Below are 144,179 nucleotides of genomic sequence, written 5' to 3' on the forward strand. Positions count from 1 at the left end.
ACTCAAATTCAAGTAACTCTTCAAACCTATATATTAACTATATTAACTCCATTGGAATCTTATTGAGTCAGACCCGATTAGGACTCAAATTCAAGTAACTCTTCAAACCTATATATTAACTTCATGTGTGTTTGTATCGAGTTTGTGTGTTATATCGAAAATTTCTAGCCCTACCAATGACGATACGACACAATTCGAATTGATACGACACAATAATGACCCAAGTTCGATATTACATGATTAAAATTTAATATTATACCGTTCGTATTACACAACTAAAACTTTATCACGGCCTAAATTTAAACATTAATATTAAAACATACTATCTCCATCTTTTAAAATTTATTTTTTTCTAAAACGATATATATTTTAATGCACGACTTATAAAATATTAAAAATATTAATTTATAATTAGACATAAATCGTACAAAAACATCATTCATATCTTCTACAACTAAAGTAAATAATTGAAGCACCAAATATGTCATTTCATAACATCAGAAAAGGCTGAGGATTTAGGAATTATTTAACCTTTATATTTTCAGTAATTAAAGTAACTAACAATCATTATCTCAACAAAATGCTCTTGATCCAAGATGATCAAAACACCACGTGGCAGCACGCGATTCCTCGGAACTTGATCGTCTGCAGCTATATTATATATGTATATATAAACATCCCGGACTCACACATTTGCTCTTGCTCCATCCCAAAATTATTATTAATACAAACACGCACATTTTTCTACAGCCAATCCAAGAGAAAAAAAAACGCAAGGGCATATAGGAGGAGACGAAGAAACCGGCGGCGACGACGGTTGCGAGAATGGAAGTCGGCCTGAATCTGAAGGCGACCGAGCTCTGCCTCGGCCTGCCCGGCGCCACCGTGAAGAGCACGGGGAAAAGAGGCTTTTCCGAGACGATCGATCTCAAATTGAAACTTCAATCAAACGAATCTGATGCTCTGGATCTGAAGGAAAACATGCAGAATTCTTCCAAAGAGAAAGCTATGCTCCCTCCCAAGGATCACATCAACATCAAGCCTCCCTCCAAGTGAGATTTCCGAGATCGCGCCGTGTCTAACTGAATTTTTGGAGCATTTGATTTGATTTAATTGAATTCTAGGGCTCAGGTGGTGGGATGGCCGCCGGTGAGGGCGTTTCGGAAGAACATAATGAGCCACCAGAAGAGTGAGGAGTCGGAGAAGGCGGCATGCAGCGGCGGCGCCGCCTTCGTGAAGGTGTCGATGGACGGCGCGCCGTACCTCCGTAAGGTGGATTTGAAGATGTATAAAAGCTACCAAGAGCTCTCTGATGCCTTAGCCAAAATGTTCAGTTCCTTCGCTTTGGGTAAGGGTAACAAACCGCACCTTCAAATAAATCAACAAAAACTAACTATACTTTTTATTATTATTATTATTATTTTTAATTATTTGATTTTGGTAGGGAATTATGGGACCGAAGGAATGATCATAGACTTCATGAATGAGAGGAAATTGATGGATCTATTAAACAGTTCAGAATATGTGCCTAGTTATGAAGATAAGGATGGTGATTGGATGCTTGTTGGTGATGTTCCATGGGAGTAAGTTTTTTAATTTATGATATGTTATACATCTATATTTTCAACAATCTTTATTGATGATATAATTTTTTTAGGATGTTTGTTGATTCATGCAAGCGTCTCCGAATTATGAAAGGATCCGAGGCTATAGGATTAGGTACGTTACACTCGTCATATTTCTATTTTAAATTTCTAGTTTCGTCACTGAATATTGTTATTATTATTATTATCAATATTTAGCACCAAGAGCCATGGAGAAATGCAAGAACAGATGCTGATGGAATATTGTGTAATAGTAAATTAAACTACTTGGTTTGATGGATCGGCAAGTTCCAATTATGTATCCTTATTTTTCGTTTCTTGTAATTTTATTAGTTTTTCGATGAATTATTGTCTGTCTTATAATATTGTAGTAGAATATAGATATGAAATTTTATGGACAAATTTATGTATTAGACAAGAAGCAAACGCACTATCTGTTGTCTGGTTTGTTATAATTAAATTTTATGGCTCATTTTGGATTGTTTAAATTGTTACTAAATTATTGTCTTGGCTGTCACAGACTCACAGTTGTGTTTGTCTTTTATTTAATTTAAACATACAAAATCGTCTACGTGACTTGTTAATTACTCGATATTCTATATTGTTTTTTTGAGCATTATTATTTGATGATAATTGTAGCCACTAGACTGGTTAGGTTGCTGAAGGAAACATGGCCATGTGAATGTTCATGGGACTATTCCTGGCATTCTATATTTTATTCGGTAGCATGCATTAATTATTCTTGTTCCTCCTAGTTTTTTAATATATTTAGAATGATTGTTAGTTTATATATTTATGAATGTTAGTCAATTAGGGTTGTCTTTGATGAGCGGGAATTTAATCATGCATTAGGGTGGTCGGGAGAAAATGTATGTGTTTTGTTGCATATACAATAAATTGTTTTGTGTATTAAATTATGAAAAAAAATTGACCTAATATTTAACCTTCAATATTTGCGCAAAAATGCCATAATATATCGAAACATAACAATCTGACAACACATTCACACATTTTGTGACATAATATTTTATTTCAAAAAACTGATATATTCTACAATACGAGTATGGGGGCAATGTCTATTTAATAGTAATATTTACTTGAATTTTAGATAGTAGTTTGGCACCCAACTTAAGGAGTTAAGGGATTTGTTACTTGCCATTTGAATGTATATAAATCTCTAAAGCGAAGAAACACTGAAATAGCTAGTACTCAACATTAAATCATTAATATACAGTTTTAATTTTATTTATACTTATTCTAAAAAAAATACTTCACTGCCTCTCAATATGTATCACACTCTGATCCAACACGAATTTAAAAAAAGTAAAAGAAAATGAGTTGAAAAGGTTAGTGTCATGATGTCACGACCCAATTCTCGTTAAGGATAACAAGAATGGGTGGTTCGCGACTAATGAGGGATTAAAGAAGCGGGGATAGAAAAGGGGTAGAATCTGAAGAACTTGCCTGAAGGCCAACTGATTGATATCACCAAATAAGTGTCAAGTATTCACTTACAAACTCTCAAGAAATAAAGTCATTCAACAAGTCAACTGAATCAGAGTTCGATGATGAGACTTTACTATTCTCAATTGACAAAACACAGCGGAATAGGTCCCTACTGAACGACTTCGTGTATGAAGACACGAATCGCCTAGGAATCCACACGATTATTTAGTAGTATCAACTCCGATCAATTTTCCCCTCTCTGGGCGTTCAACCTGCACATTTAGAAATACATGCAGGGCTGAGTACATGAGTACTCAGTGGACACGCGTCGAAAACAAAACATACATATATAAGTTGTCACCCATCAACAGTATCACACGGGGTTTTTCTTAAAAAGGCCCGAGCATACTAAATTCTTTTGTGATCTTAAAAGTCCGACTGATCAGTCTAAGTTCTTGGTATTCCCTCCCTGTCTGAGTATCTAATGTGCCGTTGAAGGTGGCCACCTTCAACGAACACCCTCGCCGGCCAACCTCTCTCTAGGATGGCTCACAGCGCTCGTGCACGTCATTCCGAATAGGATTTGCGGTCCTATTGGGAACCGAATTCGTTACTAAACTTTTGGCATCGCCAAACTCTCGGCATATAGCCCTCACAGACAGGTCTCAAAAACAAATATTTTATGGCGTGACAACAACTTTAAAAGAGATGATCACATCTTCATTTTTGAGAAAAGATATTTCATAACTTCAAAACATTTGCCTTATATCCACACTATAGTGCTAGATATTAAAAGAAAAGCCCACCTGTTATGCTTATCTCCAATTAACAATTCCTCGTTCGGCCTCTCTTGCCCCTTGAACAAATTCCTTTAGAAATAAATAGCGTAGACGCTAATCAATACTTGAATTATTTCTCCTGAGAAAAGAATGCATGCATCCCATAGGATAACACCTACATCTTAATCTCGGCTTTTAGGATTTCTCTTTAAATCCTAACTCGGCTTTACTGCTCTGCAGTACTTAATCATTCTCTTTACTTCTTTTGGAGAAATTCTATTTTCTCTTAATAAATATGGATTTCTTAAAATCCCTCCTTAATTTCGTTCTTCTTCGGATTTTTCTTAAGGCCGCCCATGGCGTCGCGGGGCGACGCCGGTCGGCCCTCGCTTCTCCGTCTTAAAATTTTCCATCTTCGGGAACTCAATAATTTATTCGGGAATTAATTAAGCTTCAAGCTCAATTTCTTAAATTAATTCCACTCCACAATTAGTTCCCCAAGTCCACTAGTTTAATTAAGTAGCCATTCAAATAAAATCTCTTGGCACATAATTTAATTGAGGACAACCCATTCTTCCTAATTTATTTTCGGCCCATTCTTCTCTCAAAAGGCCCATTTTCGAAATTAATTAAAGTGGCCCAAGCCACTTTCCTTCCCTTTTCCTTTCTTCAGTACGTGATTATCTCTCTCTCCCATTCTAATTCTTTTAATTTCTCTCTTCTTCCACAATGCACAGCATACTCCTCTCCCTCACGCCCCTTTTCCTTTTTCTCGAGCTCTCCGGCGAATTCACGCCCGGAATGGCTCCGATCTTCCTCAAATCGAGCTTTTTCTCTCCCTCCTTTAATACGTCCTCCTCAATTTTACACATTTTAATTCTCCAACAAAAAGAAATCCCCAGATTGCACAGTACCACAGCGTCCCCTACCCCCTTCATCGGCGAATTTGCGCCTCCTCCATGTCGCTGCTCCGGAGTCGGCCTCTGTCTCTTCTCCCCGAATTCTATTCCTCAAAATTTAAATCTTAGGGATTCCCCCAAATTTTCCCTAAACAGAGAAATTACCGCAGCGGCATTTTCTTCCGTCACCTCGCCATTGCCGACCGGCCCCTCACTGCCGGTTCTCTTCCCTTACGGCGAGGTTACCGATTTGGGGGAGGCGTCGCCTCTTCTGCCTCGTTCTGGCGAAGCGCCGCCCCGACGGGCGCCGGGTTCCGTTGATTCCCCCCCGTGCTCTCCGTTGCCCCGTCGACCAAGCTAAGTCCCACTCCCCTTCCCCTTTTATTTATTGTTATTTGATTGAGAGTTCCATTTGCTCTTTGGTTTAAAGCTGTGACTTTTGGTGGGGGAATTGTTTCCTGGAGCTGATCCTTGGCTACTATTGTTATGATTTTACATATGCCTACTGTTCCATTCTCATACTAGTTGTGGGGATCTTATGAGGAGTTCTATGTTCTTGTGCTATCCGATCATTCTATATGATGCAAGGAGGGTGTTGTCGAGGGTTTACCTTGCTTGGTGATCCCTCTCGGTTCTCGACTGCCCTTCCTACTGCCGCTGCTCCGCACCGCTGCTCCTTACTCCGCTGCACTCTCCTGCCTTGAGAAACTGGCAGAATATGAGTGTGGAGTGGGGAAGGAGATGGTGGTATTTATAGGCAAAAGCCTTGGCTTCTTGTGGCAGGGATTTGGGGCATTGAACTCCTAATTTTGGCTACAATCTCCAGCCACCTTTTGAGTTACATGTTTAAGGGAATCCTACCCCTTTGGTGAAATCCTTGGGGCTGCCCTTTGACCAATTTTTTTTGCAGCCTACACGGCTGACCTATGTTGTGACGCCCCGGGTTTTAATCCTCCTAATTTGATTAATCCAAATTTATTAGCTCGATTAATTCTCGTTTAGAGGGCGTAGAATTTTTCGTTGTAATTCCCGACGTCGGAATAAATTAAATACTTTGGGGAGAGAAACAAGTTGCAAGAGTATTGGTGCAAAATAGGAAAGTAAATGGTATACTTTTGTTGAAAGAACAATTTGTGGGATACAAATTCATGAAATTTTAAAGACATTAGTAGTACATACTATACAAGTGATGGAGACTGTACACATCTACATTACATCATCCATTCTTCCACCTCTAGTAATAGAATTCTAGAGAGTGTCCTAAAATGGTATAGAAACCAAAGTGGTGCAAGGAAAGATTCTCTTCCATTTCCCCATCTACTTCCTTCTTGATTTGTGCTCCATGTAGCTCCAAGAAGAGGCAGCCCCTGTACCTAAAAAATTTCACAAAAAAGGGGGTTAGGAATTGGAACACAGATAAAGGGGAGAAAGGCAAGCTTCATTAAGAGATAGAGCACAGTAAGGAGCTACATAGGTCAGCCGTGTAGGCTGCAAAAATGGTCAAAAGGGCAGCCCCAAGGATTTCACCAAATGGGTAGGATTCCCTTAAACATATAACTCAAAAGGAGAAGGAGCTTAGAGCTAAAATGGGAGCTCCAATGCCCAAGGTTCTGCCACAAGAGGCCAAGGCTCTTTGCCTATAAATACCACCGCCTCCCTCCCCACTCCACACTCTTGTTTTTCTGCCAAAATTCCCGCAAGGCAGGGAAGCACAACGGAGTAAGGAGCGGCGGTGCGGAGCAACGGCAATAGAAGGGCAGCCAAGGAACCGAAAGAGTTCAGCGAGGTAATTCCCTCAAAACCATCACACTCCTTGCATCATATAGAACGATCGATAGCACAAGAACCTAGAATTGCTCAATAAGATTCATCACAGTTTAGAGGCAATCACAGTAGGGAGAACCCCCCCCCCCCCCCCCCCTCAACATTGAACGACTTGAGATAAACAACAAGTTATTGCCAACTTCCCCTCAAAGCACAATAATCATAGGAACAAGGATTGATATAACAAAAACAATAGCAAGCTACTGTCCAAACTCAACCTTGGAATAAATCACGCAATGGTGAAAGGGGAAAGGGGGATGTGACTTAGCTTTAGAATGAAGGGCTGTCCGACGGAGAGCTCGATGGAAGGAGCTGATGCGAGAGCCGAGCGTCGGACGGCGATTTCGTCGGATAGGAGGAGAGCGAGAGAGGCGATGCCTCCTCCGCGTCGGTAACTCCGTCGGAGGCCGCGGGAGCCTCGTCGGCGGGAAGAAGAACCGGCGCAGCAGGGATTCGACGGAGGAGCAGCCGACGAGGCGGCGAACTGCTGGGGTCGACGCCGAGCGACGCCGCAAGCGGCAGCCTCGCGCGTTGGACTACCAAGCTCGACGGAAGAGAGAGAGAAAACGACGGAGAAGGGAGCAACCGCCGATGGGACTCCGGATTTTCCGTCAGAGGAGGCGCGATTTCTCCGATGAAGGGAGTAGGGGTGAGACCGTGTGGTTCCCAATTTGGGGAAAGAAACCCTCTTCTGGAATTGGACTTTTGAGAAATGTGGGGAAGAAAGGGGGAGGGGGGTATTGACCGAAGAGGGATGGGGTATTGGATCCTTATTGGACCAAGTATGTTGGGCCTTGGTGTGTTAAATAAAATTAAATGGGCACAATAAATTTAGTAATGAAGTGGGCCGGCTAGCTTACAAATATGCCTCAATTTGAATTGTTGAAAGTGGGCCACTTTAATTACATTGAGGATTTGGGCCACCAAATTAATTCAAGAGAATTGGGCCAGAAATTAATTAGTTGGGCCACTTTAATTGTTTCAGTTGGGCCATTTCCTTAATAAAGTGAAGTGGGCCCAGAAGTAAATAAAAGAAAAGGAGAAGGGGAATGGATTAATTTGTTTGGGCCGGAAATTTAATTGGTGGACTTGGAAAAAGTGTATATTTTGGAGTGGAATTAATTTAAGAAATTGAGCTTGTAGCTAAATTAATTTCCGAGTAAATTATTGAGTTCCCGAGGATGGAAAATTTTAAGGCGGAGAAGCGAGGGCTGACCGGCGTCGCCCCGCGACGCCATGGGCGGCCTTAAGAGGTCTTAAGAAGCCTTAAGAAAAATCCAAAGAAAAAGGAGTTTAAGGAGGGATTTTAAGAATCCATATTATTTGAGAAAATAGAATTTCTCCAAAGGAAGTAAAGAAAATAATTAAGTGCTGCAGAGCAGTAAAGCCAAGTTAGGATTTAAAGAGAAATCCTATAAGCCGAGACTAAGAGATAGATGTTATCCTATAGGATGCATGCATTCTTTTTCAGAGAAATAGTTCAAGTGCTAATTAGCGTGTTAAGCTATTTTCAAGGGAGAAAAATATTCAGGGGCAAGTGAGGCCCAACGAGGAACTTAAGTGAAGATAAGCACAAGAGATGGGCTTTCTTTTAATATCCAGCACTATAGTGTGGATATAAAGAAAATGTTTTGAAGTATGAAATATCTTTTCTGAAAAATGAGAATGTGATCATCTCTTTTAAAGTTGTTGTCATGCCAGAAAATATTTGTTTTTGAGACCTGTCTGATAGGGCTATATGCCGAGACTTTTGGCGATGCCAAAAGGTTAGTAACGAATTCGGTTCCCAATAGGACCGCAAATCCTATTCGGAATTATGTGCACAAGAGCTGTAAGCCATCCTAGAGAGAGGTTGGCCGGCGAGGGTGCTCGTTGAAGGTGGCCACCTTCACGACACACTAGTTTCTCAGACATGGCAGAATACAAAAGAACTTAGACTGCAGTCGGACTTTTAAGATCACAAAAGAATTTAGTATGCTCGGGCCTTTTAAGAAAAACCCCCGGGTGATACTGTGGATGGATGACAACTTATATTGTATGTTTTGTTTTCGGCATGTGTCCACTAAGTACTCCTGTACTCAGCCCTGCATGTATTTATAAACGTGCAGGTTGAATGTCAGGATGGAGTAAAGATTGATCGGAGTCGATGCTATTAAATAAGCTTGTGGATATCTCGACGATTCGTGTCTTCATACACGAAGTCGTTCAGTTGGGACCTATTCCGCTGTGTTTTGTTGAATGAGAATAGTATTGTCTCATCATTGAACTCTGATTCAGTTGACATATCAAACACTCTATTTTGAGATTGTACCAAATACTCGACTGTTATTTTGGTAATATCACATTTGTCCTTCGACAAGTTCTTCAGATTTTACCCCTTTTCTATCCTCGCTTCTTTAATCCCCCATTAGTCGCGAATCACCCATCCTTGTTATCCTTAATGAGAATTGGGTCGTGACATATGTAGCTCCTTACTATACTTTATCTCCTAATGAAGCTTGCCCTTTCTCCTCTTTATTCGTGTTTCAACTTCTAACCCCCTCTTTGGTGTAACTCTTGTAGGTACAAGGCTATCCAAGGTTGGGAATCTTGTGGGAATGATGGTGGAACCAAGACCGAGGAAGATGGAGAAGGAAGAAAAAAGATTTGTTGATCACCATTTGTCTTATCTTCTCATCCATTCTAGTTTAGGGTAGATAGGAAGATGCACTTCCATTTTCATGTAAAACTTGAAGTTAGAGCTCAAGAATGGTGTAGTATTTTTCTTCATTTAGCAATTGGATGTAAAGTAAGTTGTATGTACTCACTTTTTTCTCAATAAAAGTATCCAAATTACTTTTGTGCTTGAAACTCTTCTTTGTACTCAATTTCTTTCAATAAGCTTGATTTGTTTCAACGCCGGAAAATACAATGGAAATTCTACGCCCTCTACACGAGAAAAAAAATCGAGCTAATAAATCCGAATTAATCAAGATAACGAGGATTAAAGCCCGAGGCGTCACACATGACCATATTTTTATATTTCCTTGCCCCACTAAATCTGAAACATTTATTTTTCGACATGAGATTCATGTAGTGTTGTTTTGTGAGATAAGTGTAGAAAGAATAAAGTAGAGATGTGTTGTTTCTATTTATAGACATACGCCATTTTTAGTGAGACAATATAAAAAAGGAAAACTTTTCATATTTAATAGGACAAATAAAATATATTAGTACTACCTCCGTCCCACAATAAAAGTCACATTTTTTCATTTCAGTCCGTCTCACAATAAGAGTCACATTTCACTTTTATCATAAATAGTAAGTAGGCTACATTCCATTAACTTATTACACTCACATTTATTTATAAAACTAATGTACAGGAGTATGAGTGAGACTTATAATCCACTAACTTATTCAATTCACTTTTTTTAACATTCCTAAAATACGTACTCATACTAAATATGACTTCTATTTTAGGACGAAGTTAGTATTATAATAAAATATGAGTAAATGAGTTAGTAGAATACGAGATTCACTATCAAAATTTGTAAAAATAATGTGACAATTAATAAGGGAAAGACTTAAAAAAACGTGGATATGGAGTATTCATTTTTACTTGTCTCCATGTAGTACTCCCCATTGAAAAACATATATGCAGACGTTAGTTCATCAAGTGGTGTGACATCTTTAGCATAATTAAAAATTTTGATAGTATTAGTAGTAGATTATTTATAGTATGACAAAATTGATAATACATACAAGTAAGTAATTGAAGAATAAGAGAGCCAAACAAATTCAAATTTAATCAATTCATGAAAAATCATCAAATAAAATGTGGGGATTACCTTGGATCATTTTCATCAATCATCCTAGCACGTAGCATCTGAAATAGTATGTTAACCATCATTATATCTCTAAATATAGTGATGCTTTAACTGCATCCAATACTAGTGTGGAAGTAATTTATTTGTAAGAATTAAGAATAATGCTCTAATTATTAACAAAAGGCATTCAATTGTCTAGGCCTCAATTGGGTATCATTTTGTTGCACAATCTCTCATATGGACCAACTTTTGAAGTGAATTAAGCTTCCAGTAGTTTGTACAATTAAGATGGCCCAAGCTTTTAATTGGACACAATTATCATTAGACGAGCCCAATTTAAGTCCCCAATGTGTGGTGTTTTATTTTCTTCCTCTTATTTCATTTTTTTTCTTTTTTTTTTTCTCAATACGGGGTGAAGAGCAGAAGAGTGAGTCTGTCTCAAACAAAGCTAAGGCGAACACGAAGCAACTCGATTCAAACAACAGAAAGCAGAATCACATATAGAGTGAAGGAAACATATGACGAGACATGAGTGGACACAGAAAAAATATTAGACATACAAAATTTTACCATACCGGAGTACAAAAAATCACACAAAAAATATATTTTGTAATATTTTTTAAAACTATTAGTACAACTCATTAACCTAACTTAAAACTATATTTATGTAAGACATTTTTTGACATTTTTTTTTCTTTTACTATCTGTACTATTGATTTTAAAATTTTCTCCTTTTTTTCTCAAGCCAATTCTTTGGTATTTTTCATTCAGTTTCTTTCTATAATTTCAGCTCTCTCACAATTAGTTTTCATTTGTGTAAATAGAGGCTAAAGATGAATTTCGATAATATTGATAAAATTGACAATAAAAAAAAATGAAAAAAAAACGCTGAGAAAAGACAATAATTTGTAAACAATACAAAAGTATTCCAAATGAAATTTCATCAATATCAACGACTATCTGTTAATAATATTTTTTGCTTTAAATACTGCTAAAGTTAAACCCTGATTATCCAAAAACGTATTATAGTTCACTCTTTGAGATATAGTCTTAAAAACGATTAAAAAAATAAGATATACATAAGATTTATGAATTGTGTAACGGATTATGCGAATATAAGATAAGATTTGCTGATTTCATTTGAATATGGGAAGTTAAAAAATGAGTGTGATTAGTAATGCCCTAATTCACGATTAAGGGAGTAGTTGACCTAATTAGAGTTTTTAATTAGTATTAGTCTTTTTTTTCTCCCCTCTTTCCTTCCCCAAACACACACACACACACACACACACCAGTAGTGAACAGTAGTCTCAAATTCATGAACGCCGATTAAAATCACAGGATTGTGTGAAATTCCGGCGAAAATTGCGGCTGGTATTGTGATGTGAATTAGAAAATGACGGGTCGAGACGGAGGGTACGTTGTGCCGGCGGATCCTCTGAATGCGGTGGGCGGGTTGAAGAAGAAGGGCAGCGGGTCACGCAGCTGGATCCTGCTTGATTCCTCCGGCCAGGAAGTCGTTCTCGACGTCGACAAGTACGCGATCATGCATCGCGTCCAAATACACGCTCGTGATCTTCGCATTCTCGACCCCCTCTTGTCTTACCCCTCCACCATCCTCGGCCGCGAGCGAGCCATTGTTCTCAATTTGGAAGTATGATTCTACGCTTTTCGTAATTTCTTTTTTTAATTGATTTTGTTTGGGGGTTTTCTGTGATTGTTGATTGGAGTTTTTATTTTTTATTCCTATTAATCGATTGATTTTTCTCAACTCTGACAATTAGGAGTACTTGTTGAATTTCAGTAATTTTCATTCGGATTTGTTTTTTCTCAGTGAGCTTATAAATTTTGTTTCTATTGGTGCAGCATATCAAGGCTATAATCACGTCTGAAGAGGTGAGGTTTTGTTTCTTCTTTTTCCTACTCTTGTTTCAAATCCTTTACTCCTGTATTTTACTTTGTCGAATTGTTATTGTTTATTAGTTTGAACCAAATCAATTAACTATAACCAGTATAGTACTAGATGAGAAGTAGGATCAGAGTTTTAGGATTTCATACGCTATTTATCTCAAGTGTGTGTTGCTTGAGCAGGATTACAGTTGAATTAGTTTAAACTTAGTTTTTATATCTTCGGATCAAGCATAGCTGCAGAAGAAATTACCTTATATTGGGTTGGAACCAGGTGATTTTGCTTTAGTATCATGAATCATGATAATCAACTAAAATAGTGAAATGCCTCTTGGGAGTGTTATGATGTTTCAGTTATATCTGACACAATTTGAAAATAATTATTCTAGGTTTTGCTTCGTGATCCAATGGATGATAATGTTGTTCCAATAGTAGAAGACCTTCGAAGGCGATTAAAACCACTAACTGATAATCGAGAAATTAGTGGTGATGGCAAGGAGTTACTAGCACAGCATGATGAGACTGGTGAAGAAGATGGTATATACTAAATTATTGTTTTGCATAAGTGGGAAGTGTAGTTTTCCTTCATTAATGTAGCACTGGGTCTGCATGCAGTTTCTCTTCTCTCTGCATATTCCTTTTGGCCTTTTTCTTTACATCTCTCTGCACATTCTTTTTTTGCCTTTTGTCTTTACAATGAAATATTGTGTAAATCCTGATAGGCTCACTGGAAATTACAGATTCTCCATTTGAGTTTCGGGCCCTTGAGGTGGCATTGGAAGCTATTTGTAGTTTCCTTTCTGCCCGCACAATTGAATTGGAGAGTGCAGTTTACCCAGCTTTGGATATGCTTACGTCAAAGGTAATTTATATTTGTGTTTCATAAATTGAGAAGATGTGCAATCTAACCGCACACATTAGAGTAGGCTTCTATAATTGTGATGTGGCAAAATTCTTTTTTCTTCCATGTAGATATATTGGAACTGTGACTGGTCTTTCTTGCACAACCTGCTTATTTAATTGATTTTACTTAATCTCGCTTAGTTTTAGTTTATTTAGTAATTGACACACATATCCTTTATGGACGATGACTTCCCCATTTCTTTATGGACGATGACTTCCCCATTTCTTTATGGATTACTTTCAACTGCATTTTCTGTTTCCAATTTGTTTCCAGATTAGTAGCCGTAATCTAGACCGAGTACGGAAGTTGAAGAGTCAAATGACTCGGTTGACTGCTCGTGTGCAAAAGGTAGAACCTCCCTTACCTTTTTGTTTAGCATGAAGGAACTTCATTTTTTCCTTGTATTCTTTAGTTGATTGCACTGCCTTGAACAATGACATATAATCCTCTTCTACTTTAATGCACTTTTTTGTCTCAGAAAGAAATGTTTGCAAATCTAAATCAAGAGAAGTTCATTGAAAATATCACTTTCTGTTGGTTATGCCTAGCCTTTTTTTATGCGTTGTTTATATTTTTCTTAAACTTTTCTTTTAATGTTGATATTTTATTTATTACTCCTCATAGACTTATCCTTTATCATTCCAAAGGTGCGAGATGAATTGGAACAACTTTTGGATGATGACGATGATATGGCTGACCTTTACTTATCGAGGAAGATGGCTGGAGCATCACCTGTGAGTGGCTCGGGTGCAGCTAGTTGGTTCCTTGCATCCCCGACAATAGGCTCCAAGATATCCAAGGCCAGTAGGGCAAGTATAGCAACCATGCGTGGGGATGAAAATGACGTTGAGGAACTTGAAATGCTTCTTGAGGTAATTTGGCATACCGCACTCCCCTCGGGCCTCATAAGAAAATGATGGACGACTTACTATCTGTTTTACAGGCCTACTTCATGCAAATTGATGGCACGTTGAACAAATTGACCACGGTATGTTAACCATTTAACCATTACACTTGTTCTTTGAAAAACATCATCTTTTAAAATTTTGTATTATAATGGTTTTCCAGGTAGCATTACATGGATTAGTTTCTGATAACTTTCCTGCCTTTTATTCAGCTGCGTGAATACATTGATAACACCGAAGATTATATCAATATCCAGGTAAAAAAGTGACAAATGTGGTGCTTGATATGCCTTTTTTTTCTTCTAAGAATATCTACTAATCTAAATCTTGATTATGCACCTCTTGGCAGCTTGATAATCATCGAAACCAGCTCATTCAGGTCCGTCTTAGCAGATTCAATCTAATCATTCATTCTTGACTCCTTGCCACAATGCTCATAATTTTCATTTCTTATGCCAGTTGGAACTATTTCTGAGCACTGGAACCGTGTCCTTATCCATTTACTCATTGGTAGCTGGAATTTTCGGTATGAACATTCCATACACATGGAACGATGATCATGGATACATGTTTAAATGGGTGAGTAGTGAGGATCAGATTGTTTATCATTAGATGGATGCGATTGTTGCTGTTCACTACACTCAGACTATATCTGCCTGATGCTCACAGGTGGTCATCTGCACGGGGATTTTTTGTGCGGTTCTTTTTGTTCTTATAATGTCTTACGCGCGCTACAAAGGGCTAGTCGGATCTTGAGTCGAATCGTCCAAATTTGGAGCAGCCAAGGTTTTCATTTCTGGGTCTATTTAGATTACATTTTTCCGTCTCCTCAAATCTTGATGAGGGAGAGAGAACGCAATTTATTAAGTTCGTAATTTTAGATTACATATTAGTTTCTTTTTCAACAGTCAAACACTGCTGCTATTCGAACACCGCAAGATTTCCCTCAAAATAAACTACTCCCTCCGTTCCACATAGTGGAGTCGTTTCTTTTCAGCATGCGATTTAAGAAAATTTGTGATAAGTGAGTAAAGTAAAGGAAGAATAAAATAAGAAATGAAAAAGACAGAGTCATAAAGAGAGAATAGAGTAAGAGAGTAAAATATGTGAGAAGAACTATGTTGATTTTTATTAAAAAGGAAAATGACTTCACCACTATGAAGTATATCAAAATGGCAAAATGACTGCACCACTATAGAACGGAGGAAGTATGTTTCTTTTTATTTTGTCTCAGTTATAGAAAATGTAAATGAATATTCTTGAATATTATCTGCATTATTTTTTGGCTAGTCAGAACAAGGCATTTGTTTTTGGAAGTAAAAAAGTGTTAAAAATTACTACCTTCGTCCCACTCAAGATGTCTACATCTTAAGTGACATGAGATTTTAGAAGTTGTTAAGTGGAGTAAGTAAATAGAAAAAAGTAATTGAATATTTTAATGTGGAAAGAGAGATATTTATTTTCAAATATAGAGAGTGAACTTTGGCCTCTCCAGATTTGGACGGAAGGACTCTTGAGTGAGACAAAAATGTTATCTTTAGTAGGACGGAAGGAGTAATTAATTGCTCAAATAAGTTAATTTGCATTATAATGGTTTAATAGTAATGCATTGATTCTATAACCTTTTGATTTGTGTATATAGTATTTGTATTAAGTATTACGAATTATCTCTAGTGAATTACATATTGATGCATCGCTTTCTACTTTCCTCTTTTGCTAAATCGCCTTCGATTTTGGGGCAACTTGATTTCAGGATCAAATCATAAAAAATCTAGTGATTTTAGCAGCAATTAATCCTTTATGATTGTATAATACTGCATAAATAATTGAAGTATTATCCAAAATGCGGTAAGTTTGATGGATTAAAAGTTAAATATGTACTGTACTATAAAAATTGGAGACCAAAATAGAGATATGGAATGAAATTAAACATAAGAAAAGAATCATGTTTTGTTGATTTTTTCCATTGGCGCAGAGAAAGCAGATAGACAATTTCTGAAGACTATATCTAGGCATGCACAAACCGGCCCGCCCACCGGTTAACCGCCGGTTCGGGCCCGCCGGTTCATGAACCAGAACCGGGCCCGGAACCGGCGGTTTGAACCGGCAGGCGGGTTGAAGGGTCGGAAGGGCCGGTTCAGGTTCGGCAATATATTGAACCGTGAACCGGCGGTTCGGCGGTTCGAACCGCCGGTTCAAAGGGTCGAACAGTGTTTCGTAGGTTAGGGGTTCGTAGGGTTCGCGTAGGGGTTTAGGATAGCCGTTGGAACCGGCGGTTTGCGGGGTAAACCGTCGGGTTGAGGGGTAAACCGGCGGTTCGGGAGCCGGTTTCCGACGGTTCCGGCAACTTTTCAGAGGCTAGGTCGTAGGGTCAGTGTTTAGGCCTGCAAAATCGGTCATAAACCGCCGGTTTTCGGTCAGAAACCGGCGGTTTTCTGACGCAAACCGTGGACGGCCCGCCGGTTTAGGGTTGAACCGCCGGTTTCGGCGGTAAACCGGCGGTTCACGGCAGATTTCAAAATTTCAAATTTTTTTTTCCATCCAATTTTACTCCTATAAATACCCCACTTCTCCTTCATTATTCCTTGCCCCATTCCTTGAACTTTCGGAATTTCATTCACAATCTCCATTTCTCTATTCTCTCCTCATTCTCTCTAATTGCGCAAGTTTAATTCTACACTTTCTACTCACTACTATATTTGTTGTGCTCATAATTTACCACTTCTTTTATACTTCATACATATTTCATTCCAAGTCCATATTACTTTTCATTTATCAATATATTCAATATGTCTTCTTCTCGTGGTGGATCGGGACGTGGTGATCGGGGCAAGGGAATAGCCCAAGATCAAAGCACTACGCGTCCCTCAAAATCTCGACGACGATGTTATGGAAGAGGTTTCCCGATTGGCAGCCGAACGCATGCAAGTAAGTAATGAAAAATTTGTTTTCCAATTCACATGCACAAAATTTCATTAAATTTTTTTTGTGTTCATACTTTTAACTTCTACGTACATAATATTTGTAGATGGAAGAAGATCATAGGACCGCCATGCTACTTGCTGAAATGCAACAAGGTGGGGGTAGGGGAGGTCGTTCCCAACAAGATGAGGAGTTCGACGTTACTATATCGTCGGACTCGGACAACAACGAGGATAGATCGCATTCTCGTATTCCTTCTAGCACCGACGGAAATGAGGAGATGCCTCCCCCTGCACCCACTAACACGGCAAAAGCTTTGAAATCGGACATTTTTATCAAACACTACAAGAAGGTCCCGGTGGTGATTCCAAGTCCTCACGATCCGAACTCTCAAGAAGAGACTTCGGACTTTCATGTTTACTGCAATTATTGCGATAAAGTGTACAAATGGTCCGCCGGTGGTGGATATGGCACCCTCCGTCGCCATTTAGTGGCAAAGCATCCGGTAGAATGCGGCACTGCCTCTACCCAAAGCCAACTAAACTTCCAACCCGCCGGCTCGGGTTCGTCAGGTGCGCCTCTATTTAAATATGATAAAAAGAATTTTGATGATACAATGACTAGATGGGAGGCTATGAAGCATATGCCCTTTAATGTTTTTGATGACAAAAGTTTTGAGGTTACTATGCAAAGTGGGTTGAATGTAGCAATCAAAAGAATAGGTAGAATGATCGTGCAACGATCTACCGTTCGGCAGTGCTTGGAGAAAAAGGTAGAATTGTCACGTTATTTAGTTAACATGGGCCACAGGGTGAACATTTGCTCAGATGTTTAGACGGATTGTTTTAACCGTCATTCATACATGGGTATTACGGTTCACTTTGTGGACAACAGTTGGACTTTGAACAAGCGTTTAATTGGTTTTAGAGAATTTGAAAGTCCACACACTGCACCCGAAATTGCTTCTTTGATTATACAAGTGTTGAATGAGTTTCAGTTATGCAACAAGATATTTTCTATTGGTTTTGATAATGCAACTGCCAACACCGCAAGTATTGCCGATTTGATTGCGGCTTGTACACCGGTAATTGGAGGTAAGTATTTTCATCAAAGATGCATTTGCCATATTTTAAATTTATGTGTACAGGATGCACTTGAATTATGGCAAAAGCATGTTTCTCCTATTAGAAATGCAGTTAGATTAATCCATCAAAAGCCACCTATTGGCAAAGCATGGAAGAAATATTGCCATCAAAAGAATGTCAGGTACACGAATTTTACTATGGATGTGTCTCATAGATGGAATTCGACATATGATTGTCTGAATTCTACTTTGACACATAAAGATGCTTTATGTGATTTTTATAGAACTAACCCCTAACGTGATTTATATCTTTCGCATAGTTGTTGGGATAACAGTTTGGCTTTATTTAAATTGTTCAAATATTTCAAAAATGCTACTGTTGAATTGTCGGGTGTTTATTATTGCACTGCTGTTCGTGTTTTGGAGCATTGCATGTACATATCCCTTGGTTTTAAAACTGCAATGAAAAATGCTTCCTCTTCTCCCAAGTTAATGTGCGTTTTGTATTATATGATTGAAAAATGGCTCAAGTATTTCAGTGAGATTCCTAACGTGTTTTTTATTGCAAAGGTATTGGATCCAAAATGGAAATTAGCAGGTACCACTAGAATTTTAGATTTTTATTATAACAATTTGAGTTCAATTGATCTTGGTCCCCTTCAAGCAATCCAATCGGATACCAGCGACGAATTTGGAGTCGACCTCTCAGAAACCTTTCAAATAAACCTCCCGGACCGGTCAGTTGTGCAACAAAACCTCGAGTATAACTTGCGCTCTCTCTACACCGAATATGAAACCAAGTATAACACCACTCACCAAGTCAGAAGACCCCCTCCTCCACAACATAACTATGGCTTTGCATTTCAAGCCGATTATGATGACCCCGACGCGCAATCCCAACTAGCCGACCTATACAACTACAGCACCGGCGGAAGGTCCTCAGGTATGGTCAGTGAATTAGATTTATATTTTGAATCACTCTTTTCCTTTGGTGATGAAGGTCCTACTCCTCCCGCCCAAATCGACGTCCTCGATTGGTGGGGAACCCACGAGAAAGATTTTCCCATCCTTGCTTCAATGGCCAAGGAGATTTGTTCTGTTCCGGCTTCCACCGTCGCCGTCGAGTCCGCTTTTAGTGTTGGCTCGCGCGTTTTGGATGAATCAAGAAGTAAGCTCTCGGCGAAAAATATGGAAGTCGTGATGTTACTTGATAATTGGGCCAAAGCTGACGTCCGAGAACAAGAAAATGATTGGAATGATCATCAAGAGGGATCACAAGATGAATTCACCGGGGATGAAGATTAGGCCAACCGTCAACCGCCGCCGGCCAAGCCAAATAGGTAAGTAAGATAAGAGAACTACGTGGACTTTGATTCCCTAATGCAAAATGAGCAATTGGGATACATAGGCACCTCAACTTAAATTTTTAATTTAAGTTGAGCTCAAGTCCTTTTTCTTTTATTTCTTTTTTTTCCCATTAATTCCTACTTTAAAAATATGCAAATACAATTACATAATTGTATTTGTATATACTCTAGTCGATGAAATATATTTCTCTATACAGCTAAATGAGGGAAACTTTTGACAATTCTACTATAATTGTTGATTGTTAGACGAAACTCAACATTTAAAGTTGAATTGCTAAAGGTGTCCTTAATTTAGTTATGTAGAAAGATCTTCTTCGCCGGTTAAGAGTATATATATAATACACTTATACGTTTAAGAACTTCAACGTCGTTTCTTGTCATTTGTAATTAGTTCTTCACTAGTAGTCTCATTTGTATTTAAATTTTGTTTAAGACTTCAAGACCGCATTATGTTTTCAATTTGTAATTGTTGTAACTTGTAACGTGTAATTTGTAAACATGCTATTTCAATAAAATTGCAACTTTAGCCGTATTTTTTTCAATTTTATTTACTCACATTTCATACAAAAACAAACTTGAAAAGTGTAATGTAATTTGATTAAAATTGAAAAGTTGAAAAATGCAAAAAAAAAATAAAAAAAAAATCGTCGAACCGGCGATTCAAGCCGAAAACCGGCGGTTTTGAACCGCCGCGTAAACCGCCGTTTTTTTAACCGGAACCGGAACCGCCGGGAGCTAGGCGGGCCGGTTCAGGTTCATGGATATCTCGACCCTTGACCCGCCGGTTCGGGCCCGGAACCGGCGGTTTCTGACCCTTGTGCATGCCTATCTATACTACTATTTTCTGTCCTACAAAAGCAAAAAGGGTAGAGAAAAAAAGACACAATGTCAATTTTATTCATATTCAGAAATCTCCACATACCGGCTAACGGCTTCAGGATTCTCCGATGGCTATCATCAGCCCAAGTTGTGCGTACAAATCTCGTTGCTCCTCGTAGCTGAGGTTCATCATTATCTACACCAACACGACAAGATAGATCATTCACAATCACGCGTGATGGCAAAACATTATGCATCACTTTACCTGATCAATGATAATCTCCAGTGTTAAGTTCTGTGGCACAACAAATGACTGGTGATAGATGTACGCCAAAACAGCCATCACCATCTGTGTAAACAAAATATATCCACCTCCTCAAAATAGTTTGGAGCGATTTTTGAATCGAGAGTTGTCACCAAAATAAATAAAAAAAAGATTAATTTTTATTTATTAAAAAAACAGATTTGGTCAGGGGTTAAACCAGAACTGGACCATTGACCGCGGTTCCAGGCCGAACCGGAACCATGAAATAGGTGGTCCAGCTATGGTTCAAAAAATTTCGAACCATGAATTGGGGGTTCAGTTAAAACCGAAAAAAAGAGAATGCTGGTTTTGAACTGGAACTGCACCGGCCTGTTCCGGTTGTACCTTCCATGGAACCAGAACCGGTGTTTTCCAGCCCAGCGGCATCACTACCCCTACGTGTATTTCGTGATAAATTCACCTGGCAGTCCATTCTGTCAGTAATCCCACCGTGACCAGGAATGCTGTCACCAAAATCCTAAAAAAGGAAAACAGAAGCAATAAGGTATCAAAGAACTATTGGACTTTATTAGTTAATCTTTGATAAAATGAACATTATACATACGTTAGTTCGGAGCTTAGAAACAAAATGATATCAAACCTTGATATTGAACGCCCTTTTGAAGCCGCTAGCGAAAAAGCCTCCAAAAGGTGCTATAATCGATGCAAAGAAACCAAGGCAGAGAGCATGCCATTGTACTGGCAAAATGGAAATCTCTTTCCATGAGAACTGTGAACATATTAAAGTGAATATGTTACAGCACAATATTGTCTAAAAATGTCAGAAATATAAAATGTGTACATGATAGTAGCAATAAAAGATTGTTACGAATTTCATGGTGCTCATTTGACTGCAGGAAGGCTAATCCAATAATCCGATGAGGAAGAAATACTTACCCATTCAGGAAACCACTCTGGCAGAGTGAACTCCTCGGGTTTAAACAGTGTACCAGGATCACAGTGAAGCCAGCCAGATGATAAATCCTACATATCATCAGAAATTGAAAGACACGCTAGGTTTTCATTTCGACTATGACGAGGATGAGGATAAACATATAGATTAAAAAAACGCTATCAGACTCTTTCACAGGAAAAACAGTCTGATGTCTAATACTTATGAGACCATTTGGAATGTTGTTTGCAAGTAAATATGGCTATATCACCTTATTAACAAGAATACCATTCCAGCAATTGGACAACACGACAGATTTTGTTCCCAAAGAAAAATTTACAACGGCAAAAAATGAATTTAAATATTAAGTTGAATACTATAAGCTAACAATTACTCCCTCCGTTCCATGTTAATAGAGTCATTTTTCTATTTTGGGAAGTTCCAAGTTAATTGAGTCATTTCTATTTTTAGCAAAAAGTAATTCTTCTTTTTACTTTATTCTCTCTTCATCTCTCTTACTTTACTCTCTCTTACTTTTTTCACCATCCATTTAACACACTATTCTTAAACTCCGTGCCGAAAAGAAATGCCTCTATTAACAAGGAACGGAGGGAGTACCTTTCTTGGGCAGGTCAACCATTGAAAGTGGCCCAATACATTAGCAAGCTGGAAAGCAAGTGAAAAAAAAATTCTTGTGAATTATAGTATTGGACGTTGAAACCAAGTATAAATTAACAAATAGATTTTTCACTTTGTCTGTTAGATGGATTGATGCTTACGAAGAAGGCTGAAATGACAGTAGCAACAGATGCTCCGATGAAACCCTCCCATGTTTTCTTTGGCAATAGCTTGATTAAAGGAGTTTTCCCAAAGAAAAACCCGAAAATATAAGCAGCAACATCGTTGATAATGATAAGCGATGCTGGAAGAAGGAACCTGCACAATTGCCAATCTGCATCTGAAGTTCTTTATCCAAGTCAATTTCCAATGATGTAAACATCAGATCTCAGCATATCTTCTTGTCGGGACCAATTATTAGAGCTAGCAAGAGGAGTTGCCAAGAATGGAAAAATCAAGCATGCAAAAAAGGAATCCAGAAAGAAGCTTCAATGAAAAAGCTACCGAAGAGGACCAATATAAAATGAGGTATATTGTTTAACTGAATATGATCAACATAATTTCGCATAATATGGTGTGATTAAAATGCTAAACAGGACAAATGAAATGATATTACCAGAAAATTCCTTCAAAGATATTTGCTACGGTAAATGCTGACTGAGTGAACACCACAATCAGGATCATATGTGTCCATGCAAATTGGCTAAATTGATACTTGTACATCTTCTTCTTCAGTGTAAGAATGAACCACACGGAGCCTGAATTCACCAAACTAAGATTTCATTAGTGGATGACAATATGGAGACACATAGAACCAAGACTTTTGTACCTAACTGCAATATACAAGAAATAACACGTAACCATGTGATACTTGATAAATTTGCTCACAAGTTTATACAAAACTTTGTCTGATGCAACAGTGTTCACAAGCCTCTGACTGAGAATGCGACCGTACACAAATAACATCGCTGTGAAGAAAAAGTGCCTGAAACATCGAAGAAAATCTTAAAAATAGTCCCGGAAGAAACACAAAGTATCAAACAAGAACACAGAACATAAGAGTCCGTTGTGAAACAAAGTATCACACCAATTTAAGATCCTGAATCCCGGAAGGCGCCTGTCTTCAGATGCTCTCCTAAGTAAATTGAACAGCTCCTTGGCCATGAAAATCTGGATAACTACCACCATTGCCCAGATATACAGGTGCCCCATGTATATTACGAAGGCGAATCCTCCAATCATCCAAACAGTTGAGTATGTGCGGATCAAAAACAACTTGTACTTGTTACGGTCATTAACAAGCAGATTGTCGCCATTGGATTTATCAACTTCCGGAAGGGCCTAGAGTATCACGCAAAAGCAATGTGGCTTTTCAAAAACGTAACTTTCGATATGCAGTCAAAAAGATAAACTACTCCAAGTTGAAAAACTTCTACATTCGACATAGCAAAGAACCATTTCCATCGACGTATTGTCCATAAAAGATTAACTGACCTCAGTGGAACCTTTGCGCCGACGTAATCGCGCAGTAGGTGTAGATGGGGCCTGGATCCTTTTGCATATTTCTCAGGGCCTTAAAATCCCACGAGATATGTTAAGCAAACATAAACACTGCCAAAAGAAAACAAGCACAGCTCAATTAGTAGTCCTGATTCTATCAGCTCTTCCTGTATATTAACTACTTCTATCTAAGTAACAGATAACATTAAGAGAGTAGAATAAAAAATATGAAGATGTATCAACAAAATCACAAACTCTGAGATGATGAAAACAACCAACATAAACAACTATAGATATCTAATAACCGAAAATCAAATTCTGCGATGCACGAGTATAGTAGCAACTAGCAGTTGAAGAATCCAGCATATAAAGTTTGCATCTTTATGAGAAAAAACAGAAGTCCTAGTAAATTGTTAGTACAAAATTCGAGAAAAGCCCAGCTGGAATGCATGCAAACATTTCTTGTGAGCTGAAGGATTTACCTCCAACAAATTCTGACTAAAAGAGAATAGGAAGAAACGGGGTAGATTACAGGGCGACCACCATCTTCTTACCTTGTTTTCAGAAACTGCGGAAAATTTTGGGGGAAATTTCTGATTTTTTTCTGAAGTGAGAGTTTGGCAATTCTTTCGGAAGGTGTAGGAGAGTAATAGTACTACTATTTAATTTGTAATTTAAACACTATTTTTTTAAATGATTTTCAGCTTGTGAAGTAAAATTAGTCCTCCCACCGTCAAAAAAATAGATCATTTGGCATAACTTTTAATATAGAATTGATAAAGTAAGAGAGAAGGAAAAAAAGTAAAAGGGAAGTAGTGTTAGTGGAACGTGGGTCCATATTATTATTAAAGCATCTCCAATGATTTTCGGCCAGCCATAGCTCAGGCACAAACTCCTCCTGCCACATCAGCAGCACTAAAAACTCCTTCTGCCACATCATCAGGACAACCAACTAGACAAGTAATAGGCCAGCCATAGCTCAGCCACAATAAACAAAATTATAAAAAATAAATAATTAACAATCACACAAAATACGGAATTAAATTTACGACACAGATACGGGAAAATTCAATAATAATATTAAAATTAAAAAAAGTACATTAATTAAAAAAATTACATTAATTTAAAAAAAAAACTGCCTCCGCCTCACTCCTCGTGGCTGTCGTCGCCGCCGCTATCCAGGACACCCAAATCTGCGGGATCTGAGCCCGCGTCTGAGCCCCCCAACTGTGCCGCGGCTGTATCCAAATCGACCCGCATGCTCTCGAGCATTAAGTGAAGAAACCTCTTCTCCACGGGGTCAGTTGCCGCCCTCCATTCGGCTAAGGTCTTGTCCATCTGAGTCCGCGTTTGTTGACGCGCGAAGAAGGCGAGCGCGGCTGTCGACTGGCCAACAGGGGGGAATGCCGACTGGACCTCCTAGCACCCCAGGTCGACCCCCCTCGCTGCCCGTTGCGCCCGCCTTTGACCAACAGGGCGAGTGCGGCGAGTAAACGATGGAGGGGACGGGGAACTCCTGAACATCCTCGGGGAGGTCGTGGGTACCGCCGCTGCTGCCGCTGTAATCACCGGCATAGTTCAGTCGCTGCTTCTTCGGCCAGCCAGCATCGACACCTGCCCAAAACTTCTCGGAGTTCATCAGCACATCTAGCAGTTCCAGTAGGTGAACTCCCTATACAGCCTTGGCACGGGGAAGGCCTTCTCCGCTATCCTCCTGCAGTCCTCGTCAGTTTTGCCACTCGTCTGCATGAGGAGGGCGTTGGTGTACAAGCCCGAAAATCGGGAGACCGCAGCCCTGATTCGGTCCCACGCCTTCTGACACTCCTCCCCAGTGTGTGGCCTCCCCTCCGGGCAAAATGTCTGGTAGGTTGTTGCTACTTTAGCCCACAAGTTGAAGATCCTCTGATTGTTTGAAGTGAGGGGATCATTGCAAACACTCACCCACGCCTTGGACAACGCGACGTTCTCCGCATCCGGCCACTTCGTCCGTGCCGGGCTGTCGTCATCAGCCGGCTGCGACGACTCGCCGACCCTTTTGCCCTTCCACTTGCCCTTCTTCTTTGGGGCACCCCGACCCCGCCCAACTCCCCCCGTTTGAACGGGTGTGTCCGCAACCCCGAGATCTATCCCCAACTCCTCTAAGGAGAAAGTCTCAAACCCAGTGAACTGCGTCTCCGATGGGGTCGATGTGTGCGAAGAACCAGTCGAAAAATCAAAACTGGGGTGATAGACGTTGTCCCCCCCCCCCCCCCCGGCGTCCCCTGCATCTCGGGCTGCATCCCCGGCTGCAGCCCCGGCGTCCCCTGCATCACCGGCTGCAGCCCCGACATCATCTGCATCCCGGGTTGCATCCCTGGTACCCCCTGCCCAGCCGGCATCGCCTGCCCGCCCGGTACCCCCTGCCATCCCGGCATACTACCCCCGGTTGCCATCCAGGGCATCATCTGCTGCCACGGGTACATGTTGTAGTACCCGGCCATCGAACCCCATCCACCTCCCACAGGTACCATGGGAGTTTGAGACCCGCTCTGAGTAGACTCGTTGTTGTTCTCCATTTCGCGTTATTGCCCTTGTACAGAAATTAAGATAGAGATAAAACAAGTGGTGCGAATGAAAATGACGTGCAAATCGTGTATATATAGTGTTTCGAAAATTAAATAAATAAAAAAAAATTCCGCTGGCCAATCGGTAGCCTGCAATGGCGGCCAGCCGATCGGCAAGCGCCCGAAAATCGGCGTGCGCTCGCCGGTTTTCTCGCCGATTTGCCGCTCGCCGCCTACAATGGTTCGACGAGCGGACCGGCCAGCGCCGGGTATCTGCTAGCCGGTGCGCTCGCCTCCGTTGTGGATGCTCATAGTATTTAATGGCATAAGTGGTAAATAAAATGATGTGTAGGGTTATTATTTTGTTGAAAACTTACCATAAATAACTGTAATTTATTTTTTTGTGGACGTCCAAAAATGAAAAATGTGATATATTTTTTGTGGACGGAGGGAGTATTTCTTATTTAATCAATCATCTGTATTTATGTAATGGTTAAAATCAAAATTGATGAGATAAAATTATAAATGTAATAACAAAATTATGGTATGTCGAAGAAGTAGAGTTGTTTTAAATAACTTTCAAATAGAACGACGTGATTTTATCTAAAAGATTTATTGTTTGGTTTTTACATTGATTTCCTTATGTAAGTTATTTTCAGAGTTGTTAGTAGAACTGCAAAAAAAACTAAAAATTTCTAGCCTAGGATGTATTAAGATATGGAGCGGATCTCCTACTCCACCATTCATGATACATTCCTACTCCATCTCTCACAACTTAATAAAATAATCTCACCATCACTTAACCATCACTTACATGTTATAAGATTATTTTATTTATTTTATTAAGTTGTAAGAGGTGGCATAGGAATGTGGCACTAATGGTACCATACCACCATTTTAGGCTATTAGATCTAAAAATCGCGTGTTTGCCAAGCTGACATGTGAAAGCATTTGCCGAATCAATAAAAAACTCGGAGGGATAAAATAGGAAATCTCTAATTTTACTTTACCAGATTGCAATATTATTCATTGAATATTGCAGTCCAATACGCTAGACTACAATCTATAAACTGCAATGTAGTATTGTAGTGTAGCATTTATAGTATTGCAAGCTACGGGACACTTTAAGAGGTGGTGTTATTTTAGCACACCGCAGCCTTATATTCAAATTAAAAAAAATAATTTAAATGACAATTAACTTTTAAATTTTCAGTAAGAAAATATCAAAGTGCTTTACATTCAAATATTTTAAAGTCCTGTTAATATCGCACAATGACTGAAATTCAGGGATACTGACAATTAAGCTTGTAAAGGTTTATTCATGAATAAAAATTTCGATATATTGTTGTAGGGGGGGTTTTGAAAAATGGACTTCATTGATATTGGATGGCCTATGGCGAGTAATCATATAAAAAATTCACCAAATAGCAACCAAAAGTTGTTCAAATCCAAGCAAACCATGCATATATTTAGACAAGAGACTCAAGAAAAAATAAGTGCTCGCAACCATAACGTTTCCAAGAATTACTTGGGCAATGTCAAGATCACAAGCTATGCAGTTCAGTACATTTGCAAGGAAAACAGCAAAAATAGTTTAAAAATCTCAACAAAGAAAAAACACAAGTATCACCAGGCTCTAAGAAAAGGAAAGAAAGATAAAAGCTTAACCATCCTTCCTTCCACCAACAGAATCCTCACTTCAGAGGAATGAACCTCGACGAGTGTGTGGCACCGATACCGGGCCTACCATGCTTGACGGGCTTGTACGATATCGAGAACTCTGCAAGGTAGTGGCCAATCATCTCAGGCTTGATTTCAACTGGATTGAAGGTCTTGCCGTTGTACACTCCAAGGACGCTTCCGATCATCTCAGGGACGATGATCATGTTCCGGAGGTGGGTTCTGACAAGGGCAGGCTTTTCACCAGCAGGGGCTTCAAGCTTCTGCATAATTCGCAATATTAACCCTCGTTAAAGAAACATGTGGGAGTGAACCAAATGAAAGTTAAAACTTATTAAACCATCAGGTTAATGTCAAAAGGGAGTATATGCAGGAACCAAATAAACTCCCAACAATCACTAGAAAACAATCACGAAAATAAAGATCACTCACAGCTTTCCTTAGCTTCTTGATCAAAGCCATCGGCTTCCTGTTCAAACCTCTCTGAAACCTGCCCATTTGCAAGTCTATATTTAGAAAAGAGTTCCGACTATAAATAGAGAGATCCCAAATGCAAGGATAAAATCAAATTAGATACCAGCGTGGAAGTTCAATGACATAAAAGCATTCAACATATAATTGCAGCAAATCAGTCATTAAAACTGATAAATAAGCTGGTTAACAATACCATACAACACTATAGCTCATGCATAACAAAACGATCTCCCTTATGAATTTATATGCATAATCCAACGGCTAATAAGATACAAGCATTGAAAACGGATTAACATAACAATCAATTCAACATAATAATTCAAAACTGTTAAAATGAACAACCACATCCTCAACCCAAATAATAGTTGATCTCCAACTCCGCATTATCACAGATCTAAGCATACAGTTTGCACATGCCAATAAAGTTAAATAAATTCAATCACATTTCCAAACAATAAAAAAAGTTTCGTATATCAACAAATCTACTCAAACATATTTTCCCCAAATCTCATCGGCTACTAAAACTGACTTCCAAAACCCTAGAAACAAGAGATTTCACAGTAACTATAAAAAATAAAAACCTCCGTCTTTGGCGAGCGCTTAAGAGCTTGACGAGCTCATCAATTGGCATATCAAGGAGCGCATCGAGATCGACGCCTTTGAAGCTGAACTTCTTAAATGTCCTCTTTTTTGGCTGAGCCGCTGCGACATCTGGATTAACGTCAGCCTGAGAGAACACACAAAGGAGAAAGTAAGGACGGAGACGAGAAATAAGGCGGCGCGGCGAGGAAGAGATTCATACCATTGCTGCAGAAGGCTAGGGTTTTTCGATGGGGGAAAGAGAGATTGTGGCCATAAAAAATTGAGGGATTTTATAAATGGGAAAACGCTCTGGGCTGCTTATGGGCCTTATTTAGTCGGTCCAATGCCTGTTTGCTAAATACTACCGAAGCGATAAATCTTAGCCCTAGGCTAGGCCTGTCAAAATGGATATTGGCTATTGGATACCCGATATCCAAACCAGAAAAAATCAAGTAATTAAATATCCGAAATTCAATTTTCGGGTTTTGAATCGGGATCGGGTATTGAGAATTTTGGATCGTCGGATATCGGATTACCCGATATCCGATCGGGTACGGGAATAACCCGATTTTAATACTAATTTGCCTAGGTACCAGTGTCTTATGATATTCTTACTTATTTACAAACCCGATTCTCCGCTTAATATTATAACTGTTCATAGTCACAGGTTTTAAAATAATGTAGCATTAATTTTAATTTTAAAAAATTAAAGGAATTAAATATTAGGATTAGTGTACTGAGTTACTGTTACTAAGTAATTAAAATAATGTATAAATTTTATATTTCTAAAAGTGTGCAGTTATTTTATCTTAAATACTATGTCAAATTTATATTAAATTCGAATTACATGATTGTATTTCTAAAAGTTTGTAGCTAATATTTAAAATAAAAAAAAACTAAAATCGAAATTGAAATTGGGACTGGATACCCGATTATTCGGGACTGGATACCTGAGTCGGATATCCGGGTATCGAGTACTAAGATTTTGGAAAATTCGGGATCGTATATCCGAAATTTTCAGATCGGGTATCTGCGGGTACCCAATTTGACAGGCCTACTCAGCCCATTTAACATGGATCTAGTATAATAAATTAATAACAATATAAGGGAGTAATAAATCAATATATATCATTTTTCTTAATTCCCGAGCCGACGAGTAGGCTGACGTGTCGCGTTCTGATTGGCCAACGGCAATGCCGTTGGCTATTTTCTTTTTCTTTTTTTTTAAAATTTGAAAAATATTAAAAATTCAATTTTAAATAAAAAAAATTATTTTCCCACTTCCCAATAAATATATCCGTTTTTTCTCTACTTTAAATTTATTTTTTATTTTTTTATCCCAAAATTCACATTTTTATCTATAAATACCCTCATTTCCACCCAAAAAATTTTACACCACACTACACAAAACAATTCTCTCATCAATCCTCTCTAATTTTTCTCATCAATTCTCATCTAAATTCTCACTCTTTCACTCTTGAAAAATATTTCCGGCTCCAGCGATCACCCCTCCGACTCCCGCGGGTGGAACCACGAATGGTTCGGCTCATCGTCATTCCCTAATCCGGATACGGATTTCTCGCCTGTCCTCTAACCCAAGGTTCGCATATTCCGGGTGGCTACCGGCCTTACCCGGTGGACGAGTAAGATGCCACCGAGGGGCAATATGGGTGGGCTCCCGAAACAGGCACGGGAGGGAGCACCTCAATGCCACCCTCGTCCCAAATTCCGGAGGGTGGTTCCGGTGCTCCTCCTCCTCATACCGGTGTTCGTGTTCGTACTCGTGGCAGTACCTGTGACCCCATACACTCCGGAGGAGATGGAGAAGTTATTCAAAGCCTATTTGGAAATCTCCAAAGATGCGGAAACAGGTACGAATCAAACCGGGGACAAGTTTTTGTGGAGCGTCGCTCACCAGTACAATGTCAGCTGACTGGATGGAACCATCGAGCGCAATGAGAGTATAGTGAGCAATGCCATCGGAAGAGCCAACGAAGAAATCCAAAAGTTCCAGGGGTATTACCTCCAGGAATAGTGGTCGGCAGGGAGCGGCATGAGCGAGGTCGACATCATCACGGCCGCCATGTGGACCTACCAATCAATTCACTACAAACCATTCAGGCATCTCAACGCTTGGCAGCAGGTGCGTCATCATCCGATGTATAAGGGAGACGTCGGATCCTCCTCCAACTCCTCCAGGCAACGGCCAACCGCCTTCGCGCCTCGACCCCAGTCGCACCGCGAGCTCCCGCTCCCTTTGTGCTGCCTCCACCCCCACCACCACGTTGTGGGTCCTTTAGCTCAAGCCAATATGGCCGATACGTCTCAAATGACACCCGAACAACTTAATTCCATATTGCAATGATACGAGCTCTCCGACAAATATTGAGGATACTGCCATCGGGCTAGTCTTCTTTAAATTTCCACGGATGTATTTTTTTAGGATTTAATTGTGTAATTTTTTTTAAAATTTGTAATAGTAGTTCAGGTATTTTTAATGCATTTTAATATTGCGAAATTTTTTTTAGTAATTGAAGTATTTAAATTGAATAATAGAATGGTGGGACCTTGAGCATGCTATTGCGGAAGAACATGGATGTGAGTGTTGTGCTCTTGCAGAAGAACATGGAGTAAAAAATGAATAAATGTGGGTCCGGACCCACATCCATGCTCTTGCCATAAAAAAACATGATGTAGATATTCTCTTACTTTATTCTCTGTTACTTTTTCACCATAAATCCATTTAATACACATTTCTTTAACTCTGTGTCGAAAAGAAATGCATCTATTAGAGCATCTCCAGTAAGACTGGACGTCAAATAGCCCTCACATAGCCTTCACACTGCCACATCATCAGCACTACAATTCTCCTGCCACATCAGCTTGCCACATCAACTGGACATCAAATAGCCCTCACATAGCCTTCACATTACCTATCCACATCACTAATAACAATTATATAATTTAATTTACACTCGTATCAACATACGGAATTTAATTTACGAGACAAATACGGAAAATTCGAATAATAATATTAAAACTTAAAAAGTACATTAATTTTTAAAAAAAGTACAATAATTTTAAAAAAATACAAAAATTAAAAAGTACATTAATTTAAAAAAGTAAAACAAAATCACTCCTCGCCGCCGTCCTCGTCTCCGTCGTTGCCCAGCGCTTCTTCACCGTAGTCGCCGCCGCCTCCGTCGCCACCTACGCCGCGGCTATTCCCGCCGGTGTCCCTCCTCATCGCCTCCAATTCTTCACGCTGGCTCTGGAGCAATACACGAAGAAAATCCTTCACCTCGGGGTCCACCGCCGCTTGGAAGCCGGCTAAGGTCTTCACCATTTGAGCGCGCGTTTGTTGGCGCGCGAAGAATTTAAGCTCCTCGGTAGACCTGCCGAGGGGGGATGTCGAATGGACCCCCTGGGAACTCGGGGTGGCCCCCCTCGCAACCTGTTGCGCCCGCCTTTGGCCAACCGGGCGAGGTCGGCGACCGAACGAACGAGGAGTCGGGACCTCCTGGGCCGTCTCGGGGAGGTCTGTCGAACCACCGCTGCTGCCGCTATAATCTCCGGTATAGTTCAGTTTCTGCCTCTTCGGCCAGCCAGCGTTGACGCCTGCCCGGAATTTCTCCGACTCGTTGAGCACAACGTAGCAGTTCCAGTAGGTGAACTCATAGTACTTCTTCTGCGGATCGGGGTAGGCTCTCTCCGCAATCCTCCTGCAGTCTTCCTATGTTTGGCCACTGATCTGCATGCGGAGGGCGTTGGCGTACAAACCCGAAAATCGAGAGACGCCTGACCTGATTCGGTCCCAGCACTTCCTGACCTCCTCCCCGGTGCACGGTCTCCCTTCAGGGCAAAATGCCCTGTAGGCTGCGGCTATCTTGGCCCACAAGTTGACGATCCTCTGGTTGTTCGAAACGAGAGGATCGTCGCAGACACTTACCCACGCCTTGGCAACCGCAACGTTCTCCGCGTCCGTCCACTTCCTCCGGCCCCGGATTTCGACCTCCGGCTGCGACGACTCGCCGACCTTCTTGGCCTTGCCCTTCTTCTTACCCCGCCCTACTCCCTGGCTTTGAATGAGAGTATCCGGAACCTCGTTAATATCAAAACCCAAGTTCGCTAAGAAGAAGGTCTCCGTATACTGTGCATCCGTTGGGGTCGATGTGTGCGAAGAACCGGTGGAAAAATCAAAAGTCGGCCGATAGGCGTTGTCCCCCCGTGCGTCCCCTGCGCCGAGGGAATCATCTGCTGTGCCGGTGGAATCATCTGCTGCGCCGGTGGCTGCATCCCGGGTGCCCACCCCGGCATCATCTGCATAGGGGGCTGCATGCCGGGTGCCCACCCCGGCATCATCTGCTGCCACGAGGTACATGTTGTAGTACCCGGTCATCGGAGGCCAACCACCTCCCCCAGGAGCCGGGGAAGTATGGGACCCTACCCCGGGAGTCGGGGGCGTCTGAGACCCTACCCCGGGAGGCGGGGGAGTCTGAGACCATCCCCCGGGAGTCACTGGAGTACCTTCGTAGTTGTTCTCCATTGCTCGTTATTGAACAGAAAGTAAGGTAGAGAGAGTACTCGTTAAAACAAGTGGTGCGAATGAAAATGACGTTCAAAGCGCGTATATATAGTGTTTTCGAAAAAAAAAATTTTAAATCTGACGCCGGTTTGACGCCGAATAGGGGTCCTACAATGGCGCCGTGAGGATCGGCGTCGGAACCGGCGTCATCGCGCGAATCGGCATGGCCACGCCGATTTTGACGCCGATTTCGCCGACGTCGGTTCCAATGGTTCGGCGTTAGAACCGGCGTCGGCGAAAAATCGGCGTCGCGATTTTGACGCCGGCATTGGAGATGCTCTTAACATGGAACGGAGAGAGTTTTAGCATGAATATTTGGGGGTACAGTTATACACACCTGTTCTATGCTGGATCGCCACTATTTTTGGAAAAGAACCGATCGTAATTTGGTCGAAAACAAATAATCGAAACTTCGAAATTTAAGACTAATTAAAAACGTGGTTTGGATTTTGCTATAGAAATGGTTGAAACTTGATGAACGTGAAAGACGTGTAATAATATCGCTGAAGATTAAGAGATCAGAAAATAATTTGAGGAACATCGTACACGTTGCAAAGAATATTTAATTTTGTAGAATGTAGAGTTCCCATAACAAATATAATTTTATTTAACAATATTATGTTGTTAATACTTCCTCAATTCTTTAAATTTTATCACATTTTTTATCTGTTTTATAAATATTATTACATTATAATTTTATTTGTATTTAGTAGTGAATCCCAATAACTGATCCAGGATTTTAATTTTTTGGGTTGAATACAATAAAGTATTAATAATATATATAATATTTAAATAATTAATAAAAATAATAAAATTTAAATAATTCTATTTTTTATTGTACGCGATCATTGATTTCTAAGAGATTTCATATCTAAAAACACTACGGAAAAAGCACGATTTATTGACGGAAATAGTGACGGACAACTATCCTTCTTTAATTAATGAAAAAATTAACGACAGTATGAGTTTCTGAAAATTAGTCACTGAAGACTCCGTCAATAAATTATTTTATTTTAATTTTAGATTATTTTTGTAATTTTTTAATTAGTGGCAGACCTTTTTGTCATTAAATATATTTTGATTTTTTTAATTTCAGTTTAGACACGGATATAAGTCCGACCCTAAATATATTTTATTTTAATTTATTTTTTGTAATATTTTAATTATTGGCAGAATTTTTCGTTCGTTAAATATATTTTAAGAATTTTTAATTTCTGTTTAGAGACGGATTAAAGCCCGACACTAAAATTTATTGCATTTTTAGGTTTTTGTTGAAAATTTTTAATTAGTAGTTGATTATTTCGTCATTAAGTATATTTGGAAATTATTTTAATTTCTAAGTTTATAGGCTTTATTAATTTAATGACAAACGTATTTGTCATTAGAATGTTGGAATATTTTTTTCGTTGTCACTCAATTTTACAGGTTTTACTGGTTAGTACTACTAAATCTATACACATATAAAGTCACAGTTTTGGCTGGCCCACTTTTCCCTCCAACTTTAATAAAATTTGGATTGATCATATCATATAATTTTTACTCATATTATATAAACATTTATTCCATGTTTTCATTGTTTTAATACATGAAAAGCAATATCAGATCATCAAAACAGCTTTAAAGACTGATGTAAATCAACATGTGAGATCCAATAGATATATTAATAAGTCAATGTGTGAAACAGTTTTTAAAATTACATTTTAGCTAATAAGCCAAATAATCTAAAATAGTGTAAAGTAAACTTGTGCAATATGAATGACAGATGTAAAGCTGACAGATTATTGATTCAACACAGGCGAAGGAACATCCACCATGAAAAAGGTGTACATTTCACATTTCTGTATACATATGTCATCTAAAATAAGATATCTTAGCTTTGGTCCTTAACCATTCAATCCACTAAAGTCCTATAGAAAACAAACGTGAAGTGAATACCAACAATTACCAAGTAAACATTCTCATACAATTAGAGTGCCAAAGGGTTCACTTTTTGTAACACCCCGAAAAAAAAGGAGGAACCGCATCACATCAAGCACGTTTTCCAAATGACGGTTCGCGTTCTACGAACGACGGTTCAACTCCAAACGAAATTTCACGTTTTCCAAACGACGATTCGCGTTCTACGAACGACGGCTCAACTCCAAATGAAATTTTACGTTTTCCAAACGACGGCCGCATTTATTAGTCGTCGTTTCGAAATGACAAGATGGGAGATTTTGTCTTTTGTGAAAAATGTAATTTTCATTTCAATGCTTTTTGTTTCTCTTTTCTCTATATATATGACTTCCATCACTCCAAATTCTTTTACTTCACCAACAAAGAGCTACCATCAAGATTTCCGACCCCTCTTCATCCTCTCCAAAATTTCTCCCAATCCTTGTTCTTGCATCCATTGGAGTTTGATTTTCAAGAGTTCACGACGAATCGCATCAATCTTTGCTTCTACCGTTTGGTTTTGGATTCAAGAAGGTATAATTGAATCTTTTCCTCATCTTCTCCATTGAAACCTTGTTCTTGATTCCTTCATGCATATAGTGAGTGTAGGAATCTTAGATCGCATAATTAATCGGTGGAAATTTGTGTTTGTATGAGAACAATTGTGAATATGTGATTTTGAATGAATATGTGTGAAGTTTGAATGAATCATCGGTGAATGATGTGTGAATATATGAGAACATGATTGTGAGAACCCTTTTTTGAAGCATGTTTGTGTGTTGGAAGCATGAAAAATTGTGTTTGGATGAATAAGGAAGAAACCCTGATCTCGAAATTGTGAAACCTGAAAACTGTGGTGTTCGGACAGAGGATTCCGACGTGTATTTGATTGACCAAACGATCTTATTTTGGTGCAAATTTTTAACTGAGTAAACTTCAAGGTGTTTTCTGTGTTGTGTGCGAATTTCAGCCCCTTTTGACGAGAGATGAAGTTTTAATAAATTTTTGAAGTTGACTGTGCAATTATGCCAGAAACTTGTATTCTCGCCCAGAGAGTTTCATTTTTTATTTGACTGACCAAATGGCCTTATCTTGATGTGAATTTTTGACTGGATTAAACTTGAAGTGTCCTCTGTGTTTTGTGAAAATTTCAGCCTCATTGAACATCGGATGAATTTTTGGTAAATTTTTCAATCGAACCGCGCAGTACTGCCAGAATTTTTATGTTCCGACCAGAGGGTTGTATTGTTGTTTTGACTGACCAAATGATATGATTTCGGTGTGAAATTTTAACTGGATGAACTTGAATGTGTCTACTGTGTTGTGACCAAATTTTAGCTTCATATGAGGTCGGATGGATTTTTGGTGATTTTTACAAGCCAACTGCGCAGTTCTGCCATATTCGTTGTTATGTGGAAATATCACTTGTTGCCAAGTTGAGTGAATTATATGATGCATGTATGTTTTGGGAACGTATCCTATGACGTGATTATGTGTGGCACGTTGAGAAATATTATGGCATGTTTTCCTTATGTTGATGAATGTTGGGATGGGTAATTTAAGAGAATGATAAAAGGAACGATAGGACATGCATGATAATGTGAATTGATGGAAGGCTGATTTGTATTGTGGTTTGGCAAGGGCTATTGTGTGTACGTGAGCACAAGGAACGAGGGTTGCCTTAAGTGGATATTGAATTGTTTAAGCAAACGAGGTGGGCTTTCGAACTGAGTATTTTTAAGACTTTCTCTTTAAAGTATGTTTACAGTTTTTTATGAAAGTATTTATATGTGCTTTCTAATTAAGATATGATGTTAAGTGAGAGCTTGCTATTTAATGTAAAGTATTATGATAAGTGTTATTTGCTTGGTGTTATTATATGACGTTAGGTGTTGCTTTACGAGTGCTTATGAAGTGTAGCTTTTGTTGAGTTTGAAAGTTATGTGTTCGGCTTTTGATAATAGGAAAATGAGTTTTTGTTTCAAAAATGTGTTATGAAAAAAAATAAAGTTTAAAAGGTTATGTCAAGCCATATTTTGTTTTGGAACTATGCCTATCTGACTGCAACGATGAATGGAATGGATTGATGGGTGACCGTGGGAGGTAACCACTTCCCCGGCACTTGAATGGAATTGATTGATGGGAGACCGTGGGAGGTAACCACTTCCCCGACACTTGAATGGAATGGATTGATGGGTGACCGTGGGAGGTAACCACTTCCCCGACACTTGAATGGAATTGATTGATGGGAGACCGTGGGAGGTAACCACTTCCCCGACACTTGAATGGAATGGATTGATGGGTGACCGTGGGAGGTAACCACTTCCCCGACACTTGAATGTTAAGATATGATGAATGATGAAAGGAACGATGAATGATGAATGAATTGATGAATGAACAAGAGATAGTGAAATCGGGTTTGTCAGATACGGCATATGTTCCAGGAAAATAGATCGAAAGATCACTTTTGAAAAAGGAAAAGAAAAATGTTTAGTGTTCTCGGACTTTTCCTAAAACCCCGAGTTCACTCAAAGAGTGGCTTGACAAAATCAGTTGTTATGAAAATATATTTCGGCACGTGTCCACTGAGTACACCAAGTACTCAGCCCTGCATATGTTTTAAAAATGTGCAGGTTGAGCAGTGATGACGGCGGCGATGTTGAGCATAGACGATGAAGATCCTTCGATAGAATAGTACTCGGATGCGACGTGTCTCCATACACGACGTTATCTACTCTTGACTCTTCCGCTGCAGTGCAAAAGTCGAGTTTGCACTCTTTGTATCGTGCACTCTGATATATACTATGTGAGTTATTTCAGTTCAAGCTTCAGTTGTGCCACAGTTTCCCCTTTCTTCCCCGCTTCTTTCATCCTCCCCTAGTCGCGATCAACCGTGTTTTCTATCATTAGAAAATGCGGTCGTGACACTTTTGTAGCGCATAATTGGTAGTGAGTAATAAGAAATGTACAGACCTGATTTTAATTGACTAATACAATCATATATTTAAAAATAAATCTCAAAAAATATAAGTTGACAGGCACACATCTTAACAGTTTGATAAGTACATACTTTATATAGTCCAATACTAAGTTTTACATGACAAGTAATAAGGCCACAAGTTGCAGCAAAGCCAAGAACATCACTAAATCTGAAGTTAAACTATGAGCTCATCACGAAACAATGCTTATTACACATGAATCCATTGAAAAACTAATTTAATCCAATTATCCAAAGGATATATTTAATATCAGATTCAAATTCAAATTTCAAATAATGAGCCAAAACACACTCCTCTATAAATAGAACAGAAGACAAGGACCAAAATGCACTCACCATTTTAGATTCTAAATTCCAATAATGCCTCCTTTGTTTTACTTTGCTCAAAGATCTTCAACCATACACTTTTAAGTGGGTAATCAAAGCTAGATGTGTTAGAGTATATGAAGTTTCTAAAGCAAGCAACAAGACAAATATAAGATCCATTGATTGTGTTCATGAAGATAAGGAGGTATGCATCTAAATTTACAGTTTTATTATCAGTAATAAGATAGTCTAAAGTTTTACTAATTTTAATTGCAGGGGACTCAGATTCATGCAAGTTTTCCATGTGATATAATGCATAAATTCAAAGACCAAATCAAAGAAAACAAAGTGTTATGTATTCACAATTTCTTTGTGAATAAAAACCATGTAACAAACATAATCACTACAAACAAAAACCGCCTATATATGAACCCAAAAACTGAAGTTCTTGAAGTGGAAGACTTAAAATTTCCAAAACATGTCTTCCAGTTCAAAACTTTCAAGGAAGTGGCAGAGGTAAAAAGAATTGATAAGGAGCCACTATTTGGTAGAATTTCTTTTACCTTTAGTGATTTTTGTTAAAGCTTTATACAAAATATATACAAATTTAATTTATTTATTCTCACAGATATACTGGGTGTTGTGGTGGATACTGGAAATGAGATGACACAAGGAAACTCTAAACTCCTAGAGTTGCAGATTATGGATAAGTAAGACCTCTTTGCTTTGATATACTATGTTTTAACCACCTACTAAGTAACATATTAAATTTTCTATAACCAGGCATAAGAAAATTTAAGCACATTGTAGGGAGACCATATAGACTCGTATTTACATCAAATGGAGACTTCTAATAGTGAAATAATTCCAATCATAATTGTGAGATTATGTCATAATTGGAGACTTCTAAGTAGGCATAAGAAAATTTACAGAACATTGTGGGGAGACCATATTTACATCAAATGGAGACTTATAACAGTGAAATGATTCCGATCATAATTGTGAGAGTATGCAAGGTCAACATGTTTAAAGGTAATTATTTGATTTGTTCAGTAACATAATTTTATTATATATCATAGATACTTTATATTTTGTATGATTAAATGCAGGTGAAAACAGGGTTGGAACATATTTTATTGTCTCCAATGTGCTCCTAAACTATGACTGTAAAGAAGTACATGATCTACGCAAATCGTAAACCAACACTTAGTAGACAAACATTTTATAAACATAAGTTATGAAACCTATTCTAATAACTATATCCCACGGGATTTTTGGAGATGCAAGGATTAATCTTACCAAACAGAATGTTGGAAAAATGATCAAAAAGGCTCTTGATGAATATGAGGATCTAAAAATAAAAAGCCCTGAGGATGTACTCTGCTTAGAGGTTCTTTGCAATATAACATACACATTTACATTCTTCTAATTGCATAGTAGATAAAAAAAATTATTATGTAAATAAGTTTGTTGATGCATGCACATAGGAAGGAAACCACTGGATATGTGGAAAGATAGAGACAATGCTTCCTCACTATGGGGAATGATTCTATTTGTCATGCAAGATATGTGGCAAAAAAGTTGATAAAACGGGAGAACAGTAATACTGCAACAAATGCACTAAACACTATCATGAAGCAATTGAAAGGTACTCTTTCTTTTAAAGCAGTTTATCTGTTACATATTTATATTTTAAAACAGAACTACTAATAAAATTGTTTATTACAAGTATAGGGTTGTTGTTAATGTAGTAGATTCAACCACTATTACAGAGAGAGTCACCAAAGGATGTGTATATATATATATATAGGGGAGCATTAGGCTCCTATTGCCCCCTTAGTGTCAATTTCCTTCTTAATATCAACCATTAGATTGATGGAATGGACGGACTAGATTCAACGGGCAGCTCTGATCCCGTGTTGCATTATTAGTTCATTTTTGTGCATTATAAGGGTATAACTGTAAACACGAAAATATATCAACAGTTTCAAAACTGCAAGTGCGAAAATTACGTGGTTATTTGGAGAGACGATTGACAAATCCCTCATTCCATTCTCTTTCATAGTCGCGACCTCCTCACTTCTCCCCTCTTCCCAAACCCTAACCGCGTCGTTTTACATCCACAGATCAAGAAAAAAAATGTTGATTCGTGCTGCAAGGATGACGGGAAATCGAACCAAAGCAAACTCTGATCTTGTTTTCATCATTCGAGGGTCGATTTTGCTATTTGTCACAACCATACATCGCCGTTTGTATTCGTAGCCCGAAAGCAGGTAAAAATTCTGATCGAAATCCGATGATTGAGCAATAATTTCACTTCTTGTATACTGAAAACTACATTTTTTCTAAATCTAAGGTAATTTTTTTTCATTACCGAAATTCGATTTTAGGTTCTCTACTGTATGTCGTTCGTTAATTGAACTTTTGGTATTCGTTTTAGTGCTTCTACAATTATTCGGTCAATTTACAATTTATGGTACATTATGATTTGTACATTATTGTAGGGAGTGGTATACATTATGATTTTTGGTTGAAGTTACATCACTCGGTTTCCTAATAAGCCTGTAGTTGAGTGAATGTTATATTCATTCATGCATTATTTGATGCAATTTGTACATTATTGTAGGGAGTGGTGTGCATTATGGTTTTGTTTGAAGCTAACATCAATCGGTTTGATAAAATGGCTGTAATTGAGTGAATGTTGTATTCATTTGTGCATTATTTGCTGTCATTTGTACATTATCGTAGGGAGTGGTATATAAAATTTTTGTGTTGTTTTAATTTTCATTTGTGCATTATTTGCTTACTTTTGTACATTATAAAGTTAGTATTGTGCATTATACAATATTAATGCGATACATTATTGATTTTTGGAAAGCAGCGAAGCAGCCTAGGTTGGACATTGACGATGCGGTGGATGATGTTCTTCCACTTGTGATTGCGCAAAAGTTCAGGGAGAGATTGGTTGAGCAAAGGGCCGAGACTAGTACCTCTCATGATTATTTGATTGCGATATATTTATTGATTATTTGGTCGTTCACCATTTGTTGTAATTGTATGGTTGTTGTTTTTTTATGTGTACATTAATTCTTTATTTAGTCACATTATTAACAGATTATTAACATATTAGTATACATTAGTTGCTTTATTTTGTACATTATGCATGTCAAAGGATGTATACACTACATTAGATTAATGTGATACATTATTGATGGTTCTGTTTGTGAGTGGGTACTACAACCTAGCCCCACGGATTGCTAAACCCAAAGGGTATGAAGTCAAGTTCATTCCAACATTATTCTCTTCAATATGTACATTATCCACTGATCCGTGTACATTATTAGATACTATTGGTACATTATTTACTGTATCAAATCTTAAACACATTAAAAAAAGAAATTTAATTCATGTGGTTGTGCTATAACCTAGCCCCATGAGTTGCTAAACCCAAGGGGAATGATTCAAACTCTCTGCCCTTTGTAATGGTTCTGTTTGTGAGTGGGTACTACAACCTAGCCCCACGGATTGTTAAACCCAAAGGGTATGAAGTCAAGTTCATTCCAACATTATTCTCTTCAATATGTACATTATCCACTGATCCGTGCACATTATTAGATACTATTGGTACATTATTTACTGTACCAAATCTTAAACGCATTAAAAAAAGAAATTTAATTCATGTGGTGGTGCTATAACCTAGCCCCATGAGTTGCTAAACCCAAGGGGAATGATTCAAACTCTATGCCATTTGTGATGGTTCTGTTTGTGAGTGGGTACTACAACCTAGCTCCATGGATTGCTAAACCCAAATAGCATGAATTCAATTTCCTTTCAACATTATTCTATTCCATTTGTACATTATTCACTGATTCGTGCACATTATTAGATACTATTGGTGCATTATTTACTGTACCAAATCTTAAACGCATTAAAAAATGAAATTTAATTCATGTGGTGGTGCTATAACCTAGCCCAATGGGTTGCTAAACCCAAGGGGAATGATTCAAACTCTCTGCCCTTTGATATGGTTCCGTTTGTGAGTGAGTACTACAACCTAGCCCCATGGATTACTAAACCCAAAGGGTATGAATTCAATTTCCTTTCAACATTATTCTCTTCAATATGTACATTATTCATTGATCCCTGCACATTATTCACTGATCCGTGCACATTACTTGTCGAAAATTTACAAACTGTAACTTACGAAAAGAAAACACGAAAATCTGTAAATTAATGAACAAATTAATTAAATTACTTTCTTATTGTTGAAAAAATGAAAGCAATCAAGAAATACTTCTAGAATTCGGGTTTAGGCGAGAAACTACACCACCAGACGTGTTCAACGTAGAAAATCGAGTCAGTTATGTGAGAGAAGAAAGAGAAATTATTGTGTAATCATGAACACAAAATCAGAATCAATAATATTAAATAAAAGGAAAGAAAGAGGTATTATACGTGAGATTTGAGTCATTTACGTGAGAGAAGAAAGAGAACACCAGACGTCTACAATGGAGAGAGAGGTGACAGAGAAAATCTAGTTTAATTTAGGAAAAAAATTTAGAATCAATCTTCAATCATGTGCTGATATTAGAGGGAGAGATTTATGGAATGACATAATCGATGCCTAATGGCTTCCCAAAATGACATTTTTAAAATTTTTAAATATTTTAATTAAATACATGTGGCACTATTTTTGGCCATTAGATCTTCAAATTGTGGGGTTGAGATTGAGAAGGAGAATAGAACAAAAAATGGAAAAAGAATATGAATACATCCCTACATATATAAGTATTAAATAACAATAATTTAGCTTTGAAAACCAAATTTACATTTTGAATAATATAATTTTATTTTCAGGTAGGAAAAGAGGACTTCATACTGTGACACCTCAACCCCTCTAACGTATACTCTTATAATAAATAAATTCCTTATCATAAAAACAATCAATACACGTGTCTAGTACATAGAACACACATATTATATAATTCTAAAATTCAACATATAACAAGTACATATTTCAAAACATTCTACACAGTAGTGGAACCCTGTCACTACCGTATATACTATACATTCATCTATATGCAAAATGATGAGGAGGAGAAGGTTGCCAAAATGCGTCAGCCGCCGAACCTGATAACACGTGGAGTTCCTATGACCCACGTCAGTCAAAACTTTATTGCTATCTTATTCCTGAAAAAAAAATTAGTGGTTTAAATGAGCCACAACTCAGTGTATATAAATCTTACCTTTAATTCCACAGTTCAATAGTCAGCCATATTCTTAAACCAAAATATATAGCAATCACCAACAAATATTCCATACAAATTCATATACATATGCACATGCCACTTTGTTCAGTTTATTATTCTGTAACAGTCAAGCCTGGTATCTGCCCGGGATTCCTCTATGACCCGAAGGTCTCTCTGTAATTGGACTCATAGGTCCCTCTGTATTTGACCCGAAGGTCCCTCTGTAATTGGACTCATAGGTCCTCTGTATTTGACCCGAAGGCCTCTCTGTATCTGGACTCATAGGTCCCTCTATATTTCAGATCCAGTACAAGGCTGTCACAGATCCTCTTTAATCACATGATTCATGTACTTTCAATACCATATGTAAAACATCAATTACATATTTCTATCATATAATTCATTTACAGCATCATATTCATTGCACCAATCACATATCCATATCATATTCCACCATCTATATCAAATAACACATATTCATATTGGATCACATCATATAATCAAATCATTCATTTTGTTTAACAACTAACAAGAAAGCAAATAAAACATGTAAAATTAAAAGTGTGATTTATACATACCTTATCACAATAGGTAAACTTATTAAGTTCCTGATTCCAACTCTTAATTTATAACCATCGATTCGAATCCTTTCTCTTTACTTTTGTTTTTCCTCTAAACTTTCTCAAACCCCCTTTTCTTTGTAAGATAAACTATATAGTATATATATATATATGTACATAAACATGTACGTCGGCTACTTAGCCGACTCAAACAAATAATAAATAAAAGTTCACAAATTTTTCATTAAGTGAAGATAAGTTCTAAAAAAGTCATGCAATTCCCTTCCTATTTACGTGTAGTACCTATCTTCCATGCATATATATGTGTTGTGTCCCATGCACAACACCTACGTGTCCCATTACACAACCATTCCCATAATATTACATATACTATTAAACATACACACATTGATATTGTACACATATATAATATACTACTACTTTAAGTCCCATGCACACACTACTACTTTAATTCAATGATTTAATATGCTAAACAAATTTATATTATACATAATATCTTCATTATTTCGAAATACGGAATAAAATATGCAATAATGCAAAATGATGCATGTTTCGGGTCAGGGATATCACACATACAATTAGAAATTGAAGAGAAAATCCTTGGAAAAACTTTTATATTCAAAATTATTCTGCATAATGACATGGAATACAGAGTGAATTACCCTTTCAGTGTTATCAAAATATGCATTATACCACATGTAATAGAGAAATATGTGCCAGCATCTCTTATCTCACATAATACTGAAGTAGGAGAGTCAAGCTTAAGTTTCAGTGACCTTCTCTTTGGATCAGACATTCTTAACGAGGTACATATATTATCAAATACTAAAAATTTATATAATAAATATTTCAAAGGGCTAACATATTTTTTGGTTGTTGTATTGGCAGATGGGTGATGATAGCATGCATAAAGCGGTTGCATCAACTAAAACATGTGCAAAAGGTGAACAATGGATTATGAAAGCATCACTCAAAAGAAACTTGGAGGAAGATTTCGATAATTGCATGCAGGAAAAAAAACTTAAGAGTAATGAAGAGCATGAGGGTTGAAGATTGATGTTTATGGTTTAAAAATCAAGGAAAGGCCACCTTTTGTTTTTTGGATCTGGTGTTTTATTAAAGGGATATTGGCACCTAATATCATGGAACTTTCAAAAAGCTGGGTTTTTCCCACGAACTTTAAAATTGACAAATAATATCACGAACTTTACCCCGAGTTTGTTATTTCCCACGAATGAAAAAATTCCGGCAAATAATATTATGATACATATTTTTTTCGTCATTTCTCCACTACAACTTCGAGAACTTCAAGTTTTTCAATTTTTGAAGATAGAATTTTTTGAAGCACACCCAACAAAATTATTCTTCAATCTATTAATATAGCCTTCTTTTTTTCATTGGTGGAAAATAACAAACCCGAGGTAAAGTTCGTGATATTATTTGTCAATTTCAAAGTTCGTGGGAAAAATCCAACTTTTTAAAAGTTCCATGATATTAGGTGCCAATATCCCTTTATTAAAAGCATTAGATTGTAAATAGAGGGTATTAGTATTAGCATCATTTACATGTAGTGAATGCATTTAAGATTGGTGTATTATGTATTAGGATGTTCCAGCTGTTTACTATTTTTATATATCAATCTATAAATACAAAAAATTAATAAAAGCAGAATTTAAGGGGACAAATAATCACTGTATCTACAAACAAACTAAAATATTTTATTTAGTTAATTAATTAATACACTTAGGTATAGTGTAACATCCAAAACTTGAAATAATGCCGTACATAAGAGAAAAGACAACTCTATCAATAATAAATGTATTTAATTGATTTATTAATACACTAAGGTATAGTGTAATATCCAAAACTGGAGCTAATGCAACGCATAAGATAAAAGATAGTTTAATCAGTTATAAATAACATGTTGTAGAATAAAAAAAATAAACATTTTATACATGAGTTTAATTTGTTTCAGAATATAAATAGAGCTTTGAGGATTTTTTTTCTAAATGAATAGCTCATCTTAAAAAAATGGAGTATTAACTAAATAGAGTTACAGATTATAATACAAAAAATATGTTTGAAAGTAAAAATAATCCAAAACATGAAAGAAAAGAAATAATATAAACAATAAAGAAATAATATTAATTCTTAATCTTACAAGCAGATATATTGACTAATTACTAAAATTAAAAGTGGACTCTATATTCACCCAATAAAAGCAGATATATACATATATTTTGACCATTAGTTATCTAATAAGTTAGAAAAATTGTTTAAAATTAAGTTAACTCAATGTAACACTAAAGAAGAATTCACTGACCAATGGTTATACGCAGCTCACTCTCGCTTTAAGATTCCTATCAATGTGAATGAAGATTCGATGTGCAATATAAAACAAGGGAGTGCTCTTGCTGAGCTTATCATGCGAGCTAAGCTTATTATATGGGATGAAGCTCCGATGATTCATAAGCATTGCATAGAGCCATTGATAGGACTTTAAAAGATATTATGCGTGTATGTAGTGAGTTCAGTATGGACAAACCATTTAATGGAAAAACTGTGGTGACTTTAGACAAAATTTGCCTGTTGTTCCTAAAGGTAGTCGACAGAATGTTGTGAATGCTACCATTAACTCTTCATATCTTTGGAGTAGTTGTACAATTTTAGGGTTGACAAAAAACACGAGACTTTTGATAGTTGAATCTTCTGTTGAAGCTTGGGTTGCTTCTATTGGAGATGGAGTTGTTGGTGGTCTAAATGATGGTGAAGTGGTTATTGATCTTCCTTCTGACATTGTATTGTCTAATGATGGAGATCCTCTTAAAACCATTGTTTCAAAGATCTATCCTTCTTATATGGATCCTGAAGAGTTGAGCAATTGTTTGCATGATCGTGCTATACTTGCTCCCACACTAGACGTTGTTGATGAGGTTAACCAGGTCATTGTTTATTCTAATTATCTGTTTTTTACTTTTTGATCTTTACACACATATATTTTTTATTTGTATATCTTACTCAAATTAAATCATATTATTTGATTATTAGTGCAGCACCCCCTACCCGATCGGCGAACGGTCGAATAGGAAATGTCACAATTACGGTGCCATAAATTATGGTCAATTAAAAACCAAACTTAATTCATTAACTTATCAGCAAAAGTTCCAACACTATTTACAAACACAGCGGAAGCTATTACAAATATTCAAATACTATACATGCCACATCTAACAGAAATGGACACAAACGCCGCAAGTAGTGATCAGTGACCCACCGAGGATGCAGTGCTAGCGAAGAAACGAAAGAAATATCCAAAGGAATCCCCGATCCAATTAACCTGTAGCACACTCAACACTTCAGCCACAATTCTCTAACAATCAATAATCGTACAACTTAAATTCTTATTATTTTATTTACCAATCATTACCGCATATATCATATTATTATTGTCTTATTAATTTCTAACATAAATTGGGCAGCATCTCCTCTATAACCAACTATTGTGATATATTAAATGTATACTGAAAACTCACACGCATGAACTAGAATGAAGAACGATAGAAGAAACCCTTTTGATTGGAAACTATTTTTATTCGAATGTGCAGAGAGATTTTACAAACAAGAATTGATCACCCTTCTATCAAACTAACTTCCTCTATATATACAAAGATAGGAAGCTAAAACTAAGTGAAAAAGACTTCACACAATCAGTTATAACTACTTCAGATAGCTAATGAGTTCAACTGAATCTTTGAACTTCTTGATCTGATGATATGTAGCTCACTGTAACGCTCCATGCACCCGCATGCACACACACTGCTCCATGCTTAGCTTTAGTGCACATGCGGTTCCTTCTCCTTTGCTAAAGTGTGTATTCGACCACAATCTACAATCTCCACCTTGGTCAATACACTCGGCCATCTCAAGCCTTCAAAACTTCACCACACACAAGTTCACAAGCTTGCAGCAATATTCAAACTTTTCTTTGCTCAAAGCTTTAGTTAACATATCTGCCGGATTATGTGCAGTGCTGATCTTTACCACCCTTATCCTCCCACTTTCCACTTCATCTCTAATAAAGTGAAGTCTAACATCAATATGCTTACTCCTTTCATGAAACATTTGATGTTTGGATAAGCATATAGCACCATTGTTATCACAGTGTATGGAAACTCCATCCTGCCTTATCCCAAAGTCAGAAATCAATCCCAATAACCATTTACTCTCCTTCACAGCAGAAGTAAGCGCCATATATTCAGCCTCCGTGGTTGATAAAGCAACCACACTCTGCAATGAAGACTTCCAACACACTGCTGAACCATGTAAAGTAAATATGTAACCTGTCTGAGATTTTCTGGTGTCTATATTGGCTGCATAATCTGAGTCACAATAACCAACCAGTGGCTCCTTTTCATCCTTTCCTCCACCACTGAAGAGTATTCCCAACTTCTCAGCAGACTTCAAGTATCTCATGGTCCACTTCAATGCATTCTAATGCTGTCTGCCATACTCAGTCATATATCTGCTAGTAGCACTTATAGCATGTGCTATATCTGGTCTTGTACAGATCATCATGTACATAAGACTCCCAACTATTCTGGAATATGGTATCAGATCCATTTCCATCTTCTCTGCCTCATTCCTCGGCCTTTGCTCTTTTGAGAGTTTGAAATGAACTGCAAGTGGTGTAGACACTGCTTTCATGTTGTCTCCTTTGAACTTGTTGAGTGTCTTTTGAATATAATCAGTTTGAAATAGCCAAATCTTCTTACTCTCTCTGTCCCTGATTATATCCATACCCAAGATTCTTCTAGCAATGCCCAAATCCTTCATTTCAAAATCTTTCTTAAGTTGAGCTTTCACCTTGTTGATTTCATTGATATCTGCTCCAGAAATCAACATGTCATCTACATAGAGTAGAAGGTACACCGGTTGCATTCCCAGCTTTCTCTTCACAAAGACACAACTATCATACAATGACCTTGTGAATCCCAGCTTGGTCAAGCTTTCTCCAAACTTCAAATACCACTGTCGGCTGCTTTGTTTCAGACCATACAAGCTTTTTCTGAGCAGACAAACCTTCTCTTCTGATCCGGGTACTTCAAAACCCTGAGGCTGTGACATATATATTGTCTCTTGCAAATCTCCATTAAGGAATGCAGTTTTGACATCTAACTGCTCCAACTCCCAATTCCTTTTAGCAACTACTGACAGAAGCACCCTGATAGAATTGTGTTTCACAACTGGTGAGAACACTTCATTGAAGTCAATCCCTTCTTCTTGGTTGTAGCCCTTAGCCACCAACCTTGCCTTGAACCTGACCTTTTGAGATCCAGCTGTTTCAAATTTCTTTTTGAACACCCATTTACATCCTATCACTTTTCTGAACTCAGCTTTGTCCACAAGTGTCCAGGTCTTATTGCTGATGAGAGAGTCAAGTTCCTCTTTCATTGCTTGCACCCATTGCTTACTCTCTGGCCCTTTAATAGCTTCAGCATATGATGCAGGCTCATTCAACTCCAACTGCTCAGCAATATGCAATGCAAAAAACAACATCTCTGAATCTCTATATCTTGCAGGACGCCTCACATTCTCCCTTCTCTGTCTGTCTCTTGCTAGCTGGTAGTTTTCCAGATCACTCTGATCTTGCTGGCGTTGTTCAGAGGACTCCTCTTGAGTCTCAAAATCTCCTTCTGAATCATCACTAAGCTCAATAACAGGCTCAGTATGTACTGGAGCTACCACCTGCTCAGACTCCACCTCAAAGTGATCACTGCCAGAAACTCTTACATCTCCAGACTCCACCTGAGTCTTGGCTTTCAAGAGGGGCATCAAGTCCTCAATGAAGACCACATCCCTACTCACAATGACCTTTTGGTGCCCTGGCTCAATGCTCCACAGCCTATAACCTTTCACACCTCTCTGATATCCTAGCATTATACACTGCACTGCCCTTGGATTCAGTTTGCCTTGTTTCTGGTGTGCAAAGGCTTTGCACCCAAATGGTCTTAGCTTTGAGTAGTCACAACTCCCACCATGCCATTTCTCATCTAGAATTTCTCCCTGGATCCCAGAAGCAGGACATTTGTTGATCAGATATGCGGCTGTACAGACAGCCTCTCCCCAGAAAGATTTGCTCACACCAGAGGATGATAACATGCACCTCACCCTCTCCATAAGAGTTCTATTCATTCTCTCAGCCACACCATTTTTTTGTGGATTGGCTGGGACGGTTTTGTGCCTCTTGATACCTCTCTCACTGCAGAATTGATCAAACTCCTTTGACAAATATTCAAGCCCATTATCAGTTCTCAACACCTTCGGACATGTCCCTTTCTTAACCTCCACCTCCTTACACCAGGCTGCTCCATGCTTAGCTTTAGTGCACATGCGGTTCCTTCTCCTTTGCTAAAGTGTGTATTCGACCACAATCTACACCAACAAATGCCCAAAACCCAACAATAGGCAATATCAAACCCAGAATTTATCAACATTCATCAGCATTTATATGAAGCATCTAATATTCTAAATGATATCCACACATTAACATAGACAAATCACAGACGTCATCACACGTATCAACATACCCGTACCAGTAGTCAAATCTTCGTCCACGACTTCAAATCTCCAAACTATGTCATCAGAGGGGTATAATAATACAAAACTTCACATGTCATAAACTACATCTGCAAGTCTCAGATTTTCAATATTTATAACAAAACTCAACAGAACCATGTAACATAATCCATTTTCACGTATAAGATATTATCATATCAAATTATAACAGACGTGGATTTTGTCCTCGAAAGGACTCCGCACAGACCACCTAATTAGGGTGCATACAGATAATCAGACCATCCATTTCGGATGCAGACAAATAATCCCGGGAACAGACCACCCATAGGGTGCAGATCAGACAGATCAGATAACAGACGATCCTCGCTTCGGTTATCCAGAATACGAGAGATCACAGATGATGCAGCGCTGCTGTCCTATGGCATGCCAATTGTACCCACAGAATACACTCAAGCACGGGGCGTAAACACCATCAAATCTACCCATTTTCATCTCAATACATATTCTCAACTATTTCTAATATAACACATCAACAACTTATTTTCACACCATATCATATCGAATTTATAGATTAAATTCCAACAGTCTCAAAACCATCCCAGATTCCCAACAACACAGACAGATCATACCTCATCACATATAGATAGATAGATAGATCAGGCATCATCACATTTAATCATATTTGTATACATCTCATCATCATATATCATTTATCATATCCTCCTTAATGCTCATTTCCACATTATCTACAGTCACAACCATATTCTTCCCTTTTCACATCTCATTACCAAATCATTCAATAATTCATCATATTCCCATGTTTACTTCATAAGTCTTTTATCACATAAATTACTCATAATCTACTAAGATAATAATATATCAACACAGACATACAAATCAGACCTCATCACAGATAGATATATTAGACATCATCACATTTAATCACATTTATTTCCATCTCCACAACGTATACTCTTTTCACATATTTCATTATCAAATCAATCAACAATCCATCATATTCTTATATTTTACTTCATGAATATTTTATCACATAATTAATCATAAATTATTTAGACAATAAGTCACGTAATAATCACGGAAAAACACGTAAGAGAATTAGGCCATTTAAGTGTTGAGCATGCTACCTGGATGACGTTATTTCCAAACCTTTCCATTCGACATTTCTTCTTTCGCCGATCCTTTTTCCTTTCATTTGCTAACATTTGGGTGTAGCTACCTCATAGAATTATAACACAAATTAATTTATCGAGAAATAATATTACTATAAGCTAAACTCTCCAATTTATCCTCATTTAATATCCTAGATGAAAGTAATTCCATGATCTACCAATTTACTTTTAATATATCAACTACATGGGACTATTTTCTCGTTAATGTTAGGTAATCATTTAAAAGGCTTTAGAGGCGCAACCTAGTATTTTCAAATACCCTTGGAAGTCTAGTTTACAAAGCAACAAGATTCACTCGAAAATTCCTAATGGGTCGAGAGATATTCTCCTTTCACCACAGACTACCAAAATCGAGCAGTTTCTGGCAATAGTTTCTACACAATTTTTATAAATAGTATTTGTACTCTTTAATTAATCAAAACATTCAGAGAATAACTAAACACCTTATAGTTAATTTAGAAATTATGTAATCAAGTTTTCATCGACCTTAAATGCCCTGAATATTTCAGATAACACATACCAAAATATGACAAAGTACCAGAATTTTGACAGTCCGTAGCTGTATTGTTATAACAATTTATACACATAGTAAACGAACTCCTAAATTCTCCATGAAATTCAGGGATCCTCTAGACTCATCATAGTTATTATAGAAAATGTTAAACCAAAGTTTTAACATATCTAAATATGCTTAATAATTCAAACTAGGAGGCCGCAGAACAGAGGGTTTGATTCTCATCAAGATTTTATCTCAATTCATATTTAATCATCTTTTTAAATATTCATTTCATCTATTGTGAACATATAACACCCAAAATCATATACCTAAGGTATATTTTCAGTTCCATTAGCAATTCTAAAAAATATTTCATAACTTCAAAATCAAGGATCAAAACATGCTTTAGGGCGTCTAAACGTAACATATTCAACACTAATACAAGAATTGAACCATCATTTGTTCAAACACCTATCAAGGAGGATCCCTAGAAGTTTTAAAGTCCAAGATATATATATTTTCAATCTTCAAAAACAGCATAGAATGAAGAGCTACCTTGATTTAACACCGATTGTGCGATCGGGTATTCAATACATTGAGAAACGGAGCTAAAATTTGAAGATGAAAGCTTGAAACTCCTTGGCTATGGAGGGCACGACTTTTGGGATGAAAATGAGGATGAATAGTGTTATTTTTGGTTTATTAAAGTGTCCCAAATTATTAATTAATTTCATGGTATTTTTGGTGTACAAGTGACATTCTTCAAATCATGCATAGTTATTTCATTTTTTCTAGAATTTTCTATTAACTTTAAGGCATATTTTGAAGCCAAACATGTCCAAAATGCTGGAAATTTCGTGCCCTATTATTTAAACAAGATATTTTATTTTATTTCATGTGAAAAGACGATTTTGCCCTTCTACCGTATTCTATTTATGATTCCCGATTCAACTCCGATTTTCTTCTCATTCTCACCCTCATTATACTTCTAATACTTAATTTTAATGCTACTTTAGTCCTTAAACTTTGTTACTAATTATTTTAATTTATTTGGCTCTCTTTTTTTATTATCGAATCAACCACCGATAATTCGAAATCGACAATTTTAACACAAACCTTATCTTATTTATAATCTAACTCATATATTATTTCTAATAACTAATTCCCATCACCTTTTATCCTTATAAAAATTATCAACTATATTTTATCGACTATCATTATTTCCAGTATCGATTTATTCGTCGAAAGCCCTGAGTCGTCGATTTCTTAACCTGAATCATGAAATCGTCTAGAGTCATTTTTGGGATGTTACAATTAGTGTCTCATCTTATCTTTGTCAATAATTTTAATGTTTTTCTCCACTAAGATCGTATAATAAAATTGTATAAAATCGTTTGCCGAATTTGAAATGTTTCATTCACTTGGGAGTAATAAATTCTTTATTTAGAATGGGACTAGATACATTTTTGTTTTTGAAAATCTTCCTTCACATTGCTTTGAAATCTTATTATATATATATTTGTTATATATTGTATTTATTATTGAGTAAAAGTCAATTTTGGTCCTAAACATATGGTCGAAATACGAATTTGGTCCAAAACATTCACTTTTTGAAAAACGGGTCCATAAAAATGAAATTCTTGTCATAGTGATCCTTTTCTTATGATTCCGTAAAAAACTAACGGTCAACTCTTGATTAGTGATATTTTGACTGTATTAGTGAATTTTTACCATCTTTTTTTCTCCTTCTCGTTCATCTCAAGAACCCTAATTTTCTCTGCAAGAACACACTACCTCAACTCCCAGAATTCTCTTCCAATTCACTATTGAAAACCCTATGAAGAAATCGCCCAGCAAAACCACCCTTCAAAGCTAAACACCCATTTTCTGACTCTCACGAGTCTCGATTGCTGAGTTAACAATCATTTTCTGACAACGGGTGGAAGCAGCCCTGTCTGGAGGAGCCGCTCGACGGTGAGCTGCGAATCTTCATGGAAGCAGCGAAAATTAACCTTTAATCTTTATTATTTGAAATTCTTATCGCCCGTGGTGTTGATACTAGTTAGAGCATCTCCAATGGCGGACGTCCGGTCGGATTTCCGCGACGGGCGACCGGGACGTCCGCCATTGTAACACATACACTCGGATACGGACGTCCCGTAAGGACGTCGGATGTCCTCGGATATCTGCGCGACGGGCGGGGGGACGTCCACCATTGTGGTGTGGGTCGGACGTCCGGGATTAAATTTTTTTTTAAAACTCTATATATACGGCTTGTTGAACTTCATTTCATTCGCACCACTTGTGTTAACAAGTTTCTCTCTCTACATCTCTATTTTCAAGTATATCTAGAATGACTAGTAGTCGTGCGGGTGATAGTGGCGGGGGCGCTAGTGACAGTGATAGCGAGGATGAATTGGAGGTCGCTGTAGAAGGTGCGATAGATAGGCTGCTACACCAAAGGGAGCAGCGGCGGCAGCAGGCGGCGGTACATCGGCCGATCCGTCGTCGAACTACAATACCCCGTGACCACCGTGTTGCACATATTCGGTTGTATCAGGACTACTTCGCTCCGCAGCCGCGTTTTGGGGATGCCTTATTCTGGCGACGTTTTAGGATGCATCGTCCGCTGTTTATGCATATCGTGAGTGCTTTAGAGAGAAGATACCTGTATTTTAGGATCAGGGAGGATGCAGTTGGCAAACCCGGACTCACGCCCTTACAGAAGTGCACTGTCGCAATCAGACAACTGGCGTACGGAGGCGCAGCCGACATGTTCGACGAGTACCTCCACATTGGCGAGTGGACAGCCGTCGAGTGTCTGCAGAATTTTTGCGCGGGCGTGAGAGCAATATTCGGGGAGCGGTATCTTCGGAGTCCGAGCCCCGAAGACTGCCAGAGGCTGATAGATATGCACGGGTCGGTGCACGGGTTCCCTGGGATGTTGGGCAACATAGATTGTATGCATTGGGAGTGGAAGAACTGCCCCGCCGCCTGGAAGGGGATGTACACTACCGGCTTCAAAGCCAAGCATCCCACGATGATCCTTGAAGTTGTAGCTGACTACCGGCTATGGCATGCTTATTTTGGAGTCGCCGGGTCGAACAACGACATCAACGTTCTCCAGTCGTCGCCCCTGTTCAACGCTCAGTGCAATGGCGTTGGTCCCGCCATCAGTTTCGTAGCCAACGGCAACCAGCACAATATGTGATACTATTTGGCGGATGGGATATACCCAACTGACCCATCTTTGTGAAGACAATCAAGCATCCGCTCGGACAAAAGAAGACATACTTTGCGAGCCGTCAGGAAGCAGCCGCAAGGATGTGGAGCGGGCATTTGGTGTGCTCCAGAGTCGATGGGCGGTAGTGAAGGGTCCTGCACGACAGTGGTATATTCCCAACATCGGCGATGTCATGTACGCATATATCATAATGCACAACATGATTGTCGAAAATGAAGCTGCGGAACTGACTCAGTGGACCAATGAAGATGATACGGGTGCAGGTCCAAGTCACGGCGTGGCCACCGCGAATGTGAATATGGGGGTACCTCAGTGGATGCGTGCATTTGCCGACATGCGGCAAACAGATGCCCATGTTCGACTTCAGCACGATATTATCGAAGAGGTTTGGACGCGGAGGGGTTGACGTTGATGTGATTAATTTTTTTTGTTTTATTACTATGTAATTTTTTTTTCGAATCATGTATGTTTTTTTTAATGAAATTGTTAATTTTTCTCGTTCATATTCGTGTTGAAATTTTATTTCCGTAAACGTAAATTGCTTTATTTGTTAATTTGTGATTTTTTTTATTGCGGGAAGTCCTAGTGGGAAGGGCGATGGGAAGGGCGGATTGTGCAGGGGAAGTCCTAGTGACGTGACAGTGGGATGGGAAGTCCTAGTGACGTGGCAGAAAGTGTTTTTGGGAAGTCATAGTGGATGTCCGAGTGAGACATCCGTGTATTGGAGATGCTCTTAGGATTAAATAACTGACTTCAAAATTTTTACTTAGTAAGTTATAACCCTTCTTCCTCCATCGTCAATAATGTTAAACCCTAATTTTAAAAAATTCCACTCAGCAACGCTGCGTCGGAGACGTCACCACCACCACCACTCTTCCTCCCTCCAGTACGGCAGCGCCTCGCGCTCGATCACTGCTCAGCGTCACTGAGCTCCCCGCCGACAATCATCTCGTGGTGAGGCGAAGCTTGTGTCGGAACGTCGCGAAGAAGCCTCAGTTACTCTCTCTCTCTCTATTATTTTCTCACTCGCCGATTTCTCTTATTGGTGATTCCAACTGAGGTGCTTTTGTTTATGTGTGCTCTGGATTTTATTTCGTTTAAATAAGGGCTTTTATTATTTGTGTGTCTGTGAAATTCTGGAAAGCTTTGGGTATTCCTAGTGCTTCTAAAGCTTTGGATACTGCCAAATTGTCGTTTTCTGTGTTCAATTATACTAAACTCAGGAGACTAGGGATGCTGTCATGTGCTTTATAGTTAGCTTTAAGTTCATTTCATTTACACACTCTTTTTTCCGGTATAGTTAGAACTTAGAATTCAGATTTCCTGTTACCATATTTTCCTGCTACTATTTGAATTTAGTAAACTAACCTATGGCTCCAAACAGCGAGCCATCAACTCCACAGCTCATATCAGTGCAGTGCAGAACCCTCTGGCCCATCTCTCCGACCTTTTAGCGAGTTACCCACACTTGATACTTTGTGTAAGCAGCCCTTCTCTGCGGGAAGTCATCATTAGCCAACAATGACATTGCCGCTTTCCCATTTATTAGCCAGTAGCTCACCTGGTTCCCGATCTTCGTCTTGATGTTGGGATTCATGTAAATGTCCACCGGCTCCAATCCTACTTCAAACCTTCCTTTTCCTTCTCTTTTCACAGTTTCCTTAACCAGTGTTGTTAGGGTCGCGGGGCGCCCCGGGGCGATGAGGGGGGACCCCGGGTCGCGGGGCGATGGGGCGACGGGGCGAGAGACCCACGAATCGGGGCGCCAGAATAGCCGAATGAAAATTATATTTGTGTCTCTTTTATAAGTTTGTTGCTTGAATGTTTATCACATCAAATAAATCTACATGCATCATTACTCCATATTAAAAAGAGAAGATTAGACGAAAAAATATAAATTTTTAAACAACATAACTAAATAACTAAATTTTATTATAAAAAATCATCAAAGTTCCAAAAAAAGTTGCAAAATATAAAATAATTAAGTAAATAGTATGTGTAGGATTTTATGATCTTATCATTCAAGATAATTTGGATTTAAATTTATTTATTTTTTGTTTGATGTATTAGATCAGGGCAATTTTTATAAAGAGGATATAATTTGTGTGTCAAGTTATATCTATGATGAGCCTCAAATTAACTATAGTATTAAAATATTTAGTTATCTTTTATTTAATCATTTCATTTTAATAGAATTAAAAAATTGAAGAGAAGAAGTAAGCTATGACTTATTTCATTTTAATAGAATTAAAAAATTGATAAGGCCACGTGCATTGCTCACTACTATTCAACTAAGTGGCGAATTTATTTTATGATAAGGCCACGTGCAATAGCTCACTTCCCAAAGCATACCTACCCCTCTTCTCCCCTTCCATTAACACAAATTCTGCAATTCCCAATTTAAACCTAAAAATGGAGCACCCATTTTCCCGACGACCACCACGAATCGGGGCGACCCAGACGCCCCAGGCGCGCCCCACCGTTGCTCCACGGATCTCGCACGACCCCGCCGCATCAGGGCGATGTCGGTCTCGACCCTTGCGACCCGCGACCCAAGCGCGCTCGGGGCGCGATTTTAACAACACTGTCCTTAACAAGTGTCTATTAACTCTTCCTAGGCGATTTCTCTACTGCCTTTGTCCGTTTCCTTTATAGCTCCGACTTAACTAGTGAGTTAGCTTCACCATCAATGTGTAAGTCTAGATAATGTGTTCTGAAGTGATCATGGTTGTTTCCTACCAAGTTTTCTGCTACCAAGTTGTCGTACATATCTCTGGTCATTTCCTCACTATTTCTGTATTTTGTAGCCTCCCATTCCTGCAGTGAAGTTTCATCTTCAGTAAATGGCATTATACTAGAATGTTGCAATACTTTCTCTTATGTTATCAATCCTTCTCTTTGTTATATCATTTTTTGATTTGTTTTCAAAAACTTCAATTGTAAAACAGTCTAGAAATACTAAATGATCTTGCATTGAAATACCTTGCAGCCACTATCTGATGCTTATAGATCTGGCCATCCTGGTATATGTTAAATACTCCAGAGAATTGGTGGAACTGTACACTACAGGTACATTTTTCAGCAGGATTTGGTGCTAATAGAGAAACTCAAATTGACCTTTACCTAATTGTACTTCTTTGATTTTCCGCAGTTCTTGTCAACATAGTGAGCTATGATCTTAATAGCCCTTCCCATGTTATGTGATGAAAATCTAGTTAGTAATTGTGCTAATTGACTCTGCTAAAATTTCTAAAATTTCTTGCAGTGTGAGCTTAGTGCATAGTAGTCCATGAAGTATCTCACTTCTACTTGCTTGTTACCGAATTTGATTGATTCTCAAAGTCCATGTTTGGAGATTGATTCAGCCAAGGTTGACTGGAATGGGAAGACTCTTATTGGTGAAGTCATTTCTCTTACCTTATAGTTGATTCAACCTCCTGAGCTATGAAGAGCTGCGAGAGCTCAAGCACAAGATCGAGCTCTCGCTAAATAAAGTCTGAGCTCGAAAAGTGAAACTGAATACTATTTCTCTTCCACATCACTTATAATTATAAATATCCATCTTATTAACCAATTATTAGTTCTTATTTTAGTTTCAGCTTATTCAAGAGCAAGTCGAGAATCTCAAGAGGATGGTACATACATTATACATTATATAAACACACACACACACACACACACACATCTTAGAGATAACTTTTGTTGGTGATGTTATGATTATAGGAAGGGGGCTGATGGAGAAGGTGAATCAAGAAATGTACCACTGGGTAAATGATTTAATAAAAATACTAAATCACAGATTCAATTTCTTTTGATTGCATATAAATATGTCATCTTACGATCAATTTCTATTTCTTGAATGAGCAGCTAATGAGCAATTTCTATTTCTCTACTTAATCTTGTACTGAATCATCAGCATTATTTTAAATTGTGGACTACCTTCAAATTGTCAGGAATTTGCATACGTGAGAGACATACCAACAGTCATGGTGACCTAACTTGTCCCTATAAGAATAACCAGGTAGTTAACTTTTTTTATTTTTTCTGTAATAAAAACAAAATAAACATATATACACATATATATAATATATATAGGGATGTGATCATATGATAACCCATATTTATGGTGATAACCTAATAACCTATCATTCTATGGACGAAATATATCATTTTATAAAACAGAATATCATTTTATGGATTAAAAGTATCATTTTAGGCATGCTGAAAAAATATCATTTTATAGTGTATAAATATCATTTTTAGTAAAAATAATATTTTTGACCCATAAAATGATAGGTTATTAGGTTATCACCATAAATATGGTTATCATTTTAACGCACCCCTATATATATACATATAAATATCTGATTTTGTTTAAAAACAAATGAAATTATCAGATGTAAAAAAAGAAATTTAATCAACTTGGTATAATTGCAGTAAGATTTTTTCTTAGTCTCCTCGGTAAGTTCTATCCATCTTCTGCATGTTTTCTCAATTGTATGCAGAAATTGAGGTGTTGGAGCCTTAAAGGGAAAACAAACAGGAAATTATAGTGAAAAGCATGCAAAGAAAACAGTAAATATATAAAGGTAATGAGATTTTTTTGCAGAGAGTAAAAGCCAAATGTCTTTATTTATATGTTTTCTAACTAAAAGTAACCAATGCATTAGGATAAATAGGGAAAAACAATTTCCTGTGAGCATTGATTTGATTCTTCTTGTTCGCATATTTGTGTGTTGTGTGATTTGGATCAGGTGCCAGTTCAGGTTGGAAGTGTGTTGTGTGAGTTTTCCGGCACAAGATTCTCCATCTAATATGAATCGGGATCCATGTAGTTTCCCGTTGATCACTTTATGTGAACTATGCTGATTTTTATATCTATGATGATAATTATAATAGAAATAAATAAGATGAAGTATTAGCAGTATGTCTAGTTTCAAGGATTGCTACGCGGCTACTTTATAGTTAGGTACAGATAGTCAGCAAGCGTCCTTAGTACACTGAGAGAAATGTTAAATGCGTTTTTTGGTAGTTATGATCAAATTCTTTCATCTAAAATGCGAAAAGAATACCATGACGATAGACTTCCTGAGTTTGTTTCTTAATTTTTGAAACAGTTTTAGTTGTTGTGCACTGCAACTGCAAGAGATCAATCACGAGATCGTTGTTCTGGCGACTTAATTGCATATATGGTATTTATTCATAAGGTAAACTGTTGGTTTGATGTTACTTGTGTTAATTGCATTTGTGAAAACAAGAGTTGATACCTATGATACCCAGAACTTCTTCTTGGTTATGTTTGTGTTTCATTGATCATGTAGTGATTGTAAATTGTTATAGTGGCTATATTTGCTAAAGAAATTTCAGTCAGCATCTTCCAGTTTTCATTTCTTTTGTTCCAGTGTACAATTCCCATAACCTATGAACGAGGACTTTGGAATCCATCATGATTGGTGTGAATCGTTCAGCACACCTATGATCTCCTACCTGCAGATCATCTTTTCTCATGACCCGAAGTACTTCTAATCCATCCTATCAATTTGTATTTATATAACATGCATTTTTACATAACTACGTATAATGTTAAAACTTCACTTTCTTCTTGTGTTTAACTGAGAACAGCTGTTATTGAGGAGATTTCGTATATTTACTAATTAACTGATACTATAAATTGCTCTAATTTTCAGGTGGCTCGGAAAAATTACATTGGAAACTTACATCTAGTTTCATATATGGCTGAGGTATATTGTTCACCTCTACATGTATATATTTCAATAGCTACTGTACATCATCAATCATATGTATCATGTTAATCACTTTCGATTACTAAGTTTTTGAAATTTGGCCTCATCAGTCAGCTATTATAATATGAATTCTTCTCAAAGATGGAAAATTATTTGCAATGATGCAAGAGATGGTGAAGCAACTCATGATGTCCTCAAGTCAAGTCACACTTTTGATGGTTCTCTGCTGTGGTGGGAACACAGCAGGCGGTGCTTTCTCGGTGTTCAAACTTTAATCTATCCATTCCAAATAGCTTCCAGCTCACGCTTCCGGCATGCTCTCACCAATCCATAATACTACTAACCAATATTTTAGTGATTTATGTTGAATAATGATTAGATTAAATTAAATAATGATTAATTAATAATCACTCCGTTCTATAAGTATATGCTTTTTCCATTTCCATCCGTTTCACAAATTTATATGTATTCCATTTTTGTAAAGTTATCTCAATTAATTACTCGTATGCATTAACTTTTTTACAACTTATACCACAATTAAACACTACTATAATGTGAGTCTCACTATACACTAATACTACTATTAACTTTTATTCTCATCATCTCTCTTACTTACCAATTTTATCTTAATTTTCATATCATATCAATATCACATTTTTTTAGGACAGGAAATATTGAACAACTTATTAGTAAAAAATTTTGGATTAGTTGTTTTACTAACTAAAACACAAGTTGCATGTCATTTATTAATTTATCGATTAAAGTTATAATAAATTAATGTAAGATCTATTTTATACATGTATTTAGTTGTATGGCCGAAATTCAACGAATAATTATATTTTAATAACACAATTATATACATTAATTTAAATATAAGATGAGTTTTCAAATTTAACAAATTTATAGTTAAAAACTACTCCCCCGTCTTCATTATGTGTCTCGGTTTTCCATTTTGGTCCGTCTTTTATTAGTTATCGCACTTCACTTTTACTACTTGATAGATCTCATATTTCACTTATTCATTTTCCCTTCACATTATTTTACAATATAAAATTCATAGGAGTATATAAATAGCACTGACATACGACTAATTTTTTATTAACTCACTTCCTTTACATTATATGGAATCCATGTCGAATCAAAGTGAGACACATATTGAGAGATGATGGAATAATTAGTATTGAATTAATTACTCCCCCAAACAATAAGCTCTTATTATTTTAAATAATAATCTACTAATATTACATTCATTTACTAAAATACTACTAGTTAAAATAATTTTAAATGATAGGAGTATAATTTTTATTACCAAAAATCACTACTATTTAACAAATTATTAAATGAATATGGTTACATCAGTTGGCGGTGTGAACAGTAGAGTAGTTCGTATACTATAAAATTTACATAATTGATAATACATAATACTCCCTCCCTCCCAACATAAGCGACTCATAATCCTTTTTGGGACGTCCCAAGATAAGTGAGCCATTTCCTTTTTTGGTATTCTCTATCTTACTTTTTCTCTCTACTTTATTAACTCTCTTATTTTATTCACTTTCCACTTTAATAACAAAATCTCATTTCCTTAAATCCCGTCCCGAAAAGTTTGTGCTCACTTATCTTGGGACGGATGGAGTAATATTTTACCGCAGCAAGTGTAATCTTGATTTAAAAGATAAAGGCTGCAACTGTTAAATTGAAACGCCGTCGTTTACCTAGCACAGCACCCCCTGCTGTGTTCCCACCACAGCAGGGGGATCCACCCCCTCGGCGGGGATATAATTAGCCTATGTATTAGTACAAGTTAGCTAAAAACTTGATATGATGTATTCCTTTTGAACTTCATACTTTTGCTAATTGTTTTAACTACTAACTTTTATTCAATTTATCAAAATATTTAAGGTTAATGTTACTTTAGTAGATTTATATTTATTTTGTAGATTTTATGTTTATTAGTTATTTGTTTTAGGTTTATTTCAATATTCAGATAAAATAATGAATAAATCCAAAATCTAAATTAGTAAGGAAAATGTCGTCGCCAACTAGTGAATGACGATGTCCTAAATATTTTATCGATGTGAATGAAATTGTGTTTATCATGCCTTATTTGATTTTAACGTGCCTATCTGATATGACTTTATGCAATTATTATCTAAATCGAATTCGGGTCCTCGTAGGGCCGCAAACCCTACTTGGACTAGTGTACACCTAGGTAGACCGTGTGCTAGCGTACGGGCTGGTCGGTCTAGTGACTTGGTTTGTGGCCACATTCCATGTCATGTATTGGCAGATATGGCTAACGTCTATGGGAAAATGACTGATCAGTCGACTTTTACAATGGGAAATGATTTTGAGTGCCTCGGGCCTTTCTAAAGCTAAACCCCGATGGTTACTTATGTATGACATGATAAATAATACTTTTATTGAAAATATTTTCGGCATGAGCCCACTGAGTATTATTATAGTACTCAGCCCTGCATGTGTTTTCCTTATGTGTAGGTTGAGCGGCGACGAGCGGTTGGCGGTGTTGAGCAAATTAATTGAATTTATGCGATTGTCTTGAAACTCCGAGTGTCGTCGTGTCTTCACACATGACTTCACTTTTCTCTTGGATGCTTCCGCTAAAACATGATTACTCTGATATTTGGGTTGATACTGAAACTATTGGATCCTTGTTTGGGATATTGAGACATGTTACGTTTTGGATTATTTTGAGCCTTGCCATTTTGACCTAAATTATGATAGTCATTCTTCATTGGATTTCATTGCTAAAGCGTGACCTTCTTTTCTTATACTTAATTGTTCATTAAATACTTTGGTCAAACCTCTTTGATGAAACCGTAGCCTATTTTTCTTGTTGCATTTAAGTCCGTTTAAGTCGTGATCGCCGCATTTATTATAGCCTAGGAGGGCGGCCGTGACAAAGAGAGTGGCTGATTTTGATTTTGCGTTGTTATGCATATATCTGATGGGGAATTGTATACAGCGGAAAATATAATACTTCTTGGGAGAATTGCTCGAAAAAGAAATGCATATATTGTCTGGTCTGGTTTGATTTTGGACGATTTCTGGTGGAAATCGTCGTGGTAGATTGAAGGAATTTCTGAGTGGAGAAGAATAGATGGAGTATATGCATAGTTTGCGAAGAATTATAATTGTAATGAACAAAATAGCGTACTGGATGAAGTTATAATTTCAAGTAATGAAGTAATATGAACTGAACTGTGTTGTATGCATCGTTTGCGAAGGAATATAGTTGTAATGGACTAAATAACGTAACTGATGAAGTTACGACCACATGTAATGAAGTAATTTGAACTACCTTGAACTTTAATTGGGTTATTACTTCAGTCCATTACCTTATTAAATGAGGTTATAACTTCATCAACATTGACATACATTATAATAAAAAATTAATACTTCATTTTGAAAACACTTCACAAAGTCTATTCGCTTTAAAATTTGTAAAATGGTTAAACAAATTCAAATTCAAAGCGGAATGAAGTAATAATCTACTGCAATGAAGTAATTAACTATTGGAATGAAGTAATAAATCTACTGGATGAAGTAATAAACTGAAATGTGTTGTATGCATCTTTTGCGAAGGATTATAGTTGTAATGAACTAAATAAAGTAACTGATGAAGTTACGACCACATGTATTGAAGTAATAGAACTACATTGAACTTTAATTGGGTTATTACTTTAGTCCATTACCTTATTAAATGAGGTTATAACTTCATCAACATTGACATACATCATAATAAATACTCCCTCTGCTCCATAGTAATAGAGTCATTTTAGGCATAGTACAAACTCATACATATAAGTACGATTTTGACATTATGTTTGTTTAATTCGTTATGATTCTAATGTACGAATTTAGTAGTGTAATGTGTATTTCTCTTACTGAGTAATGTACCAAGATAGTATGTTAATGTATATATCTCTTACTGAGTAATGTACAAAGATTGTAGTTTAATGTATATTTTTTTATTCAGTTTGGTGACTGTTATATTTCACCCTCCAGATATGGTGGAAACTAAGGGATCAAGTAGCGACTCTACTAGCCATATCATTTTTCGTGGGAAAAGGCTATAAAGGACGCGAGCAGACATCTTCGAAGGTATAAGACATGCAATCAAATAGGCCATCATGATTCGAGAAACTGTTCAACGCTGAAAGATATGGAGAATGACAAAGGAGAAACGTAAGAGCAAGAGGAAATGTTGACATTTTTTAGTTTGTTTTCTGGACATATTGTCTTTTATACTTGCATTAAGACATACATAATAAGAAGTTAAGTATTACATTATTTTGAAGTTTTTCTGCATTATTTATCCCTAGCATTATTATGTCATACGTCTACATTACTATATGCTTAGGAGTTACATTATTGCGAACTATATACACATTGCCAAAATAGTGTGTAATAATAATATTTATGTTAACTAATAATGTACACGCTTTCAGCAAGCAATGTACTGTACTAATTGTCACAAAAATACATTATCCCCGTCAATTCCCTAAAATACCATGGGATATTTAATGAATACAAACCATCAACAATATCATGGGATTCACAAAAATACAAAATAAGCTTAGTTTGGAAGAGAAAATCATGGGATTTTCCATAACAACCATCAACGTCAATTCCCTAAAATATCCTTTTCGCAAATTTTAATGAATTAATTTAACATAAGTTGACATTAATTGGGGCCGTTAGATCTTTAGAATGAATGGTCGAGATTAAAAAAAACAATAGAACAAAAGATACAAAAAGGAAATGAATACATCCATATATATATAGATACATGTAATTATTAAATTTCATTTCAATTTTCAGTTTTATTATTTTATTTTGCATACATTATTAAGCTTCCACTTCTATATTAAAAAAATTGTAAAATGAATAATTAATTACCAAGTACTAGGACTACCTAAAGTAAGGGTTAGTAATCACCAATCAGACAAGGAAACTAAACGCAATGCGGCGTCGCTTTTATGCTGTGTATTGACAAACTAGATTGTTGGTTAAAGTATAATGGAAAAAAGAAATTAAATGTTTAACAAAAATAGTTACTATATGATTCTCATAATTTATTAAGAGTGGGGAAATAATAAAAAAAAAAATCAGTGTTAATAATTAGCCAAAGAAACCAAAGTTGTAAAATTAATAATTAATTCAGCATCTAGTAACTAAAGTAAGTTTTAGTAATTAGCCAAGTAAACAAAAGGCAATGTGAGAAAAAATACCGCCATTTTCAAATGTGGCTATAAAAACCCGTTGTCTGCTTTTTTCAAATTTGGGACACCTCTCTCTCTTGCATTCTCTGTCCTCATTCTCTCTTCCCTCTCTCTCATTCTCTGTCTCTCTGCCATGGACTCTGCTCTTCCGCCAGCTCTTCCATCTCAAGATGAAATTTACGCTGCAATAGTTGAAGACGAGTATAATGTCATTTTGAAGAATGCAATTGAGATGAGGTAATCTAAATTATAAATTGAGAATTTAATGTGCTGCTATGGATGATGTAATAGTTGTATGTAGATGTTTTGATTTAACTGATGTAGATGAAGTTGATGCTGCAATAGTTGAATACGAGCATAATGTCATTTTGAATAATGCAATTGAGCTGAGGCAATCTTAATTAGTATATATTAATGACCTAGATCTATGAGAATTTAATGTGCTGCTATGGATGATGAAATAGTTGTATGTAGATGATTTGATTTAACTAATGTAATGTCTTCCACCATCTCGATCTAAATTATAAATTAATGATCTAGATGATTTGATTTAACTGATGTAATTATCTAACATTGTCGGTTTATACCACCTCAATTTGAATTTGATTAGTGATGGTTACATTTTTGAACATCTTATTGAATTTTCGTTATTTTTAGCTGCATCGAGTACGGAAGTTTAAGAATTAAGAAACTGCTCACTGTATCTGGAGATGCTATACGGGTTGAAATCTTCAATGCGGTTCGACCGTCATTACTCGAGTTAATGAGGGATAAGTATGGCTCTCAAGTTATAGAAACAGTAAACTACTAATCCCCTGTTTAATGTGATTGTTGAGATTAGATTGATAAAATTCCCTCATCTTTTCTATTGCTTTTAAGTTTTTGGAATGTAGGATTGAATCCATAAATAGGCTTCTTGTTGGTGATGTGATGGTTACAAACATTGTGGAATTGAGCTCACATCAGTATGGAAGCAACTTGGTGCAAAAGGTACATGGATTTCATCTTTTATTTATTTGATTTGCCTTTGACTAATTGTGTTTGTTTTCACTAGGCCATTGAGATGGCAGAAAACAGCTTGAAGAAGGAAATCGTAGATTCTCTAGGTGATGCCGAAGTAGAAGGATTACTTAGCAACCAGAGGGGTTGTTATGTGCTACAAAAAGTAATCCAACACGTTAGGGAAGAGGATGCGGATGTTGTGGTTCATGCGTGAGCACCCCAATTGGTCGGGCATCAACATGGATGTCATGTGCTAAGGGTTAGTAGTATGCTCTCTGTTTTGCAGTCCAATGCCCTATTTTGTTATAAGGATCTAACATAACCATTTACTAGAAAATTGTGAACATGACCACAAACCTTGAAGCTATGAATGGAGTCATAAGGGCTGCCATTAATACTTCCACAGACCTAGCTGACTCCATTTATGGGAACTACCTTCTAAAGGTATTGTCATTTAAATGTTTTTTATTACTTGTATGTTACTCCACTACTAATTCTTTTTTAGTTTCTAGGATGTAGTTGTAAAATGCTCTGAAGATGATCGTTGGGACATATTTGGTAGACTTACTTCCACAGCCACTGTCATAAAGGTAGTTTATAAACTTTTTTTAATCTTATTATATTGATGAGTAAACTTGTTGGTGTGTTTGGTGCTGTAGGAACAAATGAAGTCTGAGTTTTCATATTATGTGTTTGAGAAGCTGTTGGAGACTTGCAACTCTCATCACGTCGGTATGATGTTGGCGAAAATTAAGTATGTGTTGCGATGTAAGGATGCAGATCCAAATGCTTATACTAATGCGCGCAGGCTTTTGCAACGTGGAGGTAATTTATCTAGGTTGAGACACTTTATGCTGCTGAGCTTATTCTGTCTGTTTAGCTTATTTACTTCATTTTTTTGTAGAAAGCCGCAGCAGAGCAATGGGTTGGATATAACGGTGCACCTCAAAGTAGAAAAAGGCATTGGCTGAGAGATAATGGTGCACCTCATCAGCATAAACCATGTAAATAACTGATATTTTGCCATGACTTCTTTAGATGGTCATACTCATAATGATCATACTCATAATGATCATAATGATCATACTCATACTCATAATGAGGCAATGAGATAACAGCCCTATATGATAAGATGAAAGGAAAAATCCTCTGATGTGCTATTGGTTGTGCATTCATTAATTTTGAATCAGCTGCAAAACTTAGAAACTCCAGATTAAATTCATTGAACATTGATATGAGCTGTTATGAGTATGGGTTGGGACTTGGGAGATTAGGCAGTTCAGCAACAGGTGATGTTAAGGATTAGCTTCATACGGCCCTCCATCACTCCATGTAATGATAAACTAGCACAGTTAAATCTATGGGTAGAAACATGTTTCCAGTGTAGAATGGTTTTAACTTTATAAACTGTTGGTGTTGCCAATATAATAGTAGTATCTGATAATACGCTAAACCTTAACACTAATCTCTAGGTTAAGGGCCTATTTTGTAGGATTTAGATGATATGGAAATATGCAATAATAAGATTATTGGGATATGCACCAAGATTTAGGAAAGATTTGATTTTATTAACACCTGTTTGAATAGGGACAAAATCTCAACAGAGTAAGGTAAGGAAAACAAGTTAAATTTGATTTAAGGAATATAAAGTTCTGGTGCTCTACTGTTGTTTGAAGCTTCTCAAATAGTTGAATTTATTGTCAAATCAAGGTTGTTTCTCCCTTTCAAGTATCCTGCTTTTGATTCTTGTTGATTATTTCCATAGCATGTGAAAGAAACAGCTTTTGAAGACAACTTTGAAAAGAGGTCAACTAGTATAAAAAAATTAAATAGGTAACATGAGTTAAAATATAATTTAAAATCCTTGCTAGCAGAAAATTAGTAGTGCTACAATAAAATTCAAGTAAATAGATAATATTAGTTAAAAATAAAAGAAAAATCTTAGTAAAAAAGTGCACCATTATAGATGAAAGGCAAGTAATAGTACAGTAATTATTATGATGAAGCATAGTTTAATTGATAGATACATTTCTTCTTCATTTAATAGGTTGAGACAAAATAATACTATCTCCATCTGTTTCCTCATTTATCCCAATTAATTCAATTCTTTAATAATAAGATACCAATCTCTCTTTCATCCACTTGCAACACCTTCAACCTCATTGTTTATCGAAAGCGTAACGGAGGAGGTTTGGAGCGTTGAGGAGATCGACTTCAACTTGAAATGGATGTCGAAGGATTTTTTCGCGGCTCCTGCGAGAATCGAGGAATGGAGATCAAGATATCAACGATGAGCGGGCTAGGGTGTTCATGAGGTGGTTGGTTATAAAAAATACTATAACTCAACTTAGATTGGACTAACTATTCAATTTAAACATACTACTCCCTCCGTCTCTCACAATTCGTCACCATTTGACTCGGCACCTGTTTTAAGAAATGTAATAGAAATGGGTTGGGAAAGTTAGTGGCATGTGAGTCCTACTTTTATATAGTATTAGTTTTAACATAAAATGTGAGTGAGAATGAGTTAGTGGAATGAAGGACCATTACCAAAAATGGTAAAACTGAAAGGTGAAAATATTTTGGGGACAGACGAAAAAGGAAATATGTGACAAATTTTCAGGGACGAAGAGAGTATTAAATATTCAATTTAGGATATAACATATACTCTTCATCAATCAATTGAATATAATTGTGAGTTATATTTTTCGATTATAGATTATTAAAGTTACTAATTATCAACCCAAAATGGCCAGGTCTACTAATTACTTATGATACGAAAATTCGTCACCATTTGATCCGACACGTGTTTTAAGAAATGTAATAGAAAGTGGGTTGAAAAAGTTAGTGACATGTGAGCCATACTTTTATATAGTATTAGTTTTAAAATAAAATGTGAGTGGGAATGAGTTAGTGTAATGAATGGTCCATTACAAAAAATGGTAAAAGTGAAAGGTGAAATTTTTTTAGGGACGGATGAAAAAGGAAGTAGGTTACAAATTTTCAGGGACGGAGGGAATATTAAATATTCAATTTAGGATTTAACATATACTCTTCATCAATCAATTGAATATAATTGCGAGTTATATTTTTCGATTATAGATTATTAAAGTTACTAATTATCAACCCAAGATGGCCAGGTCTACTAATTACTTAAGATACGAAAATTCGGATAAAAAAGTAATTAATACCATGATTAATTTAGTAATTACATCAAAATCAAATTTAAAATCGTCACGTTCTTTACAAAAGGGCTCAACACATCATTTTATTGAAGTTTAAACTTTGGCCCAGTATTAAAATAGACCTAAAGCCCAAATCCATTACATTTTACTTTCTTACTCACCGAGCACCAACTCCATTATTAATACTACTATAAAAAAAATAAAATTTCCTTAGCACAAATGAACCCCTTTTTCTAACGTGGATCCGCCACACAATTGTTTTGCAGGCAAACCCGAAATTCAAATGGACGCAAAAGTTATACAAAAACAAGCTAATTGAATCACAAATCCATTTAGTGAAATTATGATATGTATTTAATTAGTCATGAAGTTACAACTTTGTCGAAATATATGTGAAAAAACCGATCAATGTAAAAAACGAGTTAGCTTTTAATGCATGCAAACGGCATTGTTTGTGTATAACGCATAAGTTCATGAGTTCTGCGACTAAATTTTTAGGTCGTGGGAAATATATGATCAAATGATTTCGCAACTTCAACTGGTATATGACTCCATTAGGGACTCGATCCAAACGAAATAGTTGAGCTATTCTCCAGCTCCATCAGCATGGGCGAGAGAGAAATCGACGGCCAAAATTGCTTCCTCGTCGAGGTAGAATCATCACAATCGTCCACGTCATCCGCAGAAATAACCAAACACACAGTGAAGGGGTATTTTAGCCATAAAACGGGTCTATTGATCCATCTAGAAGACACCCACTTGCGTTAAGTAAAAACGCCAGATGCGCGCTCCGTTGGGTGACCAAAACGTGGTCGTCGATCCAAGACTACGGGCCGGTCGGTGGAGTCGTGATCGCACACAGCGGGCGGACGCAGGTGTTAGTGCCGAGCAGAAGCGTAATGGAGGAGGTTTGGAGCGTTGAGGAGATCGACTTCAACTTGAAATGGATGTCGAAGGATTTTTTACGGCTTCTGCGAGAATCGAGGAATGGAGATCAAGATATCGACGATGAGCGGGCTAGGGTGTTCATGAGGTGGTTGGTAATATCCTATTAAAAATACTATAACTCAACTTAGATTTGACTAACTATTCAATTTAAACATACTACTCCCTCCGTCTCTCAAAATTTGTCACCATTTGACTCGGCACGTGTTTTAAGAAATGTAATAGAAATGGATTGAGAAAGTTAGTGGCACGTGAGTCCTACTTTTATATAGTATTATTTTTAACATAAAATGTGAGTGAGAATGAGTTAGTGGAATGAAGGGACCATTACCAAAAATGGTAAAACTGAAAGGTGAAAAGATTTTAGGGACGGACGAAAAAGGAAATAGGGGACAAATTTTCAGGGACAGAATGAGTATTAAATATTCAATTTAGGATTTAACATATACTCTTCATCAATCAATTGAATATAACTGCGAGTTATATTTTTCAATTCTAGATTATTAAACTTACTAATTATTAACCCAAGATGGCCAGGTCTACTAATTGCTTCAGATACAAAAATTCGGATAAAAAATTAGTTAATAACATGATTAATTTAGTAATTACATTAAAATCAAATTTAAGATCGTCACGTTCTTTACAAAGGGCCCAACACATCATTTTATTGAAGTTTAAATGTTGGCCCAATATTAAAAGAGACCTGAAGCCCAAATCCAGTACTTTTTACTTTCTTACTCACAGAGCACAACTCCATTATTAATACTACTATAAAAAAAATTAAAATTTCCTTAGCACAATTGAACAAGGCTAACACGAAATTCAAATGGACGCAAAAGTTATACCAAAACAAGCTTATTGAATCACAAACCCATTTATTGAAATTATGATATGTATTTAATTAGTCATGAAGTTACAACTTCATCGAAATTTATGTGAAAAAACCGATCAATGTAAAAAACGAGTTAGCTTTTAATGCACGCAAACGACATTGTTTGTGTATACCGCATAAGTTCATGAGTTTTGCGACTAAATTTTTAGTTCGCGGGAAATATATTATCAAATGATTTCGCAACTTCAACTGGTATATGACTCCATTATGGACTAGATCCAAAGGAAGGAGCTGAGCTATTTTCCAACTCCATCAGCATGGGCGAGAGAGAAATCGACGGCCAAAATTGCTTCCTCGTCGAGGTAGAATCATCACAGTCGTCCACGTCATCCGCAGAAACAACCAAACCCACAGTGAAAGGGTATTTTAGCCATAAAACGGGTCTATTGATCCTTCTAGAGACACCCACTTGCGTTAAGTAAAAACCGCCAGATGCGCTCCGTTGGGTGACCAAAACTTTGTCGTCGATCCAAGACTACAGGCCGGTCGGTGGAGTCGTGATCGCACACGGCGGCCGGACGCAGGTGTCAGTGTCGAGCGGAAGCGTAATAGAGGTGGTTTGGAGCGTTGAGGAGCTCGACTTCAACTTGAAATGGAGGTCGAAGGATTTTTTCGCGGCTCCTGCGAGGATCGAGGAATGGAGATCAAGATATCGACGATGAGCGGGGTAGGGTGTTCATGAGGTGGTTGGTAATATCCTAAAAAAAATACTATAACTCAACTTAGTTTGGACTAACTATTCAATTTAAACATAGTACTCCCTCCGTCTCCCAAAATTCGTCACCATTTGATCCGGCACGTGTTTTAAGAAATTTAATAGAGTGAGTTGAAAAAGTTAGTGGCATGTGAGCCATATTTTTATATAGTATTAGTTTTAAATAAAATGTGAGTGAGAATGAGTTAGTGGAATGAAGGGTCTATTACCAAAAATGGTAAAAGTGAAAATTGACAAATTTTTAGGGACGGATGAAAAAGGAAATATGTGACAAATTTTCAGGGACGGAGGGAGTATTAAATATTCAATTTAGGATTTAACATATACTCTTCATCAATCAATTGAATATAACTACGAGTTATATTTCTCAATTCTAAATTATTAAAGTTACTAATTATCAACCCAAGATGGCCAGATCTACTAATTACTTAAGATACAAAAATTTGGATCAAAAATTAAATAATACCATGATTAATTTAGTAATTACATTAAAATTAAATTTAAAATCGTCACGTTCTTTACAAAGGGCCTAACATATCATTTTATTGAAGTTTAAACTTTGGCCCAATATTAAAATAGACCTAAAGCCCAAATCCATTACATGCTACTTTCTTACTAACAGAGCACAACTCTATTATTAATATTACTATTACTATAAAAAAAAAAAAAATTTCCTTAGCCCAATTGAACTCCAAAAAATTAAAATTTCCTGCCCAATTGAACTTCTTTTCCTTACGTGTATCCGCCACACAATTGATCTTGCAGGCTAACCCGAAATTCACCTTTATCAACAGCCACCACGTCCACCGCCTACTTCTCCAAGTATCCCAATTTCCGCTTCGAAACGCTCCAACACTCGAGGAGACGTGTTGTAGGGTGGGCCCTGCAGGAGGAGTTGCTGGCCCACCCGTCGGTCGGGGGTTCAAAAAAGATTCACCTTTTTTGAGGTGTATTGTATTCTAATAAGTTATTAATTGAGAAGTGAAGTATGTAGACAATGATACTATCATATCTTTTTTTTGTTCTACTGTGAGCTGTGTGTAAATTATTATTATGTTGTTGCAAGTATTATGTGAGAGCTATTTGATGTGGCCTGGTAGGAGAATTTTAGTGCTGATGATGTGGCAGTGAAAAGACTATGTGAGAGGTTCTACTATGTGAGATGTTCTACCCTATTGGAGATGCTCTAACTGATGCTTCATCTTTTAATTGTAGGTGGGAACTCAAGCCGAGTAGGCTCAAGGATAAAATAAGATTTTTTCAGTCGCTAATTACTTCCACAATCCTTGTCCAATGCTTACATTTTAAGATCGGTAATTTTGGTGACATGAGGTGCTGTTGGCTTAGATACCGGAGATTAGTTAACAGCAGGTATTTTATTAGCTTGCTTGATTAAAGTTTCTGAAAGAACATATGGAATTTTTAGGAATTTGTGTTGGTTGTTTTGTTGAATGCTCCGTGATCAATGTTACTGGTGCTTAAATATATTACTACAATAATTATGTCCGACAACACTGTTAACCTCTGTTGGACAAAATGGTTTAGAGCATCTCTAATGGCGGACGTCCGGTCGGACGTCGCGACGGGCGACCCGGACGTCCGCCATTGTGGCGTTTAGGGTCGGATACGGACGTCCCGTGAGGACGTCGGGTGTCCTCGGACGTCCCTGCGACGGGCGGGCGGACGTCCGCCACTGTGGCAAGGGTCGGACGTCCCGCTCGGACGTCCGAATTTTTTTAAACCCTATATATACGGCTCGTTGAACTTCATTTCATTTGCACTACTTGTTGTTAACAAGTTTCTCTCTTCTTTTACTACAAATTTCATTTCTACTTTTAATGGAGAACGATAGGAACTCTCCGGCCACGAGCGAGTCGCAGACTCCGGCGTTTCCCATCGACCTGGAGGGAAACGTCAGCGGAAATGCGACAACGGTACCGGGAATGGGACAGATGGGGGGCATGGGTGGGATGATGTCCCCTTATATGTACAATTGGATGGGACAGATGGGTGGTATGAGTGGTATGATGCCCAGGGCAGCCGGGATGGGGGCATGACCCCAAATATGATGATGCCGGGGATGGGGGGCATGACCCCAAATATGATGGGGGCATGACCCCAAATATGATGATGGCGGGGATGATGCCGGGGATGATGCATGTGGGAGGGGGTGGCAGGGGCCCTGAACCACTAGCGGACGATGTCTATCGGCCGATTGTGGATATGCAGTCTACTTATGTTCCGGATACTCAGTTCACCGGCATAGACACTTTCTCTTTTGAGGAGTTGGGGATATCTCCAGTCAGGCAGACGCCCGATGATATGAGCGGGGGCAGGGGGAAGGGACGTGGCAAGGGCAAGGGGAAAGCCCCAGCTATATAACACCGATACGCCACCCTGTTGCCGTATCGCGTATCGGATACGTATCCGATACCGATACGCGACGGATACACCGTCGATACGTATCCTGGGCGTATCCGCGAGCTGGGCCGTATTGGGCCGGGAAACCTCAGATTCGATACGTATCCTTCGGCGTATCCGCGAGCTGGGCCGTATTGGGCCTTCATCCTCCTCTATCTGCAAAGATCTGAGGTTCTCCTCTTCGAAATCAACGTCCATCTCTGTCGAAGAACTTCGCAACTTTCAATTTACGAACTTCAATCCGATTTGGGAACAAAATCGACAGTTAATGGGAGGAGAAGAAGAAGAAGAAGAAGAAGAAGAAGAAGAAGAAGAAAGGGGAGGCGCCGCTATTGCCTCAACTAGGGATTGAAGAAAATTGGAAATGGGAGAATGAATTGGGCAAGAAGTGGTCACGATGGAAAAGGAGTATATTTGGGGCTCATTTTTGGGCCAATTTATTACTCCATTAACTTTGTCTAATTTTGTAACTATAAATAAATATTTTGATCAATATTATTGGTAATATGGATAAGTATAACCAAAAAATCGATGTGGTGTAATCGACCATAAAAGAAATTGACTTTAGCTTTTAATATTTTGTAATTTTATTATTTTTATTTGTATAATAACATTAGAATATCTATTTTGTAATTTATTATGCACTATTATTATTTATTAAAAAAATAGTTAAAACGTATCCGCGTATCGGGTTGTTTGGGAAAGAGCCGTATCCGCGTATCCGTATCCTTCGGATACTGATACGCGTATCCGTATCCGTGCCGCATAGAGCCCCAGGGTCTTCCTCACGAACGGTGGCAGAGGAGGAGGATGAGGAGACGGGAAAGAGGACGATCTGGAGCCAGTGGGAAAACGTCGCGCTTGCGAAGGCTTGGATTGCAATTGTCGAGGATCCCTATGTCGGTGCCAACTAGCATATTGACAGACTGTGGCATCGGATCGCTGAAGCCTACCACACACACAAACCGGCTGGGGCGAAGCGTCGCCTTCCCGAACAGTGCCGGAAACAGTGGGAGCGGTTGAGGCCTAAGCTTAGTCGATTTGCTGGCCTCTAACAAAACAACCTCCGCCAGGCAAGCAGCGGTATGTCCGAGGAGGATGTCCGGAACCGTGCCTTTGCTCAGTACCCTGACAGAGCCTTGAAATTCAAACAATTCGACCAGTGGGAGGCCTTTCTCGTGGTGAAGGATTCCCCAAAGTTTTGTGGGGGAGTCGAATCGGGCTGGGCGAAGCGGACGAAGATCAACGCTTCTGGTGAATACAGCAGCAGTGCTGGTTCGCACGAGCTCCCGGAAGCCGACGAATTGTCCCCGCTACCGCAATCAGACTCTCGCCGTCGTCGTCGCCCGGTTGGGCAAAAGGCTGTGCAGCGGAGGGCTAGGGGAACCAGCGGCGGTAGCGGGTCGTTCGAGGTCGAATCGGAGGCCCCTGCTCCCCAAAAAGATATCGACCGCCTCGCCCGCGCGCAGTTAACGACAAGCTTGGTCCGGACCATGCATAGGTGGCATAGCACGACCGATCCGCTGTACAAGAGGATGCTGAAGGATGTCATCGATGGATGTCGGCGCGATTTGGGGATGCCCCCCATTGGAGATGATGGCGCCGAGATTAGCGGAGGGGACGACGGGGGCGGCACGGGCGACGGTGACGGCACGGGCGACGGGGGCGGCACGGGCGACGAGGACAGCGCGGAGTGAGCCGGGGATGTTGGATTATGTATTTTTCTTTTTTTGAATGACTATGTATTTTGCTTTTTTTCTAACTATGTTTTTTTTATGTTTTATGAATATGTATTTTTGCCCGTATTTTGCTTTCCCGTATTCCGTGTCAAATTTATATTTCCGTTTTTACGTAATTAAATTATTGTGATTTTTTTTATTGCGGGATGTCCTAGTGGGAAGGGCGGACATAGGAGGGGATGTCCTAGTGACGTGGCAGTGGGATGGGAAGTCCTAGTGACGTGGCAGGAGGTGTTTTTGGGATGTCCTAGTGGATGTCCTAGTGGGATGTCCGCCCACTGGAGATGCTCTTTGACACTTTGTTCAGCCAGGTACGACTTAAATAAAATAAATCTATATTCATCTAACTTACTTTGGGATTTCCTCAGCACAACTTATAGTAACTGATAATGATTTTAGAGACCCAGACTTCAGAAGGCAACTGAATGAGACTGTAAAGTCTTTGTTGGTTCCAATGTTTAATGAAAATGATGCAATCAGTACCAGGAAAGCTCGTGGGTTTTGTCATTGCTTAGTTTTGTTGTTTTAATTAGATGGTGCGACTGCATGTTACCATGCGCCTTAAGTACTCAAAGATTCTACTTTTATTTCCCAGTTTAAGTTTTCAAATCAGTTTTGCAAGAGTCCAGTCATCTTTCTTCAATTTCATTATTCCATTGGAATGCATATTAGCATCAAACTTTTGTTGACTACGAATTTAGGATCTATGTATATAAACACTCTCTGGCTGATACTTTCTCTCTGCTGATCAGAGCATTGCCAACACTTTTTCAAGACTTCAAGTGGCTATTAAGCCACAATTGTTGGAACTTTTTTAATTGTTTTTGGGTCATGCATCTAAATTGCAACTCATTGTATCTCTTGAATATTTTTCTTAAAATCTTATTTATTTTTCCTGTGATACCTTGTATCTGGTTTTGGTTCTAGTTTCCTTTTAATAAAGAATTATGTGAAGAATCTAAAAAGTTGCTAATTTGAGTTTTATACTGAAAACTAGGAACAAGAAACTAGCATTGGGCAGTCTTTAAATAACATCTCTCTGTTATGTTTTGAATGTTTGATTCTATATTTTCCCTACAATTGATAAATTATTTAGGAGGATTACATAAACCTAATGCAATAAGGTTCAACTGCCCAAATATTTCTCTAAAAATAAATTGGGATTTTGGTAGTCTCTCTCTCTGATCACAACCCTCTCTATCTGGATGTAGCGTTTCGCATATGGAAATATTTTGAAAGTTTTAGGTGGACAAGGTATTGTCAAGCTATTCCACCGAGATGCACATAAATGGGCAACAGTAGGAGAATTAGGTGTGAGGGAGATGCCAGAGATGGTTTACGGAGACTGCAGGTAATCATTGCTGAATGAGGACTCTTTTGGTTTGTTACAGAAATAATAAGCATGTTACAAATGTATGTTGCAGGCAATGTCTTCCTTTTGTTGAGTGTTGCGGATGCCTTAGAGGCTAGCGAGAAGCTAATAACTGCTGAAAATGAAGCTGATGTTGCTGAAGCACTACAGGCTGCTGGATATGACAAGGCTTGCTTTGAAGCCTGGCAAGGTAAGTTGACTTGATAAAGCATGTCACTTTTCAGCTGAAGTGTTGCCACTGAACTCTATATTCTCAGAAAATATATATATTTAATATTCAGGTTTCAAGTCTTGCAAATTCTATTCGTGTGCTTGCAAACATGGAAGAGCCAGTTGGTCGGGTTTTGAAAAGAATGGAAGTCAGTATTGCATCATAATTATAGTATCGGTTCTTATCCTCGTGGTACTTTGTTTGTATAATATTGTTTGCAATTGATAAGTAGAAAAGTAGGATGATCTCAATTTGTAAACCCTTAATGAGAAATGTCACCTTCTATATCATCAGCTTATGCCAAAAAGAGTAGCATCATGTCATTTTTGTTTAAGCCAAATGCCCTAAGATCAAACACATAGATCATCATGTCTTCCTTACAAGTTTTGAATGCTTAGTCGTGAAATCTGTAGGAAGTCGATTTTTGTATTTATTCCAGAAAAGTGGTAAAAGCTATGTTCAGCATTTCTATGCTATGTATGTGATGAAGTTCTGAGATCTGGTTGATTTGGATTAAATAATATGTATTCTGAAACTATTATTGGTTAGATGTTAGGAGATAAGTGAGTAATTTTCTTATATTCATGGCTGCAGCTGTCTGAAGGATTTATCCTGGAGAAAATGTCATCTACCTTTTTGATCATTTTTGAGTCTCGACCTTTAACAACATCTTATTATGAATATGGCAAAAACAAGGAGTTAGTAGTAATACAAAAAAACTTAAAATACCATGATCAACTTATTCAACAGGTTTGCACTTCTATTTCGTTAAGCATAAATTAATCTTTATAAACACTAACTGGATCATTTTTGGTAGATGGAAACAAAAATTCTCATATTAGAAAGAAAAGAATAGGAATAGTGTTCTAAAAAATACCTGAAATTCCAAATACTATTACAAGGAGAAATCAGTAATACTAGTTCTAAGGTGAAATCAAGCTTCCTTCATACTCAATGATATCATATTTCGAGGCCGAGCTCCCACACATCTTGAAACGTTTGATGAATTTCCGAACACGGTAATCATACAAAAAAAACACTTCTCTTGATCTTGCAAAAACACGGCAATCTTTGAGAACCACACAATTATCGTTCCTCCGAAAAGGAATATTACTCCACCGAACCCAAAAATAATGTAGGTCCACATTATTCCAAATAACCTCACTTCCTTCACCGCTCGACTCATAAACCTTCAACTTACATTTTTCCTTAACAAGGATAACAAAAGAGCACTCACCCTTTGCAAGAATCGCAAAAACCGTATATAAACTAAAGTACTTATCAAGTACTTGGTCACCCGGTCGTGATAGTGTAATTGTTCGAAACACTTCATTCTTCATGTCAAAGCTTAATATAAACTTTTCATGCTCAAACCTTGTGTACCCTTGCCAGTGGACAAAGGATCCATTCTTGCACACCGACTTTATGGGATGCTCGATGATCCAATCTTGATTAATATTATCCAATTCACTCCAAGAATTTTTCCTCGCCGAATACAGATTGGCATGTAAACAGTGGTGCACCAAGCACGACAGCAACTGCACCACTTTATAATCATCTTCGTGGAAACCCATTCCCACATGATGATCAGAAAATTCTTGTCTACGGCAGTGTGAGGAGGAGAAACAAGTGGTAGAATCTTGAATTGACCAAGAAAAGGATTGCATATTGTAATGCCTAACTCATAACGAGAACTTATGCAGACTAGACCCTTAACCGCAGATACAAATATGTCTATAGATACTTCCCTTCCGTCAATATGCTGAAATTCATACGACATCAATGACTTCCCGTTGTCTAGGAGACTTGGCGATACTTGTGTACAACCATTAATGAAATCAGAAGTAAAGCATAGATATACCTCGTCATCTTTGTTGTTGTTACGGCGCAATTTTCTAAAGTGTGGAGAATTAATTATATATGACCACGATTTGTGGACACGTATGAATCTCAAGAGGGATCGTACAGGAAGATGCAAGAGTATCTCAAACACCACATCGATATTCATAGCTGTGTTTCGTTTCTATGAAATTGAGATGTACACACGTTAGTTAGTGTTATTGGAAGTAAAGAAGAGAGAATTGAGTTTAATCGATCGTTGTTATTTGATATGTTGATACCTCCCCTTAATATAGGGCTTCTTACAATGTAAATTAGATAGAGAATAACTCGGAGGTTATTTACTCTATCAATTACAATGTTTTCCTATAATATCTTCTCACATATTTCGTAAGTCTTGGGCAAGGAGGTAGGGTTGACAAGTGTTAGGGTTATTGCTCTTTTCATATAAGACTTTTTTTTCTCTAATCTTGATTCCCATTTTTTTTTTCTATTCTTTCCATATTTCGACCGCTCTTTCCATACTCGGGGCTTTTCGAGTTTTCTCTATGCAATTATTGATAGGCGCATTAAATTGTCTAGGGTTTGTGATGTTGTAAAAATTGTTAGTAAGTATATTTTTAGGGATTGTAAAATATTTCCAACTTAAAATATGATTAATTGATACTCCTATATTTCAGTGACAGAAATCTGAATTTAGTGAAGATTGTGTCCGTATATATAAATATACATAGGAAGGGATGTGGTATGAATGTTGTAGTTAAATAATAGAGTAAAATACTACTTTGTATTTTGATGCTAAACATATGGCTGAAATACGAAGATGTCCAAACATTCACTTTTTAAAAATTGAGTCCTTAACAATTGAAATCGTCGTGGGATTTTTATGATAAGGGTACAAATAAACAAATGAAATTAGTCTAATTGGATTATTCTTAAACTACAACTTGAAAGAAAGGGGTCAAATTAGTATAGCAATGCTTTAGTAATTTTTTCTCAAAGATATCAATCGATCAAAGTGACTTTTATACAAAGAGACTTTTACCAAAACTATTCCACCAAATTTATGCACAATATAGGAAATCCTCCTAGCACCGTACATATTCTAGCACAGTAACTTCTAGTAGTTCTTTTTTTCCTTCAGCTAGCTCAATCGCCAAAATTTATGAAAACAAGATAGTTCTCATGCTGTGATGGGCTAGGTCAAAGAACAGAGTTGATGATTGACCTCGTCCACGACATCGTCGTCATTGTTGAGGACAATAACTCAAAGAGTTGTGGGCGGACATCGGTGTGTTGGACTGTAATTGAGGCCACATTTGATATTCCTCCGGAGACATGTTTCTGAACCGGTGATTGAGACGATGACCAATCAAGTAAAAGCAGGAAGAGACTCTACAAACTTTTGCATTACTTTGGAGATATATGATCACCCCAATATGGATTCTTTGCTAATTATTTGGATCACGAAAGTTAAACAATGTTATTTATCCATAAAAAAATGACATCGTTTAATTGAAAAAGTCAACAATATATTGCACATAATCAGCCTAATTGTTTCATTATTAGATGATGATTGAAACAAATTAAACTTCATGGTTTTTCATACTATCGTGTAACGAATCATAATTTGACTAAATTTTATATTTTTCGATGATTTATCCATTTTTTAAAGAGAATTGTCATTTAAGACTTTTGGTCAATAATATAACTTTTGAAACCTAAATATAAAATCATAATTTATGGGGCGAATAAATTATTTTTTACTCTTATACTCCCTCCGTCCCAGCCTGAGCGAGACGTTTCTATTTTGGCACAAGAATTTAGGTAATGGTGTTTAGTGAATTAAATAATTGATATTAGAGTAAGAGAGAGAGAGTAAAGTAAGAAAGAGAAAGGAAGGAAAAAGTAAGCGAGACGTTTCTAATATGATTATTTTAGAATTGCAATTCAAAGTATTGACAATGAAAGAAGTGCAAAACATAATTGCAATTCTAAGCATTGTCAATGAAACACATTCTCTTAATAACAGTGTGCTTGTTTAAGTCCTGTACTTCATATGGATCTTGATTATTCATTAAGTAGCAAACATTATTCCGAAAAAAAAACAAAAATCAAAGAATAAAAAGATAGATAAACCTCATACATTCTTGTTGTGATGAGAAGGGAGTTTGTTAGCATGAGGCCAAAGTGTGGTTTCTGCGGGAGATCTCCGTTGGTGGGTAGCCCATACTCTGCCTTGCTATATCTCGGGTAATGCACTGGCATTTTGAATTCGTTGCTCATCCTCGTTCCTCTCATTTTTGTTATTATTATTACGGACTAGACTAGAGACTATTAGTGTAGATATTAGATGATTGAGGTAATAATATAATAAGGAGGTTGCCCGGCCATCTCTTTTAATCACATTCAATAGCATTAGAAGAGATGGCCATATAAAAGGGAGATCTTTCGGAATAAGGGATTAAATTCGCTGACCGGGATTAAATTTGCTGACCTTTCAAAATATAGGATCAAAGCATGTGCATATTTCGATTTTTCATGCATTTTCTCTTCTTTTTAATGATTATTTCGATCCTAGCATTTATTAACAGACCAAATTACCCTCCATAAATCTCAACACAATTTATAAAAAATCATCCGATCCCCACCCCCCAAACTGCACGCCTCTTTCCACAAACCTGCCCCACCCTGTCTCTCCTCCATGGCAGCGTCTTTGTAAGGGACCAAAAATACATAGATATACAAACTTTTTGAGAGCTCAAATCGACAAAGCTTCCGCCTTTGAGAGCTCCAATTTCTTCTCTTTAATCTCGCTCAAGTCAATCTCCAGAAACTCAACCGCCACCGTTAAATCTGACCCGATCCTCAGAAATTCCAGCCCGATCTCCGGCCAAATTGAGCGCAGATTCCTCTCCGGCCTATCGAGAGGAATTTCATCTCTGGCCCCTCGGAGAATCAGTAAGATCAGCAGCGGGAGAGGTACAAGCCCAAATCAAATAAATGGACTTTGATCAAGAATTTCAAGGGAGTTGTGTCCAATTCTTTTAAGGGTTTCTCTAAAGGATAGAGAAGTAATCACAATCAGGAAAGTCACGATCATCAAAATATAGAGCCCCAAAATCACACTCAATCAAGTAGTAGTAATAGCGGAAACAGCAACACGATCACGAGCCACAATTTGAGCACAAATATGAGCTTGATTGATGAAAACGAAGATGTTGGGGATGAGAGCGGAGGAGGGCGGGAGAAGGTTTGGAGAAAAGCTGATTATTTTTAAATTATGCTAAAAATTTGTGGAGGGTAATTTGATCAATTAATAAATGTGAGGAATGAAATAATCATTAAAAAGGAGAAAATGCATAAAAATAAAAAATCCCTTATTCCGAAAAATATGTATGCATTGATCCCAAATTACAAAAGGTTAGCGAATTGAATCTCTAAGAGCATCTCCAAAGGGAGAGGTAAATAGAGGGGTAAAGTCATATAACTACCATATATATTTTTTTTTCATGAAAATCATGTTCCAAGGGGAGAGGTATTTGAAAAGGTATTATACATTTTCCCATTTTGAAGAGGTATCTTTACCTCTTTCATAACTATCATATTTGCCTTCTTTTCATAAAAAAACAATCTTCAAGTGAGAAAGTATTTGAGAAGGTATCATACTTTATATTTTTTAATGCATTTTTTACTATTATTTTATTAATTTACCTTTCTATATACCTTCTTCCTTTGGAATGTGTTATTTTTTGAAAAGGTATATTTCAGAAGATAAATAGATAATACACCTCTTTCATTTACCTCTCCGGTTAAATAGAATGTAATTATGAAAAGACAACAAATTTAATCCTTCTGAAATTTAATCCGTTTTTGGAGTATTTCCCAGAATCCTGTTTACATTTGCTAGAAAGCAACTGTACGAAACTGTAAAACAGATTTTATCCGAAACGCACCGTTAAATTAAAGATTTCAATCCATCGCAGACTCTCTCTCTCTCTCTCTCTCTCTCTCTCTCACCTAACCCATGTAGCTAGCTGACTCCATTGAAAGCTGCGTGAAACGATAATCCCTCGTTGTTTCGGCAATTTTCACAGATGGAAGGGGGTTGGACAGGATTCAACAATAATGCTATGGAATTCTTCAATAGCTCCGCGCTTATGGATGCGTTCGTCGACATATTGGTCTGCGCGGTGCCGATTTGGCTGGCGGTCATGATCGGCTTGTTGATCGGCTGGTCGTGGCGCCCGAGATGGTCCGGATTGCTCTTCCTCGGCCTCCGATCCAAACTCCGCTACGTTTGGACCCTGCCGCCTGGCCTCGGCGCGCGCCGCTTCTGGCTCGCCTTCACGGCGCTCTCCGCCTTCTCGCTTTGCCGCGGCCTCTGGTTTAGATCCCGTGGAATCACCCGCCGGAAGTTGGAGAAGGAGTCGGCGTCGAATTTGCCGGCCGCCTCTGCTCAGGAGTCGCTTGATAATGGTAGCTGCCGTGATATTAGGTACTCCCTCCGTATAACACAGTTTTCTGCACCTACTTTATTCTCTTACTTTTTTCTCTCTTCCATCTCTCTACCTTTTCATTTCCCACTTTATTATTTCTTTACTTTACTCACACAATTTTTCTTAATCTTCGTGCCAAAAAGAAACGCTCCATTACTATGAAACGGAGGGAGTACCTATTATTATCCACTTCCTATGCGAATATTTGCATATTGATTATCTTTCTAGGTGTGTGGATTTATTGTAGGAGTATTCGATTTGAACCTGATCTCGACAAAAATACATTTAATGTATTCATATACAGTTCTGGAATGTTCTATAAATTGCGATTAACTGTGTAATTAGCTGTATTTGTAGTGAGGTTAGTGATTGAGGTGTTAGTAAAAGCTAATCACACACAATGATAGGAATTTCGGAGTTGGAATGCCATTGGATTCAGGATGAGGAGAATTAATCATCACGGTGATGTATGCATATACGTGTGTGGTTAATAAATGTGTTTTCCAATTCTAAGAGATCTCGTGCTATGTTTAGCAGTTGTTTTCAAGAAATTTGTACAAGGAACACAAGAATCTAGTGTGATGCATTGCTTAGTGAGGAGTCTGTTTTGAATGATAAAGCAGCGTGGAAGGCATCTTACATTTTACGCCTATCTTGCTTTCATCTCTGGCTTAGATAGGCAAACAATATCTGCTTTAGGATGTCTGCAAGGTTGTATCACGGAAACACTGTTGCCCAAAAATGTTTGGTTACCCTATATATCGTATCGTAGGGCCATTGATGCAATATGTGGAGAGAGACAGAGATTAAGTCAATTGGTAGTTATAGCTGCATTTTGCCATTATTTGACATGATGTTTTGCCTTAGTGAATGATTTTTAGATGGATTAGTAAGTTCTTTATGCATTCCCCAGTAGTTAATGTATTACCCTTACTCATAAGGTTATTAAAACCTTTCTGCTGTGAGTTTTTTATGCATTTTTGTAATTTTATCTTCCTGATTGGTTACTGGTTGTTAATACATAACCAGCTATTCGTAATATTAGTGGCAACATGTTATCCAGTTGATATACTGTTCACAATCAAACGTTCTTTTGATGTGATCAGTGGAACTATTTATAAATATATGATGCTCAATATTGACTTAGCTCCTTCAGTAGCTCTCTAACTGGAGCTCTAGAGGGAGAATCCAATGTTGTCACAGAAAAAGACTTGGAACACCTGTTAAAGCTTCTTAATGTTAAAGATGGAGACATGGCGTGGCAAAGCATGATGGAGCGCTCCACAACAAACATGCATTACCAAGCTTGGCGTCATGAACCTGCGGTAGGAGTAGGTGGTTTAATATATCAGTCAATTCTCATGGAAACTGCTGCTCTATGTTCTCTATTGGAGCAAATTAAAATTATCTATTATAATAAAGACGATGTCGAACTTCTGGTTTTATCTTATAAGTAATAGTAGTACATTCTTATTTCAATAATATTTTGTCAAATGTTTTTATAATGGTGACTCTTTTATGTTCTTTATGTCTAGCGTTTTAGAAATACATGAGAACTACTACTAGGTTTCTTGTTACAGTTTAGTCTTTCATCTATTAGTAGGGGATTAGTCTGTTCATAGGACTTGTCAAGCATATGAATACTGATTCGTCATTATATTTTGTTCACAGAATGGCCCAACAGTTTACCGAAGCAAAACCATTTTTGAGGATGCAACTCCGGAGCTTGTCAGAGATTTTTTCTGGGATGACGAGTTTCGGCCTAACTGGGATCCTATGCTTGTGTATGTCAATATACTGGAAGAATGCCCTAAGACAGGGATGATGAAAATGCACTGGATTAAGAAGGTATCTTAGTCAGAAGCAGCTGTGCCACTTCAATACTTTTCTTGACAGATTTTCACCTCACGACATCGATTTTTCCTGCCTATACAGTTCCCTTTCTTCTGTAGCGATCGTGAATACATCATTGGTAGGAGAATATGGGAACAAGGAAACGCATATTATTGTGTGACAAAGGTATGGTATTTTACTCTTACGTGAAATGTAGTTGAATATGATATTACTCCTTAAGTTCTTATGGGAAATTAACATGAATTTGCAAATGCTGTGTGTGCAGGGAGTACCATATGCAGCTTTGTCAAGGCTTGACAAACCTAGGCGTGTTGATCTCTATTTTTCGAGCTGGGTTATCAAGCCTGGTGAGCATTCCTTTCCATATGGCATTAATCTCTCTCACTCATATATTGTAACGAAATGCAAAATATGCAGTTCAATCGCGTAAAGATGGCCAGACCTCAGCATGCGAGGTCAATCTCGTTCACTATGAAGACATGGGGATCCCAAAAGACGTCGCTAAGCTAGGTGTTCGTCACGGGATGTGGGGAACTGTGAAGAAGCTACATGCTGGCTTTAGAGCATATCAGAGTGCTAGAAAGCAAGAGTCATCATCACTGACCAGGTGTGCTATCATAGCAAGAACGACCACAAAAATCTCCTGCAACGAAGGACCTGATCCTAAGGAGCAAGAACCTGATGAACGAGAGCAAAGTGAGTTGGCAGGAGTGGACAGGCAGAGAGGTGGCTGTGGAATCGATTGGAGGTGGGTAGCGATAGGGGGAATGGTGGCTGTTGTTTGCGGGCTACAAACCGGTGTGATCGGGAGAGCGATGGTAATTGGGGGAGCAGGGCATAGGATTGCTGCGAGACGAGGTAATGGGAGGCGATAGATGTATGAAAAAGAGGCTTTAAGAAACAAGTAATACTACGAAGAGAGGGTGTTCTATGTTGTTACATAAGTATTTGATTATTGCTCTAGTTTTAGATGTTTCATACCTTGTCCATATGTTACTAATAATTTGTCACCGTTTGACCCGGAATGGGTTTTAAAAATATGCCAACACTAATGGAGCGGAGGGAGTGTTCAACTTCGGGAATGTCTTCTGTAAATTTGGAATCCTTTTGTATGGGAATGTTTCGGTAAATTTAGGATCTATGTAAGTATTTTGATTGTTTTCAAATATAAAATTAATAATAAAAGGATCTATACCGCAAAAAGCACTAGAATGTAATTTTCAATATTGACAAAAAATAATATCGTCATATTGCGATCCCTTTACTAATGCTGAGTACTTTTTTCATTCAACATACTCAAGTTGTCCCCTTTTCTTTTTGACTATTAAATTAAACAATGAGATTCACAATTACTACAAAATAATTGGTCCATGTACCGTTACGTGTGTATAATTACATTAACACGGTCACACGGCCTTTGATTAGCAACTAACTACTTAAAATTACAGTATTTAATAAATAAGGAAAAGTGATTTATTAGCTGACTATATAGTGATTTTATTTTAAATGGAACATCAAGTTTAGTTTAATTATAACCCAATTAACTTTAATTGATCTTGTACAATATGCCATGGATATTATATCAAAGTCTATAATGTAAGTCTAAAATTAACAAATTTATTTTTAAAAATTTTGTGAATTCTATATATTCTTTGTCGCTCTGAGCAAGTAAAGTACCGTGTAGAAAGCATCAACATTGAAAAGATGAAACCTTTCTTTTGCTTTCTTTCTTTCCAAGGATTTATTCTCATTTTCACACACACACAACACCTTTACACTTTCTAAAGAAATCCACCATTTTTACATCCTCAAACTAGCTTGTTTACACCGATAAACTCAGTAATCACCAACCAAAACCAAAACCAAAAAACAAAATCTCATACTAATATTTATATGTAGAATTATTTGAATACCTCTGCACCATTACAATATGCAACAACTTGGATCCCAAACCATCAAGAAATCTGGCATATCAAGAGGGAGAGATAAACCCCCAATACAAATCTAGACAGATTGCAAGAATCAATCTTCTGCTATTCAAATGACAATATAAAAATAAAAAAAATAAATGTTCACACACACACACACAGAGAGAGAAAAGATGAAACATTTACTACAATGAGCATACTCTGCATATAATAAACCAAGAGTTGTAGAGCAGCTGGGGGGAATGCCTGGTCCGGCGTCGTTTGGCTTGAAACGGTGTCGAACCAGACAACATCCCCCTCAGCAGTTGAGGAGGAAGAGAGTACAAGTAGAAATGGCCATGCACTTGATTTGTTATGGGGCCTTATATACCTCAGGATGACAACTGATGAGGCCTATCTTTTTGACAAGTAGTTACACTTTTGACAACTTCCAACATCATCATGCTTTTTCATTTTCATTATTAATCAACTTTATAATTGCTATTATTCTTTTTTTATATCATGCATGCTACAATATTAAGCTATTGCATGACAAAAATATTGAGTAAAGTCTCAGTGTGACTGCAATAAAAATTTGATATCATTGTTAAGTTTTAGTATTCCACCAAATATTATGGTTACTAGAATTGGGTGGAAGAATATTTTAGAACACGAAATACATTAGTATTAATCTCAGACAAAAACAGAGCAAACATACATACTCTGTAAACTCAGATATGATTTGCAACACTGAAAAGGGAATTCATAATCAGGAATATGTTTTTGCAAATACATCTAAATAAGTTACAGAAATTTACACTTTCACGCATTAAATATAAAAACAAGCCACTCGAACGGGTTCTGGATACACAAGGCACAAGACAAAGGTTTTCATCTCTCGATAGATCAATTTGCTTTCGACATTAAATAATTAAATAAGTAACTTACAGCGGCTCATCAAGAATGAACAGCAATGTCCATATGTCTCTCGCCCATCAGGTTAGATGTAAACGATTCATCCATCTCTCCTTGTTCTCGACTTTTCCAGCCGTTCTGTTTATCACTTCCGCTTTTCCTGTTCGTGGGCCTGTCTCTTAAAATGTGAAAACCGCAGCCACCTTCTTCTGCCCCTCTATCGGAATCTTTTGAGTCACTGAAGCTCTTCCTTCTGCCCAACTTTGGAGATTTTGCTCGAGTTGGAGGTGGCTGATTTCCAGAAAACAGTAAAATAGTGAAACTTAAGATGTAACACAAATACTACTAATAAATAAGCAAATGCTACTCATATAGTATTTTGTTTCATTAGACAGCTGCAGTACCTTTTTCAGTTCGACTTTTGGAGGTGGTCCGTCATGGTAAAAGCTTGGCATTGGGCTTGCTTTGAAATTCAAACTCTTCCTTAGTTGCTTGATTGCTGCTTCAGACTCTTCCTACAAAATCGAAGAAGCCAGATAAATAGCACAATGAAACATTTCATGAGTCATGACTAGGTCCGAATTAACACAAAGAATTTCAATATTTTGACTACCTTAGTCCTTGCCTCGTACTGATTTTTCTCAGCTTCCAGTGCTTGATGTTTTTCCTCCAATTTCGTGAAAAACTAAAACAGACAAGTATCGTTAAATTAACACGACAGAATCCCAAAATCTACTTAAAGAGCAACGTAAATTCAGTCAATAGATGGTACCTCCCTTCTTCTTTCAGCACGTTCACTGCTTTTAAAGGTTGGGGCTGAAGCAACTGTTATCTTACACTTTCTTGCTGGCACAATAGTGCTTAGATAGTCAAGGAAATCAATATCAGCAGTCACACTACTACTACTATAATAATAATAATCATGTTGTGGTAATAATAATACTACTAATAATAAATAGCTTTATGCTAGAATAGGATATCATGAGGTAACAGAGCAATTATCTTCGTCAACTATCTTCTTGTTATCGGGCAGCGGCAGCTTCTTTTGGACAACAGGTGTGACTATCTGCACCCACATGCTCAAAGAGTCACTATCGTAATACCTTAATCAGCATTATAGAAAGAACTCATCATAATAAAAAACATTTAGTCTTATGGTAAGTTATTGAATTAAGCGTGTGACATACCATTAAGATACCAAATCACATCTACAGTTAAAGCATACAACTTAACAAACAAGTGGTTGAAAATATAAGCAAGAACCAAATCACATTTCCAAACAGATAAAATATTCTCTTTGGTCAGAGAATTTACCATATTCTGTTTAACAGAACTAGGCTGCAGTGGGACACGAATATGTGATGGCTTGTCTCCACCAGTGGGGTTGTTGCACTCAGCTCCGTTTGGACGAGATCCGTATAAAGCACGTTTTTCAGTTGCCAGAGCAAATGGCTGTGGAACTGTGCATTTTGTTTTGCAGTTCCCAACAGTTGTCTTGGTAACTTTTCTGCCACAAGGCTGTGTCTTCTTATCATGATCTCTTTTTTTATGACCTTCCAATTTCACACCATCCTTCTCGATTCCACTCTTGGATTCAGCAACACTCTCCACGGAACTTTCCTGCTGACAAGGTTTTATTTCCTCAGGCTTGACACTATTGCATTCCTTCACCACACAGTCGCCATTCTCATCGGATACATCAACATGTTGAGGATCAATGTCGATAATCTCAGGCAGCTGTGCAACATCCTGATCGCAGGCATTCTCACAACCTGAACCGTTGGTGACACCATTTGCATATATAATGAGACCATCCGGCTCCTTGTCAATGTGAGGATCAATGTCGATAATATCAGGCAGCTGTGCAACATCCTGATCGCAGGCATTCTCACAACCTGAACCGTTGGTGACACCATTTGCATATATAATGAGACCATCCGGCTCCTTGTCAATGTGAACATCATTGCCATCTATCTCCATATCACTAAGATGATAAACAAAAGCACTATTTTAAAGGTCCACTATAACGTAATTGCATGAAAGTCAGAATAATCCCTTCGACTTATATCCATGCCTCACATGTAGTATTGCACATGGAGTTCACACATATATGCAATTTTTCATAGTGATTTCACCTTACGCTGGTTTACACAGCCATATACCACTATGTCATCTCAAGCAACAAAAGAAACATTTAAAACACACTATTTTTAAGCAATCTTTGAAACAAAACAATAAAATCAAAAGATCCATTTAAGTTTTATAGAGAAAAAGTATTAGGTAAGTACATCTTTCGGTGGCATTCACAACACTTCATTAAACTTGTTTCTTGTGAAAGGTGTGTTAATGCTTTTTTTTGTCTTGAATTATCCAACAGAATTATCCTAGCTATCGATCACACAAGAACCAGAACATGGAAACAAACCTATGATCATATTCACTTATGATGGCATCCTTTTCCTAAATGTACAAACCTAATCATATTCACTCCGACTTCAAATTCAGCGCTAGCCGGTATATCAATAGGAAAGACGAACAAGTGTTCAAACAAACGATGATTCAATATCTTCCATTTCAATGGAAATCTAGACAAATGGTAACTTCAATTTTTGCCAATAACATTCCTAGCTTGAAATAATTCACTAAGAATTAAAAATAAAGTGACAAACCATACTCAAAGCTCCAGTTACTGAGAAGATACAGCTTGGATGAACAAGGTACCAGATAATAAACTAAAAAATGCATAATATCACATAAATTATAAAAATGAAAAGCTCTAAGAAATCAGAACATGACATTACCAACCAATAATCGAATTGTGGAATTACGCTGATCAATTTAAAAAATTGAGATAAATTAGGTAAAATTTCGGAAAAAACTGAAAAATTCCAGCACCCAAACAATTATACAAAAATCAGATCTGCTTAAAAAAACATGAATCAGAAAAAAATAGAAACGAAAATTTGATAGATAGGTACAGTTTTGTGCAAGCATAGAAATAGAGTGAAGAAGAAAGGAATTGAAAATGTAGGAAATTCTACTTACGGGTATGCTAAAAATGAAATCTTTTATCAAGAGCTAGCTTCCTTGAACCCCCAGTGTGTGTACTGTGTGTGACGGTGCTGTTGCAGATAGTTTATAGAGAGAAGGGGTGGAATAAAATAACGACGTTTGTTGACGGCGGTTGAGAATTTTGAAATGGAATGGGGAATTTCTGAATAATTAATAAATTTGTCACAAAGTGATGGTGTGAAATGACATTTATGGGCCTGTCTTGGAGGTAAAATTTTTGAATTTTGCAGCACATGAATTTCTTTTCCACTAAATTACTTGTTTCTTTCCACAATAGTGGAGGTGTTTCTTTTCGACATGCGATTTGAGAAAAATTGTGTTAAGTGACTTAATTAAAGGAAAAATAAAATAAGAAATGAAAAGGTCGAGATATAAATAGAGAATAAAGTAAGAGAGAGTAAATGAAAAAAGAAGAAATGTGTTGACTTTGCTAGTAAAAGAGCATCTCCAATAGCAATAGCTCAGCCATAGCTTAGCCACAAACTCCTCCTGCCACATCATCAGCACTAAAAACCCTCCTGTCACATCATCAGGACAAACAAATAGCTCAGTCATAGCATAGCCACATCACTAATAACAATTATATAAAACAAATAATTAACAATCACACAGCATACGAAATTCAATTTACGAGACAAATACGAGAAAATTTAATAATACTATTAAAATTTTAAAAAGTACAATAATTAAAGAAAGTACAATAATTTTTAAAAAGTACACTAATTAAAAAAAAGTACATTAATTAAAAAAAGAGTACATTAATAAAAAAAAATCACTCATCGTCTTCGTCGTCACCGTCGTCGTCTACGTCGCCACCGTCGCCGCCGCCTCCACTCCCGCTGGTATCCCCCGTGCCACGTTGGCACTCAAATCGTCACGCATGCTCACGAGCAATGCGTGAAGAAAACTCTTCTCCTCGGAGTCCGTCGCCGCCCGCCATTCGGCTAACGTCTTGACCATCTGAGCGTGCGTTTGTTGACGCGCGAAGAATTTGAGATCCTGGGCCGTCTCGGGGAGGTCGTGGGAACCACCGCTGCTGCCGCTGTAATCACCGGTATAGTTCAGTCGTTGCTTCTTCGGCCAGCCAGCGTCGATACCTGCCCGGAACTTCTTGGAGTCGTTTAGCACAAGATAGCAGTTCCAGTAGGTGAACTCCTTATACAACCCGGGCTAGGGGAAGGCTTTCTCCGCTATCCTCCTGCAGTCTTCCTCCGTTTGGCCACTGCTCCGCATGCGGAGGGCGTTGGAGTACAAACCCGAAAATCGAGAGACACCAGCCCCGATTCGGTCCCACGCCTTCCGGCACTCCTTCCCGCTGCGCGGCCTCCATTCCGGGCAAAATGTCTTGTAGGTTGTTGCTATCTTGGCCCACAAGTTGACGATCCTCTGATTGTTCGAAGCGAGAGGATCATCACAAACACTCACCCACGCCTTGGACAACACGACGTTCTCCGCGTCCGTCCACTTCCTCCGGACCTGGCTGTCCTCACCCGGATGCGACGACTCGCCAACCTTTTTGCCCTTCCCCTTTCTTCTTAGGGGCGCCCCGACCCCGCCTTACTCCCCCCGTTTGAACGGGAGTTTTCGGACCCCGAGAAGATCAAACCCCAACTCCTCTAAGGAGAAACTCTCAAATTGCGTGAACTGCGTCTCCGATGGGGTCGATGTGTGCGAAGAAGCAGTTGAAAAATCAAAACTGGGGCGATAGACGTTTTCTCCCCCCCCCGGGCGTCCCCTGCGTCGCCGGTACTCCACCTGGCGTCCCCTGCGTCGGTGGCTGCATCGCCGGTACCCACCCCCGCATCATCTGCATAGGGGGTTGCATCCCTGGTACCCCCTGCCAAGCCGGCACACTTCCCCCGGCTGCCATCGGTGGCATCATCTGCTGCCACGGGTACATGTTGTAGTACCCGGGCATCGGAGACCATACACTTCCCACGGGAGCTGGGGGAGTTTAAGACCCTCCCACGGGTACCGGGGGAGTTTGCGACCCGGCCGTCACTGGAGTACCTTCGTTGTTGTTCTCCATTTCCCGTTATTGATCTTGTATAGAAATTAAGATAGAGAGTACTCGTTAAAACAAGTGGTGCAAATGAAAATGACGTTCAAATCGCGTATATATAGTGTTTTGAAATTTTAAAAAAAATTCGGACGCCGATCGCTCGCCGATCCGGGGCCTGCAATGGCGCCGAGCGCATGAGGATCGGCGTGCGCTCGCCGATTTTTTTGCCGAAATCGCGCTCGCCGGTTACAATGGTTAGGCGAGCGGACCAGCGAGCGCCACGGATCGGCTAACCGGTCCGCTCGCCGCCATTGTGGATGCTCTAAATAGCAAAATAACTTCACTACTGCGGAAGGAATGGAGTACTAAGTTGGGTCGAAATATCATATGCCTTGACTTTTGTATATTTGTTTGTAATATTTCGAAAACTGCATCACATTTTTTTTCAGCTAAGTAGAAATGCTCAAGCCACAAGAATGGCAAGTTGAGATTACACCATAAAAAAAATAAAAAATAGCAACCAAAAACTCAAATTAACAATACAATATAAAAATGGCAAAATACTATTAACACTACTTAGAGCATCCATAGCCCTATTTCCATTCCATCTCTAATTGTTCTCATCTCTACACTATTCATAGTTACACCACTTTTTACTTCATCTATTCCAAAAGAGATAGCAACTATAACCGTTCTGTTAGGGTTTTGTATACTAGAAATCATCTTTCGAGTGATTGGATACTGTAAAACTCTTATTATTATTTTCCAATAAATACAACAGATTATTTTTTGTCATAATGTTATTATGTTTTACATTTAATGGCTGTTTATTGCATATATAAATGTATAAGCAAACGTAACAAAGTCTAAGTCTTTGTTTTAGTAGACCGGTTGTGGGCGTCGTCCAATTTAAGGTAACACGGTCAGTTCTAAACAAAGGAAAATAAGAATTTCACAACCTAGATAGGCCTAGACTAACTATCGCGAAAGGTTGCAATGCCAGTCCGATTATTTCTAAGCCTTATTGAAATAAGATGACGTTGGTGTGGTATAGCACTGAATGGATCTAACAGCAAGACGAGTCTTTATGCTATCTACTGAAAGACGAGGTCTTGATAATTAATTTCTTAATCAATGTACGTTAGCATTGAGCATACGATATTGAGTATCTACTACTTTGACTTACCAAAGGTGCGGGTTTTTCGTCACCCAACGATCCAGGTATATTGGGTAGTGGCGATCATTATCTAGCGGTGCTAGGATTGCTATTGCGTTGAATCGTGCGCGAGGAGAGTCTCGTTTGATAACATCCACAAGAGGAGCTCGAAACAAGGTTTTATTATTCGGAACCTAGCTAGTTGGAGTTTAAATACTCTATGAATAATAAATAAGAGTTTCTTGCTAAGTCCACTCTTGGAGATTAAAATATGTTAATTAATTAAGTCCATAGCAGACAATAATTAATTAATGGATGTTTCTATCTTAAGCGCGGGAAATAAATTAAATGCAATTAAAGGAAACCCGGAATACTTGTAATTTCGGATTTGGAAGGCAGTGCAATATTACTTCTGTAGTGGCTGCTTGTAATATTCCAATATAAGCTTATATTAAATTGTGGGTTCAATTTAATTAGTAAAAAGCTAATTGGGTGAGGCCTGTTCCAAATTCTTCCTTAGATCCCTGACTGGGCCCAATATGTGACTTAATATAAATAGGAGAATAAAGGAGACAGAAAACACAATTATTATTGTTGAGAATTTTCGCCCCCCTCAGAGAAAGAGAGAGTTCGAAATTTTGCCTCCTCCGTGAGCTGAGTTCTGTCTTCGTTATTCAAGTCCTAGTACGTTGGTGAGATTTGTCCACACAAATATCAGCGTATAGTCCGGGACACCAGTCAGAAGGTCCGAGGTCGAGTACTGAAGATCTTCACGTGGAGAAGACGCAAGCCATCATCGATTCTTGACTGAATCAACAAGGTAAATTGGCTAATTCCGTAGTAAGCATGTTTTAGGGATTTTATATGCTAAAGCATGTTTTAATTCAAGTTATGAGCATGATACATGTGATAATTACGCGAATAGAATTTGTCTAAATACTCTGCTAAATAGATCAAATTTATGTGATCGGTAAATTACTGCACGCTTCCGCTGCCAACCCCTTCAATTGGTATCAGAGCCAGTCTTTGGCTATGATTATTTGGATTTAAATTTTGCGAAATTCATGTATGCATGTCCAATTTGATTGCGAAGCATGTTCTTGGTGTTTTGTTTAACTTAATATGCATGATGAATCAAGAACTATCGAATCAAACAACTTGAATTGCTCAATCGTACGAGACGTGCAATCTGCCGGCGCTCGCACCGAGACGGATCTCATTACGCGCGATCGAGGTAGGGATGTCGAGACAGTGGGAGCCAGGGAGCCACGATCACGTGGTGACGCGTGGACGAGCGAGGGCTCGTGCGCGTCGCAGGCTGAGATCGCACGCCCCAGACGCACCCGCGTGAAGACCGACATGGATGCTGGCGTGGTACGGCAGTTCGACCGAGAACCGGCCGAGACACCGAGACGCGAGGGAACTCCAACCCTAGGCGGAAGGTCCGAGATGGACGCGCCGAGTCGTGTGCCGCTGGGAAGGGAGCATCGTCGCTCGGATAGGCCGAGACGGGCGACAGCAACTGGCCGAGAGCAGCGCCACCGTCGTGCGCTCTGCTGGCCGAGGACCGAGTCACCCGACGTGCCGAGACGGCCGAGAAGCGTCGGCAACGGGCGCTCGCAGTTGGCCGAGACGCGTCGGCACCCAACGGTCGACAAGACCGAGACGGACGCTCGCCGTTGGCCGAGACGCGGCGACACCCGATGGCTCGACGGGCTGAGACGCTGGCGCGCCACCTGCGCGCCGGTGGCCGAGACACTGCGTGCGTCGTGATTCGACGACGAACTCGTCGGATCTTCGTCGTTCATCGTTCGTGCGAACCTCGTACGATGAGATAACGATGAATGATTATTTTAATGATTATTTAATTATTTTATTAAAAGATATCATTAAATTATTATTATTTAATGGAAATAAAATTTTTTTAGAAGATTTGTCTAGATTTTAGGAATATTTTTATTATTTTCTATATCTATGGAAATAAATAATATTATTTTATTCCTAGATGATATAGATGAGAATAATTTAATAGTTTCCTAATATTTATCTAGACTTAAGGAATATTTTTATTATTTTCTATATCTATTGAAATAAATAATATTATTTTGATTCCTAGATGATATAGATGAGAATAATTTATAGTTTCCTAATATTTATATATCAAAGATCCTAAAAAGGATAGATACGTATGAATACATTAAATAATGAAATATCTCTTCCTAATCTTGAACAAGGAAATAATTTGAATTTATTTTTCATGTCTTATTAAGGATTAAATAATTTGTTTATTTTAGATATACCTTATAGTAGACATGAATAAGAATTAAATTCTAGAATAACAGTTTGCTAAAGGAAGATAACAACATTAAACTAAAGATTTAATTATCCAGCAAATTAAATACCAACAGAATTTAATCAAGCCTTTCTCTGCCCTAAGGCTAAGGATAATTAAAGAAAAACCATAACCCAAATATCTAAGCTATAATTACGAACTCAACGTTTATATATGGTCTCCACCAATTGGTCTGCAATTTATGAAGCCTTTTTCTAATATTATCGCCACCTGCACTGTTGAGACAATAATCCTAAGAAATAGCAAGTTCATATGGCGGACTTCTCAAATATAAATGGTATGAACTAGAATGTGGTTTCCAATATTATCGCCACCTGCTATGTGGGGACAATAATCCTAAGAAACTACGAGATTCAGAAGTTCATACAGGATTTATGAGATAGCTTGATCTTGTTAGCAGCACATAAGCATTGTTATGGGAGTGTGTTGTAGAAATGAGATTCTGTAATGCTAAATTCTTGTGGTCTTACTTAGGCAACATTAGGTGGCCATGCCACTCTGTGGTCTCTGGACTATTCGTCGGTGTTGTGACCAGTAATATTGTAAGATTTTAATGCGTATTGACTTCCTCTGGAGGGTACAAAATTTTAATTTCACAGTTGTAAGATTTTTAAAAGTTTTATGGTTAATCTAATCAAATTTCTTACATAAGTTTATGACAAATAGTAAAATACTCTGTTTTGTAGTGCAAATCAAATCGTCACAATGTCGTTCAATCCTCTTTCTGCAATTCTCAAAGAAAACAAACTCGAGGGCCAAAATTACATAGAATGGAAACAAAATTTGGACATCGTTCTTACAACTGAAGAGTACAACTTTGTGCTCACAACCCCGCGACCTCCAGTACCGGCGGCTAACGCTGCGGTAGGACTCAGAGATGCACATAGAAAGTGGCATAAGGCGAATGAGATGGGTAAGTGCTACATGTTGGCATCTATGTCTTCAGTACTCAAGCATCAACATTCTGCCATGGAAACTGCCACTGAAATTATGCAGAATCTCAAGAATCTTTTTGGTACTAAGAATCGAACGGCTAAGTCTCAAGCCTTTCGGAGTATCATGCCGAAGACAATGAAGGAGGGCTCGTCTGTGAGGGACCATGTCCTCGAGATGATGGGCCACCTCAACCAGATTGAGGTGTTGGGAGGGACGATCGATCCCGAGTCCCAGGTAACAATCATCCTTCAAAGTCTTCCCCCTAGCTTCCAGCAGTTTATGCTCAACTTTGAGATGAACAAAAGGAATTACACCTTGGCAGAACTATTGACTGAACTTCAGTCAGCAGAGGACTTTATGGTCCAGGCTAAGGCTGCCATGATGACTTCGGCACCTCATTCCTCTGGCTTCAAGCCTAGCAAAGGAAAAAGGAAGGCACCGAACTCAGAATCGGGCAAAGTGGCTAAGGGAAAGAAGAAGAAAAGGGCAAACAAGAAGCCATCGGGGAAGTGTTTCAAGTGCGGAGAAAAGGGGCATTGGAAGCCAGACTGTCCTAAAAGGGGCAAGGCTACAGGTACGCACCAAGCTTTAGTAGTTGAGTCATGTTTGACTTTGACATCTACTTGCACTTGGGTTATTGACACAGGAGCCACTGATCATATTTGTTTTTATCCTGACTTAATACAGGTGACAAGATGGCTACATGATCGTGAGATCGAAGTCCAGCTGGGCGACGCTACCAAAGTGGCGGTCGTTGCAGTGGGAGACATTTATTTGCGTTTTAGTAGTGATAGTTTTTTATTTTGAAGAATGTTTTGTTGATACCTTCTTTTAGAAGAAATTTAATTTCAGTTTCTAAATTGGTTTATGATGGATATTCGATTTCTTTTAATGACAATTGCGTTATTAAGAAAGATGGTTCTTATATTTGTCGTGGTATCATGGAAAACAATCTGTACACAATAATTTCTACATAATTTAATAATCGCAAATCAGAACTCAATACAACATCGAAAATTTCAAAGAAACGAAAGGAACCTTCAAGTTCAATGAACGAAACGTACTTATGGCACCTTAGACTTGGTCATGCAAATGAAAGGAGGATCCATTCTCTTGTTCAAAAAGATCTTATCAAAGGTCTAGAGGAGGAATCTTTTCATAAGTGTGAGTCATGCTTAGAAGGCAAGATGACCAAGTGGCCTTTTAAGGCTAAGGGCAATAGGGCCAAAGAAGTACTTGAGCTCTTTCATTCCGATGTATGTGGACCAATGTCTACGGAGGCAAGAGGTGGTTTTCGATACTTCATCACATTTATTGATGACTTCTCGAAAATTGGATATGTCTATTTGATGCATCACAAGTTAGAGTCTTTTAACAAGTTTAAAGACTTTAAGACTCTTGTGGAGAAGCATCATGGAAAGAATATCAAAAGCCTACGATCTGATCGTGGAGGCGAATACCTCGGTGCCGAATTTTTGGACTACTTATCGGAGTCGGGAATTGAATCCCAACTGACTGCGTCGGGCACGCCCCAGTAGAACGGCGTGGCTGAAAGAAGGAACATGACCTTGTTAAATATGGTTCGATAGATGATGAGTTATGCACGTCTGCCTATTTCATTTTGGGGACATTCCTTGCTTTCTGCAAGCCATATTTTAGACAATACACCATCAAAATCCGTACCTACTACTCCTTATGAGTTGTGGACTGGGCGCAAGCCCAATCTAGCATATCTCAAAATTTGGGGTTGCCCGGCTCATGTATTGGAAAATGATCCAACTAAGCTAGGATCAAGGACGAAGGTATGTTTGTTTATAGGATACCCCAAAGGGACGAAATGTTATGAATTCTTTAGTCTCCGAGACAAGAAAATCATTGTGAGTACTCACGCGACATTCTTAGAGGAAGACTATGTAATGAATCATAAACCCAGCAGTGAAGTGGCTCTTGATGAGCTAACTTCTGTCACAAGTTCCATTAACCAAGAACGAGTACCAAGTGTACAAACAATTCCCGAAACTTCAACTTCTACTCAAAATATTGTAGTGCCGCGCCGCAGTGGGAGGGTCTCGCATGAGCCCGACAGATACATTGGTTTGGGAGAATCTATGGATCACTCCTCGGACAACAATGTATTAGATCCCTGGAACTTTGCGGAGGCGCATCCAGATGTCGATCATTGCGAATGGGTGAAAGCAATGGATTCGGAACTACAATCTATGATAGACAAAGACATCTACGATTTGTCCGTCCTACCCGAAGGCTGTACTGCCATTGGGAGCAAGTGGATATATAAACGTAAACGTGGACCCGATGGACGAGTTAAAGTCTTTAAAGCAAGACTAGTGGCCAAGGGATATACCCAAAAGGAAGGCATCGATTATGACGAGACCTTCTCCCCAGTGGCCATGCTCAAATCGATCCGGATACTATTGTCTATTGCAGCTTATATGGATTGAGATGTATGGTAGATGGACGTTAAGACTGCGTTTCTAAACGGCGGTCTTGAGGAGACCATCTACATGGAACAACCCGAGAAAATCTGACTCAGACTTTCAAGCTGATCAGGACTCGAGAAAATCTACTTCAGGATATGTGTTCACCTTAGGAGGTGGAGCCGTAATTTGGAAGAGTGTGAATCAGAAATGCATCGCGGACTCTACCATGGAAGCCGAGTATATGGCCGCTTCGGAGGCTGCAAAAGAGGCTGTATGGTTCAAGAACTTTCTTTATGGATTTAGGTGTGGTTTCGAATCTGCCCAAGAGCATCATCATTTATTGTGACAATTCTGGTGCTGTGGCAAACTCGAAAGAACCAAGAGCTCACAAAGCGAGCAAACACATAGAGCGGAAGTATCATATCATCAGGGATATAGTGCAGAGAGGAGACATAAAAGTGGTCAAGATTGCGTCAGAGAACAACCTGCAGATCCTTTTACAAAGGCTTTGGCAGTGAAACCGTTCGAGTGCCACTTTGAAGGGATGGGAGTTCGACTCATTCAAGACCTCAACTCGCTTTCAGTATAAGTGGGAGAAATTTTAGACGTGTGCACTACCATTTTGTATACTCGAAAGCTGTTTTGAGTATAAGTGGGAGATTGTTAGGGTTTTGTATACTAGAAATCACCTTTCGAGTGATTGGATACTGTAAAACTCTAATTGTTATTTTCCAATAAATGCAACAGATTATTTTTTGTCATAATGTTGTTATGTTTTATATTTAATGGTTGTTTATTGCATATTTAAATATATAAGCAAACGTAACAAAGTCTAAGTCTTTGTTTTAGTAGACCGGTTGTGGGCGTCGTCCAATTTAAGGTAACACGGTCAGTTCTAAACAAAGAAAAATAAGAATTTTACAACCTAGATAGGCCTAGACTACCTATCGCGAAAGGTTGCAATGCCAGTCCGATTATTTCTAAGCCTTATTGAAATAAGATGACGTTGGTGCGGTATAGCACTGAATGGATCTAACAGCAAGACGAGTCTTTATGCTATCTACTGAAAGACGAGGTCTTGATAATTAATTTCTTAATCAATGTACGTTAGCATTGAGCATACGATATTGAGTATCTACTACTTTGACTTACCAAAGGTGCGGGTTTTTCGTCACCCAACGATCCAGGTATATTGGGTAGTGGCGATCATTATCTAGCGGTGCTAGGATTGCTATTGCGTTGAATCGTGCGCGAGGAGAGTCTCGTTTGATAACATCCACAAGAGGAGCTCGAAACAAGGTTTTATTATTCGGAACCTAGCTAGTTGGAGTTTAATTACTCTATGAATAATAAATAAGAGTTTCTTGCTAAGTCCACTCTTGGAGATTAAAATATGTTAATTAATTAAGTCCATAGCAGACAATAATTAATTAATGGATGTTTCTATCTTAAGCGCGGGAAATAAATTAAATGCAATTAAAGGAAACCCAGAATACTTGTAATTTCGGATTTGGAAGGCAGTGCAATATTACTTCTGTAGTGGCTGCTTGTAATATTCCAATATAAGCTTATATTAAAATGTGGGTTCAATTTAATTAGTAGAAAGCTAATTGGGTGAGGCCTGTTCCAAATTCTTCCTTAGATCCCTGACTGGGCCCAATATGTGACTTAATATAAATAGGAGAATAAAGGAGACAGAAAACACAATTATTATTGTTGAGAATTTTCGTCCCCCTCAGAGAAAGAGAGAGTTCGAAATTTTGCCTCCTCCGTGAGCTGAGTTCTGTCTTCGTTATTCAAGTCCTAGTACGTTGGTGAGATTTGTCCACACAAATATCAGCGTATAGTCCGGGACACCAGTCAGAAGGTCCGAGGTCGAGTACTGAAGATCTTCACGTGGAGAAGACGCAAGCCATTATCGATTCTTGACTGAATCAACAAGGTAAGTTGGCTAATTCCGTAGTAAGCATGTTTAAGGGATTTTATATGCTAAAGCATGTTTTAATTCAAGTTATGACCATGATACATGTGATAATTACGTGAATAGAATTTGTCTAAATAATCTGCTAAATAGATCAAATTTATGTGATCGGTAAATTACTGCACGCTTCCGCTGCCAACCCCTTCACGTTCATCTTCAATTCGGCTCATCTTCTAATTGTCTCACTATTTCATTTCAATTTTATTTTTTCCAAACAAATTTAATTTAAATTGAGAAGAAATATTATTTTAAATATAATATTCATAAATTTTATAGAAAATTACATAATTAATGTATTTAGTGAGATAGTGTTTCTTTATAATTTTTTTTTGTGATGAATGAGGTATTTATAGAAGAGTTTAGGATAATTGGATAATAAAAAAGTAATTTTTTAAGAAAACGGTCATAAAAGTTTTACATTTGAGGAATTGGGAATATTTTAAATTTTTTCTGATTTTTTTTAAAAATTAGATTAAAATTTGATGCCCATTTCCCCCGAGTGGGCATCACTGCCCAATGCCAGCTTGCAATATATAGGGGCGCGTGGAGAGCTGGCTCGATAATATCTCTCCTACGAGATTCTTTCGAGACCAATTGCTTGTAACTCGGTCTCTTAGCCATCTAGTCTCGACAAGACGAGATGGAGATGGCTAAGAGTCGGGTTACGGATGCTCTTACCGTACTCGAATCTATGGAACCACAGTTGAAAAAGAGGAAAGAATGACGGACAATAGAAAAATAAAAGACTTGAATCAAGCGGATACATAGTCCAAAATAAGCCAAACCAACAACACAAAACAAAAACTCACCCAATAACAGTCAAATAATATCAAGATCATCACAAAAGTATCTATTCCTTTTTAGTTTAGAAACTAGTATTATAGTGAAGTCTATTAAAGACATAGATTATCCTCTTAAATATGGAAAAGAGCGCCATTTCCTCATACCGAACTTAGCTTATGATTAATTTGAACTATCAACATAAGCAGTTAATTCCATAATATAAACACTGTTAGAGATATATCAGTAATAATATATTTTATGAATATATGTTGATACAAAAAAGGATTAAATCATTGTCCATATTCTCAATTTATTCACGACTATACGTCTAAAAAACATCAATGACTAAGACTAATTACGATTTTTTATCTTGAAAAAATGGGTGGATCATAGCATTACAGCTAATGACAATTTTGACAGTCTAACAATGAAGGGTTAGATTGTCATAACGACGTTTTGTCCGACAAATTGTAATTAGTATTATTTGCCAATTGTGGCCAATAATTATTGCTTACGAAGGGCCCCATCACCTTTAATTACTATTCCTAATCCTTTGATAAAGCCCTTGCACCTTATTATTATTAGTATTATTGTAATTGTAATGTAATTTGGAATTACACCTTCCCTACCCCTTCTGCCAAACCCACTCATTAAATTCTCATCTACTAACAACGATTTATTATTGAGTGATGCACGAATTTTGATGCAATTTAAATCAATTGTTTTTAATGTACATGCATGCAGTTAATATGTATAATTATCTAAAATGTTCAACTAAGATTGGTCCATGTCCATCCCTAGCTTTGAATTTTGATTATGCAACTATTAGATACCGATTAATCCTTAATATAGCAGCAATTTTATTGGTGTGATAGTGAAACACGATAGCTAAAGATTGACAACCAGTTGAGAAACATGCCTACCTAAAAATATAAGCATAACGTTTATCATCTTTATCCAAATTAAATGTAACATGTTCATTTCATTTGCTAACTTTAGTATCAATTTAATTAGATTATTTTTTTAGTCATCTTTCGGACGATTTTGAAGTGGAAAAGTGTCGCATGAATTAGTATTCTCAAAACAGTCTATTCTCATGTCAAATTAATGAATATATATATATATATATAGTAATATCATAGATACAAATCAAAATGATTGTGATAGACCTATTAGCTTAGGCCTGATTTATATTGAAAAAATATGTTTTTAAATAAAATGAGCATATATATTCTTTATTCGCATAATTTAAAACATTATAATATGCTATCAATCAGTGGCGTATCTAGGTGGGAACAAGGGGTACAACTGTACCCCCAAAATTCATTATTTTAACATAGTTTTCAGTATTGATTCATACAACCATGTTTAGTCCCGTGGCAAATTGCTAGCCATTTCTGCATTGTGGGCCGTGTTCAATTCCTAGGAGTCGTGAATTAAAGCTTTTCTATGTATTTATTATCTTTTTCATGTTTTTTCAGTTATGATTGTACTGCTTTTAACTCATACTGATCACTTGCGCTTATATTTTTTTTCATTTCTGCACTCACATTTTCTTTATTTTTTTTGTTTCTTTTAGTTATGTAGTAGTAGTATTCATTTGTACTCCTATTTTCTTTCTATATATTAGATTATACTATAAGTTTTAATTTTTTTTCGTATTATGCTACTATTTTTTATTGTTTTGATTTTTATATTATACCCTATTACTATATTTTATCATTTATGTAATATTATTTGTAGTAAAACTCATATTTCAAATAAAAATATTCTTACTTTTTTTAATTGCTTTGTTTTTTATATTATATGCTATTATTTTTATAATTTTATATAATATTATTTTTAATACAATTCATACCTCAAATAAATATTCTTGGTATTTACAATTATAATTATATTTAATGTAATTTTATTTATATCGTATAATTATTTATTGTACAATTCATACCTCCAGATCATAAATCTTGGATAAGCCACTGCCTATTATACACCCAAAGCATCTTTTGCCTACTATGCATGTCTAATATGGTAGTGATGAATGCACTGGCGGAGCCAATTAAGGACAAGGGGGGACGGTGGTACCCCAAAATTCTGTAATTATTGTTATTTGAGAGTAATTAATGTCAAAGCTATCACAATGGCCCAATGGTGTTGCACTCCTTTCTCATTACTTAGATCACCTGTTCGATTCTATTTGGACACCAATTTAATTTTCTTATTTTGTTAAAACAAACGATTGGAAATATTTTCAATAATACTTTCCCAAAATAATGTAAAAGATGATTTCTGAGTAACGGTATTATTTCATGTAAAAATTTATCGCACCCCAAATCAAAAGTTCTGGATCCGCCACTGCTATCAATATGGCAGTACACAACAACTTATGTAGTTTGATACTATTGCACTCTCTGTATTTTGTATGTTTCTATGACTAATGACACAACTTTTAACTATATTTATTTCCAAATATAATAAATTGGAAAACCAAGTATCAAATCAAACAAACGAATTGCTGTCCTTGTTTTTTAGGTCTATCTACACCTTAACTAAAGCGTAATCACCTACTCATCAACTAATTATTGTGTTTAACTTAATTCACTCTATCAAAAGGATAATCCTTCTTTTCTTACCAAACCCCAAAAACCTCTACGTATATAGTATATTATATTTGTACAATCGAGTAAGTGTAACCTAAACATTTGGTATACAATTAGGAATAAAGAGATCGATTTCAACATATTCTTTGTTTCCCATCAATTATTTGTTTCTAATTTTGTTCGACTTTAATTATTGTAATTTTGTCCTATGCTTAACTAATATGCCATTAGCCTGGAAATACATATAAATAAAACTATTTGATAGTAAGTTGTTGAGGTTTCAGCCGCCAACATAAACAATATATAAAGAATATTAAGCTTTACAATCATCTACCACTAATTTCAAGTGATATTTTAGTACATACAAGCATATCTCAATAACACATAGTAGGAGATATATGACACGTAACAAATATTATAGTTGGAGTGGGAAAGAAATGAAATATGATCATTACTTTAAATAAATTTAAATTAAACTAATAGGGCTCCTTTTCCTTTTCTTGTCTAGAAATGGAATCTTCAACCCTAAGTGAAGCATCATAGGCCCCAATCTCCATTATCCAAGATTCTGTCCACCATTAATTCTGTTTGTAATTTTGTAGGATAAAGGCTACTATATGCTTGTCATTATGCTCTTTCCCTTTTCTAATTACATATTAATCGCTCATAATTATTACTTTTCTGCGACTAAATATCATTTAAAACAAAAAATTATCTGTTTCCATATTATATAGGAAATCTAAATTTTAAATCCTTCTGATTTCGACATTTCTGATATGAAATATGACATCCAACTGAATCACTTGGCATTAATTTTTAGTACTACATTTTAAAGATAGTATTAAGGTATATACATGCTTAATATCACGAAACCTTTTTCAAAATAAAATGCCTCCCACGAACTTTGAACTTGACATATAATTATATCGTGAACTTAAATAGTTGTTTAATTTTTCCCAACAGCGACAAGACCCAATTAATTATATTAAAATGAGATGGATTACCATATCTGGCTTCTAGTGACTTGGTAATCACATCACTATCATTTTCAGTAATAACAATATCTTATGTGATGCATTAACAAATGAAATGTAGCCAGCTTTTGTCGCTAGTGGAAAAAATTGAACAACTATTTTAAATTCGTGATATTATGTGTCAAGTTTAAAATTTGTGGGAAAAAATAAATTTTTGGAAAGTTTTGTGATAATAGGCGCCAATATCCAATAGTTCATACCGTATAAACACTTTCTGTGTGAAATATAATCAATGAAAAAGATGCAATGAAATGATGATATGATCAAGAAGTGAATAAAACCAGGTGAAAGGGAGCAATAAGACCATAATGTTATTGCCAGAATTCATAATTTTCTAAACAATAAGCAAAAATAGGCGATTTATTTAGATACACATACATAGCCATACATGTAGCCTTGAGTAACATGTTTAAGGCATCAAGAAAAGGAGAGTTTGGCGAGCGTTAGCGCTAATACTCTCACGCCGTTTGCGATATCCTGTTGCGCTGCGAACTCTTCGGGCTTATGGCTATATCCTGCCACCAAAAAACCAAAAATCAATCAATTTCTCCACATCACTTCTGTAGAAACTATGCGTTTGCTTGCAACTGCGTGCGTGCATAGAAATCACATTGTTGCATATGATAGATACCGTACCTTTATAGCATGGAATGAAGATCATGCCCATTGGAGATATCCTGCCAACATTCACAACAAGGTAAGCATTTTCTAGTATCAAAGTGAACGAAAAATAGAGTTTGGTGCATCCGCCTTAAGGGTAATCGCGTGTTTGCCAAGAATGATTACCTGGCCATGAATAGGGAATCGTGATAGGCTCTGCTGATCATCTTCTTGTAAGTCATGTTCAGTTCTTGGCAGGCTGATTCAGTTGCTTTAGTGATCAGCTCTTCTGAGAGTGCCGGTGGATCTTGGTTGACGATCTTGAATTCTGAGAGCTCCACGTTGCGAGCTTTTGAAATGCTCAGGGCGGACTGATGGATTTTCTCGATCACGAGATTTCTCCTCTGTTCATCTATGTCGCGAGTATCTGCAATGGTCATAAATAACAATTTTGGTTGCAATGCAATGAAAGTGGTGACAGATTTGCAATTCGGGCCAAAGGTCATGATTTAGATGGCGAGTTAGCGCAAAAGAATCATACCGATCTCCAAATGTGCTTTGCTCGGTATACTGTTTATTGCTCCGGGATGCAGCTCCAGAATACCTTATTTTACATCATTTTTTCATCCGCAAAAGTTAGTCCTACCGATCTAAGTCTAGAACATGAAAGAGAACTCGTGACTCGAGTGAGGAAAGAAGTTGAAGTGCACCGAGAGTGTGGTTTATGGCAAAGCATGGAGGATGTGTTGCTCACCAACGGTCCCAACAGTGTCAATTGATCCAGATTCTAAAACATGTTTCTCGACAGCAAGAGCTAATTCCGCAGCAGCCAGTCCTGCATCGTTTCTGTTCAAAAATGTCGCATGCACAAATTGGATCATGGTGTTGCAAATCACAATAAACTTCCCACAACTATAATTGATCGATCTACTCATTTGGACTCTCGTTTTCCAGCTATCTGGTGCTCAAACTTTGAGAAAATAATATACCTCTTTGGCATCAGAACAGCTCCAGCATGCCCTCCATTGCCTTCAAAATCCACTTTGATGCTTGCTGGAGCAGCAATGGCGGTGACAACACCGATTGAAATTGCTGCAGATATGCAAATTAAAGCAAATTTATGGAAAGTTTCCCTAATTTCAATCACAAAGATAACATTATCAGACTGACCTTCTTCTTCCAAGATGGGACCTTGCTCAATATGCAGTTCAATAAAAGCAGAATAGCTTCCCTTTTCCAGAAAAACGCTGGAAAAGTCCTCACTGTTCGTGTATCCAGCAAACTTGGCAGCATCGGAGAAGGATATGTTTTGACCATCGACTGTCCTCTTAAGAAGTTGGGCCAATTCTTTACTTCCAGCTAATAAGCGGCTGCACAAAAAAACCGGACAGGAAATTCACACAAACATGCCTATGGTGTGTTTGACCAACGAATTTGGCAATCAAACAAGTTATAGCAAGAGATAGAGAGACATGGTATGCATTTCAGGAAAATAGGAGGCTGTAACCTTCCCAAGCAGCTGATTCCAAATCGAGTTGGCTCTTCCGATGTAAACATGATCACCTCCAGAGATCTCTTAGGCTTAAAGCCTGACCTGTTAACCTTCAAATTCTGAGAGAGGCTACTTGTCTAATAACATAAATGGCCTGCAAAAAAGAGTGAGACAAAGCAACATACCGTTTTAGTACGTTAATTGCTTCAATGGCACCCAACACTCCAACTACTCCATCGTATTTCCCTGAGTACGGTATAGCATCTATATGAGAACCTGTGGAAACTGGAGCCAGCTCTGGTTCAGAACCGACCCTGTGTCGAAGTCAGGATTGGGAAATTATTTTAGTGTTAAGCCAACATAACTGAACTGGGAACAACAAGATCAAAATGAACTCACAACTCACCATCGACCAAATATGTTCCCAACCGCATCCTCTCTCACTGAGAGACCGGAAATGTTCATCAAATTCTTGACGAACCTGCACGTTAATGTTGCATCGTAAGCAAGAATCACTAGCTATATACACTCTTTGGTATAAATATGAACAGATTCTACATCGGTTCATCACCTAAGAATTCCAAGGCAAGCTTATACTATTGACAAAAATGCATTATGAATAGAATAAACAAACAATGTCAGCTTAGCCAAGTCAAGATCTTACCCCCTTGCTTGCACATCTTTTTCGCTGTAAAGGATCCTTGTGACCGCAGGCGCGGGTACATCAGAGAAAGTCGAGAGCTCATCAATCTACAGCATAACATTAGCTATACATGTTAATAACTTCATCAACATTCCAATCTTCAAAAAAACCATCTATCCAACTTTTCTTATTCATATCAAGTCATGATTTGGAAAAATTATAAAAAAAATCACAGTTGCTTTTGAAACCCAAAGCCCTAACTAAGACAGAAAACAAGTAATTTGACATAAAATGGCTACAAATCACAGATCAAAAACATCACAATCCACAATTTATGCAGCATATAAATTATGCAATATTTCATTCCTGTTTCACAACAAACCAATAGTCACTTCAACAAAAATAAATAATTAAGCCAACACAACTAACTGAAAGCCAACAAGAGGTGATACAAGATTATCACTATCCATCAAATTTATCTTGCTCAGCAGTCAGCAGCAAAATCCCACTTCCCCAACACTAAAAAAATCGGATCTTTGCAACTAAAAAGTTTAATTAGTATTAAAAAATTGCGCATTTTGAGTAAAAATACCTGTCTCTGGAGAGTTTCAATGTCTACTGAAAGAGAAGATGAGGAGGAATCATAAAAGCTTGGCTCATGAATTTGGTAACCTGAAAACTCCTCCATTGTTCGGATTGTGGCGTCATATTCATTGCTTTGAGATGAGATTCCAGCAAGCAAGTAGAGAGAGAGGATGAGGATACAGATTCTGGGAATCATATTTCTCGTGTGTTTTTTGCCAAAATTATTGGTATCTTTGATATATAAAATTGTTCTAGGTTGGGAATTTGTGCGAGGTGAGTCAGTTTTGCATTGTCACGTTGTATTTTACCTCTAAAAAAATTATGGATTTTTTATCGCTATTTTTTTTTCATGGATTTTGGGTGGAATAGAAAATGGCACCATTGTCAGCCCGTTGGGGGTGCTGAGCCCGTTTTAGCGAGACACACGCCCACGCCACGTGGTGCCTTCTTCGATGATGGTGCGAGGGGCCTTGTTACAAATTCTTTTTAAAAAAACCGAACAAATTGATAAAATTTTTCCATTTCCCACTTTTATTTATTTATTTCATTTTATTTATCGTCTCATTGAGTGATTTTTTAATGATATCTATTTATTTCATTTTATTTATCGTCTCACTATAATTGAGTGATTTTTTTTAATGACAAAAAACAACGTAGTATTTGATATATCCTATTTTATTACTCCTTATTGCATATTTTACTCATTCTTCAATTATATGTTATTCTATGTTCAACTTTATTTTCTTTCCTGTTAATTCATAATACACTCATTTATTAATCGTATATTTTAACTACGAACGAATATTATTCTTTAACTATTGAAGTTTTGTTCTCACCTTTCATAAATACCTATATTTCTCAATTCTCATCTTAATTCTTTTAATTCACACAAAATTCCGTTTTTTTCCAAGTTCTTCAAATTTTCTAACAATCTCCAATTTCTTCGTACAAATTTCTCAACATTTATGGATCTACACATATTTGACAATCAATATGGCGCGAACTCATCCACAAAGGAGTAAGCCATATGGCAGTTGAAAAGATTAATGGCGAATGAGTCTAATTTCATTACTATTTCTTCATAGTATAGATATTTCTTTTCGGCATGGATTTAAAAAATTGTTAAAAGTGAGTTCAGTGAAAAGAGAATAAAGTAAAAAAAGAAAATATAGAGAAATGAAGAGAGAATAAAGTGAGAGAGAGAGAGCAAATTAAAAGATACTAAGAAATAGGTTGCTTTTTGTCAGACCCAGTACAGTGAGACAATCCAAAAAAAGAATACGACTCAACTATCATTTTTTAGTGAAATGTAGGTGTAATGATGTAGTGAAGTGTAGGATCCACCGTCCACTTACCCAGAGTGGAAAAAATATGTGAACATTATTTTATGGACGACACGAAATGGAAATGGAACATTATTTCATTGTGGATGACATGAAATGGAAATGTAAACATTATTTTGTGGATAGCACAAAATGAAAATGTGAACATAATTTCATGGATGCATAGAATATATTTATGAAAAATATAAAAGAGATAATGATTTTCATTATTTTTAAGATATTAGTTCTCCGTTAAACTTGTTAAATACTATCTTATTCCCTTGTGTTTTCACTTATCAAGCTAATGTTGATTCATAATTGAATTTTTTTTTTTGCTAAATACTCCGTATTGAGTGGTCAATTCTTTGAGCGATTGTGTGTAGGGGTGGGTCGATACGAGATATCGTATCGAAAACGTTGTATCGTATATCGTATCGAAAATATCGATATGAAAGAATTTCATATCGTTATCGTATCGAAAGTTTCGATATATCGAATTTCGATATATCGAACTTTCGATATGGATAATATCATTATCGTTATCGTATCGATATTTCGATATATCGAAAATTATAATTTCAAATATGTTTCGATATATACGATATATTCGAATATTCGATATAATACGATATATCGAAAATATCGATATATATCGTATATTCGATATATATCGTATATTCGATATAAAACGATATATCGAAAATATCGATATATATCGTATATTTGATATAAAACGATGTATCACGATATAAGGAAATTCATATCGTTATCGTATCGAAAACTTACGATACGGTATCGTTTCGTATCGAAAATTACGATATATCGAAAATCCGATAATTTTTTGATATTTTTCAATACGATACGAGCGATATATCATTTTTTCGATATTTTTCCCTAGCCCTAATTGTGTGGTTACACTACAAAGGACACATCGCTATAATTTTCCCGAATAGGAGTTTGTCTATCGAGGAATAAAAATTCATCTAAATTAAATATTACTATTGTAGTAGTATACAATTTCTTTTTATACTTTTAAATGCAAAAACGTTAAAATTAAATAATTTTTCAAGATATACTACCATTAGTAATACCCTCTCCGTCCCTGAGAAATATGAACATTAGAGTAATTTGACAGTTTTAACGTAAAAGTATAATTGGTAAAGTAAGAGAGGGAGAAATAGTAGTGTTAATGGAGATGAGCTCAGAATCATTAATAGTGTAATGTAATGATATACAATTATAAATAAAATGATTGTAAAATTAGAAAGTTCATAATTTTCAAGAACGAACTAATAATGAAATAGTACTATTTAATATTTTTTGCTATTAAGACCATTTAAATGAGTAGCACATGTTAGAAACCATAAAATTTAGGAAGAAATTTTTATTCAAGATTCCACAAAGATGGAAATTAACAGGAGATTACAACAGCAATCATTTGCAGTTTGGCAATGGTGATCCACACAAACACTTATTATTCGAATAAGCCGAGGAGTCCACTTTCTGCAAGGCTCCGCCTGTTGGAATCCGGCCACACAAGCCGTTGTAGCTGACATCAAAATCTCTCAAAGCCGCCAAGCCCGCCAGCCCATTTGGCAAAGCCCCGGTAAGCTTGTTATGGTCCAGGAAAAGACTGGCCAGGCCCTTGAGCTGGCCCAATGCAGCCGGGATCGGCCCACTGAGGCTGTTATGGTCCAGGCGCAGGAACTTGAGGTTTTTGAGCTTGCCTAATTCGGACGGGATTGGGCCGGATATGTTAGTGGTGTGGATGACGAGCGTGTCGAGGAAGGGGAGGTCGGCGAGGGCACGGGGGATGGGGCCAGAGAGGTTGTAGTCGAAGATGGCGAGGGAGGTGATGCGGTTGGTGGCGCGGTCGCATTTGGCGACGTACCAGTCACAGCAGTCGGTATCGGGCTTCCACGAGGCGAAGTAGTAGTCGTTTTTGAAGGCCTTCTTGATGGTGAGGAGGGCTTGTTTGTCTTGAGGGTGGCATTTCTCGGAGAGAGAGGATGGGGATTGGGAGAGGATGGTGAGGAGGAGATGGAGAATGGTGAGTGGGGATAGGTGCTTCATGGTTTGTTTGTGGGGTTGTGATTGATGCCAATGAAGTTGTCATGTTCATATATATAGAGTGTAGTGTGTTTTGCTCAGGTCTCCCCATTTTTCTATTTTAGGAAGTCCCTAATTAATAGTATCGCATTTTACTTTATTTTCTAATAAAGTACATATTTTTCTAACTTACATCACTCATATTTTACTACTTATGTCATGTTCTGGTTAAGTGGATCATTTATTATTTGCCGCAAAATTTTATGCATTTTTGTTTTCTGAATTGAGTGGAGAGAGAGTAAATTAAAAATAATACTACTTCCATCGTTCCCAAAAATGGACTAGGTCTACCATTTTGGGCATTTCCCAAAATTAGACTAAGTCTAAATATGAGAAGTTTTCAACAAATAATAATCATGCATATCATTTTTACTTTTGGCCACACAATCCATTACTACTCTTCTCTCTACCTTTTCTTCCCTATATCTCTTACTTTTTCTTACATCTCGTTTATTCATATCAGTTGCACATTAAAACTCGTTTTATTTACAAATTTTTCTATTTTTTAAGAATGGGAGGAGTAATATTTTTATTTTAGACGGTGCGTCAATTATAATAAGATATCTAAAAATATGTAACTTAGAGTAGTATGAATGGAGAATAAAACAAGTATATCAAGGTGTAGAGTAGTATGAATGGAGAATAAAACAAGTATATCAAGGTGTATGACTCAAATTTTACTAATTTTTTTCATCTATTTTTCACAATACTTTTTAGAATTTTATATCTTGTCAAAATGAGACACATATTAGAGATAGAGTAGGAACAAGTATTGTTTAAAAAATTACTATGAAACAATAGGTTGGGGCTTGGGGTTGAGGAGTTTCTTTTTATGAGTTAAAAACGACAAGAGAGTTTCTTAAAGGAGAATGCGTGTAATGGGCTTTCTTGATTACTTTTGAACTTTAATCTAAAAATTCACACATCAATAAAGTGGAATAATTTTACCTGTGAAAAAGGAAAATAGAGAGAGGATGCTAGCATGTGATCAGCTTGTACTTATCTATATCTATTAGACATGTGATGAGCTCTTGTACTATTTATAATAATGGACGAACCAACTTTTCAGATGGCGTGCGTTGAATTTTGGAGTATATATAATTACAAGATGGGATTGGGGGCTTTGGGTTCTTATATTATGTCATCATATCACAAGCTGTAGAGATCAAATCACCGAGATAGTTTTTGTATTTAAGTCTCTCAAAAAGTTGTCTACTTGTATAGCTTCACACTAAGTAGGTGGTTACTAATATAAAAACAACAGACCCTAGAGGATCTGTACAAAACAAAATAACAATCAAGTAAACTAAAGATTAGGTACATATGGCTCAGGTCGCACAACAATTGCACCGGGCCAAAGACCTCTTCATTTTTCAATTGAATAGTCAAAGTGAACATCGTAGGAACGCCCAAAACCAGAAACCCTAGGGTTTCACTGATTCGGCACACCATGACCTTCTCAACACTATGATGTCACCACACTCTTAAGGAACTCGCACACACAACTCAAGAGCACAAGGATCTCTCAGATCTCACCGAAAGGACCGAAGAAATCTCATCCAACTTAGTAGGTCGAACACAGAAGCTCAACCAGACGTCAACCTCGCAAAACAACCCTGAGGTTGCTTCACCTAGAACAACACAAAATAACAATTAAAAACATAGTTTAAGAAAAGAACAAATAAATATCGTTAGAATTAAATTAGGAAGTAAACAACAAATAAACAGTAAAATTAAATTATATCGTAGGAATGAATCGAATCGAGGTTCTTTAGAGTAACCAAACACAAGCATAAACAAACGCAACCAATCCTATTTAACAGGATTTCTCTCCCTCCATTTAATATAACAAATATTTTTCTCTTAAACTCCATACCGAAAAGAAATGTCTCAACTATGGTGGAACACGGGGAGTAGAAGAAAAAGAAAAGGTAGAAATTATAGGGGAAAAAAAGTCACGAGCATGTTAAAAAATGGAAATGGACTACTGTATGAAAATGAATACATTATGTGGAATATTTTTGTGTGAATCATATTAAAAACATTAAAAAATGGTTGCCTATTAGCCGTAAAAGAAGATAATATAAGGGGGTCAATTCCGTGATATACAAGTATGAAATTAATTCTAAGTTGTAACCAAGTTACCGTTTGTCGCAAGAATCTACACGTCTATTCTCAAAAAAGGTTGAATTAATATGCAGTCAGTTGGAATTTGGAAATAGTCAACCCACACAATAACTAATAACCTAATTCAAATGTTATTTTGATTGTTATTAATATTTCCAACAAGACTTACTACTTCCAGTTTCATTTATTACATTTTAAAATCATATTCTCATCTTTCCATATTACATGTCTCATTTTATTATTTTTAAATGTAGATCAATTGAGTTTTACAAGAAAAGAATCCAATCAAAATTTCACTAAGAAAGGAGATAAATAAATGGGCGATGGTTTACTTTTTCATACTATTTCACTAAGACCAGCTCACCTCCCCTCTACCCTCTTGACCACGCAATCTACACTGAAGTTGGTAAAGCACTATTTCAATATTTTGCCAAATTCTTTTTAACAATTCGATAGTTCAATTCTAGTCAAACTCCACGTTTTACAAAAATTCAATATCGCCACCTCATATATTCAACGTATACCAAAAAAACAAACATATCACATAAACTAGCCAAGTCAAAAATTAAAAAATTCAAATAGTTTTCTTTGAAAATAGGCATATAAATACCGCACGCACCTCTTTGATCTTCTCATTCACATAGCTAGTCATATACTTTTGTTAAAAAATGGGTGCATTTACACTCAACTCTTTCCTCATTTTTTGCATCATATCAATATCTTTAAATGGATCAAATGCTGCAAGAGTTCTTCCTATGGAGCAATGGCTAAAGAGCCAACTCCTATTGCTCGAGGCTCTGCCACGTGGCCCCGTGCCACCCTCTGCCCCCTCTTCGTGCACGTACATCCCCGGCCAAGGCGGCCCTCCATGCCCGTTGAACGAGAAGCACTTTTCCGGCCGCCTCCGACCCGGCCCCATCCTCAAACCACCAGTTGAAAGTGGTGGAGTTATGGGGAAAGGCTCAACTTCTTGAGCAATTATTTTTTCTTTTTTGTAGCATAATTTTTTTTTATTTTCTATTTCAATAATTTCATTTTACTAGTGTAATACATGTGTATGGCTTCTACTATACATGTGGTTGCATTGAAATGAAATATTGAGACAAAAATGGTATTCCTTGTTTTTTCATTGTTTTATTTTATAGATTCTCCTTACTCGGAGCAACCATTGAAGTTAGATTGTTAGATTAAATTTTTTGTATGTCACGTGACAAAATGTACAGTTATAATCAATAAATTTGATTGCATCCTATTCAAAATTTATATTATTTCGCCTCAGTTGTAATTTATTATTGTGAATTCACTACAGTAAAAAAAACACATTAAGGATGTTTATTTAATGCAATTAAGGTCACTAATTTTTATTTCTAAATATATCACCAACGCTTTAAAAATTGTCGTTATTGTTGGTGTTCCAACTAAAATTAGAGGACGTAAATGGAAGCGTCCTAAAAAAAGTAAAAAAATAAGTTAGTTTATCCTTAATTTAGAATGTTTTCTTTTGCATCTTAAATTGTTGTTATTTTTAAAATTTTCCAATACAAGTAATTGCGTCTCGATTTTAGTGATATTAAAGTTTAATATTTTTATAGTGATTATGACTTTACTACCTATCCGTTTATAACTTGGAAGGGTAAACAACTTTTTCATTAATATAATTTTTTAGGGTAAAAGAAAGAGTTTTTTTCATTCAATATATAGAAAACTAATTAAGTTCAGCACATTGTCAATTTTTTTTAAAAAATGATTACATAACCTTGAAATCAAAGTATGGAATGAGAAATTAGCATTTATTTGACCAATCAACTGTAAATATTTATTTTTCAAAATAAACTGCATGGACTAAAGCTAGTTAGATATAATTGACCAGACCAATTCGTGTTTCATGCTGGGGAATAATATTATTAGGGAGAATTTATTTCAAAGTTTTTGAATGAAGAATTATATTGTGCTTTCTTTCTGACGTGTACATGAGCAATTTTCTTTGGTTAGGGATTAATATCTGCTAACTAATTTGCTGACTAGTTAATTAACACATGCCACCACTCGAAGCTAGTAAAAACATAACCTATGCTAATTTTTTACAATATGTGTGACATTAACTCGCCATCTTTCCACGTTAATCCCGAGCTAAAATTTTGTTCTAATTTAAATGTTGGGTAAGGGAAGTTGGAAGGTGTACATAATTTCTATCCAACATTCTAAAATTAAAATTGTGCGAGCTTGAACCAAAACGGTCAAATATCAAACTACTGTTACAGTCGACGATCCGAACAAGTGGTATCAGAACCTAGGTTGCATGGGTCTGGCCCAGTATGACCAAAGGGTCGGACCTGGATGACCCATGATCGAGTGGGGCTCAGGACTCAAGTTTGAGTCGGGCCCGTAATGTCTTGATATGTCGATTGTGTCTATTTGCTCCCTATGTGTCGACTGTGTCTGTCTGTTCTCGATATGGTCTCGGTTTAAGGTGGAGGTTTGTTGAGTACAAACCTATCTCACATCGTGTGTCTGAATGAAGTTGAAATGTGTATATAATTCATGTCCACCTCAATTAGTATGAGGCCTTTTGAGAGTAACCGATAAACAAATCTGTCTGGGCTTGACCCAAAGCGGACAATATCAAACTACTGTTGCAGTCGATGATCCGAACAACTTGTCTTGTCTCTGGCATCAAGTATGTCGCTGTCACATTCAATTTTGATGGAAATGTGTGGCGTTTTCACTATTATTAAAAGCTTGGAAGATGATGACATTAGATACATTGTTAAGAAGATGATGGAGAAGCTTGGTAAGTATTAGAGAAAGATGAGTTATATCCAAGTACGGACAAAATTATTTACATTGTTGCATTATTGGATCTAAGACAAAAGATGAAGTACGTGCAACACAGTTTGAAGATAGTGTATGGTGATGCACGGGCAAATGAATAGGCGGAGAAGTTGAAAAGGTCAATCTTTGACTTATTTGAGTTGTGCCAAAAATAAGTAACTCTGATGGTGGATCAAACACAACAATAAACACCACCACCAGCCCAAGTGACGCATAGATCAACTAATCTTCGATTTCTTCTACTTCACTTTATTTCATTATTTGTGACAATGATGAAAGAACTTCGTAAGGCTGGCAAAGTGACATGGTCACTGGGCAATGCCGATACAAGTACACAATCAGCAACGACTTCGAGAGTTCAAAGTTAAATAAATCTTGCATTTGTGTTGGAAACTTTGAAGATGGAAATGTTTTTTTAAATATTTGGACTTTGAATGTTTATTAATTTTGAAGAAGACATGCGCTCGAAATAGTTAGTCTTACAATCTTAGAGCATCTCCAATCATTATACAAAACTCAAACCCATTTTAGTGTGAATGTCACACTAAATATTGATGTTACTCCAACCATTTACGCTAAACTCAAACTCAAAAGAATATTCCTCACTCACTTACTTTTTATACTTTTCAATTATACCTATATATTTTATCTAAATTACACATTCAACCAATAACACAATAAATTAACTTAATTAAATAACATAATAGTAATATTTAATAATTAATATAACTATATATGAAGTCTATTATTTTTAAATAAAAAATAACATAATTTAAAAAAAATTAAAATAAACAATTCATAATATTGAATTATGTACATGAATAATATTAATGTACCTTTAGTTTAACTAACGTCGTACACAGATTTATATTCAAAACAAAACTGGATTCTATATTTAAGAACAAAACAAAGCAGTTAACGTCTTTTTTTTAATTAGATAATACTTCCAGATTAACTTTTTTCGATTATAATATTAACTTATATAGACTTAATATGGGCTAGCCCACTAATTAATAACTAACCAAATATTAATAAAACTAAATTAGGTTAATTTTCATATCTTCTCCACGCCGGCTGTTTTCTTCTTCTATGTTTCTGCTTTCTTCCTGTAAGTTTTTTTTTTCTCTATATTAAGTTTTTTTTGTCTCTATATTTTTATTTCTCTTCCTTCCATTCTTCTATTTTAATAAATATAAATTGATTTAGACTTGAATGCAATAAATTAAAATCTAAAAAGTATTTTTGGTATAGTTTTAGTGCAAACCTAAAGATATGTATTTTTTCTTCAAAAACCTATAATGGGATTATTTGCAGTATTGTTGGAAGTATTATTTTACTAAATTTTAAGTTTTGTAGAACTGTACTTATAAACTTTGTTGGAACTTTAGACTTCAACTTTTGGTACTATTAGTATTAGATATGTCTACTATAAAATTTGTGAGCAATTTGCAGCAAATTGTCAGTTGTTCTTGAGCAGGTTGTTTAAAGATTACACCAGGTTATTTTACTTTTTAATTTTATAATACGAGATATTGACAATTAATATTTGACATATAATAAATACAAAAAGAATGATGGGCATCGCCCTTGCACTAGAAATGCCTAAGGTTTTCGGTTCCGGCGGTTAACCGTGGAACCGTAACCGCCGGTTCCGAACCTGAATCGTGGCTTTTTTCTTGAACCGGACCGCCATATTTTGAACCGCGGGCCGGTTCCGGTTCCAAATTTTACGAACCGAAACCGTGCCGGAACTGCCGGTTTTGGACGGTTCCAAACGGGAACTGTGAAAATCTAGTCGGAACCGCGAAAAACAGCCGAAAACCGGCGGTTCAGAACTGTGAAAAACCGTAAAAAACTGTCGAAAAACCGGCAGTTCGGAACCGGAACCGGAACCACCGGTTTTTTAACCGAAACCGGAACCGTGAAATAGCCTCACGGTTCGGTTCCGGTTCCACATTTCTCGAAACCGGAACCGGCGGTTTACGAACCGTGGGCATGTCTACCTTGCACGTTGGCCCAAGATTGAATCCCGCCAGTTGCGTTTCCCGCGTTTTTTATATTTTTGGGTTAATTTCAGTTCTTGACCGACACCCGAATTGGTTCTAATCGATCAGTCAGTAACTGAACCGAATAATCTTAATTGTTGTCAGTTACGGTTAATGATATCGACATTTTCAGGTGTTAGTTAACTGACATTTCAGTTCGTTTAGAACCGAACCGAATTCCCAACCCTAAATTAGTGTGTGTTGTGTTGTACTTCTATTATGTATGTGTGTCATGTATGTATACATTTTTTTCAAATTCAATTTTACATCAATTACTTTATTTTACCAAAAAAAAAGATAATTTTAAATTAGATTTCAATTTTTTCAAATTCAATTCATATTTGTAGAATTTCAATTTCATATATTGAAATTAAACCGACTCTTAGAGCATCCACAATGGTGGTTGAGCCGGCGGACGAGCGACCAGCGAGCCGCTCGTCTGTCACGCTCGTCCACTATTGCGACCAGCGAGAGCGTCGCGGACGAGCTGGGCGGACGACCCCTCTTCCGTCGGGTTTGCCGCTCGTCCATCAGCTCGTCCGCCGTCTCGTCTGCTATTGTGGGCACTCGACGGACGAACGCACGAACGAAACCATTTTTTTTAATTTTTTTTAAACTCATATATATGGCTCGTTTCGGTTCGTTTTCATTCGCACCACTTTTATTACTGAGTTTCTCTTCTTTCACTCTACAGTTCTCAACATCCCGAAATGGCTAGTGGTAGTAGTAGTGGTGGTGCGGATGGTAGTGGCAATGGTAGTGGTGCGGGTGGTGGTGGCTGGGATAGTGAAGCAGCGCGGCAAATCCGCGAACAGATACGGGCCTATACGTCCGCTGAGATAAATCGCCTAATGAGGGGGGCCTTGCAGCAGCAGCAGCAGCCGGCGGTACCTCGCCCCATCCAACATCGAGCTGTAGTACACCGCGACCACGTAGAGATGCCCACCGGTTCCGGTTCCGAACCGGAACCGTGGCCATTTTCCCGAACCGGAACCGTCGGAATTCGGGTCGCGGTCCGGTTCAGGTTCAAAATATTTCAAACCGGAACCGTCACCGAACCGGCGGTTCCGGACGGTTCGGAACCGGCGGAACCGCCGGTTCGGGCACGTATATCAAGGCATGGGGATGGGGCCGAAGGCGGCAGCTTTTTAGCTGAAAAACCGGCAGTTTTTGGGACGTGAACCGGCGATTAACCGGCGGTTAACCGTGAAAACCGGCGGTTAACCGCCGGTTCAGTGGTATCCGGTTGCGGCGCGAGACACGAGGAGACATTGCGCAGCTTTTGCAGACGGTTTCGTTGACCGAACCGGCGGTTTTGTCCCGGAAACCGGCGGTTTTGCCCGGAAACCGGCGGTTCCGGCGGTTTTCCGCCAAAAACTGCCGGTTTTCCAAAAATTCAATTTTTTTTTTCAAATTTCAAATTCGAATTCTTCCATTTCCCCCCCCCCCCCCATTTTTATCTATAAATACCCCCCTCTATCCTCATTTACATTCACCCCACTCTTGTGTTAATAAGAGTTTCTCTCTTCAATCTCCCAATTCTCTCTCTTTGTCTCCAATTTCTCATTTGTGCTATTGTGCTTCCATTTAATTACGCAAGTACTACTCTTATTACGCATTGTTATACACTTATACTTGTTCCCGTAGTTCTATAAGTTGTCTTCCTTTCTCAATTGCTAAAACAAAAAAATATATATTATTCCATATTTCTACATTTCTACATAGCAATAGGTCGAGTCTGGCGACACTTGTAAATTATATTACATTGTTGTATCACTGTATGTATTGTAATTGTAATGTATCGTTGTTGCGGCTAAGTTATACTTGAAGATCATTAAAATATATTCCCCATTTGATAAGTATCTTATTGGTGAAAAAGTGGGTATCTTTGGGGCAGATGGTACTGGAACACAAATTTATATATGAAATCTGGATGAATGGGGATCAGATTATAGTTTAAAATGGGAAGCTGGGAATAACTGGCCGCCAATGAACCCAGCTTCCCATTTTAAACTATAACCTGATCCTCATTCATCCAGATTCCATATATAAATTTGTGTTCCAGTACCATCTGCCCCAAAGATACCCACTTTTTCACCAATAAGATATTTATCAAATGGGGAATATATTTTAATGATCTTCAAGTACAACTTAGCCGCATCCTGAATGATCTATGAAAATTCTTCTCGGAATCAACCCTTTTTTCTTGCAAAATGTTGCCCATTTTCTAAGCAAACACATATCAGCACGCCATATACACATTGCTGCATATCTAATAGGGGCAATTTGATCTTCCAAAGCAATCAATGCATCTCGAACACACATAGTCAGAACATTATTCAAGCATCTAGCATGGAAAAAATCAGAACAAACTATCTATTAGTGCTAATTTTTTCCATGCTAGATGCTTGAATAATATTCTGACTATGTGTGTTCGAGATGCATTGATTGCTTTGGAAGATCAAATTGCCCCTATTAGAAATGCAGCAATGTGTATATGGCGTGCTGATATGTGTTTACTTAGAAAATGGGCAACATTTTGCAAGAAAAAAGGGTTGATCCCAAGGTAAGAGAACTACGTGGGCTTTGATTCCTCAATAAAATTGTGGATACGTAGGCAACTCAACTTAAATTTGAAAAGTTTAACTTTGAAAGTTTAAGTTGATCCCAATCCCTTTTCAATTTTTCCTTTTTCCCCCCATTTCATGTTTTTTTATTTACCTTCCGAGTCCGACGAGGCGACGACACTTGTAAATTATATTACATTGTTGTATTGTATACTTATGTATTGTAAATTGTAATGTATCGTTGTCCGTTACAACTCAAAATCAATAAAATTTATTTCATTTTCTCCTTATTCGTCTTATTTGTGCTTGAATTATGCATTGTCTTGTTCCGATTTGTTGTATAAAGCCAAATTTCAAATTTAAAAAAAAAATAAAAAAATAATTGAACCGCGAAACCGCCGGTTCGAAAACCGGAACCGCCAAAACCGCCGGAAAACCGGCGGTTCCGAACCGGAACCGGAACCGGAACCGTGAAATAGCCTCACGGTCCGGTTCCGGTTCCGCCTCTGCCAAAATCGGAACCGGCGGTTCCGAACCGGAACCGCCGGTTTGCGAACCGTGGGCAACACTACGACCACGTCGCTGCATACCAACGGTTGTTTGACGACTATTTCGCTGAGCAGCCGCGATTTGGGGACAACTTCTTCCGGCGGCGTTTTAGGATGCACCGGGATCTATTTATGCGTATCGTGAATGCTTTAGAGCCTCAGTACAAGTACTTCCGATTCAGGGAGGATGCGAGTGGCAGACCCAGTCACTGCCTATACAGAAGTGCACTGCTACAATTAGGCAGTTGGCTTACGGAGGGCGGCCGACATGTTCGACGAGTACCTCCACATCGGCGAGACGACTGCCCACGGCTGTCTCAAGTATTTTTGTCAGGGCGTCATTCAAATATTCGGGGAGAGATACCTGCGGAAGCCTACCTCCCAAGACTGCCAGGAACTGATGGATATGCACGGGCGGTGCACGGGTTTCCTGGGATGCTGTGCAGTATAGATTGCATGCATTGGGAGTGGAAGAACTGCCCCACTGCCTGGAAGGGACACTACACGACCGGCTTTAAAGGCAAGAATCCCACGATGATCCTCGAAGCGGTAGCTGACTACCAGCTTTGGATTTGGCATGCATATTTTGGGGTAGCCGGAGGGAACAACGACGTCAACGTCCTCCAGTCGTCGCCAGAGCAGTGTCAGGGCGTTGGTCCGGCCATTAGTTTTGTTGCCAACGGCAACCACCATCATGGGCTACTATTTGGCGGATGACATATATCCTAGGTGGCCCGTCTTTGTGAAGACAATCAGATGTCCGCTCGAAGATAAGAAGGTCTACTTTGCGAGCTGACAGGAGTCAACGCGCAAGGATGTGGAGCGGGCATTTGGTGTGTTCCAGGCTCGATGGGCGGCGGTGAAGGGTCCAACCCGTTTGTGGTATGACGACTGCATTGCTGATATCATGTACGCATGTATTATCATGCACAACATGATCGTCGAATAAGAAGGTCCAGAACTGACTGATTGGACCAATGAAGATGCAGTCGGGCCAAGCCACGGCGTGGCCACCGCCAATGTATGAATGGGGATACCTCATTATGACGCCGGGCGGCTCCAAGCCCATGCCTACATGCGCCAACAAGAAGCCCATAATCGACTCCAGTAGGATATAATTGAAGAGTTGTGGGCGCAGAAGAATGTACGTTGATATTTATAATGTAATTTCTTGAAATTGTTTTTTTTTAATTGTACTTTTTTATTGTTTTTAATTTAATGAAATTATGATTGCATTTTCTTCGTATTCGTGTTGAAATTGTAATTCCGTATTTAAATTCCGTATATAAAATGTGAATTTGTTTGTTGGGAAGTCGTAGTGCTTGTCCTAGTGCTAGTCCACTAGTGTGCAGTGGGAAGTCCTAGTGACGTGGCAGAATGTATTTTTAGGAAGTCCTAGTCCCTGAGAAAGTCCTTTCTATTGTGGAGGCTCTTAGAGGAGTGCAGTCAATTTCCCATAGCTTCAGGCATTTCTCTCTCGCCCCTAATAAGACAATATATGATTGGAAGAATTCAAATTCAAGAAAATGCTAAAAAATAAGACCAACAACATTATTCAGGAACCTTAACATTTGAGAAAAAAAAGCAGAAAAACCCCTTTACAAGATGTAATCTTTGGCATAAAGGTTACAACCTCAACTTCAAATCGAAAAACCATCACATCTTTTTTTTTCCCCTTGGATAAATTATTTCGTAGTACAAGCTGAGTTTTTGGCCATCATCACATTCTATTTCCAGCTTTTCAAATATTTGAAGGCCTGAATACTGTATAGCCATTCATGTCTACACTGAGGTTCTGATACTCTGGTAAATGATAAGGATAGCCATCACTGTCCATATTCCTCAACAACGGTGCATCCGAACTTCCCATCTGCCACTGGCTCACCATGTAACTATCGACATGCCCATTCACATACGGCCGTGAACTCACCGGTGAGACCATATCCCTGAGTGTGTCGTAACTTCTCCCAGGAGCACCGTAGCTGTGTTGGTACCCGTCGTCATGATAACTTCGTGTTCTGTCGAACCTGCACGCACTTGCTGACGGGCCAGCCCCACTAGACATACTGGGGTCACCGGGGAAGGTATACTGCCTGTTGATGTGATGGGGCGAACTGCTGAACATTTGATAATCAGAGTTAGCTCTGGACGCCATTCCAATTCCATGACCATCATCGAGCAATTCGTTGATGATGTCGAGGTGCGGGAATTCATCTGGCAGTACATGGTGGTTTAGGCGGCCTGAGGTGCAGGCTGGATACTCGGATGGGAGGTGTTCCTGTGATCTGCTATGCATCGGTCCATTCAATTCGAGACCATGAAGATCATTTGCCAACGAATTATGATCACCATTTCTGCTACCGTCCACCCCTCTCTGTGGGCGATCCATCCAGAGAGACCCATTCTGCAACACATTATCATGGTGATTCAAGATCCCAAACGACAGGCTCGGCTTGGTATCCATTCTATCGGAGCTGTGCTGTGAAAATAGAGGTGCAGATCCAAGTGTGGGTGCCTGTGAGTACGAATGTGATGGATTTACCACTGAACTGGCAGAATGATTCTGAGAATAGGTAGACGAACTTCCAGCAAGAGGACCAACCATCATTGCATTTCGATAGGATTGTGGAAGGTAACTCTGTGTTCCATATGCAGTACTTTCGGGGCCCAGCCGACCAGCAGCACTAACTGAGCGTGCCAGCACAGGTGCTGTTTGCACCATTGAAACCATGGAAACCACAGGCCTAGGACCAGCTACTAGAGGAGCACTCAAGGGTCTTGACACTAAAGGTATAGGCGGAATGGAGGGCTTGTCGGATGTGACTGGCACTTCCTGTGAGGGAAGCTTTTCTATTTCAACGGGTTTCTGATATCCAGAGGGTTTCTCAGCAGGTTTTGAGGCTGCAACATTCTGTGGGGAAGGCTCCATCACTTCCTGTATCGGAATCTTTTCATTTGTGACATGCTTTTGATGTCCAGCAGGCTTGTCAGCAGGTCTTAAGGCAGCAAACTTATGTGGTATAGGTTTCGGTAAGGGAGTATTTTCAGATAAATTTGCCGAAAGGACAGTGTTACCAGTTTGTTTAGGACTATCTGAAGATTGTTTCTTGACCAGGACTTGACCAACTGGAGCATTGCTCTTTGTATCCACTTTCACTGGAGCAACTAACGGTGTTCCATTTGAAGGGCTCTTGGGCGAGGAAGTTACATGTGCACCACTATCCCCATATGCTTCAACTTCGATGGCGTCTTTAGTTTTTGAAATTTTATGAATGGAACCATTTTCTTCAACCTAAAAAAACCAAACTGAAACATCAATTATATTGACAAAGGTAGCACAGTATAACCGACTGCGTAAGCCCCTTGACACAGCAACTTTTGTGCGTTGTGCGTAGCTGAAAAATCACTTATTGAAGTGTGAAAGTGATACATCATGCACCCGATCAATCATGATTTTCTAGAAGTATTGAAGCATGGAGAGAAATGTGTGATAGCTAGAGACATGTACCACAGTAATATCATATGAAACCAATTATGGAGTTGAAAATATTATACACAAGATTCCAGTGCAAGCTGTCTAAAATTTCCACTTAATTGAAAAGATATAAAATACTACTCCCGCCGTCCCATTAATACGTTCTCAAAAGGCTCTGGGCATGGAAATCAACGAATGCAGTTTTTGAGGCGATAAATAAAAAAGGGGCCCCCCTTGTAAGACAACTTTTAGGCATTTTTTTCATTTGAAACATTATAATGGGACAGGCTAAAATTGGTTTTGGGACACTATTAGTGGGTAAGAGGGAGTATAGTATAAGAAATGCACCTTTTTCCCTGCTTTATGCACATTCCCGTTCCTCACCTTCTCCTGCAAAGAACGGCTAGCAGTCTGGGACAGATTGTCAACAGAACTTGGACATTGAGATGCGTCATTTGTATTCCTAGCATCTTCAACAGCTTCAAATGGTTGCCTAAGTTCTTCATTAACCCAATCACATGTGCTAGAAGTTTTCTTGCTGTGGTTGTTCCTCCCTCTGGAAATACGAATTTAAGATGTCACATCTACAACTATGAAATAGTCGTAAATACAGAAATAAGTAGGCAGAAATATTTACGTGGTCGGAGACTTTTGGTTTTTAATTTTGTCATAACAAGAATTGCCTTTCTGTTGCCCAGATCTAACAGAAAGCACAGAGTCAGAGGAACAAGTTGAAGAGCTATCATCTACAGCAGATAGTGCTCTTCCTTCTGTGCCATTCTGCACAGCAGGAAGACCTTTAGTCGCACTGCCACTCGCTTCTATGGGAGGGTGCACTTCAGAAGTATCTGTTACCCAATTGACAGGACTGACATCTCTGTCATCAGAATCTGGTAGGAGTATTTCAGGAATACCATCTACAGAATCGGATGCATCAGAAGCATCTTCAACTGCCTCGGTTTTCTCAAGTACAATTTCTGGCTCGGCAGCTATCTCTATTATTTCTTGCTCGATCTTGTCGTGGACAGTGCAGCTGGTTTTGTCATCCTTTACTTTATCCTTTCCTTTTCGATTATTCTTTTTCTGTTTTCCCTGAAAATGTGTTGATGACAGACACTCAGACAGTATGTTATGGTTCCTAACCCCATTCTTAAGTTCTAATAATTCCAAATGCTCCCTACAATCCCTTATTATCTACCAGCAAAACCTAAAAAGAACCAAAACAACACTTTCATATATTTTAGAGCAACAAAAACAGTAGAAATGAAAGTCAAGGAGTGTCATGAAAACATAATTAACCCAAAATATGAATACAAGAAAAGTGAACATGGCATACAGATAAAGAAAAGTGAAGAGAGGTAGAGCATGAAGATTCATAACCATTTTCAATCGTCAATAAAGAGAATTATAGAGCATGAAGATTTATAACCATTTTCAATCGTCAATAAAGAGAATTATCTGTTATTCCAAGTTTTCGATAAAACCAAAATTACTTCATGCACGCAATTTTCCCTGAACTTCCCTGGAAAGGAACTTCCTCAACATCACCGTGTACAACTGAGACTTAACAAACCTGTTTCTTTTTAGACTTCTTTTCCTTATCAATTCCTCGCCTGGATTTTTGCTCTATTTCAGCAAGCACTGCCTCCTCTTCACGGATAAGTTCTTCTTGCTTCTTCAAGGAAACAGCCTCTTGGTATGCAACCTCAATTTTACTGTAATAGCAACAATAAGAGCAAACAATAATCAATAAAACAGCAATTCTACTTAAAGATTTACGTAAACTATGGATGAACTTAAAGAGAAAAGTAGGAGACAAATTGCAAACTAGCCATTGGGCAAGTATAAAGTTATAAAGGAGTAAACAATCTACTTTCAGAATAAAAATAAACACCAGGGAAATGACGAACTTATTACTTGGTGCAGGAAAAAATCCTTAGGAGTAAACTATCCAGTTAAATCCTCCTATATTTCCTCCCCCTCATTTTTCATACAAAGAAGAGGCAGGTTGATGCAGCAGTAATATAAATAAAATAACAGCTTCTCTCAAGTCTCAAATCAAGTGATTGGCAAGACAAATCTTTGTGTGCTAAAATCTACTCAAGCATATAGCTTCAACAAAATATCAAATTTTTAGAGCCATAAACTCCTAATCTTATGTATTATCAGTGCATAATCAAATTGTTTACCTGAATATGTGGGCTAAGACAAATATCTCAATAGTTCGGCGACCCAATTCAGTGAGTCTCCTCTCATCACATTCAATAGAATCTTTGTTAAACTCCTCTCCTACAGTCCCATCCTAAAAGAACAGAATTCCAAATAAGAATGTACATAAAGAGAGGTCGGGGAAGATGTTTATCCAAAACAATTCAAAACCAAATCGAAGGAGAAAAAAAACATTAATAACAAAAATATTGACGGGAGCATGGATGGTGGTTATATAATTGATGTTCCTAACATTCGGAATAGTAGCAGTGATATGTGCAACTCACTGAAAAGAATTAAGAAATGGCTACAGATTATGGTAAGCACAAAGAGTTGGACAATAAAACCAGACCTTAGTACGGTTTTGGGGTCCCTTCTCATCCTTTGGAGGTAAAGGTTCCATAGCAGCCCGCTCAAGCAATAGCAATACATCATCAACCAAAATGAATGTATCTTTCTCCATGCCAACTACAGGAATAGGTAAGTCTTCTGCCTCTAAATACTTGCCCTTGCTCTTCTTACCTTTATTCTGACCTTCAAGAGCTTTCAAACCACTATACAAAGAATCCATGACAAGTGTAGAGGTCACCTCCTTTTCTATGAAAAATTTCTTCACAACAACTTTCAGAATGGACTCTGACTTCTCTCGTGACATACGGCGTCGAGAACTTTGGTCCATACCCAACCAGAAAGCACAGAAACTGAAAATTGATGCGAAGATTTAAAAACTTAGCTGGTATCACACCACTGGATAGTGATCAAGTGAAAAGAAAATAGCTCGCAGAAATTGTCAAATTTAGGAACAAAATATGAGATATCAATTTCAGAAAAAAATTATGGCAAGGACACTAAAGCTTTCGTCGGCTCTAGAGAAAATATAATTAGGAAATACATGGGATTTTCTTTTGACCTTAATATAGTACTTTAGATCAATGTCCTTCTAGGGATAATTACGACAAAAGCTAAGGATATCCACTTGTTTTTTACAGCCAAATTTTCATTTGCATACGAGAATATATGTCATGACGATATATCTCAAGCCCGATTAAGTAATTATACATTAAGCTACCATTCAACAAATCTACAATGCCATTACAGATGACAAACATAAATGATGCAAAGTACTGCTTTGGAATAAAAAATAATCTTAATTAAAGAATATAAAAACAGTGTGTTCCTAGAAGAAAGTGATGATGAAAGAGTCAGAAACATGAACACAATACCTAGACCATCTAGCTTTATCCTCTAGTAGCTTTCCAAGTTTCGTCCTACGTTCTTCCACAAAACGCTGACAAATCTGTTCAACGTTTGTTAAATAAACTCTTATAAGTTCTCTCCGATATTGGCAGTCAAGGCAACGAAAAGGTCGATCTGCTCTTTCCCTGCCAGTAGCATTAAGGTTTATAGTGAAAACGATTAACCAGGTTATGCAGATAAGTTCAAGGCCATTCACATATGCAAGCAAGAAAAGAAGATAAAAACAACTAACTAGTTATCATGTTCTTTACACAAGTCCAAATTTTATTTGAAAGCTTTTTTGAGAAATACAAAAACTGGCTTTACACCATAATACCATATCCTCTTCAATTGTTTCAATTGTATTCTTTGCATAAGTCCAAATTTTATTAGAAACTTTTCTGAATAAAAACAAGATACTGGCTTTACACGCAGAAAAGATCTGTTACTAATAGTTTAGCGGAGAATCCAAAACATTCTTGGAGTGAGACATTTATCAAAGGAAATGATTGATAGTGAGTAATGCATAGTGAATAGTCTGAATTTTTGAAGAAACTCAAATAGTTGTGCTTTTACATAAGCAAAGCTCAAGAGACTGTCATATTAAGCATCAACACAAAAATCTCTAATCTCATATTCACAGAACATGAACAGATCGACTTTCATCTCTTGTTTTCTTACTAATCAAAGAACTATAATGCAATAAATACTGAAAGACGAGATATGGATATTATACCTGATAACCTGAACTTGAGCTTTAATTATCAAAGTATCAGCATCAATAAACCCATCCAGCACCTTTGATAGCTCCATAAATTTCTTCCATCCCCAGTCATGTTCCTTCTTCCAAAAACGATGCAACGTATCTTCAAGTTTTGATCAAATGCGTCAATTTCAAAGTTTTGGTGCTAGAGATATAAATTATAATAATTGAATAAATACCAGAATATTTGGACTTTTTTGGATCTTTATTCACAACAGCAATTGTGAACTGGGCAAAATGACTCCACCCTGTTCATAGATGAAACCAAGTCATGCAAGTTGCAAATCAACAAACTAATGTTTCTATGCATTACCACAGTAAAGTGGTATACCTGGAAGAAGCTTGTCATGATTTGCAACACAAAGAAACAAAGAGAGGTGATTGCAGACATCACAGCCTTGTGGATAAATCAAAATATACCTACCAACCAAATTTCACAAAATCTATTAAGTTTGAGCAGCAGGTGCAACACTTGACTATTTAATTGTTTTACATATGCAGAGTGCATCACAAGAAGCCATCTCATATTTGCATTACATGAAACTGACATAAAATAAGTAGTTTTAGAGGGAAGGTATAATAGATCAGTTTACAGATCAAGTGATCAACACTCCAAAACGGATAGTAAATGACTAGGAACTGTACAAACTAAATGGGTTGATAAAGCAAAGTATAAGGATAATTACTTAGGACCAAATTGATTCAATTTAATTTCTTGGGTGAATATTTACTATTTGATTTTGAAGAAGAGAAGCATTACCGATGGAAAAAGCCAAACCCATACTCATATCTGCCAAAGCCTCTGGAAACACATTTGAACTCTCAAAAAGGAGTTTAAAATTATAATATAAATAAAGAAACACACAAAAGAATTAGAATATTTAGCTCCCTCTTCAATTTATTATACTACAGCTAGAGGTCTATAAAGGACGCCAACCAAGTTTACTGACATAAACAAAGGTTCAGATGCCTCATAATGGATTACTATACTTCATGTTGCATAAAATAAATTGTTTTTTGCATAAAAGCTTAAAATCTAACCTGGTCCACAAAATCAGCTTAAATAATAATGTCATAACAATGTCTGAAGTCAACAGGTCAGATAATACAGCTGATTGAGAATCTTTACGCACTGCAATGGCAGAAGGAAAATTGACAGGAGACCATACCATTTGTAGCCTCCAACTTCAAATGCATTGCTACGAAGTTCTCTTTTGTTGATTTGAGAAAATTTATCAATCTTCCATGTATACTTTCCATATAAGTCAGATGGCTTTAGTCCTGCAGCATAATGAGTGACAAAATAAGCGTTGCAAGGTTAGAGACTTTTTTTTGAGCTAATGAATGATAAAGATGATATCAGTATCCAAAAATCAAAAGTTCAGTAGATTGTAGTTATAAACAGTTCAAATTGTGCGGCTTTAAAATCTAAAAGGAACGCTGCATGCTTTTTAGCAAAGAGATTTCTCCACACAAGGTTGAGTGAAACTTAGAAACCAAAAACATTTCAAAAGCTTTTGGAGAAAGTAATACTACCGCCTTAACTTAGGCATAATGTAAAATGGAGAGCAGTTACTATTTACTAAATATATGGCTATCCCCAGATCCACAACTAGTGTCGCCGCATCCCAACCCATGAAGGGTCACAATTATTTCTGTGTTTCTTTTCTCTCTCTTTCACCTTGGACAAAAATAGGTAGTGCATGTAAAATACAAATATTGGAATTTCTCTTGTACAAAAAGCTGTATATATTTATGGATTCTTCTTGCTTAAATCTATGATGTAACTTTAGTTTCAACATATATTCTCTCAATGGTTCATTAGAGGTCTCCTTTAATCCCTGAGCTTAATCAAATTAGTAGACTTCGGAAACAAGAAACGGGAGGAATACAGAGATGTTGCAGACAGATCAGAATGTGCAATCTTCAACCAATATCATGCATTTCATATCATCGATCGCCAATAGCAAACAAGAAGATGATGAATTCAGGTTGCCAGGAAATATACAACAGAAAAAAAAAATGGCACACCTCCATCATCATCGTCGTCACTGTCCCAGTAAGGGGGAGAAGTAGATGGACTCCCATTTTCAACCTGCTCTAAAGACCTCCATTCCGCTAATGCTTCCCCAGTCTGACATCGTGGCTGCTGTTGCCCAGTTGAAACCCCTTCAAATGATCTTCCAGCTCCAGCCTCCTCAATTGCAACTCCAGCCATTTCCCCCACTCTGCAATATCCAGCACACTTCCTCTGTGTCACCTGCTTTGATATACATTAAAGCTCATTTCAGAACAGATAAGAGCTGTGTATATGATATGATTATATCAATTGGCTAATTATAGAAACATCGTATACACTGGCAAATGAAGCTTCTGATAATGCAATCCATCTGACATATACGAATTACAGTAATCAAACAAATTGATACAACGATCAAACCAAAATTTCAACGGGCGCCACGACAAATTCCAATCCTTAATATCCTCATAAAGTCCAAAAAAACAGATCAGATTAGGCAAGTCTCAATAAACCCTAAATCCTACCATCCAAACCCAACCAAAAACAGTAAGAAGAATCGAGAAAATCTTCCCAAACCAATATTTATTGCACAAGACCCTAGTGATTTTTACCAATCAATAAAAATTTCAGCAATCCTTGACTTCAAACTGAAAACACGATACACTCACAAACCACCTCAGAAACCATTAACATCCTGTAATACTCATAATCAATATCAGTACCCCCCAAACCCTAATTCAAAATCCAGGAAAATGTAAAATTATAAACCAAATAAAAAAATAAAAATCAGTAAAATACACGCGAGAGAAGATAACGAAATTGTGCAATTCAGATCGAGCGGCATAAACAGACCTTAATTAAGAAAGAACGAAGCTTTGTTCAATAATTAGGCGAATGAGTAGTCAAGAGAGATTAGAGAGGTCGCAGGTAAAAGAAAAAAAAGTTGCAGCAGAATAAGAGCTGAAGCGAGGAAATCAATTTCTCACAATTTTTATTACACACTTGTTTATGGAGTATTTATTGATTTTCTTGTTTGTGTGTTGTAGGAGCATCTCCAATGGTAATAGGCCAGCTATAGGCCACAAACTCTTCCTGCCACATCATCAGCACTAAAAACTCATTCTGCCATATCATCAGGACAAGTAATAGGCTAGCAATAGGCTAGCCACAATAAACAAAATTATAAAAAAACAAATAATTAACAATCACACAAAATACGGAATTAAATTTATGACACAGATACGGAAAAATTCAATAATAATAGTAAAATTTTAAAAAGTACATTAATTAAAAAATTATATTAATTAAAAAAATCTAACGACGTGCAGTCCTCCGCGCCCACAACTCTTCAATTAAATCCTTTTGGAGTCGAATATGAGCATCCACTTGGCGCATGTCGGCATGTGCCTTGAGGCGACCGACTTCATCGTGAGGTACCTCCCTTCGTACGCTGGGGGCGGCCACGCCGTGGCTTGGGTCGGCTTCATTAGCATCGTCATTGGCCCAACTAGTCAGTTGTACACCTTCATCTTCGACAATCATGTTGTGTAGGATAATACAGGCGTACATTATATCAGCAATGCAGTCGACATGCCACAAACGCGTTGGACCCCTAATTGCCGCCCATCGAGACTGGAGCACATCAAATGCGCGTTCCACGTCCTTGCGCGCCGACTCTTGCCGCTCCGCAAAGTAGGTCTTCCTCTCATCTGATGCGCATCTGATCGTCTTCACAAAGACGGGCCACCTAGGGTATATCCCATCAACCAAGTAGTAGCCCATATCATGCTGGTTCCTGTTGGCGATAAAACTGATGGCCGGACCGACACCCTGGCACTGCTCGTTGAAAAGGGGCGACGAGTTGAGGACGTTGAGGTCGTTGTTCAACCCGGCTACCCCAAAATATGCATGCCAAATCCACAGCCGGTAATCAGCTACGGCCTCGAGGATCATCGTGGGATTCTTTCCCTTGTAGCCGGTCGTGTAGAACCCTTTCCAGGCAGCGGGGCAGTTCTTCCACTCCCAATGCATACAATCTATGCTGCCCAACATCTCGGGGAACCCATGCTTCTCCTCGTGCATCTGCATCAGATCCTGACACTCTTCAGGGGTAGGGCTTCGAAGATACTGATCACGGAATATTTCAATGACGCCCTGACAGAAATACTTCAGACAATCCAGGGCAGTCGTCTCACCGATGTGGAGGTACTCGTCCCACATGTCTGTCGCGCCTCCGTAGGCCAACTGCCTGATTGTCGCAGTGCACTTTTGTATAGGTGTGTGGCCGGGTCTGCCAGTCACATCGTACCTGAACCGGAAACACAAATATCGACGCTCCAAAGCATCAACGATACGCATAAACACTGCCCTACGCATCCTAAAACGCCGCCTGAAAAGAGGCGCCCCAAACCGCAGCTCATTCGCAAAGTAGTCTTCATATAGCCGCTGATGTGCAGCTACGTGATCCCGATCAATCACTGCTCGTCAGTGGACAACGGGTGGAGGTCGAGGTACCGCCAGCTGCAAGGCCATTTGTATCAACCGGTTTATCTCGCGGGACGTATAGGCCTCCAACTCTTCGTTCATTTGCCGTTCGTACTCCTCAGCATCACCACCACTACCACCACTACTATCACCCGCGTTACTCATTTCACGTTGTTGCTCTTGTATAGAAATTAAGATGGAGAGAAAACTCGTTAAAACTAGTGGTGTGAATGAAAATGACGTGCAAATCGCGTATATAGAGTGTTTCGAAAAATTTATAAAAAAAATTTTGAGTTGGCCGATCGCTCGCCGATCGGGAGCCTGCAATGGCGGCCAGCCGACCGGCGAGCGGATCGGCCAGCGCCCGAAAATCGGCGTCAGGTCGCCAATTTTTCGCCGAAATGGCGCTCGCCTGTTCCAATGGTTCGGCGAGCGGACCGGCCAGCGCCGGGAATTGGCTAGCCTGTCCGCTCGCCGCCATTGGAGATGATGATCTAATATTGTTTTGGAGTAGGGTTTCACTTTTCATAATAATATAGGCAATTGATCCACACACTACAAAATTATTAAATTCAACAATTCACTTGGAAAAATATGAGTTTCATATTCTCTTTACAATATTACTATATCATCACTTTTTAAAAAGGGATGGAGCTTTTTGGTTGGATTAAATAGATTTCTTTTATATTTGGAATTTGTTTATTTTGACTTGTGAAAGAGTCAGTTTGATTGGCTCACATTTTAGGGTTTTTTTACTATGTTTGCGACAGTGCTCTATTTTTCAAGAGATAGTATGGTCTAAATAAGCATACTGAAAATTTGTTTTTAAATTTGTTAAATTAGGTACTGACAAACACGGATTTTGCATGTTCTTAAGACTTTGATTTGGCTCGTTTGAAATGTTAATCATGCAAATTATGTTCTTAAATTGCATATATTATATATTTTGGTATTTTGACGTGTTTGTTGAGAAATTATAGAAAAAATCAGAAAAAGGTGCAAAAAGTCCAAGGTGCAGCAGCCTCATTTCAAGCCGAGTTTCCCGGCACTTTTGGAGTCCAATAAGTGATTAATGCATACCATTCTCTTCCTCTTCGAAAGAGCTTCGCGTGGATACCTTGAACGTCTCAATTGGAGTTGTGTGGAGAAAGTTATGACCATTCTACGCACATTGCGCAGTGCAGTCAAAGCTGGCGGGAATTTAGGCGGAAATTCAAGGAAGAAAATAAATTGTTGCCCAAATCTCTCCGATTTCTTGTAGGGCACGAAAATCATTAAATAAACCTTTCTCCAGCCTATAAATACCCAAACCTAATTCATAATCCCTATCTCAGAGCCTCCAATCCTTCACCCTCTCTACACCATCTTCCATCACATCTTCCACACTCAAGTTCCTCCACCTGCTATTGGAGCGGAGCTCTGCAGATCCAGACAAGAGAAGACTGAAGATTGAAAATTCAACCTTGGGTTTTATCAATTTCTTTCATATCTTATGCTTTTATTGTTGTTTTTACTACTTGTATGTGAGTAGTTAAACATGTGTTGTAGATTTTTTGGTGAAGACTATTATGAATATGTTTTGATTTATTGAATTGAACCATTTCCTAGTTCTTGTGATTGTTTTGCTTGTTCTTGTGCTTTTATTGTTTTTTTGTCTGACCAACTTTAGAACTATGTCCGTTTAACTAGATTAATCGAGAGATAGCTAGTTTTACGTGGTAAAATGAATGAGTATTGTTAGAAGAAATCAAGGAAGATATGCAAAGATTATGGAATCAATTATAATTATTCTTTCCTGATTTATAGCCAGGGTAAATCATATCATACCATATGTAAATATTTCTCTGCCTATTTAGGCGTGTAATTCCCTTCTCTGTAAACACACTTGAATGAATATATGAAACCCTTTCTCAACATGGTATCAGAGCAGAATAATCAAAGGCTTAGAAGATAAATTCATCATCGCCATATACCTGTCCCGACCAGAAGGCGGACAATCGAACCGAAAAATGTCAGAAGAATAAGACGTTAAAACCGGTGACATCAAACTTAAAGCAAGCAAGAATGTGACAGTAGCATTCAAGCTAAATGGAAGAAACTATCCACTATGGGCTCGGCTGATGCGAGTAGCCATCAGAAGTAAAAGGGCGTTGAGGCACATCACTGGAGTGTCGGAGCCCCCAAAACCAACCGATAAGGAGTATCTGGAGTGGGGGAGGCCGATTTAGTGGTCTTCTCCTGGATCGTGGACAATATGGAGATCGATATTGTCGGAGACTTTGCACATCACCAAAGTGCGAAGGCGATTTGGGAAAGGTTGGCTGTGACGTACCAAAGTACGTCAGATTCGTATCTGATATATGACTTGGAGGATAAGGCCAGCCGGATTGTCCAAAGGAACATGGATCTGGAGACCTACTGGAGAACCTTGCACGGAGTAAGGATCGAAATTTATAGATGCCAAACCAAGACCATCACCTGCTGCGACAAAGGAATCGGTGAGTATCGAAACATCATCAACACACGAAGATTATACAATTTTTGGCGGGATTAAACCCTCAGTTCGAAGGAACCAGAAGGGACATCCTCAAAGAGAACCCGACGCCTCCAGTGGATGTCACAAGGCTGAAAATCATGCTGCCAGCGAACCCCGACCCAACCGCCACAACGAACGGAGTAGGCTTCGGATTTGGAGTCCAGAACGCACGATTTCCACCCCAGCAAGCGTCGCCCCGTCCCGGACAACACCTCGCCGCCACCAACAGCCGCCGCGGAGCAACCAAACCCGATAAAACCAAACTATGGTGCTCAAACTGAGGGGATGAACAAGCATACCCGGGAAACTTGCTTCAAACTGGTCGGATTTCCGAAATGGTGGGATGGGAGTCAAAAGGGGAAGGAAAATTTGGCCATCGGAGTGGAGGAAGTCGGCAGAGCAGAGACCGCCGCCCGTGGGTGGGGTGCGAAGGAGGAACCCCACGCGGCGGCAGCGGCAGACGAGGAGAGGAGGTGGGGCAGGCGGCGTTCGCCGGACGGATCGGAGGAGCAGAGAGCGGCGGGTTCAGTGAAGGAGGTAATGGGCTAGGGTTTTGCAAACCCTACCCATTTTATAATTTAATGCCCAGTCCTCATACTTTCCGTAAATTACATAATATACCCCATCACTTGCAGTCTGCCCCCCATACTTTGACTAATCCGAAAAAGGACCCCATATTATGTGATGATATATTTGTCAGTCCCAATAGTTTTGAAATACTGCACAAACTGCCTATTGCATGTACTGTACAACATAAGTCTAGAGAAAAAGATAAAAGGTGGATTTTTTATTGTGGGGCGACAGATACAATGACACATGATAAAAAGGATTTTGTGAATTTTTCTGGTACTATGAAAAGTCAGATACAGGCCGCAGATGGGGAATTAACTTCAGTAGAGGAGAGTGGAACGATTGAGATTTCACCAGTGTTAAAATTGTCAAATTGTCTCTATGTTCCCAAGTTATCACATAAGTTGATGTCTATTAGCCACGTGACGAAGGAATTAAATTGTACACTGCTAATGCATCCTAATTTCTGTGTATTACAAGATATCAGGACGAGGATGATAATTGGGCATGACACTGAGCGTCAAGGCCTCTACTATGTTGATGAGATGGCTCACCAAGGCAGTGCCGCAATGCTGGCTCACAGATCTGCGACTCGAGACGCTTGGTTGTGGCACAGACGTTTAGGTCACCCATCTCTTGGTTATTTAAACTACTTTTTCCTAATTTTTCCCATCTCAAGGATTTTGATTGCGAATCTTGTGTTTTAGTGAAAAGCCATAGACAATCTTTTAAGTCTACTGAAACTCGTGTTAAGAGTCTTTTTTCCTTAGTGCATGCTGATGTTTGGGGCCCTGCGCCCGTTACTGGTGATCATGGTTTTAAATATTTCTTGTTATTTGTGGATGATTGTTCGAGAATGACGTGGGTATATTTTTTAAAACACAAATATGAGGTTTATGAAAAATTTGTCCTTTTTTACAAACTAATCCAGACTCAATTTCAGACAACCATTAAAGTTCTTAGGTCTGACAACGGGAGAGAGTTCGTCAATCGGGAAATGTCAAATTTTTTCATGGATAAAGGGTTAGTTCACCAAACCTCGTGCCCATATTCCCCCGAACAAAATGGAGTAGCCGAAAGAAAAAATAGGATCATTATGGAAATCACTCGTGCTTTATTTTTTGACTCTAATGTTTCGAAATTTCTATGGCCTGAGGCAGCTGCTACATCTGTTTATTTGGTGAATCGTCTTCCTACAAAATTCTTGAAAATGAAAACTCCGTTACAACTTTTATCCTCACTAGCCGACGTACCCGAACCTCTTACCCTACCCCTTAAAATATTTGGGTGTTCTATGTATGTTCATGTTCCCAAAAACGAGAGAACAAAATTTTCCGCTTGCGCTATAAAATGTGTTTTTTTGGGATATGGAATCAATCAAAAGGGTTATAGTTGCTTTGATCCATCGTCTAGGAAGATAATAACGACCATGAACTGCAATTTCTTGGAGTGTGAGTGTTACTACACCAACCTTAGTGGTCAGGGGGAGAGTAGAACTATTGATAGGTCAAGTGGACCTCTAGGTTGGTTTGTGTCATCACCAAGCAACTCTGTCATGGAACCAACAGAAACAGTTAGCACTGCCGCCGAGCCTGTCTCGTCGCCAGCAGAGCCTCCTCAACCGCCGTCACCTAACAGTCCTCCTCCGGTGATATCTGAGGTAATTACTGAAACTGGAATCAATAGTACAAATATTCCTAATGACTCTGCCGCAGAACCAACGGAAAATGCTGCAATCGACGAGGATACTGGACAGTACATACTCCCATATCGAAGCACAAGGGGTGTCCCACCCAAGAGGTACAGTCCAGAGCGTATCTCAAAGAAAAGTAGATATTCAGTGGCGAATTTGGCTAAAACAAATTAGACAGAAATGGCATGGGCCTTTATGGCGGCCTTATATGAGGAAGAAAAGATTCCCAGAACGGCGGAGGAAGCAACGAAAATCCAAACATTGGAGGGAGGCAATGCATGTAGAAATGAAGGCACTGATGAAAATCAAAACGTGGGAAGTGTGTATGAGACCAGAGGGGTCTAGACTAGTGGGATGCCGCTGGGTGTTCACAATCAAGAGGAGACCTGACAGGTCAATTGAACGCTACAAAGCAAGGTTAGTAGCAAAAGGCTATACTCAAACCTATGGAGTCGATTATGCAGAGACCTTCTCACCAGTAGCTAAGATGAATACTATTCGTGTATTGTTCTCTATTGCTGCAACAAAAAACTGGCCACTGCATCAGTTTGATGTAACTAACGCTTTCTTGCATGGCGAGCTCACTAAACCGATCTATATGGAAGCTCCGCCAGGATTTGATGAGGAATTCAAGGCAGGAGAGGTGTGTAAACTCAAAAAGACCCTTTATGGTTTGAAGCAGTCACCAAGGGCATGGTTTGGAAGATTTACGGAAGTAATGAAGAAGTATGGATACAAATAGAGTAATTCAGATCATACTCTGTTTCTAAAGAAGAAAGAAGGGAAAATCACGTGTCTAATTATCTATGTGGATGATATGATCCTTACTGAGGATGATGAGGAAGAAATAAGGCAGCTGAGGAAGAACCTATTTGCCGAATTTGAAATTAAAGATTTGGGCCTCTTAAAATATTTCCTGGGCATTGAAGTGATGCAATCCAAGAATGGAATATTCATAAGCCAACGGAAGTATGTTCTGGATCTCTTGGCTGAAATAGGAATGCTAGATTGCAAGCCTGCAGAAACCCCAATGATGCAGAACCATGGTCTTCGACTGACTGAAGGAGTTGAACTCACGCACCAAACGAGATATCAACGCCTGGTGGGTAAGCTTATCTATCTCTCTCATACTAGACCGGATATTGCATATGTCGTGGGAGTAGTTAGTCAGTTTATGCATTAGCCTCAAGCCGATCACTGGGAAGCGGCCTTGAGAATTGTGCGCTACTAAGGGGATACCAGGGCACAGGATTTTATTCGAGAACCATGGAAACTTGGAGGTGCATGGGTTCACAGATGCAGATTGGGCAGGGAATCCAAATGATCGAAAGTCGACTACAGGGTACTTTACCTTTGTAGGGGGTAATCTTGTGACTTGGCGGAGTAAGAAGCAAAAGGTGGTAGCCCTATCAAGTGCAGAAGCAGAATTTCGTGGGATCAAGAGTGGATTGACAGAGATCCTATGA

The 144,179-nt window shown here is 37.9% G+C and overlaps 9 protein-coding genes and 3 long non-coding RNA genes across 36 annotated transcripts; 6 read left to right on the top strand and 6 right to left on the bottom strand.

Moving 5' to 3' along the window:
- Window positions 1-681: 681 nt before the first annotated feature.
- On the top strand, window positions 682-2,103 carry LOC121777871 (auxin-responsive protein IAA14-like). The gene is made up of 5 exons (XM_042175211.1): window positions 682-1,052; window positions 1,125-1,348; window positions 1,445-1,583; window positions 1,658-1,719; window positions 1,803-2,103. Exons 1-5 carry the CDS (start codon window positions 826-828, stop codon window positions 1,838-1,840), a joined length of 690 nt encoding a protein of 229 aa, XP_042031145.1. The 5' UTR covers window positions 682-825; the 3' UTR covers window positions 1,841-2,103.
- Window positions 2,104-3,827: 1,724 nt separating this feature from the next.
- LOC121777133 lies at window positions 3,828-9,402 on the top strand. The gene is made up of 2 exons (XR_006045377.1): window positions 3,828-6,514; window positions 9,115-9,402. It is a non-coding gene; the product is annotated as an uncharacterized LOC121777133 (long non-coding RNA).
- A 2,183-nt stretch (window positions 9,403-11,585) lies between these two features.
- Window positions 11,586-14,960, top strand: LOC121777204 (magnesium transporter MRS2-I-like). 2 transcript variants are annotated; one of them, XM_042174382.1, is made up of 11 exons: window positions 11,587-12,012; window positions 12,225-12,254; window positions 12,656-12,803; window positions 13,007-13,128; window positions 13,444-13,518; window positions 13,818-14,042; window positions 14,114-14,158; window positions 14,288-14,332; window positions 14,425-14,454; window positions 14,535-14,654; window positions 14,745-14,960. In XM_042174382.1, the coding sequence occupies exons 1-11, from the start codon at window positions 11,755-11,757 to the stop codon at window positions 14,829-14,831; spliced, it is 1,185 nt and encodes a 394-aa protein (XP_042030316.1). In that variant the 5' UTR covers window positions 11,587-11,754; the 3' UTR covers window positions 14,832-14,960. The 2 variants fall into 2 exon arrangements, 1 of the variants encoding a protein (XP_042030316.1); XR_006045406.1 differs by lacking the exon at window positions 14,745-14,960 and having other exon boundaries at window positions 11,586-12,012; window positions 14,239-14,332; window positions 14,535-14,608.
- Window positions 14,961-20,154: 5,194 nt separating this feature from the next.
- Window positions 20,155-24,271, bottom strand: LOC121777205 (phosphatidate cytidylyltransferase 1-like). Of its 8 annotated transcripts, none has more exons than XM_042174384.1 (12): window positions 24,136-24,271; window positions 23,576-23,692; window positions 23,169-23,422; window positions 22,911-23,066; window positions 22,698-22,853; window positions 22,243-22,399; window positions 22,082-22,129; window positions 21,469-21,555; window positions 21,173-21,301; window positions 20,993-21,049; window positions 20,533-20,616; window positions 20,155-20,463 (listed from the first exon to the last, which is right to left on the bottom strand). In XM_042174384.1, the coding sequence occupies exons 3-12, from the start codon at window positions 23,321-23,323 to the stop codon at window positions 20,383-20,385; spliced, it is 1,110 nt and encodes a 369-aa protein (XP_042030318.1). In that variant the 5' UTR covers window positions 23,324-23,422; window positions 23,576-23,692; window positions 24,136-24,271; the 3' UTR covers window positions 20,155-20,382. The 8 variants fall into 8 exon arrangements, with proteins under 8 accessions (XP_042030318.1, XP_042030317.1, XP_042030319.1 ...); XM_042174383.1 differs by having other exon boundaries at window positions 24,064-24,209; XM_042174385.1 differs by lacking the exons at window positions 23,576-23,692; window positions 24,136-24,271 and having other exon boundaries at window positions 22,698-22,839; window positions 22,970-23,066; window positions 23,169-23,213.
- A 3,335-nt stretch (window positions 24,272-27,606) lies between these two features.
- Window positions 27,607-29,178, bottom strand: LOC121777509 (40S ribosomal protein S15-4-like). Its single transcript, XM_042174785.1, has 4 exons — window positions 29,081-29,178; window positions 28,860-29,005; window positions 28,237-28,294; window positions 27,607-28,067 (listed from the first exon to the last, which is right to left on the bottom strand). The coding sequence occupies exons 1-4, from the start codon at window positions 29,081-29,083 to the stop codon at window positions 27,819-27,821; spliced, it is 456 nt and encodes a 151-aa protein (XP_042030719.1). The 5' UTR covers window positions 29,084-29,178; the 3' UTR covers window positions 27,607-27,818.
- A 27,630-nt stretch (window positions 29,179-56,808) lies between these two features.
- On the top strand, window positions 56,809-62,317 carry LOC121777566. Of its 11 annotated transcripts, none has more exons than XR_006045520.1 (10): window positions 56,809-57,015; window positions 59,010-59,089; window positions 59,286-59,655; window positions 59,744-59,787; window positions 59,974-60,041; window positions 60,526-60,609; window positions 61,138-61,227; window positions 61,423-61,536; window positions 61,708-61,761; window positions 61,875-62,317. It is a non-coding gene; the product is annotated as an uncharacterized LOC121777566 (long non-coding RNA). The 11 variants fall into 11 exon arrangements; XR_006045527.1 differs by having other exon boundaries at window positions 59,286-59,418; window positions 59,602-59,655; window positions 61,138-61,536; XR_006045521.1 differs by having other exon boundaries at window positions 59,286-59,418; window positions 59,614-59,655; window positions 61,138-61,536.
- Window positions 62,318-74,436: 12,119 nt separating this feature from the next.
- On the top strand, window positions 74,437-79,807 carry LOC121776033. The gene is made up of 5 exons (XR_006045221.1): window positions 74,437-75,120; window positions 78,065-78,220; window positions 79,121-79,260; window positions 79,334-79,471; window positions 79,563-79,807. It is a non-coding gene; the product is annotated as an uncharacterized LOC121776033 (long non-coding RNA).
- A 5,468-nt stretch (window positions 79,808-85,275) lies between these two features.
- On the top strand, window positions 85,276-88,887 carry LOC121777472. 4 transcript variants are annotated; one of them, XM_042174746.1, is made up of 6 exons: window positions 85,276-85,829; window positions 86,987-87,161; window positions 87,502-87,678; window positions 87,766-87,849; window positions 87,950-88,031; window positions 88,117-88,887. In XM_042174746.1, exons 1-6 carry the CDS (start codon window positions 85,429-85,431, stop codon window positions 88,557-88,559), a joined length of 1,362 nt encoding a protein of 453 aa, XP_042030680.1. In that variant the 5' UTR covers window positions 85,276-85,428; the 3' UTR covers window positions 88,560-88,887. The 4 variants fall into 4 exon arrangements, with proteins under 4 accessions (XP_042030680.1, XP_042030677.1, XP_042030678.1 ...); XM_042174743.1 differs by having other exon boundaries at window positions 85,280-85,829; window positions 88,102-88,887; XM_042174744.1 differs by having other exon boundaries at window positions 85,281-85,829; window positions 86,990-87,161; window positions 88,102-88,887.
- A 1,445-nt stretch (window positions 88,888-90,332) lies between these two features.
- On the bottom strand, window positions 90,333-93,690 carry LOC121777342 (protein WVD2-like 3). The gene is made up of 7 exons (XM_042174572.1): window positions 93,552-93,690; window positions 91,821-92,490; window positions 91,487-91,572; window positions 91,279-91,363; window positions 91,120-91,191; window positions 90,911-91,021; window positions 90,333-90,797 (listed from the first exon to the last, which is right to left on the bottom strand). The coding sequence occupies exons 2-7, from the start codon at window positions 92,484-92,486 to the stop codon at window positions 90,549-90,551; spliced, it is 1,269 nt and encodes a 422-aa protein (XP_042030506.1). The 5' UTR covers window positions 92,487-92,490; window positions 93,552-93,690; the 3' UTR covers window positions 90,333-90,548.
- Window positions 93,691-109,143: 15,453 nt separating this feature from the next.
- Window positions 109,144-112,478, bottom strand: LOC121777564 (ureidoglycolate hydrolase). Its single transcript, XM_042174861.1, has 12 exons — window positions 112,186-112,478; window positions 111,615-111,700; window positions 111,357-111,431; window positions 111,136-111,264; window positions 110,966-111,052; window positions 110,629-110,828; window positions 110,448-110,550; window positions 110,213-110,304; window positions 110,000-110,062; window positions 109,645-109,885; window positions 109,495-109,535; window positions 109,144-109,373 (listed from the first exon to the last, which is right to left on the bottom strand). The coding sequence occupies exons 1-12, from the start codon at window positions 112,372-112,374 to the stop codon at window positions 109,276-109,278; spliced, it is 1,404 nt and encodes a 467-aa protein (XP_042030795.1). The 5' UTR covers window positions 112,375-112,478; the 3' UTR covers window positions 109,144-109,275.
- A 2,391-nt stretch (window positions 112,479-114,869) lies between these two features.
- Window positions 114,870-115,593, bottom strand: LOC121776015 (polygalacturonase inhibitor-like). The gene has a single exon (XM_042173134.1). It carries the CDS (start codon window positions 115,571-115,573, stop codon window positions 114,935-114,937), a length of 639 nt encoding a protein of 212 aa, XP_042029068.1. The 5' UTR covers window positions 115,574-115,593; the 3' UTR covers window positions 114,870-114,934.
- Window positions 115,594-127,227: 11,634 nt separating this feature from the next.
- LOC121777003 (TNF receptor-associated factor homolog 1a-like) lies at window positions 127,228-136,429 on the bottom strand. Of its 4 annotated transcripts, none has more exons than XM_042174137.1 (13): window positions 136,283-136,429; window positions 135,442-135,670; window positions 134,580-134,691; window positions 133,742-133,830; window positions 133,590-133,658; window positions 133,384-133,513; window positions 132,635-132,793; window positions 131,764-132,112; window positions 131,393-131,505; window positions 130,777-130,918; window positions 129,841-130,295; window positions 129,588-129,759; window positions 127,228-129,020 (listed from the first exon to the last, which is right to left on the bottom strand). In XM_042174137.1, exons 2-13 carry the CDS (start codon window positions 135,626-135,628, stop codon window positions 127,470-127,472), a joined length of 3,528 nt encoding a protein of 1,175 aa, XP_042030071.1. In that variant the 5' UTR covers window positions 135,629-135,670; window positions 136,283-136,429; the 3' UTR covers window positions 127,228-127,469. The 4 variants fall into 4 exon arrangements, with proteins under 4 accessions (XP_042030071.1, XP_042030069.1, XP_042030070.1 ...); XM_042174135.1 differs by having other exon boundaries at window positions 129,552-129,759; XM_042174136.1 differs by having other exon boundaries at window positions 129,552-129,759; window positions 135,442-135,673; window positions 136,283-136,423.
- Window positions 136,430-144,179: the final 7,750 nt, after the last annotated feature.

The sequence above is a fragment of the Salvia splendens genome, chromosome 18 (assembly GCF_004379255.2).
Source record: "Salvia splendens isolate huo1 chromosome 18, SspV2, whole genome shotgun sequence".
In the NCBI taxonomy this organism is placed as follows: Eukaryota; Viridiplantae; Streptophyta; class Magnoliopsida; order Lamiales; family Lamiaceae; genus Salvia; species Salvia splendens.

Coding starts and splice junctions, on each gene's coding strand:
- LOC121777871 (XM_042175211.1), top strand. CDS start 826: ATGGAAGTCGGCCTGAATCTGAAGGCGACCGAGCTCTGCCTCGGCCTG. Junction 1,053..1,124: donor AACATCAAGCCTCCCTCCAA/GTGAGATTTCCG, acceptor ATTGAATTCTAG/GGCTCAGGTGGTGGGATGGC. Junction 1,720..1,802: donor ATCCGAGGCTATAGGATTAG/GTACGTTACACT, acceptor ATCAATATTTAG/CACCAAGAGCCATGGAGAAA.
- LOC121777204 (XM_042174382.1), top strand. CDS start 11,755: ATGACGGGTCGAGACGGAGGGTACGTTGTGCCGGCGGATCCTCTGAAT. Junction 12,255..12,655: donor CTATAATCACGTCTGAAGAG/GTGAGGTTTTGT, acceptor TAATTATTCTAG/GTTTTGCTTCGTGATCCAAT. Junction 14,159..14,287: donor CGTTGAACAAATTGACCACG/GTATGTTAACCA, acceptor CCTTTTATTCAG/CTGCGTGAATACATTGATAA.
- LOC121777205 (XM_042174384.1), bottom strand. CDS start 23,323: ATGATTGGAGGATTCGCCTTCGTAATATACATGGGGCACCTGTATATC. Junction 22,400..22,697: donor ATCTTTGAAGGAATTTTCTG/GTAATATCATTT, acceptor GCAATTGTGCAG/GTTCCTTCTTCCAGCATCGC. Junction 20,464..20,532: donor TGGAGATTATCATTGATCAG/GTAAAGTGATGC, acceptor GTGTTGGTGTAG/ATAATGATGAACCTCAGCTA.
- LOC121777509 (XM_042174785.1), bottom strand. Junction 28,295..28,859: donor AGCGCTCGCCAAAGACGGAG/GTTTTTATTTTT, acceptor GCAAATGGGCAG/GTTTCAGAGAGGTTTGAACA. Junction 28,068..28,236: donor TCAAGAAGCTAAGGAAAGCT/GTGAGTGATCTT, acceptor CGAATTATGCAG/AAGCTTGAAGCCCCTGCTGG.
- LOC121777472 (XM_042174743.1), top strand. CDS start 85,429: ATGGAAGGGGGTTGGACAGGATTCAACAATAATGCTATGGAATTCTTC. Junction 85,830..86,986: donor GGTAGCTGCCGTGATATTAG/GTACTCCCTCCG, acceptor TAGCTCCTTCAG/TAGCTCTCTAACTGGAGCTC. Junction 88,032..88,101: donor GAGCTGGGTTATCAAGCCTG/GTGAGCATTCCT, acceptor CAAAATATGCAG/TTCAATCGCGTAAAGATGGC.
- LOC121777342 (XM_042174572.1), bottom strand. CDS start 92,486: ATGGAGATAGATGGCAATGATGTTCACATTGACAAGGAGCCGGATGGT. Junction 91,364..91,486: donor AATTGCTCTGTTACCTCATG/ATATCCTATTCT, acceptor CTATCTAAGCAC/TATTGTGCCAGCAAGAAAGT. Junction 91,022..91,119: donor AGTACGAGGCAAGGACTAAG/GTAGTCAAAATA, acceptor TCGATTTTGTAG/GAAGAGTCTGAAGCAGCAAT.
- LOC121777564 (XM_042174861.1), bottom strand. CDS start 112,374: ATGATTCCCAGAATCTGTATCCTCATCCTCTCTCTCTACTTGCTTGCT. Junction 111,265..111,356: donor GGGAACATATTTGGTCGATG/GTGAGTTGTGAG, acceptor ACTTCGACACAG/GGTCGGTTCTGAACCAGAGC. Junction 109,886..109,999: donor CAAAGCACATTTGGAGATCG/GTATGATTCTTT, acceptor TGACCATTGCAG/ATACTCGCGACATAGATGAA.
- LOC121776015 (XM_042173134.1), bottom strand. CDS start 115,573: ATGAAGCACCTATCCCCACTCACCATTCTCCATCTCCTCCTCACCATC.
- LOC121777003 (XM_042174135.1), bottom strand. CDS start 135,628: ATGGCTGGAGTTGCAATTGAGGAGGCTGGAGCTGGAAGATCATTTGAA. Junction 132,794..133,383: donor GCTCAAGTTCAGGTTATCAG/GTATAATATCCA, acceptor TGCTACTGGCAG/GGAAAGAGCAGATCGACCTT. Junction 129,021..129,551: donor TGCATAAAGCAGGGAAAAAG/GTGCATTTCTTA, acceptor TGGTTTTTTTAG/GTTGAAGAAAATGGTTCCAT.